Source organism: Leguminivora glycinivorella, chromosome 16, assembly GCF_023078275.1.
Source record: "Leguminivora glycinivorella isolate SPB_JAAS2020 chromosome 16, LegGlyc_1.1, whole genome shotgun sequence".
Lineage (NCBI taxonomy): Eukaryota > Metazoa > Arthropoda > Insecta > Lepidoptera > Tortricidae > Leguminivora > Leguminivora glycinivorella.
The window spans coordinates 21,809,220-21,949,049 of record NC_062986.1 but is presented as its reverse complement, the minus strand read 5'-3'; the positions used below and the strand labels follow the sequence as shown (position 1 = coordinate 21,949,049).

The window sequence follows — 139,830 nt, the reverse complement described above, 5'->3', positions numbered from 1 at the left end:
TTTTTTTTTTTTTTTACGTGGGGAATGCGTTTACGCATACCGCCGGGTCTGAGGTGGTGTGCGACCCGGTCGGTTATGTGGGGCTCGAGGCTGTAAAAGGGCCCCCTACCCACTAAACCCCACGGTGTCCTCTCACCGCTTTATGTGCGGGGTCCCGGGAAGCTGTAAAGGGCGTCCGCGACCCCGCAGCGGCCATCCTGGATCAGGATACGTCACTGGTCAGGCTATGAGCCGACCGATCCTCGCCTTGGGAGCGCTTCCCGGACACAGGGGTCGCGCTCTCCAACTCGAGAGCCAGCGTATTGGGCGAGGGCGCTCTCATGCATCGCTCGCCCGCCGGCTGTCGTTAGGGTGGCAGGTTCCGCTCGTGAGCGGCACGTCTGCGGCCTGTGCGGCGGCGGCGCATCGGGTTTGCCTCGGCCTGGGTTTCCCGTTCGCGCTCCGCCGCCTCCTTCTCTTTGAGGACGTGCTCGCTGAAAGAGAGCAGAGCCTCCACCCTTCTTCGCTAGCCACGATGGCCCGCACCACCGCCGGCAGCGACAGGTCTGGCCCCACCCGGGCCACCACCTCCCGCCGCTCCGCCCCCCATGCCGGACACTCGGCCAGCGTGTGCCAGGCCGAGTCCTCGCCAGCCCCGCACGCGTGGCACTCCGGTGTCGGCTCTCTCCGAGCGACTTTGTACAGGTACGAGCCGAAGCAGCCATGGCCCGAAAGTACCTGTACAAGCCGAAAGGTGAGCACGCCATGCTCACGGTCTAACCATTTTTGGAGCACTGGCCGTATCGCTTCGATGGTGCGGACTCCTGCGCTTGGGTGCTCAAGCCTGGCTGACCACCGCTCTACTGCTGCCTGGTGAAGTATCTCTCGCTGCGCTCTGATCTCCTGGGGCGCTGGCCAGAGATCGCGAGCCAGAGCCTCCTTACGCCATACGAATAGGGAAGCCAGGATTTGCGCCTCCAGATCCCAGGGTAGGGTTCCCGCTAGGGCGCAAGCTGCTTCAGTACCTACTGTCCTATACCCTCTTATCACTCGCTGCGCCATCACTCTCTGCGGTCGCCGTAGCTGTGATATGTTCTTATCACTGAGTGCGTCAGCCCACGCTGGGGCACCGTAGAGAGCCATTGAGCGCAGGACTCCCGTGTACAGGCGGCGGCATGATGCCTTAGGCCCACCCAGATTTGGCAGTATGCGCCCAAAGGCCGCAGCCGCTCGCACCAACCTGGGCGCCAGGCGCTCAAAGTGTGCTCTGAAGTTCCACTTGCTGTCAAGCGTGACACCGAGGTAGAGAAGTGTAGGCCTGACAGCAATAGGAACCCCCCCCCACCACTATCTCTGCGTCAGCAGGTGGCGCTCTTCGCGCACCATAGAAGCAGACAGCTTCCGACTTTGGAAGCGCTACTTCCAGGCCCAGCCGTCGAATCCTGCTCACACAGTGAGCGACAGCCGCTGTTGCCAGCACGGCCGCGTCGCGGTAACTGGGTCCCATGGCCATCACGAGCGTGTCATCTGCGTAGCAGATGACTGAGACTCCACGCAAGTTTTCCCCCTTAGGACCCAGTTATATCCTATGTTCCACAAGAGTGGTCCTAGGACCGACCCCTGTGGAACCCCACACGTCATTTCCCTTCTTCCCCACTCCTGTTGTGCAGGCCAGGTAATGCACCTCTCACTGAGGTACGCCTCTATGATTTTATACAGGTAGAGTGGGACCTGGTGGTACCGCAGTGCTTCTTTTATTGTCTCCCAGGGGAGGGTGTTGAAGGCATTGGCAATGTCTAGTGAGACTGCCAAGACCACGTCACCCTGGGACACGGCCTCCTTGGCTAACGTTTTTACCTCCAGTATCGCGTCGACGGTGGAGCGCCCCCTGCGGAATCCGAACTGTGAATCCGCCAGGTTTGGTCCTTCATTCTCCATGTGTTTGATGAGGCGGGCAGCGATCACGCGTTCGAACAGCTTGCCCACCTCATCAAGAAGGACTATGGGTCGGTAGCCGGAGGGAGAGTCAGCCGGTCGCCCCTCCTTTTAAGCAACACCAGCTTGCCGGACTTCCACTCTTTTGGGAAACAACCCTGCTCCAGGCAAGCATTTAGGACCCGCAGTACCCTCGCCTCTAGGGCGCCCAAGGCTAAAACCCATGCACGGCCCGGGATGCCGTCGGGCCCGGGGGCCGTGTTCTTCCCGCGAAGCCGGTTGACCACTGCACCTAGCTCTGGAGGGAGTATTGGCGGAGCGACTTCCTCCTCTGAGGGCCTCACCACTGGCGGCGCCATTGGAGGCGGCTGGTGAGGTCCCCTTTCAGGGAACAGCGCCGAGATTACGCGAGCAACGAGGTCCGGCTCAAGCGTCTGCGTCACCGGGGGAGCCCATGGCCGCAGTTTGCTCCTCACCAGTTTGTAGGGCCTTCCCCATGGGTCGGAATTGAGGGTCTCCAGGAATTCGGCACGACTCACCTCAATTGCCTCCCCAATGGCGACCGAAAGCCCTAGTTTAGCAGCTTTGTATCTGTCGTACTGACGCTGCTCCTCGTTCTCGTCTCTTCGCCTACGCCTCCTGAGACGCAGGTAGCGGCGCCGAGCGGCTATACAGTTTTTCGCAACTGCGCGAGCTCTTCGGTCCACCAGTAAACGCGTCTTTTTGGTGGTACGCGTTTTGCCCGGGGCATGGCCGCGTCGCAGATTTGCGTCATGGCCTCCGGAGCCAAGAGGCTTCCTCCTCCACCTCCAACGCTCCTTCCGGCGTGGGCAGCCAAGCCTGCACAATGGCCGCCTCCTTTAGCAGCTCGCGGTCGAGTTTTGTCAATGCCCATCTCGGGCCGCTCTCGGCTGGGCCAGTACGCTGTGGGTTGTTCTGGGTCTGGGAGGGTGTCACATCGAACCTGATGTACCGGTGATCCGATAGGGTTTCCACCCCCACCAAGACTTCCCACCCCTGAACACGGCGCGCCAGGGGAGCACTCGCGAAAGTTATGTCCACGATGGAGCCCCCCTGTTGTCGCACGCACGTGTTAGCCGTGCCCTGGTTAATAACTGCCAGCCCTGACGCGACCGCCCACTCCTCCAGGGTTGCGCCTCGCGCATCTGTGGCCGGAGAGCCCCAAGCCGTGGACTTGGCATTGAAGTCTCCGGCAACAATTACCGGGCGCGGGGAAAGCTGGCCGACCCGAGCCCCCACCTCGTACAGGAATTGCTCGAAGTCAGCCAAGGAGCGGTTTGGCGAAAAGTACACCGCCACGAACCAAATCCCCCCGTAGAGCGCTCCCACGTAGCCCTTTCCTTTGAAGGCACCGGAAGGCGGCGGTGGACCACCCGCCGCCGCCCGTGTCACTAGTGCCACGCTCTTGTCGTCGTCTCCCAACCAATCGTCACGGGGAGGGATCGTGTACGGCTCTGCCACTACTGCGACATTTATCATCCACTGTGCCAGGGACTGGAACAAGAGATCCTGAGCCCTAGCACAGTGGTTGAGATTCGTCTGTAGAATCCGTAGGGCCATTTCTTATTCCGTGACCATTGGATCCTGCTCCTGCACATCCGGTGTTTGTGCTGGCTGGGGCGCGGCCTGGCGGCCAGCTCCAGCTTTTCTCCGTGGTGGCTTCTGGGCTTGTGATTTGCACACTTTTGAGTCCAGAGTGTGGTCCGCTGGTTTCCCCACTTTAGAGCAAATCACACAGCTCGGAGTTGCAGAGCAGGTCCTCGCCGTGTGGCCTGGTTTCCCGCACCGGTAGCAGGTGTCGCTGCGGTCCGTTTTGCTGGTGCATTGTGCCCTGACGTGGCCCGTTTCCAGGCACTTGAAACACCGCATGGGTCTCTTCTCCAGCAGCTTTACTGCAGCTCGTACCCATCCCACCTGGAGTCTTCCCTTGTCAGCCTCCACTACTTTTTTGGCTGCCGCGATTGGGCAGCGGAGCCAGATGGATCCTAGCCCGGATGCATCCTGCCGGATTTCCCCGTTTTTATCTGGCTCACTTCACAGCCCCCAGTCTTGGCCACAGCAGCCACTACCTCGCTGCAAGAGACGGAGTCGTCGAGTTGCGTTAGGCGTAGCTCCGCGCAGATTGTGGGCCTGGATATTTTGACCAGTTCCTCCCCGAGCTTTTCGCAGAGCTCTTTTGCCAGGGAGTCGGCCTTTTCGCCACTATCGGATCCTGGGACCTCGAGGAGCCTGGCACCGGTTGCCGCCTTCTTGAACTTGATGGCGTTAATGCCCAGGCTCTTGAGGTCAATGTTCTCCTTGGCCCTGATGAGGACTTGTCCATACGTCACCCCTTTTGCTTCGGCCTCCGGCTGTAGGGTTAGGACTACAGCTGACGAACGCGGAGGTCGAAGTTTCCTACTCTTGGGCTTGTTTGGCTTCTTGGGCCGTGGCTGAGAGCCCACTTGCGTAATTGCCCCCTTACTTTTCTTCCGCGTCACCGCAGACCACTCCTCGTTTGTGTTCGCGGGAGCCGGAGGCAGTGGCCGAGGACCTGGCGTCGCGGAGGATGGAGCCGCTGCTGCTGCCGCTGCTGGCGTTTTCCCCCTTTTTTCCTCTTTTTTATTTTTCCCCTTTTGGGGCTCCTCCGTCAGGTTCGGGGGACCTCGCTTCGGAGCCGATGCGGTACCCCGCTTGGAGGCCGGTGTGGGACCGGACCTGGGGCCCGTGGGGGCTCGGGCTGTTCTTGGCGTTTCCGGTCAGCGTCCAGCGGGGGCCGCATTGGTTGAGACGGAAGTAGCCTACCTTCGCGCTCCAGGGCTCCCAACCTCTCGTCCAGCATCCGCCCCACCCTGGCCGCGACCGCACCGACCAGCTCGTCCACATCGGAACGTCCGGGGGGGGGGGCAGCGGCGGGCTGTGGTGCCTCTTTGGGTAAGGACGAGGGCGGGGCCTGCTTCTTGAAGTGGGCCCGGAGCTCCGTTTTCAGCTCCTCCACCTCAGAGCGCAGGTCTTTTACCTCCGCCCTCAAGTTGGCATTTTGCCTCTGCAGGCGTCGCGTCTCTTCGGAGGAAGTAAGCTCCTTCAGGTCTTCGACCGCTTCCCCGATTGACGCGACAGCCAGCTTGAGGGCCCGAACGAAGGTCCCCTTTAGGTTGGCGGACCCAGTGGCCACCAGCTCCACCGTCCTTAGGCTGCTTTGCACCCTTTGGTGGAGCGACGCCGCACTGTTGTCCGCTCCGTCCGTGTCTGGCGGGCCCAGAACTGCACCGCCACTCTTGGGGGCTTGCCCGGCGCCAGCGTCCGCGTGAGGCTTGCCAGCTCCTCCTCGGCCTTGCGCTGGAGCTCCTCCCGTCTGAGGCGGTTGAGCTCCCGCTTCGCCTCGGCAAGTCCCGCGTCGTGCGTCGAGCCCCCACTTCGCCCTGAGTCCGACTCGGCACCCGCATTGGGAGTGTTGGCGCTCCCAGTGCCGTCGGTCACGTCCGTCTCCTGCGTTCTGGCTGTCGGCGAGCGCGAGCTGAGCCTAATACGCTCGATCAGGACGATAGGTGTTTGGCCCAGCGTATCAGGCTTGTTTCTGGGGCCGGTGCGGCGCCCCCCTCCTTTGCCTTTCTTGCCTCTTTTGGCAGTGGCAGTGCCCAGCAAGAGTCCCGCGTCACTCTCTGAGCCGGAAGAAAGCGCGAGCTCATCCGCAAGTCGTTTCTCGGGCCTCGAGCCCCAGAACTTCGAGGGCATGTCTGAGGTCGAGGGCGCCGCGTGCGCCTTTTGGGGACCCATTTCCACCGAGCCTTCCGAGTCGCCGGTGTCGGCCGCCCCTTCGCCAAACAAGTCGCGTCTGTCAATCCTTGATGGGGAGAAGTACTCCTCTCTCTCAGGCGACATGGACGCCTCCACTCCGCGGGTGCCGTGAACCTTCCCCGTGAAGATTCGCGTTCGGTTCGGCGTGGAAGGACGCACGAACTGCCTGAACCCTGTGGGCACAGGCGCATCCTCCGCCCCTGTTAGCGTGTCGGACGCGGGCGCGGGGTAGCGAATATAACGCCCGAGCGCATCCCGCAGTGGGCGGTACCCCGTTGGGACGGGCTTAGGCGAGGGCAGGGCAAGCCCGGGTGAGGACGGGGTACCCACCGCCTCCTCGCTGTCCGCATCTCCTCCTCCGTGTGCAGGTTTCGGGAGGGCTCGATCACAGCCTCCTCCGCGTCACCTCCTCCACGTATCCTAAGCAACAAATCCGGTTCGTGAGCATCGGTATCCGTTGAACGCTTGCCAGTGTCGTTGGAGTTGATCCTAGAGTGGTGTGCCCCCCAGAATACGACGGGCGGCATGTCACCACAGTACGGGCATCTAGTACGGATGCCCGTTCTGTGGTGACACGGAGGATTGAGACCTCCTGGGGTAGTTGTACGCTAGGTTGACCACTCATCTTTTGCTATTTTTAAGGGGTATGCCCCCTTTGTGCGGCGCTTGTGACTGGGCTCCCCCAGCCACGCATCCCATCGGCACGCCGCAAACCTTGGGATTGGGGATTTTTATAGTGGTTTACTCCACTTGGCCTTCCTCTCAGTGAGGGAGGCCCCGGTCCGCTCAGTGCGGGTTGCGGGTTGCCCGACGGTGGCCGTAGCCACGACGCCGCGCCTGGCGGCCTGGGCACGCCTCCGGTGGCTCATAGAGCCCCGATTCCATCCCGGGGGGACACCTGGCAGCTCGCACTGTGCCCTCTGCTGACTTCAGAGGGACACGCGGAGCCGCCCCCCGTGTGCTGCTCTTAGTCTGGCCTCTCGCCTCAGGCCTGTCCGGTTTGGGAGGCCCTGTCCGGCATAGCCCTGAGGGTCCTGGAGGCACGCAAGCCCCTTCACCACGGCAAGGTGGCAACACGTCGAAGGGGAACCTAACCTAACCTAACCTAACCTAACCTAACCTAACCTAACCTTTTTTTTTTTTTTTTTTTTTTTTTTTTTTTTTTTTTTTTTTTTTTTTTTATCGAAGTGGAATGCATTTACGCATTCCCCCAGCCTTCAAAGGGGTCAAGGTCTTACAGGGGATATGTGGGACTCGCTCCATCAACCTGCTGCTCCTCTGAGTGAGGAGCGCGGGAGGAGAATACCCACTAAACCACTCCGGGCAGACATCTTGACTGTTGTTAGGGAAAAACACCGTGGGCCCAATTGAGGTCATTCTCCACAGTGACCCCCAGTCATCCGTTTCGGAACACACCTGGGGGAGAAGACGGGTGCCATGCCGCCTTCTCAACCTCCTAGAGCCTTTACGTAGCGGCACCCCTGCCGCCAGCTCATTTCGGGATCAGGCGTCACGCAAAAATTGTGCTCGCCTTCTCCCCCTTCTTCTTCTTCTGAGCGGGGGTGCATCAGCTGCCTCCTCTCGCTCGCGTTCCGCAGCCTCCTTCTGCAGCATTACTGTTTCGCAGAAGGAGGCTACTGCCTCCCAACTCCTCTCGCTGCGCAGCATCGACGTTATGACACTGTGCAGCGAGAGGTTATCACCTATATGCGTCTTTAGTATGCGGCGCTCGTCATCCCACCCATCACATATCTCGAGGGTGTGCTGAGCAGTGTCATCAGCAGCTCCACATTTCTGGCACTGTGGCCCCTCTTCTTTACCAATCTGACACAGGTAGTGTCCAAAACATCCATGCCCGGACAATACCTGTGTCAGTCGGTATGTGAGAGCCCCGTGTTTTCGCCTGATCCACTTTTTAAGGGACGGCAGGATTGCTCCTATGGTCCGTGTCCCATAGGGCGAGCCCTCCAATTGACTCTGCCACAGTTCACGTCTGTATTTGTCGTCTTCTCGACGAGCACGTGCCTCCTCTCCGGGGTCTGGGGGGTCATTCCTGTGTCTGTTCTCCATCTTGCGCTTATATCTCCTTGCCAGCACCAGAGCGTCCAGCTCCCACGGAGGAGTACTGGCAAGTAGACACCCTGCGGCATGCGATACCGTACGGTATGCTCGGCACGCACGCAGCGCCACAACTCGTTGTGGTCGACGGAGAAGCGCCCTTGCCTTCTCCGTGATCCTATCAGCCCATATGGGCGACCCGTATAGCGCCATTGAGCGGACCACCCCGGCATACAACTTACGAGCCGGAGCATCAGGTCCGCCCACGTTAGGCAGCAGGCCGCCCAATGCTTTTGCCGCCTTCACTATTCTAGGAGCCAGTCTGGAGAAATGCTCCTCAAATCGCCATTTTCTGTCCAGGACAAGGCCCAGATATTTGATATGGGCCTTGACCTGGACAGTACCCCCAGAAGTGCGTATCACACGCCCACTGCACTTGCCCCACCCGCGGCCTCCGAAGACTGTGGCCTCAGTCTTCGTTATCGCCACTTTTAAGCCCAGGCGTTGTATACGTCCAACCGTAAGATCGGTGGCTACTGCCGCTCTTCTCAGCGTCTCCTCCAGTTGTTTTCCACGCACAGCCACCATTGTGTCATCAGCATAACAAATGGTGACCATGCGTGGGAGCTGCACTCCGCGTATGGCCCAGTCGAACCCGATGTTCCACAAGAGTGGTCCTAAGACCGACCCCTGCGGAACACCGAGTTCCATTGTCTTCTCCTTTATTCTTCCCTGATATTCATAGAGCACTACCCGGTTTGACAGATAGTGCTCTACTATTTTTCGTAGGTAGGGAGGCACTCCATGATGTCGAAGTGCCTCAATTATCACACCATATGGGAGGGAGCCAAATGCGTTCGCAATATCTAATGAGACAGCAATTACTCCCTCCCCTTTATTTTCAGCAAGGGTCTGTATTTCCCTGAGTGCCCCTATAGCCCCAATGGTAGAACGTCCAGCCCTGAATCCGTGCTGGTTGTCACTAACATCAGGGCCCACGTCCCTCAAGTGCTTCGTTATTCGCGAGGCCAGGATCCTCTCAAAGGATTTCCCAGTCTCGTCCAGAAGCACCAGCGGACGGTATCCGGACGGGGAATCAGCCGGGCGTCCGTCCTTGCGCAATAGACATAGCCGCCCCTCCTTCCAGCATCCCGGGAATCGACCCTCCTCGAGGCAGTCCTGAAAAAGATCCCTCAGACGATTCCCGAGATGCTTGAGAGCTATGTGCAACACCTTGCCAGGGACCCCATCAGGCCCTGGTGCCTTTCGCCCCCCTCGGAGTCGCTCAGTAGCAGCATACATTTCGATGTCTGAAACTGCCGGGACATCTTCCACCTGTTCATTTCTTCTAGGAGGAGCCATGACAGGGGGGGAGTATTCATCAGCCCTGGGAAATAGTCCCGAAACTATAGACTCCAGTAGGTTGGGTTCTAGAGAGCTCATAGGAGGAGCGCTACTGAGCTTGTCCCGCACCAACTTATATGGGCGCCCCCACGGGTCCCTGTTGAGGGTATCCAGGAATTCCGCCCTAGCTTCGTCTTTACGCCGGGCGATACAGGCGACAAGGTTTCCCTTAGCGATACGATAAGCCTGATAGAGGGACGCAATCTCCTCAGGTGTGTGCCGCCGACGTCTACATCTTTGGAGTGCTCGGCGGGCCCCAAGGCACGTAGAGCGCAGGACCGCCACCTCAGCTGACCACCAATATACCTGCTTTTTGTTTGGGAGGCGGGTGGCTTTGGGCATGGCGTAATTGCAGATTCGGGCTAGTGCGTGTCGGAATTTTGCAGCCCTCTCTTCTGCATTTGCCGCCGCGGGGGGAGCACACCACACTTCCACCAGTGCCGCCTCCTCCACCATACTATAGTCTAATTTCCCCAGTGCCCATCTGGGGAAGGTTTGGCCACCTCCTCTTGCTGTTCTATCAGGGACCCCCGTTGTCGCGGAGACCTCCATCCGTATATACAGATGATCGGATAGGGTCTCCGCATCCTCAAGTACCCTCCAGTTCTTGATACGTGCAGCGACGGCAGGCATCGCGAAGGTTACATCTACTATTGATGCTCCTTGCTGCCGCACGCACGTACTCACAGTACCACGGTTTAGTACCAGGAGTCCCGTCAGCACAAGCCAGTCTGACAAAACCGCCCCTCTGGGATCGGTGGCAGGACAACCCCACTCAGTGCATTTCGCATTGCAGTCACCAAGCATTGCGACTTGCAGGGGGCTGCCCTTCTTATCACCCCACTAAGTTCGTCTAGGTATTTTTCGAACTCACGCAGCGGCTTGTTGGGGGAAAAGTAAGTGCCGACTAGTATCATGTTCCCCCACTTGGCCGCCGCGTATCCTGCACCACGTTCGAATGCGACGAGTGGGATCTCATTGGATGCCGGGACCATCACCGCCACCGATTCATCTGTGGCCGCCACCCAATTGGGGCGGTCCGGAACAGCATATGGTTCACACACAATGGCAACACTGATGTCCCACTCCGCCACATGCTGCACAAACAGGTCTTGTGCACGGGCGGAGTGATTGAGGTTGCACTGCAAGGCTTCTAATACTGGTGGTCGTATTGGCATTAGAGCTCCATGTTATTGTTGTCCTGCCCGTCCTTTTGAGGACCCCCTCCTTCTCTTGATGCCGCCGTTCTCCACGGAGCCTCTCTGCCTCTGGTGACTGGAGGGGAGCAGGACTGTCCACCCATTATGTGATCCGCCTGTAGTTTGGCACGGGCGCAGACCGCACACCAAGGCTTATCGGCCTGGCACTCCCACTGGGAATGCCCTGCCTTGCTGCATCTTCTGCAGAGATGGCCTCTTTCCACCGATGATGGGCATGAAGCGATAACATGGCCCAACTCAAGGCATCTGAAGCACCTCATCGGTAGAGGGCTCATCACTACGACTTTAGCAGCTGACCATCCAATTAGCAGACTTCCGGCAGCAGCTATAGTTTTAGCCGCCTCTGTTGGGCATCTGACAATGGTCGAGAAGACCCCCTGCCCTCGACCCTCAAACGCCCCACTGTAACGTGCTGCTCCAAACATTTACCACTTTGGATCACCGCTGCCTTTACGTCCTCCACCGTAACCGTCTCGTTAAGGCCAGCCACACGGAGGTCTGTTTTGGCCACCGGCCGGATAACTTCAGCAGATTCCCCGATTACTTCACGTATCCTATCCGCCAGTCTATCTGTGGCAGTCCCTTCCTTATCACTCGGGATCTCTAGAAGACGCGACCCCGATGCCGTGACCCGAATGTTGACACCTTCTATGCCAAATTCTGCCAAGTCCAAGGCTTTTGTGGCCTTGGAGATTACCGTCTTGTAATCTGTCTCGACATTAGGCTTCATAGTGATCATCACAGCCGATGGGAGCTTGACCAGCGGAACCTTAGTGGGGGGCTTCTTCGGGGGCTTCTGAGTCTGAGTCGTGCCCTTGGAAGCAGGTCTGTGTGCAGACGAGTGCGTAGGTTTGGGCGCAGTTTTGGGCGCCGGCGTAGTCTGTGCCTGTGCTGGGGAGGGCATCGCTTTGACCCCTTACCCTTATTCCCTTTTTCCTCACAACCTCATTCCACGGTACCTCTTCTGGCTCGCAATTATTTGCAGTAGCAGCCACAGCCTGTTCCGCAAGTGAGGCATGTGGGAGGGCGCTCTGGGGTGCGCGACGATTCTGGGCCTGTTTTGGCGACACCTTCGAGACCACTTTCTGGGTGGCGGCTGGAGCCAGCGCTTCGTCGTTTAAAGGGGCAACTTCTTTCTCACCAGCGTTGGTCGTGGCCCTTCTGTCTGCCGCCAATGGGGGACGGAGGATAGGCTCAGGAGAAAGGGGAAGCCGAGAAGCCAAATCTTCGAGGCGGGCACTTATCATTGTACCTAGGGTAACAGTAAGGTCCCGCTCCAGTTCCCCCATTTTGGCCGCGAGGGTAGCCTCGATTTGGCCCTTGATGCTCTCCTGCTGAGTCGTGTTGGAGAGGGGGACATCCACCTGAGGGGTCCGCGCCCCGCGTTCCGAAAAGGCGACCCTGAGTGCCTTGACCTCGTCTTCAGCTATTTGTAGCTGCCTGGCCATTCTTTTATTGTCCGCTGCCAGGCGGGTTACTTCCTTCTCTGGGGAGTTTTCCAACAGGGCGGCAACCTCCACTAGTTCCTTACACGCCCTGTTGATTCTCCCCAAATGTCCCCCTTTAGGTTGCCTGATTTGGCAGCATCCGCCTCGATGGCTTTAGCACAGCGCCTAACGCACTCCGATATCGTTTCTGCCATCACCTCCTCTACCGGTTTACGGGCGCCCTTACTTGACCGCTGTGGGCGGGGGCTGGGGGCTGGAGACGAGGCCAGAGATCGTTCCATTTCGACCCCCTCTACATCTGGAGTATACTCCTCGTCCTCATTCGCCAATCTGGCGCGCGCCTTGGCCATGCCATAGTATGCCCCTATCGATGTAGTCCTTCGACCTCGTCGGGCTGTGTTCAGTTTAATACGCAGCTTCCCACCGCCACGACTTTTCCCCTACTGGTTGGGGAAGAGAGGGTCCCCCTGGCAGCAGATTTGGTTTTAGGGTTGGGGGCAGTGTCATCGCCGCTTCCCCCTGCCGTCTTACCCCTTTTAGTTCCTGCGATGCCTTGGGTCCTCATATCTACATCGCACTCTCTTTTGCTCCCCTCCGCGTACGCCTCCTCCCATTCACTGTCCGAGCTTTGTGACTGGGACAGTCGTCTGTGCTTCGGAGCCTCCTTCCTCCAGAGCTTACCCTCGGGTTCCATTTTACCCGGAGTATCACTCTCACTCCCCCTGTCACCTCCCCCTATGTATCCTGGGACATTGTCCTCATCGCTAGAGCTGGTTTTCGCTCGATCCTTGGCGTTTTTAGCCCTTTTACCCTTTACCCCCCCTTTTGAACTGTCGCAATTTTTTTTGGGTTCGTCAGACATGATAATTTGCTTTTTGGTGTACCGCATAAAAGAATAAGAAGAAAAACTGGGTTCGCCTTTTCCTGCGCGGGCCCAGAACTATAGGGGACAGCAGAGACGGCGCATTCCTATGCGACTACTAGTCTTCATTCGCAGGAATATTCCCAATGTCCGTGGCTCCGTCACGCACTCGGGGATTGGCACATAGGCCAACGCCGTTTATATCCACTCAGTATTCCGTCGCTAGCGCGGAATACCAAGTGGACGTCACACTCAATGTCACCTGAGCGGTGACTTTCACCACCTACTTGGGGTTGCGGCCAGCGACGAATTACACCAAGATCCCCGAATCGACACGCGCCATACGCCAGAGGACATATGGGTGACGTTAGACGGGGCACATGGTCTTTGCTGCCGACCGCTTAGCACTTCAGTGGCTACTTGTACACATCGAGGATGCATTAGTGCCTTGCCTTAAACTAAGTAAATATTTTTATACACCGTAACACCCCACCGCACCAAAACACAGATCGTTCTTTGTTGCCATGGGGGGGTGTTTGTCCCCCATGCTGGGGTTGGTTTATGCCCACTAAAGGGACTTATAAAACCGGCCGACCCCAGAAGGAAGACCTGTGAGACGGTGCGGAGCGGTTGGTTAGTTACGGCCCCGGTCAGAACCGAGTTTTTTTTTTTTTTTTTTTTTTTTTTTTTTTTAATTTTTTTTTAGATAGAGTGAAAAGAAGGAGAAGAATAAGAGATAGATTAGTTTAGTGTCACCTGTGGTCAATGGACCACACCGAGCCGCGGGAGGGCAAATACCCCTACCCCGCATCCACAACAGCTGCCTCCCGACGCTAAGGCCTCAGGCGCAGCATAAAATACCCTCGCCGTTGCAACTCGGCTGCCACCATGCCGACGGTAATTCGCAGAGAAAGGACAGAGAACGCGCAACTGAGCGTCTATCCATTCCCTCCCAGGGTGCACCACGAGGAGGTCTACCGTCTCGCACCCCAACCTAACCTAACCTAACCTAACCTAACCTAACCTAACCTAACCTAACCTAACCTAACCTAACCTAACCTAACCTAACCTAACCTAGCTCAAAACCTAACCTAGCTCAAAACCTAACCTAACTCAAAACCTAACCTAACTCAAAACCTAACCTAACTCAAAACCTAACCTAACTCAAAACCTAACCTAACTCAAAACCTAACCTAACTCAAAACCTAACCTAACTCAAAACCTAACCTAACTCAAAACCTAACCTAACTCAAAACCTAACCTAACTCAAAACCTAACCTAACTCAAAACCTAACCTAACTCAAAACCTAACCTAACTCAAAACCTAACCTAACTCAAAACCTAACCTAACTCAAAACCTAACCTAACTCAAAACCTAACCTAACTCAAAACCTAACCTAACTCAAAACCTAACCTAACTCAAAACCTAACCTAACTCAAAACCTAACCTAACTCAAAACCTAACCTAACTCAAAACCTAACCTAACTCCGAACCTTACCTAACCACCCTATTTTACAAATGACCTCATGATTCGGAGAAAAATCTTAACAGCGTGTTTTAAGTTAGATACTTATGCCATCTACCGGGATCACTCTACAAATGTTATTTTCATTTTTTTTTCTATTACGTTTCCCCATGTTCCTCGTAATAATAATCAAGTTTGATAACTGGTTTTGTATGAGGAAAAATAATTAGAAAAAAAAAAAAAAAAATTCTTCCTAGCTAATTGGGTTATGAAAATAGTTTATTTTTTCTACATTGAAATCCACTATTTTTTACAGTTTTCTACGAAGAATTTTTATTCTACTTTGTTTACCCGGTTATGAAATGAGATTTTTTTTTCCTCGTAGATAACCATTATTTTTTGCAGGTTTCTATTTTAAGCTTAGATGAAAAAAAAAAAAAACCCATTTCAAAACCGGGTAAGCCAAGAAGGAAAAAATAAATAAATAAAAAAAATAATAATAAGATAAGAAGAAATTCGAAACGAGTGCCGATAAATTAAAATATTATTATTTAATGAAACGTTTTTAGTATATACATATTTAAAAATACAAATAACAATTATAATCAAATGACACGCGAATACATAGATAATTTTTGAAAACAAAATTGTTAAATCTGAATGGAGTTCTACACAACTCTACACATTTTTTCATCATCATCATCATATTATTTAAGAGCCAGGCTCTTGTCTGTGGAGTAATCGCCATTCCGTTCTTTTCCCTGCCGCTTTTTTGAGGTCCTGATACGTCACTACGTTGGTCTTCTCTTTAAGTTGGTCTAAAAACGCACGCCTCGGTCTTCCCCTGCCTCTTTTCTATTCGCCCTTCGATTAATGATTTTATGTAAGTATCGTGCCGTATCAGGTGCCCCAACATGTTTCCCCTTCTATTTTCAATTATCGTTAGCAGAGATCTCTTCTCTCCGACGTGCTCCAATACTTGTTCATTTGTTTTTCTCTCTTTCCAGCTTATACCTTCCATTCTTCTCCTCGTCCACATTTCAAAAGCCTTCAGTCCGTCTCTCTCGCGCTGAGTCCACGTCTCACTTCCATATAACGCTATACTCCAGACGTAGGTCTTCATAAATCTCTTTCTAATTTTTTGGATATCTTTGCTTTCAATAGGTGTTTTTTTGCGTTGAAAGGTTTTTTTGCCATAGCTATACGTGTAATGATATCCGTAGTACATCTGGAGTTACATGTTATAATGCTGCCTAAGTATTTAAAACTTTACCTTGCTCTACTACTGTGTTTCGGATTTTTATAGGTTCTAGTTTGTATTTGTGCTTGGATGTTATTAATGTTTTTGTTTTATTAATATTGATATTTAGTCCGAATTCTCTAAATATGTGGTCCATTTCCAATACTAGTTGTTCCAATTCTGTTGAATTTTCGGCTACAGCTGCTATGTCATCTGCAAACCTAACGAAATAAAACCTTTCTCCGTTAATTTTGACACCACCCTTTCCAGTATCAACAATCTTTCTGATAGCAGTCTCAATGTAAATATTAAAAATTATTGGTGACAGTGGACACCCCTGCCGTACTCTCTGTCTTACTTTGGCATTTCCTTTTTCTTGTCCTATTTGTACTATAGTTTCCTGATCCTTGTATAATGCATGTATAATTTGTCTGTCCCTATAATCTATACCTATTGTTTTCATAATGTTCATCATTTTAATCCAGTCTATCTTGTCAAAAGCTTTCTCTAAATCTATAAATGCTATGTGGGTCTTAAGTCCATCTAATCTTCTATCTATAATTAATCTAAGAGCTAGAATGGCTTCCCTTGTTCCTTTCTGTTGCCTGAAACCATATTGATCAGGTCCTAAATAGCTTTCAGCTATAGGTTTTATTCTATTTTGTATAATTTGCAAGAGAATCTTAGAAGCCTGTGATATAAGACTTAATGTTCTATGTTCTTTGCATTTAAGTGTATTTAATTTCTTGGGTAATGTGATATTTCTACTAATTTTGAAATCACTCGGGACTTCGCCTGTCTTGTACATATCCTTAATTATTAAATATTTCGTTTTTCATGGAACACATGGAACACATTTTTTATAGTTTCGTAATCGCCTTACGTAGGTCTGTCTAAAGAATTCAAAATTCGAACAATATACAAGAAAAATATTTGCTACCTACTTTACTCGACGGATACAAGAAAATTACATTTGAAAATAATTTACATAAGTGCACATATTAACATAAAAAAAAACGTAGGTGTCTTAGTAAATATTTGTCAGATGGTATTTACGTTTTTTTTTTTTAACCGACTTCAAAAAAGGAGGAGGTTCTCAATTCGACTGAATGTTTTTTTTTTTTATTTTTTTTTGTATGTATGTTACTCGATATCTCCGAGAATCGTGGACCGATTTTCAAAATTTTTTTTTTGATCGAACGGGTATAACCACGGGATGGTCCCATTGGCACCAAGTCAGGGTCTGATGATGGGATCTTGGAGAAATCGAGGGAACTCTTCAAATGTTATAGGCACATGTAATGTTTTTAGTGTATTTTTCAAAGGTACACCAGTATTTACGCCTGACGGTAGTAATTTTATGTGGCTGAGCTGATGATGGAAGGTCAACTCCTCAATGGTTAGGAGTTAAAGGATAATTCTTTCACTACTGTACATATATTCGGACTGATACATATAATATCACTAGGAACCACTAAAAATCAACAAATAAATTAACTTTTTAACAAAAAATAAAACCGCCTTCAAAAATAAGCGCGTTACAAAACACGGAGAAACTAAAAAGCAAAAAATAATAAACCTTTGAATTCAGATTTCTTATCGTATTGCAATAATCTAAACATCCAAATTATAAACAAATCAATTATTTTTGGAGTCGGTACCAGCCTGTGTATGGTTGGGTGGGGCAAACAGGCAATAGCAAGGCGACGAACAGGTCTGGTACCGACTACAAAAATAATTGATTTGTTTATAATTTGGATGTTTAGATTATTGCAATACGATAAGAAATCTGAATTCAAAGGTTTATTATTGTTTGCTTTTTAGTTTCTTCGTGTTTTGTAACGCGCTTATTTTTGAAGGCGGTTTTATTTTTTGTTATGGTAAATTAATATGTCAAAAAATAAATTAAGACTAAATACTTAAAAATATATATGTATAGATCTTACATGGAGTTGTGTCAGTGTCGCTATGCTTTGCCTGTAGGCATACAAATATTTTTGTGTCGATTGAGCACGCAGCAAATATTAAACAAATAAGACCTAAGACTAAACCTAATCTTAATGGTACATTCAGAATCGGAAAGAAATTCTTTAATAGAATAGTAGTCTTTCCTTGCCAATAATTTAAAAATAGATTTTTTTTTAAATCTACTATGTCACCTAATTTTTGTATGTTGTTTGGTAAATCTTAGGTGCCATACCGAAAATACTTTTCGCAAAAAGAGCCGTTTTTGTTGAACTTGTGTAAACTTGGTTACATCGCCGAGCACTATTGGAAACAGAGAATTGGCTAATATTATTTTTGACATAGACGGCTGATTCAAAAATATACAGACAAGGCAATGTTAGAATATAATTTTCTCAAACATGGTATGAAATATTGACAATGTTATGTGCCTTATAATTGGCAGCGAAGTATGATGTTGCAGGTGCGGCTAGGACGATTGATAGATAATGGAATTTCATACAAACCTTGCAGGCCAAGGCCGGCAAAGTCTTCTTTTTTAATTTCCAAACACAGATAATTGTGACATAACATCCAGGTATTTAGCCAATTAAAAAAAAACTATAAGGGGCTTTATAGACGTGCCGACTGCAACTGGTACGGGCCCTAGACAATATTTGATTTTGGGTGCGTTTTCATACCAAAAAATTTTTTCGTTTTTTTTTTATTTTTTTTTTAACTCTTTGTTTTTTTATAAGCGTATACGGGGCATCACAGGGGAACGAAAATTCGATTGTTTTTGCGCTACGACGCACCGTTTAGGAGATGCAGCCATCCAAAGTTACTATTTTCAGTAGACTTTATTTATTTCATACCATGTTTGAGAAAAGCACTATACATACCTCGGCGGGAAATGGGGTTGCCCGCCTCAGACCTGGATGCTGATAAGCAACAATGTGTCAACCCACACGCCAACCATTTTGAGAAAATGGCGTCTAAAGATTTTTTCTCATTTTTTTGTGTTTCTCTTTAAAAAAATTGTTTTTATATAGATTGTTGTGTTTTTCAGCTATAATACGTTCAGTAGTAGTGATTATTGTAGCTTAATTTCAAAACAAACTTCAATTTGACGAAATAATGCCCTTTTCTTTTATTGCGAATTGTTCGATGACGTCAAACTTTTTCAAGACTGTGTTATGATACTTAACCCACTTTTGCTAATTGTTTAAAAATATCTATGAGTCTTAAATAAACATGTTAAAGCACATAAATTGTTGTTGTAAAATACTCTACCTATGCATATTTTTAACTTTATAGGTGTTAAGTAACATATCAGTCATGGTCACTTATGTTATTAGGTATGTAGGAATCAATACATTATTTATTAATCAAACCTTTTAATGATTTTTCTACTCCCGAACTGTTATTCGTCATTTACAGGATTGTGCGTATCGAAAAAACTGAAAACGCACTGTTTGGTTCTGTAATCATGGCAACGCATTGCATTAACTTTGGGCAGCTGAGCTGACAGTGCAAAGCTTTGCAATACAGGAAACAGTGTGAATTTCGCGAGAATTATAAAAAAAAAACTATTAAAAACTAAGTGCATGGTCGTTGTAAAAGTATTGTATGCAATGGTGTTTAACTGACTCCAAAATACTCGTGGAAAGTACGCCACTCATATTTCTTGACCTCCTTTAAACGCCTGTTGAATAAAATACTATAAATTAACTATTAGAGTAATGATCATTTCTAGACACATATTTAAATTATCTGTGCTTTTTCAACAAAAAATCGTTACAAAAACCAAATAATCATCTTTAAAAAAAAAAAATACTTATCTAAAATATACAACAAAATATTTTTTTACGCTAAGAAATAGACTAAGTCATTAAAATTATGAATAACTCATGACTTGTACAAGAACAAAACATAAAATATCTTTAACAAAATAATAAACTACCATTCAGTAAGTATTCAAAAATCAAACAATATTTTTATGCATACATTAACACGTCTTAATGTAATTAGTAATTATAAAAAATAGTAGCTTATATTAGATTTTTATATAAACACGTACTTGTAAAAAATGTTTGCAAATTATAATAACGAATATATTCATGACTTAAAATGTTCAATTTCGTACTGAATTTACCATTCATGTGCAAAAATATACTAATGGACTAAGTCATAACTTATTCAAACATAAATTAATATGAACAGTTATATTTTACAATATAGTGTCATGGTACTTACACCAAAAACGAACAATTTATGACCCGAATATAATTTAACAATAATGACTTATGTTTTATAACACGGGTCGTAGCATAAAACAACGAATAAAATATCATTTTGCAATAATCATTCAAGTCTCATAGTGGGTAACTATGTCATTTTTTGCGTTTTGCAAGAATGAGTCAAGTGTAAAAAAATCGTTGAGTCAACCATCATAACACATTATTGTAATTTAAATATGTCTTCTGCCAATTACTATAATAAGTTAAGGTTCTTGACACATTAATGCAAAACAGGCAACACACGATAAAGGATTTGTGTTAACCTATTTTTTTACTTTTGGGATAGTAAAAATTTTCAAAATGAAAAGGTCATTTTTGCAAATAGAAGTTTAAAAATCCAGCTATAACATGGCATTAAAATCTAATTTTTTTAGTTTTTGTGGGTTGACACATTATTGCTTATCACCATCCACCTATCCGGCCTCGCTTCGCTCCGCCGTCTATATGTCTTCGACCGGCAACCCCCTTTGTCCCGGCCTCTGTAGTAATGTACTATTTTTATGAAATGTGGTTTGCATGTATCGTCTATTTGTAAATTACACATCGAACGTAAACATTTTTTTCTGGGCTTTAAAAGCTCTTAGTATATCTGAATAGTTACTCCAAAATATGACGCCATATCTCAAAGCTGAGGTAACATAAGCTTGATAAGCTGTTAATACTGCCGATTCATTTACTTTTTACTTTTTACAATCCTCATTGCCTATTGGTGGCTGATGTCTTTACTCCTCACGTGAAGACGCTAGTAGTATACAATATGTATACTTACCGTGGATTCGTTTTTGTATCGTGTTCTTCAAAGGCAAATAATAAATATTTTTTCTTGAAACGAATACATTTTTGGTAAATAGAAAACATTATAGTCATTATACAACTTTCTAACTAAAGACTGCATAAACAGTGATACCATAAGGAAAATTAAAATTAGACATAATTTCATGATTTTTGTATTTATAAGTAACTATAGAATTGAAAGTTTTTAGTTGAAATCTGTCCTTCCACTTTACATAATTATGAATCTAGTTTCCGTGTGATATTTTTCACGGCATCGTCCTGTGCCTGTACTGACTAATTCAATAATTTTTCACCACACCAACTGGTAAAGGCTTTCTTTACTATTCGCAAACAGATAGCCAAATTGCATTTTATCCACAGGGGGGCAAAGTAATTTCATACAAATTTTAACTCGATGTCTTAATCTGGCTGCTAGATTTTACCTATAAATGATGATTTTGAATCACAAATGTTGAATAAATTGATTTAGTTTCATGTTTCATAGTCAGTATTTTGTTCGTGTTGGTCTGGTGAAAAAAATTGTGTTTGTTGAAAAATAACTATTGCGTTACCTTCTTATTTGTAATGGCACTTGATTTCGTTCCTCTGCAGAGCCGCGGAATCCTAATTATAATGTCAATGACACTGCTAAGGTTATTGCTGTATTTTATTACAGTCCCTGAAATATTAACATTAATATTTTATTTGGTGGTCGACTCATGCCAGCGCAAAACGCTTGGCTTTTTGAAATTAATTTATTTTAATTAAATGAAGGCAAAATGCAGAAGCTGCTGACGTTAGTGTTTTTGGCCCATCAGGCTTCAGGTGTTATATACTCGTTAAATTGTAAGTATTTCTTTATTAAGGTCAACCTGAGTAAAAATGGTGTATTCCCAGTTGTGGCCACACCATGTGACGTTTTTAGGGTTCCGCAATCAACTAACCCTTATGGTTTCGCCATGTCTGTTCGTCCGTCCGCAGATAATCTCAGTGACCGTTAGAACTAGATAGCTGAAATTTGGTTACCAGGTTGTCTATTGTTTGCCCGACAGTTATATAACATAATATTCATATGCCCGAATCTAACTTGTCTGAATTTCATTTGCCCGAATGATTTTTTTATCATAAAAATTGTATGACATACTGGTTGTTTATCCGAACATTACCTTCCATAATCATACAGTGCCATACTATTGGTTAGCTATATTTATTAAGTGCAATAATATGGTTTAATAGAATATTCAAACGCCATAAGCAATTATTGCCATATTAATTGTTGCCCATATTATTAAGTGTAATAATAGTAGGAGGTAGGGCATAGCGAATGATATTCCGCTTTGTGTGGTAGGGCGTTTCGCTCGAACCTAGAACAGAGCCCAACTGAGGAAGTACCTCCGCCTTACAGAAGACCGCAGCCAAATAGCACTAGACCCTACTCATAGTGTTGTGTTCCTGCCGGTGAGTAAGGCTGCCAGAGCTCAACGAGGGTGCGGTGTGCTGATGACGGGAGGTCTTACAGAACGGACTTATTCCGTCTATTGTCCTTTGAGTCGTCGGCAACCCGAACCCTCCTTGGCTCCTTGGGATTGTTTCTAATGGGGTGGCAACGCGCATGTGACACTCTTTGAGTTGCAGGCGTCCATAGGTTACGGTGACCGCTTTCCATCAGGCGGGCCGTGCGCTTGTTTGCCACCGACGTAGTGTTAAAAAAAAATAGAATATTCAAACGCCATAAGAAATTATCACTTGTTTTGGTTTTAGGGGGTCACAGTTCTAACCTAACTTACTTTACAAGCAGTTTCCTCGTGTGTTGGGTCACAGTTCTAACCTAACGTACTTTCCAATAGCAGTTTCATTTTTTGGGGGGTCACAGTTCTAACTTAAGCTCACCTACTTTCTGATAACAGTTTCATTTTGTAGGGGGTCACAGTTCTAGCCTAACCTACTTTCCAAGGAGTTTCATATTGTGAGGGTCACAGTTCTAACCTAACCTAACGCACTTTCGAGTAGCAGTTTCATTTTGTGGGGATCACAGTTCAAACCTAACTTACTTTCTGATAGCAGTTTCATTTTTTGGGGGGTCACAGTTCTAACCTAACCTACTTTCTGATAGTAGTTTCATTTCCTAGAGGGCACAGTTCCAATTTAACCTAGCCTAATGTATTTTTCTGTTAGCTAATTTGGATGAAAAATGATGTTATAGCATGTGATAATTACGCATTTCGATGATTCTGACATTTCCGACAAATCACATTATGGAAATTGACTTTTCTGGTACTTAGCTAATTTTGATTTAAAAGTGAGTAGGGGTTTACTCAAATCATTTTATGATATTTTTAATATTTTCGGAAATAATCGCTGAAAAAGAAAAAAAAATGTGTACTGTCAAGTGTAAAAATATGGGTGTACACATCTTATTCAAAAATATGTCCCATAGCACCTTAGTCCGGTGTAATAAGAGCGTAGTACCATATATATTTTTGAGTCGATTTCTTCGATAAGTACTTTTTTTTGCACTTGACTGTACCATAAGTTTACGAAATATGAAAAAAATCACAAAAGTAGAACTTTATTGGTATCTTCTAGGAAAATTATTTTGAACTTGATAGGTTGAACAGATTTTGAAAAAAATTACAAAATAATTTCTGAACTTTTGCCTGTGATTACTACCATCTCACAATTAAATTACATGCTTTCAAATGAAGCTAAAGTAGGTAGTGAAAATCGGTCACGCAATAAATAATGATCCAATAAAAATCATATACTTCCTAGTTGACTACGGAACCCTAAAAAATAGTACCGTGTAAGTATTTGGAAATAAGTTAAGAGAAGGATGAAAAACTTTTATTACGGTACAAGAAATCAGGGCTCAACCAGGGTGACCGTGTGGTGACGGGTTAAGAATTTCACCACCCCCTTTCTTCCCGTGGGTGTCGTAGAAGGCGACTGTGGGATATGGGTTAAATTGTGGCGTGGGCGAGAGGCTGGCAACCTGTCACTGCAATGTCACAATTTCGTTTTCTGTCAACGCCTTATTTGCCAAGAGTGGCACTGAAACTTGAGTAGTTTCATGTGCTCTGCCTACCCCCTCATGGGATACAGGCGTGATTGTATGATTGATGATTGATTGAAATCAGGGCTATTTTCAACTCACCCATCCACATTCCACACTGGGAATTAAATTCACGCGAAGGAAGTCGTGGGCAATTAGCTAGCCTTAGCAGTCCAAAGTCGAAAAAAAAACTCGCTAACTGAAATTTTAATACCGAAAACGCTACAAAAGCCTTTTAAGCCATAACGCGAAATGTTTGTGGCATGTATACAGTTTGTAATTTTTGTAACAGACAATATTTACGGAGGTTATTATACATATAGCTGATACAGAGCCCCATTCACTAAAAAATAATGTACCTTAATTTGACCCATCAATTTCCTAAAATACCATAAATAAATTTCTACCTTGCTTCCTATACCCATTTTCTACTGTTTAAATCTAAAATGCAATTAGCTAGCTTTTATGGGTTCGATTGTCATGAGGATCGAGGCACACTCAAAGGTTATGACAGATGTCAAAAGTCTTGTTTGACCCACATTATCTTCTAATTAAAATTAAAATATTGTTTGCGATATTAAACATCCCCCTTTTTCCACAACCTATGTATGTTTGAGATTCGTACGTGGTACGGTGCCGTCTGCTGGCGGGCGGAACGACGGCGACGGACGACAAACGGTTATTTAGGTTTTAACTGTGAATAGCCTTGTAAGTAAGGTTCCGTTTGTAAACTTCACCTACTGAACCAAAATGAAGCTCTTTTTACTAATTTTCAAGTTTATTCAAGATTTTTAGCCAAAATAATCGACGATAGAAAATGAAACAATAGTTATTTGTTATACAAGGGGGCAAAGTTGTATTTTAACGCCGAGTGTGGAATTGAAAAACGAGCAAGTGAAAGGATTCTATAGTTGAACCACGAGTGAAGCGAGTGGTTCGAGAATAGAATCCTGAACTTGCGAGTTTTTTAACACACGAGAAGTAAAATACATTTGCACCCGAGTGTAACACAAAACTTTTCTCCTCACTATAGCGAGGAAACTACAACGCAAAAAATGCGTTTATCACTGCTTCCAGTAGTTCCACAGGTGGTAAATCATCTTTATTACTAGATTCACCTACTTTTATCAATTTTAAAGCAGTTAATTCGACTTTATTCAAGGTCAAATTACTTTACCCACTAGTGGATAAAATGCGTTTTTACCCGCTGGTATTAAAGGACAAAACACGTGTTTCCGAGCTAGTGAGGGGAAAAATATTTTTTATTTACATGAACTATTTACATAATCATATTAATTATATAAGAAACTATAAACTTTATTAATAATAAAATAATAACTAAAATCTAAAATCATGCCTCGAGGCATGGTACCGAGGATGCTGGTGACATTTCCTCGCTGCATCTCAATGCTGATACGCTGTGCGAGAAGTAGACTTCTAGAGCCAGTTACCTCAACCCTCCACCAGACGATTTGCGAATGGACCTAGAGTTAATGATTGATGATAGAAATAGACGCGAGGCGTTCGACGCGACTATCATGTCATTTTCTTTAATCCTAACTAAATATACATATGCATTCCAAAGTTTCCTCTTGGTTCATTTTTACAATAAATATTTAAAATAAAATATTTCTTAGTTGATGCAAGCAAAGGCCAGGATTTTGGGGTCAAATTATTATATACGTAAATTAAAAGTATATTTTTTAAACTTCTATTGTTATTTGAAATAAACAAGTATTATTTTCAGAATTACTACATTATTCATTAAACTGATTCATATTGAATTATTAAGCAAAATGATATAGCTTCGCTCCGTTTCATTGTTAAGTAAAATTATTATCATATTTAAAATCACAATAATCGTAGAGGTGAAGGACCTTCAAAACTTTCAACAAACAATAAATACTTTTTTTTTAATAAAGTAGATTGAGATTGTATGAATCTAACCAACGTGATCTGGTGATATTGACGTTTTATACCTCATAATTAGATTAGAACATTAAAGTTATTGACCGGAGCGAGAGCGTTAACTCGAATTTGCATTTTGTATGACCGGATATTTTTCAACCAATTCTCGTGAATTTCTGTTACCAGATTTTGTGATTGCATAAATTTAATTTTTTTTGTCGACCACTTTTTGGATTTTTTTTTCTTTAAGATGTCGTTGCCAGAAATGACGTAAGACCATCGTGACTCTGACTATGATATCACTTGAATAGGCAACTAAATGTTTTTCAGTTTAGCGTTTTCTAATGATATCGCGCAGGTGTAGGTAGGTACAGTAGGTACAGGGTGGCTAGCCGAATGGCACAAACGCTCACGAAACGCTCACGAAACGAAGCGCTAGTAGATATCTATCTCTATCGCGCTTGCGTATTGGCGCGACAGAGCCAGCGGCGTATCGCTTTCGTTTGGCGTCGGAGAAATGCCATTCGGCTACGGGGCCAGGTCACAGAGCCACTATAAGTAGTATGTATATGAATGAATGAGATATGTTCCAGTGACGGAGTACTACAGGATGCCGGAGCTGCACGAGATGGAGGACTACGACCGCTGCCTGGCGGCGCCGCGCGGGCTGTACTGCGTGCTGGACGCCGACCTGCTCCCCGGCGACAACCCCGAACTCATGCGGATACTGCAGGTGCTCTACTCCTACATGGCTCAGCGGCAACCCACACACAGGCGACGCACGTCCTAAGACGCGGAGCGAACGCCAGCGCCGCGCCGCCCGAATGTAATTTAAAAAACGTCTCCTAAGAGTCCTAAGTATGTACATTTTGTATAGGAAAGACGCGGCGCCACGTCGCTACCACCGCGCCACCGCACCTCTAGGCGGCGCGTCTTACGTCTTTCCTACAGAAAATGTACCTACTTGAGGAGGCGTTTTTAGGGTTCCGTAGTCAACTAGGAACCCTTATAGTTTCGCCATGTCTGTCTGTCCGTCCGTCCGTCCGTCCGTCCGTCCGTCCGTCCGTCCGTCCGTCCGTCCGTCCGTCCGTCCGTCCGTCCGTCCGTCCGTCCGTCCGTCCGTCCGTCCGTCCGTCCGTTCGTCCGTCCGTCCGTCCGTCCGTCCGCGGATAATCTCAGTAACCGTTAGCACTAGAAAGCTGAAATTTGGTACCAATATGTATATTAATCACGCCAACAAAGTGCAAAAATAAAAAATGGAAAAAAATGTTTTATTAGCGTATGTAGGGGGAGCCCTACATGTAAAGTGGGGGCTGATTTTTTTTTTTCATTCCAACCCCAACGTGTGATATATTGTTGGATAGGTATTTAAAAATGAATAAGGGTTTACTAAGATCGATTTTTGATAATATTAATATTTTCGGAAATAATCGCTCCTAAAGGAAAAAAAAGTGCGTCCCCCCCCCTCTAACTTTTGAACCATATGTTTAAAAAATATGAAAAAAATCACAAAAGTAGAACTTTATAAAGACTTTCTAGGAAAATTGTTTTGAACTTGATAGGTTCAGTAGTTTCTGAGAAAAATACGGAAAACTACGTATTTAAGCAGGTGATTATATTTAGGTATAGCTGACAGAGCCCAAATCACGAAAACAAGTGTGAACCTTAATTTTACCGAAACATTTTCTATAAACTATTGACATCAAGCGCGCGGCGCGCGGCGGTGCATTCGACTCAAAAATCACCCGAATCGGCCGACCAGCTTGCCTCGTGGGGGACGTTAGTGTTTTTGTGACAGAATGACCTTACACCCCTTGGTCTACTTATAATTTGGGTGAATCAATTTTTCTTCGCCAGCTAAATTTCGTATAATTACATTGACTAAATGTACCAAGAAAATTTTCATTTGGATTTAGTGTAATTAAATTATACTTATTTTATTAAAGACAGATATACAAGTTACTCAATATAATATGGTTTTCAGGATTTGTTACTTTATAACTTGGTTTCAAGAAGCGACCCAGTGGACATAGCTGTCCCTTACTATTGTATGAAAATAGCGTCTCTTCCACTGCCACATATTTTTTGATTAAAAATGGATTGTTTTTTCATTTCTGCCTCTTCATGATCTTTATCCGCGATGGGCAGGTTAAAAGTCTCAAAAGTAGAACTAGTAATAAATAAGGCCAATTCTTGCAAAAAGCAAGAAAAAGTTGATTCACTCATTTAACAAAATAGGTCAGGTACCTATATCATATAATTTTTTATTATTTATAACGTAGCAAGCCCGTTCATGTCCATAAATTATTGAGCGTCATAAAAATTACACCTTGTATTTCTGAACTACATTTAAATTCTACATCCATAAAATCCATACTAATTTTATAAATGGGAAAGTGTGTGTGTCTGTTTGTTTGTCCGTCTTTCACGGCAAAACGGGGCGACAAATTGACGTGATTTTTTTTGTGGAGATAGTTGAAGGGATGGAGAGTGACATAGGCTACTTTTTGTCTCTTTCTAACGCGAGCGAAGCCGCGGGCAAAAGCTAAGCTAGTGTTATATAATTCCAGGAATACTCTGCCAATACGAAGAAACACTACAACCACACACAGATACACAGAGCCGTGTGCGTCACAGAGACGTGCAAGGACTTCGCGCAGGGGAGATCCCTCGAGGACCCCACAGACCTGAGGCTGGTTCTGGAGGAGTGCGTCAACGCTTCCATTTGGAGGACACACAAATTAAACGCCAAGTAGGTTTTTAACTTTATGGACCGATATTACATAATAATATATAGATAGGTTACCTGCATTTGAATTTTATTTTCTAATACTTTGCGATTAGAATGCATTCGTCGTTCATTCTAAGGCTCAATGGGTGCAGTAACATCATTAAATCATTCAACTTTAATTTAATTACTACAGCAAAACAAATATTAAGTAAATACTTTAACAGGTTTTTACAAGGGACGGTAAACATGGAAAAGATATTGAAAGGAGAGTGAATGCTGGGAATAGAGTGAATGGAGCACTAAACGCTTTTATGAGCAGCCAGAAAGTGTCACAAAAAGCACGCCTGGCGGTGCATAGAGGAGTTTTAGTGCCTTTATGTATGGTAGTGAAAGTTGGGTGTGGGAGAAAAGACATCAAAGTCAAGTGAATGCCGTGGAAATGAGAGCGTTAAGAAGCATGGCTGGTGTGAAGTTGAGTAATAGGATCAGAAATAGTGTGATAAGAGAGAAGTGTGGAGTGGATGTAGATGTGGTGACAAAGATTGAGATGGGTATGTTAAGGTGAGATGAGAGTAACGAAGAAAGTATATGAAAAAAGAGTGGAAGGGTCGGTTGGAAGTGGAAGACCTAGGCGAACTTTTCTTGTTCAAATCGGGGAAATATTGCAAAAAGGCCAGGTCAGAAGTACTCGAAACCGACGAGCGGGTATGAGAAACGTTATGAAAGTGTGTGAAGCGAAAGTGATTTGTCAGGATCGTAGTAAATGGAAATCCGTGATCTCTGCCTACCCCTCTGGGAAACAGGCGTGACTGTATGTATGTATGTACTTTAACAGTGCCAAGTATCACACTACACAACCCGTACAAACGCGTACTACTAGCGCCCTCCAGCGACGGGTAGTAAGTTAAGGGATGGAGAGTGACATAAGCTACTTTTTGTCTCTTTCTAACGCTAGCGAAGGCGCGGGCAAAAGCTAGTAAGTACATAATCTGATCTTAGTATAGCCCACTGCTTAACTCATGGAATTATGAGCTAAAAAAGGTCTTATATAGCTTTCTCTCCATTACCTACACAAATACTTCCTAACTGGATGGGGAACTCGTCGTCTTTAGTATTCACTGTATTTCGACTGGCTCGGCACCCTCGCTAGCGGCTAGCGGCCGCTACAGTAGTAATGTTAAGTAAGTAAGTAAGTTTATTTGCGAAGAATAAGTACCTAGGTACATTAGTGTCTTAATTGGTAGGTGACATTTGGTTGCTTATTCTGCTATTTGTACTATACAGGTTGTACTAGCATGCAAAAATCTTAAATTAACTACTATTCTATCTGTATATCTTCAAAGAGGAAATCTTTTACACTGTAATAGCTCTTTTCAGTCAGCAACTGCATCAACTTATTTCTAAATCTATGTACAGGTAGGTCTCTTAAAGATTTTGGTAACTTATTAAAAACTTTCATACACATGACAAAACAGTGATTGGAATATAATGCTGTCCTGGGAACATAATTATGTACTAGTCTTCCAGGATCACCTTGGTTCCTAGGAGAGGCGCTTTCAGCTGTTGTAAATAAATACATATGCCTCTTTACAAACATGCACATTTCTAAAATATATTATATACTTGGCAGCGGTAAGAGCTTAAGTTTTTTGAAGGATGGCTTGCATGTTTTATAGGGGGTTAGATTACAAACAGCACGTATTATACATTTTTTCTGCGCTACAAATGCAGTATTAAAATTCATACAGTTTCCCCACAAAATAAGCCCATATCTCAACACAGAACTAACATACCCATGGTATGCGATTAACGCTGTATGTAAACCTGATGCTCGTCTTAACTTGCGAAGTACATAAACAAATCTGTTAAGTTTACATCGGATCTTTTCTAATTCTGCTTGCCAATCTAAATATTTATCTAAAACTATTCCTAAAAAGCTTACACTTTGCATTTCTTTAATTGTCTCATTTCTGTAGTGTACATTCATTTCAATACTATCGCTAAGTTTTGATTTGAATTGTATATAATTAGTTTTACTGATATTAATTTGCAGATTATGTACTTCTAACCATTTTATAACATTTTTTAAAGTATCATTTATTTTACATTCATGTTCTTCAATATTTTCATTCTTTTTTGTTGTAACAATAAAGGATATGTCATCAGCAAACATAACCGTTTTATAGGGAATTATATCTGGTAATTCATTTATATTCGCTATGAATAGTAAAGGCCCAAGCACACTGCCTTGCGGTACACCATAGTTGTTACATTTTAGCTCCGATCTATATCCGGTCTCTACATTAAATTCATTTAGTTTGTCAATTTCTACGCATTGTTTCCGATTCTGTAGATATGTTTTTAGCCAGTTTAGTGCATGACCTCTGATACCATAATTTTCCAGTTTATCTAATAGTAACGAATGGTCCACAAAGTCAAATGCTTTTGACATATCTAGAAAACTGTTCGCAGAGTGACCGATGTCTCGACATGCAAGAGGCACGGCGAGAGGCGGCGCTTCTCGCCCGCGGACTACGTGATGGCCGGCGTGTACCTCGCGCTCCTCATCCTCAACGTGCTGGGCACCTGGCACGACTTCATCCAGGACGACACGCCAGGTTGGTACCTACCTACACAATACACAACCAACTTCAACCTACACTTACTCTCTGTTACTCCAACTTTCACAAAACCTGTGTCATTTAGTTGTAAGAAATTGCGTACAATTTACCAAACGATGAATTTGAGGGTCAAATGATCGAATATTTTCGTTTAGAAATAATGCATGCATGATTTGAAAAAGTACTTCAATTATGTTTTCACCACACCAACTGTTAAAGGCTTATTTTGCTATTCGAAAACAGATAGCAAAATTGCATTTCATCCACAAGAGTGCAAAGCAATTTCATACAAATTTTAACTTGATGTCTTAAGCTGGCTGGTAGAATTTACCTATAAATGATGATTTTGAATCATAAATATTGAATAAATTGATGGATTTCATTTAATTTGATAATTTATAGTTAGTATTTTGTTCGTGTTGGTGTGGTGAAAAATTTTGTGTTTCACTCGGTGGCAAAGTTTGTTTAACCTTTGTGCGTTGAAACCCTCGCAACGCTCAAGATTCCACTTTTTGAACCACTCGCTACGCTCGCGGTTCAATATTGGAATCTTTCGCTTGCTCGGGTATCAATATTGGCACGTGCGGTTAAACAACTACTTTGTCCCCTTGTAAAACAATAGTTATTTGTTATACAAGGGGGCAAAGTTGTATTTTAACGCCGAGTGTGGAATTGAAAAACGAGCAAGTGAAAGGGTTCTATAGTTGAACCACGAGCGAAGCGAGTGGTTCGAGAATAGAATCCTGAACTTGCGAGTTTTTTAACACACGAGAAGTAAAATACATTTGCACCCGAGTGTAACACAAAACTTTTCCCCTCAGTATAGCGAAGAAAGTAGAAACTACAATTTTTTGATTTGTACTATGTAGTACTAAACCTGTATTTATTTTATTTTTACCATTATGACATTTTAATATTTTTTTGTTCACACTACTTTTTTCCATTTTTATTTGTAATTTTAATTTTATTATTTCTTTTGTAACGATCGTTATACGAATAGTAATATAAGCTGAAATGTAAATTTTAATTGTGTGAAATTTGTATAAACGAGATAAATAAACTAAACTAAACTAAACAACGCAAACAATGCGTTTATCACTGCTTCCAGTAGTTCCACAGGTGGTAAATCATCTTTATTACTAGATTCACCTACTTTTATCAACTTTAAAGCAGTTAATTTGACTTTATTCAAGGTCAAATTACTTGCGTTAATTAAATGCGTTTTTACCCGCTGGTATTAAAGGACAAAACACGTGTTTCCGAGCTAGTGAGGGGAAAATAACTATTTGAGTTGTTATTTGATAAATTCCAGGAAACCCTTACTTACTGGCGTTCTCGATGCGGAGGAACTGGCGCACGCTGACGGCCGCCGGGTTCGACGGGCCCGACCGCCGGCTGCGGAGGCTCCGCGTCTTCAACGGTATGCGGTACGTAACCTCACACACGATTTCCTATCAGAATAGATAGGGACTAACTATAAGCTGTAGTGAAAATGGAATTGTGCCCAAACGAGGTTTCACTTTTTATTTAATGAAACTAACTAATTATTTTGTTCGTCGTCAGAACCCTGACAATATTCGGCGTGTTCACGAGCCACACTGCGCTAGTGATGGCCTTCTCCTTCTTAAAGAACCCTCTCTACTTCGAACTGGTAAGAAAACAAACTTAACCTTCTAGGGCCGGAGCAAGCTGAAGTTAATAGTGACAGTGACACGGCCTCGCTTTATTATACACCGTGTTTCACTTAACACTAAAAACCTGAAAACCGTTTGTTCAGAATCGAGAGTAGAATCGATTGAGCTATATCTTGATGGGGGTAATATTTTTGTTTAAATTAGTATTATTAGGTATTTTTATGTGCCTATTCTATTGTATTCGTAATACAACATTGTGTTTATCGCATTGATAGAGGTTGTTTACCTTTTTCAGTATTTGGGGGTATTAATACTGGCTGGTTACTTGGACGATTATTTTTTCCGCTACGAGTTTGACGTTGTTTGTCAGTTTAATCTTAATGTTTATCATAAGTCATAACAAACTGAACTCGTGCCTAATTACAACCTTGTCATTCTGAATATTGGGTTTAAATTTGCTTTACTGTGAAAAATCTTTAAAGTGTTTTACAATGACGTCTTAGCTGCCTATTGGTAAACCTTATGTCGTTGCAGTAACGTACACAAATAAATAGTTTTATGGTTTATGATGGTAGTTAGCAACTATTTTATTGAGTGCAGAGCTAAAAGTCAAGTAGAGCTGTACAGAAATCTAAAAATTCAATTTAAAAAAAAAGTAACCATCAGATTAAAAGATAAATACTCTAGACGAGTTTAAAAAAATAAAAATCTGTTGGGGTGTCTGAGGTTTTGAGTGATACCGGAAACACGATGTATTCCAATAGATAGATGTAAGATTACTCTGGTTGGTACCGGCTCTGTGCTGCGATCACTGTAGGTAATATCCTATCCATCAAAGAACCGTTTGGTTCTCTTTAATGGATAGAATACCAGTAGCTTGATATCATGGAGGGAAGCCGTGGATGGACAGACAAAGGATATGCCGAAACAGGGTTCCTAGTGGACTAGGGAAAAACTCTAAAAATGCAGTTTCTGATGTGCCAAAGCGACCTCACATGTGTACATAACCAAAACTGTTGTTTTATATTGAGCCATGAATACTTCAGGCGTACGACGATCCGTTCAAGACGCTGCTGGTGAACGGCGACGTGGTGACGTACACGTTCTTCGTGCTGTCGGGCTTCCTGCTCGCCTTCAACCTCGAGCTGCTCGCCGAGAAGATCAAGATCACCATCTGGGAGTGGCCCAAGGGTATCCTGCTGCGTTGGCTCAGGTACAGAACACCTATGAAATTAATCCACCATCCTAATTAATACTCGTGTATCTAACTCGTGCGTTTGCACATTATACGATCCGATATCGTATGTCGGAAGGATTTCAAAGGTAAAAATCAAAGATGACATCTTAAATGTATATTATCGGTCCTATACTACATCCGATATCGGATGTGAAAACGCACTAAATACTTCTTAGTTCCACGATGCGTCAATTCAGCTGACTAGTAGGATTCGACACTTTGGCTAGCTGTATAAATGAATATTCAGATATTGATTTGTCGAGCAACATTTGTTGTTTCAGACTGACGCCGGTGATGGCGCTGGTGCTGTTCACAGTGATGACGGTGAACCGGCACCTGGCGGACGGGCCGCAGTGGGAGCTGGTGGTGACGAGCGAGGCGGACGCCTGCTGGCAGTACTGGTGGGCGCACCTGCTCTACATCAACAACTACATCTACGACAACTCCCACTGTCTCCCGCAAACTTGGTAAGAAAAACTAAACACGCTTCTGGATTCCCAAGTGGGCTATTTTATCTACAGTACGTAGATTTGTAAGTTTTTTTTACTTTGTTTCTACTCTGAATCCCAATTTTGTTGGATATGTTAGTAGTTTTGTGGTGGCACAGGTACCTGGCGGCCGACACGCAGCTGTTCGCGCTGGGGCTGCTGGTGTGCGTGGCGTGCCGGCGGCCGCGCGCGCAGGCGCTGGCGCTGGCGGCGCTGGCCGCGCTGGCGCTGCTCATGCCGGCCGCGCACACCTACTTCCAGGACCTGGACGCCGTCGTCTACCAGTCTCCAGAGTAACTTGATTATTCTCTATTATCCATAAAACGTAAATTAAATGGTGGTTCCAAGGGTCTTGAGTTCGAACTCTTGTGATGAGGTGCTTAAAAATTACCATCTAATGGTACTTAAAATAGCCACTTTGCGTCAAATAAGGCCTAGCTTCCTACGTTCCTCCCTGGGTTGGTAAATCAAGTGGAAATGTTTCGTAGAAGGCCGCGTAAAAACTGGTGGCTGAGCCAATACCAAGCAGATTTTAACGAGCCGTGGCAAACGCTGTCGTAATATTTGTGTAGCATTGACCATAACCTCCAGCCAGACCCTGTATAATACTGTATACTAAGTTGTGTCCTCTGGCCAGACTGTACCGCAGCCTGTACAAGACGTACGACACGTTCCGCATCATGTACGTGCGCGCGCACACCAACATGTTCACGCACGTGCTCGGCATGGCGTGCGGCCTGCTCGCCGTGCACTGGTTCAACAATGAGAAGGCCGTGTCCGAGAGATTCCAGGTTGGTCTTTATCTGACTATCGTTCTCAGCATGACCTGCAGCCACTTAGCTAAGATCTAGGTATTGTTCAATAAAAAGTACCTATCAGACATTCCAACGGGTGTGCTTTTAAGCTTTGATAATTATGACCAAGCAAAAAGACCTATCAGCCGATATCCTTAGTTTACCAACAATCTTAAGAGGGCTTTCGTGTTAAAAATAGTGAAATCGCAACCGAGCGCTCGATCATACCGTGTGTGGTATCAAATTAAAGGGCTTTGCGAGTAGTTTATAAATATATATCACATTATAGGACTTCTACTTGGTCTAACAAAATATGAGAAAATGTCCAAAAGTGGTAATAATTGTACCGGTGAAGGCTCGTTTTCAAAAAATTGGCAAAAATCAATAATAGCAATTTATAATCACTAAGGCATAACAGCAATTTAAGTAAACGTTGCAGATTAATTTAGTATAAAACTTACTTCGATTTGATGTAGATTTTCAAAGAAATTGTCACTTAATTTTAGGTAATTTCTGAAAAAAATTGAATTCGCCTTAGGCTAGTTTAGCTCTTTTTCAAAAACTTAAAATAAAAATCTAGTCTGAAATGATTGTGGTACAGGATATACGAATTATAAATTTACCCGTTTTAATATTCAAAATTGTCCAAATTTTACAAATAAGATCGACTGATTCAGCTCTATACGTGCGTTTTTCTAAACGTGCATTAGAGAAAAATTCATAATTAATTTAGTGAGTTAGTTTTCAAAAATCCAGTCTTATAAAAATCAAGATAATAAGATGCTCTAACTGGAACTTGAATTAAATAAATCTATTGGATAACGGAAAGTGTAGTATTTCACCGACTAAAACTATCAATTTTACATTCTTTTGACGTTTTTTTTGAAAGCAGCCTTAAAACCTCTCAAAGTCTCTATTAATTATTAGTCACCTGGTATTGACATGTGCAGAAGTACCGGTGGGTGATCTGGGCGACGCTGCCGATCGCCCTGTTCAACGTGTACTCGGGCTCGTTCTTCTACGCGGACGGGTACGAGCCGGCGCCGGCGCTGCGCGTGCTCTACGCCACGCTGCGCAAGCCGCTCTTCCAGCTCTTCACCTTCATGTTCATCATGGGCTCCATCTTCAAGGCTGAAGGTATGGTATGCACCAGCTCCCTGTTGCTTCACTTCCAAATGTTCACCTTGTAACGCGAACATTTCCCGAAATATGATAAATTTAATGTAAGCAAGTTTAATTCATCCGGGGCCTACTAGATGGCGCTAGAAGTCCTGGATTTCTAAGTAAACTTAGCGAATATTTAAGCGTTCCCGTAGCTTTAAAATTCTTAAGCTTTGTACAATATGTGTTATCAGGTGTCTAGAATTTTACTGTAATGTAGTCAATATATAACTTCTATAAAATTGGGTAGATTGTTAAGTTTGTCCACCCGTCACAGGATGGCGCTAGTGACCTCGTTTAACGCGTAAACAACAACCATCCATATTTAACTTCCCAGTAGACCTAAAATTCTAAGGCCTTGCAGAATGTGTATTACCCGCTGTCTAGGATTTTATGATAACAAAATCTAAATACAGATCCAAGTAAACATTGGTTAAACTGTAGTTCATACACACACCACAGGATGGCGTTAGTGGTCGATATCTTGATAGTTCCGTGGTGGTTCTGTGTTTGAAGCTGAAAAGCATCAAAGTTTGCCGAGGCTCTGTGAGAGGATAGATGTGGTTACAGGCGTGCTGCGCGGCATCCTGGAGTGGCGCGGGTTCACGTGGACGGCGCGCGTGTCGTACTGCGCCTTCCTGCTGCACACGCTGGTGCAGCGCGCGCTGGTCGGCGCGCAGAGGCTGCCCACCTACATGTCCGACTACTACATGGTACGTGCGCTCTACTCCTCACGCAAACACCCTGTCTTGTACGCTATGCGATATGATGGGCTATCTTTTTTACCTACCCACATCTTGTTCTGTAAAGGTAGAGACAGTGAACCGTCCGATAGTGACTGTATCTTTGTTGCGTTTTTTTTGTTGACGCAGTTGATTTGTCTTAATTCGTTTTTGCATGAGTACGACGGAAGAACTAATATTCAAATGTTCACGTGTACATGTAATAGTACCTACAAGGTACCTAATGAGAAGTTCCACATTTTGCCGGCAGCTGATGATCCTGGGCGGCACGACGTTCATCACGATGCTGCTGGCGACGCTGCTGTGGCTGTGCGTGGAGGCGCCGCTGGGCTCGCTGGTCAAGATGCTCGCGGCGCCGCCCAAGCTCGCCGCCGCCGAGCCGCCGCGGGAGGAGACCACCAAAGTCTAATCGCGCTCGAATGAGACGATATAATAAATAATAAACAAATTCGATATCACTACATACTTTATTTCTCAATATACTCAGCCACAGTGTTGGCCGAACGTCAATGCAATTAACCATTAAAAACGTTAATTGCCATTAACCATTGACAATTGACGGAAAATTAATTCTTAATTGCAATTAACACAAATTGCCATTAACGTTAATGCATTTCGAAATATTAACAATTGAAAAGGATTAATGGCTAATTGCTACACAAACCATTAAAAATTAAATTAATTGCTAATGTAAATTGAAAGTGTCATTGACAATTAACAAAAATAAATTGTGTAGGTAATTTAAAAACCGGCCAAGAGCGTGTCGGGCCACGCTCAGTGTAGGGTTCCGTAGTTTTCCGTATTTTTCTCAAAAACTACTGAACCTATCAAGTTCAAAACAATTTTCCTAGAAAGTCTTTATAAAGTTCTACTTTTGTGATTTTTTTCATATTTTTTAAACAAATGGTTTAAAAGTTAGAGGGGGGGGACGCACTTTTTTTTCCTTTAGGAGCGATTATTTCCGAAAATATAAATATTATCAAAAAACAATATTAGTAAACCCTTATTCATTTTTCAATACCTATCCAACAATATATCACATGTTGGGGTTGGAATGAAAAAAAATGTCACGCCCCACTTTACATGTAGGGGGGGGGGGGGTACCCTAATAAAACATTTTTTTCCATTTTTTATTTTTGCACTTTGTTGGCGTGATTGATATACATATTGGTACCAAATTTCAGCTTTCTAGTGTTAGCACTAGAAAGCTGAAATTTGGTACCAATACTACCGGTACCGGTACCGGTTACTGAGATTATCCGCGGACGGACGGACGGACGGACGGACGGACGGACGGACGGACGGACGGACGGACGGACGGACGGACGGACGGACGGACGGACGGACGGACGGACGGACAGACAGACATGGCGAAACTATAAGGGTTCCTAGTTGACTACGGAACCCTAAAAAGACGAAACATATAAAAGTTTAAGTAGTAGGGGTCCATCTCCTAACAAAAAAAAAATATTAGTCCCATCCGGAAGAAAGCATGAAACTTGGCATGAATGTAGCTTTCATATATGTGCTTCAATGTCGATATGGAAGCACGCTGAAGAGTCAATTTTTCCCCCCCATTTTATCTCCCTCATTCTAGTTTTCTGGATTTTATTCCAAAACGTAAAGGTAAAGTAGGTAGGTACTTATTTTGAGATTTCTATTCTGCTCTTCGTGAACCCTATAGTCGTGGTTGTACCTAGTGGAACTCGGGTTCAGTGCCACATAAAAACAAGCCGTTTTCGTCATCCAACTCGCCTTGATGAGTATTTGGGTGAGCAGTGCCCAAGATAGAGCTGATGCTGATCCCTGGCAGCACCTAAGGGAACTTCGGGTTTGATGTAACATAGGCAAACGCTGTTTTCGTCGTAGGACTTGTCTTGATGAGTACTTGGGTGAGCAGTACCCAAGGTAGAGCTGATACTGAACCCTGGCTGCACCTAGAGGAAATCGGGTTCGGTACAACACACGTGTGTCTATGTCGCACCAAACCTGAGTTCCCCTAGGCACTGCCAGGGTTTAGGCCGGGTCATTCTGCTGGGCCTTATTCACTCACTAAAGTTTGTTTTCATATGATTTATAATTTTTAAATACTTTTAATAAAATAGTAGTATCAATTATTAGTTCATAAAAAACCGGCCAAGTGCGAGTCGGGCTCGCGCACAAAGGGTTCCGTAGCAGCAAATATAATAAACTTATTATGTCAATTTATACACCTGCCAAAATTACAGTTAAATCAACCTATCTCAAAAACTATAAGAGATACTTTGATCAAACCAAAAATCGTTGAAAGAGTTAATTAGCATGCATCACCTCTATTTTTTTTAGAATTTTATACCCCGTAGTTATAAAAATAGAGGGGGGGGGGACATACTTTTTACGACTTTGAGAGCTGATATCTCAAAAACCGTTCACTTTAAGAAAAATGTTTTTTAGAAAACTTTATATCATTTTAAAAGACCTTTCCATTGATACCCCACACGGGTATGTACATCGAAAAAAAAATTTTCATCCCTCAGTTACATGTATGGGGGCCCCACCCCAATTCTTTTTTTTTACTATTTAGTGTCATAATTTTGTAGCGGTTCATACAACACATATTCCCATCAAATTTCATCACTGTAGTACTTATAGTTTCCGAGTAAATCGGCTGTGACAGACGGACAGACGGACAGACGGACAGACGGACAGACGGACATGACGAAACTATAAGGGTTCCGTTTTTGCCATTTTGGCTACGGAACCCTAAAAAATAAATTAATTGCATTAAACATAATTGCAATTGAAATCAATGATCATTAATTTTTATTAACTTTAATGGCATTAATCAGACAATTGCATTGACAATCAATGGCATTAAGCTTCGCAAAAATTCAATGGCCATTACATTTAATTGCAATTACCATTAATGCAATTGATTAATGGTTAATGGCAATTGACGATTACGGCCAACACTGCTCAGCCATTTGTGTGTCTAATACAGTACTTCCTAACCTTCCGAATAGGTGATAATGATTATGGAGGAGGGGTAAAATCACGTACCCTTTGACAAATGAATAGAACGTGATTTTACCCCTCCTCCACAATCATGAATAAATCTAAAGAGGTCAAGTGTTAAATAGCATGCAAAAAAAATGCTACAGCAAATAGAAAATAAATCATACCTAAAAAACTTAGTACCTAGTTGAAAAAAAATTACAACTACGAAATAAAAGACATAATGTAAGTAACATAATATTTTATTCAATTGTATTCATCTAAAGGTCTAATAATATTTCTCGGCAGTTACCATACATCCACAGCACTTGGTAATACCACATTAGTATTTATTTACTTAGGTCAACGAATCAAGCATCATTAAATAAGGCAACGAAAACGAACGTGACTTGAATATATTATGAACATTATTTTACAAAACCGTGCTGTCTGCCGCGCGCGACACGCGACACACCCGCGACGCGACAAGCGACACACTCGCGACACGCGACACACTCGCGACACGCGACACACTCGCGACACGCGACACACTCGCGACACTCGAGACAGACGCCGCCTCAAACGCGTGCCAAGTGACGGTTTGTTCGGAAGTGTAAGTCTAAACTACGACTTAGATTAAATTTAAGCTAAATAGTTTGTGTGCCACTGATGCTACATAAATATGTATACATTGTTGTGCACTATACTTTCGTAACAAGATACAACCGTGTATAAATATTGATGTCCGTGCGTTGCGGCGCCTGTCTCGGTCCGAGTCCGCCTTGTCTATGGAATGGCCTGTTCGACTGATCACTCACTTGCGAAGATATTTCCGATATTTCCTCAATGCGATATTTCCACGTATATTCGAGCGCCTCGCATATTTTTAATCAATAATATGTATTAAGTACATTTATTATTTAATATCATACTATTAGTACAATATTTACACGAGATTTTATAGTATTTAGACTAAAACCAGTCACGTCGAGTTAAATTAACTTTATACAATTCAGTTCACAGAACATTCCATAGACAAATTAAAAGTTTCGAATAATTCAACAACTTCTTTCGGCAGTAGTAAGGCGCCATGTTGAGATGTAATTGCACTTTATTCTAATTAAATAACAACTTTGGGTTAGATTGTGAAAATAAAAAAATCTCGTATCTCTAGCACACAACACCCCGTCCGCGTCCCCGCCGCCGCTTACGACTTCTTCCTGCAACGGGAAACGAAACATTCCTTACTAACGAACACTAAAATGCATATTAATGAACCATTGGATATTTCTAATTATGTTTACTTTGAATATAATTGAGGTCTTAGAAAAAACGTTTAACACATTCCGACAACACGGAAAAGTTCGAATGTAAAGAAAATAAAATCAAGTCTTTGCGCAAATATCCGAGGCCTACCTGGTGAGGTGATGGACATACCACTGGTGGTGGTTGTTGCTCGTTGACTCGTCCCTATAATGGAGGGGGGCAGTAATGGGCGGTACCCACTAGGTCTTGGTTGTCGGTGTATGACTCGTCCCTATAATGGACGTTGCAGTAATGGGCAGTACACACTCGTAGCCTCGTCCCTATGATGGACGGGGGCAGTGTCAGATGGTACTCACTTGTCGTGGTTGTCGGTGTCGGAGTCGTCGAGCTCGGGCTTGGTGCGGCGCTTCTCGTAGCCTCGTCCCTATAGTGGACGGGGGCAGTGATGGACGGGTAGGTACTCACTGGTCGTGGTTGTCGGTGTCGGAGTCGTCCAGCTCGGGCTTGGTGCGGCGCTCCCCGTAGCCTCGTCCCTATAGTGGACGGGGGCAGTGATGGACGGGTAGGTACTCACTGGTCGTGGTTGTCGGTGTCGGAGTCGTCCAGCTCGGGCTTGGTGCGGCGCTCCCCGTAGCCTCGTCCCTATAGTGGACGGGGGCAGTGATGGACGGGTAGGTACTCACTGGTCGTGGTTGTCGGTGTCGGAGTCGTCGAGCTCGGGCTTGGTGCGGCACTCCCCGTAGCCTCGTCCCTATAGTGGACGGGGGCAGTGATGGACGGGTAGGTACTCACTGGTCGTGGTTGTCGGTGTCGGAGTCGTCGAGCTCGGGCTTGGTGCGGCACTCCCCGTAGCCTCGTCCCTATAGTGGACGGGTAGGTACTCACTGGTCGTGGTTGTCGGTGTCGGAGTCGTCCAGCTCGGGCTTGGTGCGGCGCTTCTCGTAGACGAGGATGATGGCGCAGAGCACGAGCACCTCGGCGCAGATGCCGAGGAACGGCCACAGCGCCGCGTACATGTCCTGCAACATACGCACTATATTACAACGAGTGTACGTTTATTTGCACCAATAAAGTCTGTATATTCGTATATATAATAAAATGCAATGGCTGAAGGTTAGCTGGTAGAGAATGCCTTCTGGTATTAAGTTCGCCTCTTGTACATTTTTTTGCTGAGCAATAAAGAATAAATAAATAATGGCATGCTAATAAATCGAGTTGTTTTCACTAAAACTGCACCGACCTGTATGGACCGTGTCCATCATGAGGACGCGTGCTTTGGCTAACATTTGATAAAAATTGCAACTCATCGTGTATGGCACTATTAGAAAATTAAGTGTTAAAGGGTTTAAGTAGGATCGACTACGACCAAGATCTTAACGTAACGTAAATGGTTTAAATGCAAATGGCAGTTTAAATGGCGAGGGAAGATGAGAATCGTGTTGCATTAAATCAATATTGCCAATTGCCATGCATGACCAAGTTCTTTCCTGTCATTGAATTGTTTTCTCATTTGATTTCAAATGCAATTATTTATTATAGACGTGTAAATCCTACAATAAATACTGGCCCTCGAGTCTGATGTGATATCGCCACGCGGTAATGGTTGCCGGCGCCATGTACATTTATGTTTTTATAGATTGAAAAGACTGAAGCTCGTCGCGCATCTCTAGATAAAAGTTGGATTCGCTCGGTTGAATCTATTACGAGCTGCCTGTCGGTGAGTGCCGACTTTGACCCTCAGAAAACTACAGCAGGTACACAGATGGGATGACAGTCGATGGGTCGTGGTTGGCAGGCTCGCTAAATGAAGGTGCGCGCGCACTGACCTTGACCCGGAGCACGGTGACGGCGGGCAGGTGCGGCGACTGCGTGTGGTTGCCGGCGGCGCTGAAGTCGGGGATGCAGGCGTAGGCGCCCGCGTCGGCGCGCTCCGCCGCCTCGATCACCAGCTGCCCGTTCTCGATGCCCGCGTCGCTGTTCTCCAGCTTGATGCGCCCGCCCGTCTCCAGCTGGAAACGATAACGAGAATGTCTTCTGTCATTTTAAGTTATGTTAACAAACGCATTAAAGTGATCAATAAAAACAGACGGACAGAGCGTCGCCGTAAGGGTTCCTTTTGTAACTTTTTGGTACGGAATCCTAAAAATTTACTAACTGAAAGACATAGTAAAATTGTTGGTCACATCAACGATCGTATTGCAATTAGAGTGCGATGGTGCGCGTGGAAATGGTGGAGCTAGGTTACGTACCTCAACGCCCAACTGCAGATCCTTGACGACCTCCTCGTCGTAGGAGGTGTGGTCCTTGTTGTAGAACCACTTGACGGGCAGCGCGGGCTTGCCGATCATCTTGCAGACGAGCTTGAGCTTCTGGCCGTCGACGACGCTGGAGTCGGTGCTGGGCAGCTTGGTGTAGACGCGCGCGCGCAGCTGCCAGTGCTGCGCCTCGCCGCCCGCCTTGCACGAGTAGTTGCCGTAGTCCTCCTCGACGGAGCGCGAGATCACGAGCCGCGCGTTGTCGCTCTCCAGCTTGTAGCGGTCCTTGATCTCCTTCACGTTCGCGAGGACGGTGTTGTTCTTCTCCCTGACAAACAACAATACCGGCTTTTTGATGTCATAATGTATCAAGTATAGTCCGCAGTAACCATACAACTATTTTTAAGGTAACGCACTCGGTACTCGGATCGGCCGTAGTGCGAAACTGCCCTCAGTCATTGTACTGTATTGTATTGCTAAACAATAAAATTAACTATTGTACTTCCTAATATATAACATCATAACGATATGTTATAATTTATGACAAATTAATTAAATCAGCGATTTACTAAAAACACCTAGATACTGTTAAAGTTCCTAAATTAATCATTGATATTGACTTACGTAATGTGTTTCTTAAATTAAGTTATTTTATTAATTTATTATAAACATTAACATATTAGAACTGTAATATTGTTACCCTTACAGGGTTTCATGAACTGGAACCAAATGTAAATTAACACCTTATTATGTACATGACAATGCAATATTAAATAAATGACTAAATTATTATGAATTTAATAAGTAATAGCATTATTCGGTGACGTCAAACAATTACGTTTTTATAAATTACTTGCACAATAATTACAAATATGTAATTTTAACTCAGCTATCTGTGAAACTATACGATTATCTCCATAAATGTCCCTGACCTTACACATATATGTTCAATAGGGAATCACATTACTAAGTTAAATTATATTTGTGTAATTCAACATATCAGCCAATTCATATTTCTGTACAGGCATTGGCAAAATGCCCTAGACTAGAAAAAATTCAAAAAAAAAATTACATTTTGCTCTACTATAGGGCTGTTATTACTAAAATTATTTGAAATAGTGAAAGGAAGGATGAAAACGCGCAATTTTGTAAGCAAAATTTATTAAAAAAAAACAGTTATGTATCTTATTTATCTCCGAAAATTGTATGACCGAATATCACTTCCCAACGCACGTTTCGCGGAATTTTATTCCGCCGAATGTTCATTTCCCGGATTAACATATTGTTTTTTTTTTTAATTTGCCAACCTTGCATTTATCTACCATTTTAAAGTTTGGCCGTTTTTAGGGTTTTTAAAAAGCCTTTTTTTAAAAACCAAACTTTCATGTTATCTAATGTTTTACTTGACGTAATATACAACTAGTTGCTTATTGTATACACCAAATGTTTCATTGAACACCGACAATATCTATGGCGAATTTCGAAAAATATGCAATATTGAGTCTCCTATGAACTCCCAAATTTATTGACAGGGATGCATTACGTATTTTACTTACGTATATATTTTTTAAAATAGTTACCTGCTTACTTTTTTTACAAGAATATTATTTAATTTATTGTTATTACATTTCAAAAGTTTTTTCCGGTTTCCTCACGGTCAAACTAACACGCTCCTCCTCGTTTCGCTTGTCGTCGCCCCTAACTGGACTCTGTCATATATGATTATACTGCCAACATAGTCCGTGTACAGAAAACTGCTACTTTGCTCCCTCCTAACAGGGAAGAAAAGTTAAAATTTATATGTAAAAAGTTGGCATTACTTTTTGTAACCATTTTTAATCCTTATAGCAATCTACATGAATAAAAAATGTCATTAAAATTGTAACAGCGAAGGTACTACAATAAGTGGGTACATAAATAATGCTATCAACCATACATGGCCTGCTTTTTTGGCACAACATTTGGGCATTCACAATTTCACATTGAATATTACTAATTTACTTACTAGTGCTTAGTTTAAACATAAGTTGAAACTTAAAAGAAATTTTGCGGTAACAGTAAATAATTAAATACTATAAATACATTTTGAGATCTTCAGTAGTTATAATACAGTTTCAAACTACTTACGTTTTTGAAAAAAAACACACAATTGTGGCGAAATAGAATTATTTTGTGCTAAGCGGCCACGGGCTACGCGCGGGAACGCGAAACCGTTTTAAATATGACGTAAAATAAGTTTATTAAAGTTAATTACGCATTTTATTGCCGATTTTTTTATTTGCGGATCCGCAGCGCTGGATCCAGCGCTGGCTGCTGGATCCAGCAGACCGAAAAATGCGCTGGATCCAGCTGGATTGCTGGATGCTGGATCCAGCAATTGCAATCCCTAATTCTGATATATATTTGTACCTGCAATATTACACTACGACGGCTAAAAATATTTCTGACAGTCTTTTATTTGTAGAGCTCTATAGAGCGTCGCATTATTTGCGTCCTTCCAAGAGTAACATATTATTTCGTTCAAGTAACACGTTTCCAGAGCCTATTAGAGTTGTAAAACAAACAAAATGAATAGTAGTTTCCTATGTACGACATTTAATCGATAGGGGTCATTACCCTTGAATGATTAGTAAATTGGACACCAATCATAGAAAATGTCTCTAATTGTGTAATTACTTTCATTAGTATCAAATAGCACGATTGATAGAATACCCAAGAATATATAGAATAATGACGCAGTTTTGCCAGATTAGGAGTCCCAACCTGCAGGTTTACTTTTCAAACAAATAATCATGTCAAAGGCAAAATCGTGATATGGTAAAGCTAAAGGATTAACAGGAGCCCGCGTTTTAGATTCATATCATATTTTTATTCAATTTTTATTTTTATTTTATTTCTTAAGAAACAAACAGTCTCATATTATGACAATTATTACAGTGTAAATTACTAATATTGTAGACTTACAGTTTCCTTAATTTAACTATCTTAACCTAAACATTATCAGTTAAAAGTGTTATAACATTCAATATATTGTTTACTGGTGTTTGAGTGGTATCGGTATACATCGCTAAGTAATACAAGTGAAAATATCTATATATTACAAATAGTGTGCTTGTTGAATACATTGTAAAGATAATCTATATAATAATTTTCATCAAATTTTATCTTGCGAAGGAAAGAGGAAATATATTTATCTGATTTTATACGTTTTCGTGTTTAAACGGTAGATTACAACGCAGAGGACACGATAAGGAAATCCATTATCGTCGACATTGTCATCTGTTAGTCTTAGAACTTATTAAATGACGGAAATAAATGGAAGGAGCTATCAAACCAACTAGGTCAAGTCCCCACTGAAAACCTGCGCCACGCAGCATTACGCTAAATGTTCAGTGGATTATATTATAGCGTTCAATGCTTCTTTATGTCTGCAAGATACTTAACAATGACTAATGGCTCAACGATATCTTAAAAAATAGAATGTCAGAAACTTTTTAACATTTTTAACGCCTCTACAATAGATGTTTCAGATAAATATTTTCTAAAGCCAACTACAGTATCAAGGCACTGGGAGCAAGCGAGCTAATACAAACCTTGCTTGAGATTATAAAGGTTTTACGTTAATTATTGACGCCCTCAAAGCTAGTAAAATAAGTAGTGTCTCACCAGACGATCTGCTGGCCGCTGGCGGCGGGGATGGAGCAGGTCATGGAGGTGTTGCGGCCGACGTCGTAGTACTGGGGCGTGCCGGGCGGCGCGCCGCCGCTCTCCGCGCGCACCGGCAGCACCTCGCTCTGCCGCAGCAGCGGCGCGCCCGCCGGCGCCAGCGTCGTCGCCGGCTCCGTCGCTGCAACACACACACACACTCTTACAAACAAACTTCACTTCACTTGAGACTTGACTCTGAACCTAACCCTGTAACGGCTTTAGGCCACACTTTAGTATGTCAAAGTCAGTGCTCATTTTGACAGTATTATACTCAATTTTATTTTAAAGGTCCTAATACAAGATAGAGAGGGACATGAGCAGGTATCTAATTTTCTGTGCTAGACCCGCAGGATATAGTTAATTGTCCTTCTTAATTAGCCTGACTATTACGGCCGCTGTGGGCACACAAATCTAAACTCACACTAAACTATGTTAAACACACTGAAAGTAGAGTGCGTAGATTGAAATGAGTTAAAAATCTAAAATTATTGAAGTGCAAGTAAGATAGAAATACGACAGAATTCATTATTATTAAAAGTTCCGATCATGGACAATTTGAGAATAACTTGAAAATTTGTCCCATTATAGGTTCCATGTCCATTATTGGGGTGTGAAGCATAATTGTTTAGAAGAAAGGAAAGTTTCGAATGAAATATTATCCAACAAGGAATTAGGAAACCTTACATACGCTACAGTAAAAAATGAAGTGGTTATACCTAATACAATGTTAGACTTGGACCCTATGACAAGCAAACATAACTCAAAATTGAAAACGTATGTAGATGTACCTATAGTTTGCCGGCCGCCCTACTTATACCTGTCGGTATTGTGTTACACAGTATCTCGGATTGGGGCTACTTGTTAAGACATCAAAATATAAAATTATCGTAGATAAGTACATTCACACAGGGATCGGATACCGGTATTTTCAACCAAACCGGTTTTGGCTCTAGACGTCAAACCGAAAAAATAGTGTTCTTGTTTTCGGTTACCGGTTTTTAACCGGTTAATATGAGAGAACTGTTCTTCAGCAGATCTGTTTCTGTTGAACGAAATTAACCGGTTTCTACGTCAGAGATGTCAACGTCAGAGATACAACGACTCTTTTCTCATTTGCAGGCAGCGAAACTTTGGTGCGAATGACAATTTTATGACAATTATGACGTCAAGCTACAAACTATTATGTTAAAAGTATCTTTGAAATGGACCTTATAGTCATGTATATAAGGCGTATCTTTCGGTGTAGGTAAATGTACTCCGATACGGTTCAATAATTTGGTCCGGTCAGTAATCTCTCTCCGTAGTCTAGCGGTCTGGGACATGGACTAGGAATATGGAGGTACCGGGTTCGATCCTCGTAGTGGGCAAGCTTTTTCCATGTTTGCATTTTATAATTTAGATTTTAAAATTTAATGTTGTTACACTGTGTAATGTGATTCCTAGTAGTTTTAAGCAGATTATGTGACAAGTAAAACATTTCAAAAAAATTAACATTTACTTTTTTATGTGAAAATACATTCAAAAAGAGTAAAAAAACACAAAAAAATAAAAAAATAAAAAAGTCATAGAATATTTTTTGTTTTTACATCAAAAATGCATGTGGTTAAAATCTTTCGGGTTATTCAGGCCCACGGTGTTTATTTTCTTTTCTTGTACAATAAAATATGATTTTTTTTTTCATAATTTCGAGTTAAAATGTACATGTGTGAATATAACCTCTTTCTACCGAAGTCTCTGGCTAAAGGTATCAATTATTGCATTTAATGAGGAGGCACACTCAAAAGTTATGACAGATGGCGCCGTCCCGTCCTTCCATTGCACAGATGAAGAATTTCATACGTGAGAGAGAGAAGATGATATTTGTTTTCTCTCTCTCACATATGAATGACAGTGACATGGCTAGACACTTGCACAGGCGCCGCCTGGTGGAATAACTTTTAGTAATTATGTTAATAATTACTCAATGTGGGATAAAATGTCAGTGTGCCTCCTCATTTAAGTCGATGTCTGACATACCGATTTATAACTTCACAATAAAAAAGTGCAATATCAGTGTATTGCTGGTTGAAGAGGCTGTTATAGATTATGTAAATAAATTTATTGTCAAACTTGACACAGCATGTCATTTTATTAACCCGTTCAATAAACTTCACGGAACGATATAAATTCTGTTCATCTTGAATACAGGTAACCGAAATTGATTACGTTATTGTAGATTACCGGTTAATGACAGAACAGAAATTTGAACTGTTTACGAACAATATTAACCGATATTTTGAAACCGGTTCCGATCCCTGCATTCACATACCGAACTGAGATATTGATAGAGATATAACATTCAGGACTACGTCAACACCAAAACTGAGATACAAAAATACTTCAAAACTGAGATTCAAAAATACTAGTATTTCTTTTGATGTAAAGGCTAGATCACACCAAATGCGTATCACAGCTGTAACTCCTAGTGTAGGACATTGCATTGAAAGCAGGAGCGTGCCGATTAACGCGTATGGTGTGATACAGCCCTTAAGGCACTACGTAACACGCACACTAAACTTCACGAAGCTTAGTGTATTGTCCTGCGGACAGAACTACGCTACACTATATAAACTAGCTTTAGCTACCTTTTAAATATGTATCTACTAATGATTCTACGACAAATAGTCTAACTACCAAGAAATAAAGTAGCAATCCTAAAGTACTGCATTAAAAGAATACATCATTAACCATAATGAGGCTCGACACTCGTCAGAGTAGCACGGAAAGTCATTCGGTCCCGATTAAACAGCCGTGTTGAAAGGTTCATTACCGCTGTCAATGGAGATGCTAGCTGCCATAACGAGGTATTTGCGTGATTAAACAGGAAACAGTCATTCAGCTCAAAAGTTGGACCAGTCTTTGGTGTAAATCATTAGAACCTTATTTTTGTTTTTAACAAGACTTAACACAACTTACAGAATATAATAATTGAAAATATGCTACTATATAAAGTTATAAACAATCTAAATAGTAACAAACGTAATTTTGAATAAATAAATAAAGAATAAAAAAATTACGTAACGTAATTAACATAAATAACATTTTACTTAAAGGGACAAAAATTACGTTTAGGTAGGTACCTATATACTTGAAAATGTAGTAAAATCAATCAAAGTTACTTTTCAAAACATGCTTTTAAATTTCAGCAGAGTTAAAACATGAAGAAAAACGTCGCATTAGTTGCGGAGCGAAGCAGCTACAAGATTTCTTTAGTTTTCATAGGGTTTATACCTGTAAACTGTAAAACCTTCAGTGATACTCTCATGACATATTAAGTAGTAAAGTAAAGTAAATTTATTAATTAAATAAAAACGCAAAATTTAATTTATTAAAACTGGTCACTCATGTTTTAGTGATCCAAAATTTGGTCTCGTTTCGCTCCATATAGACGAGAGAAGCAATCATCCACTTCAAAACATGAATGACCCCAGGAAACTATCAGATCACTAGCGTGAGTGACCCACTCGAGCAACTCACTTTTAAGTGTTTTAACATAAATATCTAATATTCTCACGACGATATAAAAGTAAGACGAAAAAAAGTGCTCCGACAAAACTACTCGAACTACGACAACGAGCGAAGCGAAGCCTCATGCGGTACCGGCGGCGGCGACGGTGACGTAGGCGGCGGGGCGCGGCTTGACGACGACGCGCAGGCGCTGCGCCTGCGGGCCGCGCGCGCACGAGTACACGCCCTGCAGCTCGCGCGTGGCGGCCGCCGCTCGCAGGCGCGCCGTGAGCCCTCCGCTCCCCGCGCCGGCGCCAGCTCCCGCGCTCTCGCCCGCCACCTGCAGCGCGGCCGGCAGCGCGGCGCTGCCCTCGCGCCGCCACTCGGCGCGCTGCTCCACGCGCAGCACGCACGCCAGCTCCAGCGGCGCGCCCTCCGGCACCACCACCTCGATCACCGGGCCCTCCTCCTCCGGCCCCGGCCCCGGCGGCGTCTCTACCATCACACAACGCGTGCGCCACGCGAACTCCTTCTAATTCTATTCTTTTATCTCCAATAAACTCGGAAACATATGTTTCATTATTTATTTCAAACTTTCAATCAAAAAATCAATCAAAAATTATTTATTTGTTCAAAAAAGTACAATTAATACAGTGGCTGGTGTCTCCTTTTAAGTTATTTACAAAATAACTTGTGCTAGGAGGCACCGCTCTTCCATTTACGTAGTATTACTAAGTACATATTACTAAGTTTCTATAATATAAATCTGAGCGCATGCGTACGTGTGTGTGTGTGTGTGTGTGTGTGTGTGTGTGTGTGTGTGTGTGTGTGTGTGTGTGTGTGTGTGTGTGTGTGTGTGTGTGTGTGTGTGTGTGTGTGTGTGCGTGCGCGTGCGTACGTGTGTGTGTGTGTGTGTGTGTGTGTGTGTGTGTGTGTGTGTGTGTGTGTGTGTGTGTGTGTGTGTGTGTGTGTGTGTGTGTGTGTGTGTGTGTGTGTGTGTGTGTGTGTGTGTGTGTGCGTGTGCGTGTGCGTGTACTTTATTGTGCATAAAAGGAGTACAGCAGATAGATTTTATACCTCTAGGAATTTTTATTCTCGATCTCGATCTACTGTTTGAATTAACAACTTTCTCGTTACTGTTCGCGTCTTAATAATCTTTATTACAAGGCAGGTACAATGTACGGCCACCTTTTATATATTGAAGCGGGCAAAATGCTCACAAAGAACGGAACACGCCTCTATTACCAGTGAGTATGTGTAGGTACTGATATCTAAGAGCACTTTTCCAACTCCAAAATATTCAATGACGACTGTATCTGATGATGACCTTCTCCTTTATAAATGCAAAGACAATACTAACTTTTTTCAACATAGTCAACCTAACTGTGTTTTAGCACCAAGTGTAATAAAAACAATAAGAAATCTTTAAATTGACATGATAAAGACTCAAAGTAGCACAATAATAAATTTAGTTGGGATAGTTATCTACTGATCTGATATAAAAATCAAAATGATGATAAGATGAGTAATCTACATCTTATCAAAGCAGACAAGGTGCTTAATATCTGAGCATTCACTATAACACCTTGTCTAATATACACGTGTTGAGATATTTATAAGCATGATGGCTGCTCTAATGTATTTGTTCTATAAGAAGAGTAGTGATGTTGAGGTTAATAATCACTTCTTAGCAATATATTACCAACATTGCAATTGTTCTGTTGTTGTCCCCCTCACCTCACATCAATAGATAACAAATGAGATTATTTCCTATAGTATGTAAACATTTTTATATTATTAATGATTCTAACTCAGTTCTAACTACAATGTGACTATTAACTACAGTAATGTCATTGTATTTCCACAAGAAAATAATATTGGTACAAAATATGGCAACAAAATTTTATTTTATGTAAAATACAGAATGAAAATAATCTACTAAGATTTTAATCATGATAAAAAGTAATGTACGCTGAAATATGTTTTGATAATTCCTACTTTACAATTTGAAGGACATGAAACAAGTACTAACAAATTCTTTCCTCACTGCTTTCCTTTGCTCTTGTTCAAATTATGTTGTTTTGTGTGGAGTTGTGACATAGGGATCTTGCCTCATCTGTTTTTAACAGGTACTTACATGATAAAGAAAAACAATATTGAATGTAAACATCACTACACATTCAAATAAAAAAGGTACAATAAAAATGTAAGAGTAAGTTGAGAAACATTTGACACCTCCATTTATCTATTAACGGACCTGGCAAACATCTACAACTACTTATCTGTTACAAGACAGTATTATCTTTTGGGAAACCTCACATCACAGGAAACAAACAACTTAGAGATGTTATAAAAGTATTTAGTTATTTGCTAAGATAACAAAAGCAAGTAAGACTGAGAAAATAACAAGAAGCTAAAGATGAGACAAAACTACTTCCATCCCTTTTTAGATAATTCTTGAACATCACAAGATTGTAGTGGTGTGGGTGTGCTACCCTGACTTGCATGAGAACCAGCAATAACACTTACTCTTATAGGATTCTAATAAAACCATAAAAATGACCTATATGTATGCAAAGTAATGAATCATAAACAAAGCAATTAAACGTAAAGGAAGCAAAGTGACATCATCCCTAGGCCGCTACGGAGCTCGGAGGGCGACACCGACCTACTAACTAATATCCAGCCGTGGCGTAGTGCTCCGATAACAATTAGCACAAAAACTATCTGTCACTGTCCGATCGCAGACAGGAATACGACACGAACACCCGAGGCCAATCATTGATATAAATAAAACTAATTATATGAAATATTCACTAGATTCACTTACTGTCTGCATTTGTAGGAACTATAAATAGCAATGCCAGAGGCAGGCAGGCGAGGAGGAGACGCATGGTGGAGCCGTCTCTGTGTCCCGTGGAGTGGAGTTCAAACGACCTCGCGGCGAAGGATCTCGGTCAATCGATGATTATGTGCAGTGTTCAGGGCGGATCGGGCGCGAGCTGCTGATCACTGTATGAATGACAGACGAACAATGGACGGGAACAAGATGGCGCGCAGCGTGAAGTTTGCTGCGAGTTATCTGTCATTGGAAGTTTGACATTTATACAGGGGTACCAACAGAAGCTGTCTTTGATAAGGGTTTTACAGACTTTACTATACGCGTGCGACAACGCAAGTTGTGCTAAAGGGTCAGGAACATAAAAGTGAACCAACTTTCACCTGTCACTAAACATACCTTTATTGGATGGATTGGAGTTTGGTGTAAAGAAAAAACCTCCCTTCAACGTGATACAGAGTGGGTATATAATTTTGCTGCAGTATATTTAAGACTCTCTTTTAAACTCTGCTCATTCTATTCGAACAGCTGTCGCACAAAAATCAGTACATTTACAATCTGTGGCGCGACCTCGTTTCCGGCTTTTGACATTTGTCGAATCGAAGTTGACTGAAAATCTTTATTGATTGCGCTGAAAAGTGATTTATGATACAAAACGAGCAGAGTTCGCGCGGGAGTATGGTGATGTTCGATTAGCGCGAAGCGAAACGCCCTCGGCGGGGTGCGATCCTCGCGGGCGGGCGCCGCAGCGGAGCTCGCAACGCCCCGTCCGGGCGGGATGCGCCAGTGAGCCCTCGGGGCCTCGGGCTTGAGCGCGGGCGCGGGCAGGCTGTCGGGGATGGCGGCGGACACGGGCGGCTCGGCGCCGCAGGGGGGCGCGGGCGGCCCCGAGGAGACGCTCGAGTCGCTGCTGCGCGAGGCGGAGGCGCTCAAGCAGAAGCTGGAGGAGGAGCGGCAGAAGCTCAACGATGTGACGCGTGAGTAGCCTGCGCTCGCCGCGTTTCCGCTCTGTGTTGCCCATTATTTGTTACCTCGTCGGTTTAATACGCCTGTGTAAGGTTTCCACCAATATTTATTTATTAATACATTTTACCTTCTTTTCGACCTTAGAAATGAGTGGTTAAAATTTGTCAGGTTACTTACTTAGATTCACTGTTTATTGTATGGACAAAAAGCTCAGGCAAAAAGTTATATTTAAATTTTGTCAAGTGGACAGAATCAAATGATCCTAGTGTAGCATCTTAAATGCAGAGAATAATTATACAAGGTGCTTGCGAGGAACCTGTATAACTTTTCCAACGTTTTTGAGGCCAAAAGAAAGATAAAATGTTATATGAATTTGAAAATTTTTCCTTAAAATTTTTTTTGGGTTCTATGTTGTTGGCAATGAAAATGAGTTTCTTAATTGATTTCTCTAAAAACCAATTTTTTTGGTATTTTTTCGTGTCACTTTTTGACATCTATTAACAGAGGGCGGAATTGCTCATGGCAAAAATCAAACGTCAATCGAGTTGGAACGTTAAATTTTATCGACTATCGATTGAACTGAAATTATCAGTATATTGAGTTGTTTTCGTCGTAAGTAAGACGAGGATACTTCTTTATCCATTTGTTGACTGTTTTTCGTTTTAGATTAATATTTTTTTTTTCAAACGTTTTTGCAAGAGGACTAGTGACAAAATGGTATTCAAATGTTATACAATTTACTTTTAATCTAGTCAAAGAGGTCAAAATCAAATGGTCGAATAGCTAATCAGAGGTCAAATAAAGGCAGAAATTTAAAAGGTGACTGTTTTTATCGATAGCTGAAAATGTCGATAAAATTTAACGTTCCAACTCTATTGACGTTTGATTTTTGCCATGAGCAATTCCGCCCTCTGTCTATTAATGATGACTGTGAGACTATTGCCGCATAATTGTGCATCAGCACCGTTAATGAGGCCTTTTGTACTGAGTAACAATATGGAAATGTTTACTTTTATTTTATTTCATAAGGTACAATAACATGACATAAGCAGTATACATTTTAGTAGTATAAACCTCCTCCTTTTTGCTGTGTACTTATATTTAACATAGCAAGGGGGAGTGTACAAGTTTCTAATGGGGTGGCAACGCGCATGTGACACTCTTTGAGTTGCAGGCGTCCATAGGTTACGGCGACCGCTTTCCATCAGGCGGACCGTATGCTTGTTTGCCACCGACGTAGTAAAAAAAAATATAAAGGAATTGATAACTATTAACTAATGCCTATATCACAATAACAATTGTACACAACATTTTATTTTAAATAATTTAAATCCAAACTACCTAAGCAGGTATTTATATGATCCTGATACTAACATTCAAGTGCATAATAAATGAAAAGAAACACTTAAATGTTTTTTTTTATAATTGCCAAGAACTCTGAAACTAGACAAAATCTAGAAAAGTACAAGCACCTTTTATAGGCGAATATGCTATAGGCTTAATATTTTAATTAAAACTTATTTCTTGCTACAGTTGCATTCAATTACATCTACACAGTTATTTTAATTTTTTGAATTCTATATATTCTTCTTCTTCTTCTTGGTTAGGGGCTTTGTGAGGCTTCAGAGCGCCTTATGTATCACTGCGACCATTTGTGATCGCCACCTACTACAACTCTCGATCAAGTCCTACAAATTTGAAGATTTGTAGTATCTTTTTGAGATCGAGATACCTCACATCCTCTGGGTGTATTTCTATATATTATATAAACCTAGTTTTTATTTTTGGAAATGAGTAAAACAACATGATGAGAAAAATGAATTACAGGTTCGGCTTGTGTATCTTGTTTCTATAGAAAGTAAATTTAATATACACAAACCAGGATTCCTCCTGCAAGATGTAGGGTCAGTAAAGTATGTAAAACATCTCTCTCTCTTTAGCCTGATTCTACCCTTCGGGTGTAGGCCTCCTTCAACATGCGCCACTCGTCACGGTTTTTGTAAAACATAATTAGCAAATATATGAGTTTGTGTACAGTGGCGAGTGTGGCGGAGCGGCTGGAGGCCATCAACTTCCCGAACCTGAAGCCGCGGCGCGTGCTGAAGGGCCACCAGGCCAAGGTGCTCTGCTCTGACTGGTCGCAGGACAAACGCCACATTGTCTCCTCCTCACAGGTACTCTTCTCTTTATGCTAACTTACTGTAAGTTTGTTAAAATTAGTTTTTGCTCTTGTACAAAATCCAGTTAATTTTAATTTCAACAATATGAAAATTGAGCTTTAGTCTACATCTCAATTAATTTTCATTTTAGCCTTGTTTATCTCTATTTCTGTCACTGTGTTATTTGTAGTTTTTTATTTATTTCGATGCAGTATTTCTGTTATGTAAAGTATAAAAGATTTAAGAGTTACAGTAATGCAGCAAGAATGATATTGTTGTAGGATGGCAAGGTGATAATCTGGGACGCGTTCTCGGCCACGAAGGAGCTGACCATCGCGATGCCCAGCACGTGGGTGATGGCCTGCGCGTACGCCCCCTCGGGCAGCATGGTGGCCGCGGGGTGAGTCTGCAACACCCACATTTTGTTTCCAAACAATATCTGAGGAGTGTCTTTTCAAAAGGGCTTATTTCCACTTTGTACTTTTTTTGGGAAATCGTGAAAAACATAATTCCACGGTATTTATTTTGAAATTTATATTTAATTTGCAAAATTGTAATATTGTAAGTTGACGTTAATGCTATGATTACATCAAACGTAACATGTGTACCTAAATAAATATTTAATTACCATATGTTTTTGAGAATTAAGCACTTTTGATGCGAACTTTTGGGAATTAAGCCCTTTTGTTGTGGCCTTGTAGTGTAAATGTTATTATTTTAAAATAGTTTTTTATTTTTGGATTTTGTATTAAGTTAGTTGATATCAATGTTGTTGTACTAAGGTCAGTGTGGGGAAGACCGTCTACCCGGAAAGACCGTCTATTGACTATAACTTTTGTGTTTATATATCTACGTCTCTCACACCTCCGGAGGTATACCAGTTTTTCATCCTTAATCCATTGGTCTTCAATACCTATCTCTAGGACGAACACTAGTTAACATAAAACTTGACTCGTGTTTCGAACTCGAACATCGAGTTCAACATGGTTCCACAAAAAATTAAAATAAAATAGAAATAGTCGGAATATTTGTATATTGTGTATGTAACGTAGTCATTTAATAACCGTTCTTTCTGACTAGTACTATTAATCTACTGAAAACGCGCTCAATTTCTAGTTTTATGTTCTGAAATATGTAACTTAGAAATTGTGCCTACTCAGAAAGTCCGGCATAAAAGAGAAAGGCAAGACCGGCATATGATAAACAAGGAGTTGCCAACCTTTTATAGGCTTTATTGGAAATAAGTCGAGTGTAAACAATATCAATATATAAGTACGTTTTTGGCTTATGATAGTTGTGCCATTTTTGATTTTAACTTCGAAATACAGTTTTGATAATGATTCGTATGGTGTTACAAAAATCATTCGAAAGTATTAAGTAAAAAAAAAACCGGCCAAGAGCGTGTCGGGACACGCTCAGTGTAGGGTTCCGTAGTTTTCCGTATTTTTCTCAAAAACTACTGAACCTATCAAGTTCAAAACAATTTTCCTAGAAAGTTTTTATAAAGATCTACTATTGTGATTTTTTTCATATTTTTTGAACATAGGGTTCAAAAGTTAGAGGGGGGGGGGGGGGACGCACTTTTTTTCCTTTAGAAGCGATTATTTCCGAAAATATTAATATTATCAAAAAACGATCTTAGTAAACCCTTCTTCATTTTTAAATACCTATACAACAATATATCACACGTTGCGGTTGGAATGAAAAAAATATCCGCCCTCACTTTACATGTAGGGGGGGTACCCTAATAAAACATTTTTTTCCATTTTTTATTTTTGCACTTTGTTGGCGTGATTGATATACATATTGGTACCAAATTTCAGCTTTCTAGTGCTAACGGTTACTGAGATTATCCGCGGACGGACGGACGGACGGACGGACGGACGGACGGACGGACGGACGGACGGACGGACGGACGGACGGACGGACGGACGGACGGACGGACAGACAGACATGGCGAAACTATAAGGGTTCCTTGTTGACTACGGAACCCTAAAAATATGTGACATAGTTGTGAAGAATAATAAGAGGTGAAGAGAAGTAAGCCTACACTGCATTATTCATCATCGCATTTAAGTTGGTAGAATTATCGTAAGTTCTACCCGTTTTTTATTATTTTTGTTTAAGTATAATTATGTAGATTGTGCAACATGCGACGACAAATATTTCCAAAGAGAGCAAGGTTTCGAGTTGGTCATTATTTTTATGATCAGCATTACCCAACAGGGACCGTATGGGTACCCTTTAAAACGGTTTTGACCGAGTATTTTACGGCTACCCGACCGTTAATTGACATTGCTGACTGTCACTTTGACATAAAAGTTGTCATACGGTCAACGGGTAATGGGTCAGGGTGTCATGGGTCAATTATCGTGACTAAATTGGATTCGAAGGTGTTCGTTGGAAAAACAGTATTATACAATATCTAGACCGGAAAAGAAAAGGTTATGAACCCCATCTACGGGACATATGCCGGTCTTGCCTTATAAATAGAAAAATGCTTATATGTTCAAAATTTCAACGTTATTTTATTAATTATCTAGCACATTCTGCCCTGTTATTACGTAAAATAACAATGATCATGATTTTGGAACCTAGTCTCATATGAAATTACGCGACAACAAGCACTAGACGGTCTTTCCGAGCACATCGCGGGAGGACGGCCAACCCGCCGAGCCTTAAAAAATGTGATTTTTATCACTTAAAAGTACCTTAATTCACCAAAATGTTGTAAAAGCTTTGTAAAATATAATATTTGCTATCCCATAGGACCATGCGCATAACGCCAGACTACATTAATTATAGAGTTTTATCCACTCAAACTTTAATTCAAATAAACTATGCCGGTCTTGCCCGCACTGACCTTACATACATTGGTTTATCCACATAAATAATCATTACACATTTTTCAAAATGAGTTCTAAACTTTGATGTTACTATTTTTTTTAAAGATCAAGGCGAGACTTTTTGAGCTTTAATCTCAAAACAACACGTAATTTTCTATACTAAAAGAAACTGCATTCATAGTAAAAAAAAAGAAAGAAAGAATGGAAATAAGCCCTTTTGAAAAGACACTCCTCATCTGTAGATACTACATTTATGTGTATGTTACAATTTGGTGCCCTGACCAGGATATGTCAGGTTGTATTATGGCTTGCGGTTATGTATTGTCATAAAACTTGGTTTCTAATGGTGATGGTGCATTACTTTTGGAAACTAATTATTGTTTTGTGACTTATTTGTAACTAAGTCAATGTCATTAAATAAGTCTTTATTTAAATCATGGCAAAAGATTCTATGTAAAATAAAGTGGTGTAACTTGTATGGCATTGTACTTTTGGCGCCATTCCACAATTGTCGACTGGCCGGTTAACTTCGTTACGTTACGAGTATTTACTTTGAAGAGAGTTCCTCAAAATTCGTCGCTATCTATAATATCTATAGTATAGACTATTCAGTATTAGTAGCATTTGACAATGGATAATATTCGTGTGCAGCGGGCTGGACAACAAGGTGACGGTGTTCCCGCTGGGCGAGGAGAACAAGGAGGAGGGCGGCGCGCGCAAGCGCACGGTGGCGACGCACACGTCCTACGTGAGCTCCGTGCTGTTCCCGCGCACCGACCGCCAGCTGCTCACCGCCTCGGGCGACGGCTCGGCCGCGCTGTGGGACGTGGAGTCCGGCCAGCTGCTGCAGACCTTCCAGGTGCGTGTGTGTCGGCGCCGACTCCAGCTGCTCACCTGCCGCCGAGGGCCGTACAACGCCATACGACAAGTGTAATAACGTCTGTTTCGTGTGTCAGGGGCACGCGGCGGACGTGCTGGCGCTGGACCAGTCGCCGTCGGACACGGGCGACACGTTCGCGTCGGGCGGCGCCGACCGCGCCGTGCTCGTGTGGGACATGCGCTCCGGCGCCGCCGTGCAGGCCTTCGACACGCACCGCTCCGACGTCACCAGCGTGCGCTTCCACCCCGGCGGCGACGCGCTCGCCTCAGGTCAGTGACCCGTGCAGCCTTCGACACGCACCGCTCCGACGTCACCAGCGTGCGCTTCCACCCCGGCGGCGACGCGCTCGCCTCAGGTCAGTGACCCGTGCAGCCTTCGACACGCACCGCTCCGACGTCACCAGCGTGCGCTTCCACCCCGGCGGCGACGCGCTCGCCTCAGGTCAGTGACCCGTGCAGCCTTCGACACGCACCGCTCCGACGTCACCAGCGTGCGCTTCCACCCCGGCGGCGACGCGCTCGCCTCAGGTCAGTGACCCGTGCAGCCTTCGACACGCACCGCTCCGACGTCACCAGCGTGCGCTTCCACCCCGGCGGCGACGCGCTCGCCTCAGGTCAGTGACCCGTGCAGCCTTCGACACGCACCGCTCCGACGTCACCAGCGTGCGCTTCCACCCCGGCGGCGACGCGCTCGCCTCAGGTCAGTGACCCGTGCAGCCTTCGACACGCACCGCTCCGACGTCACCAGCGTGCGCTTCCACCCCGGCGGCGACGCGCTCGCCTCAGGTCAGTGACCCGTGCAGCCTTCGACACGCACCGCTCCGACGTCACCAGCGTGCGCTTCCACCCCGGCGGCGACGCGCTCGCCTCAGGTCAGTGACCCGTGCAGCCTTCGACACGCACCGCTCCGACGTCACCAGCGTGCGCTTCCACCCCGGCGGCGACGCGCTCGCCTCAGGTCAGTGACCCGTGCAGCCTTCGACACGCACCGCTCCGACGTCACCAGCGTGCGCTTCCACCCCTGCGTTTTTGTGTGCTCTCACGAACGGAAATGAGGTAGAAACGCCGGAGTGAGGCCTTCGAGACTCACCATTCTGATATCTTCAACCTGAAAACGCTTTAGTAAAATTTGTATCTTTACTATCTTTAACTGTGTAGTATACAATAAAAAAGGTGTCGAGTGATTGTTAGCGTGTGTGTGTGCAGGCGCGGACGACGCGGCGTGCCGGCTGTTCGACCTGCGCGCGGACCGCGAGGTGGCGCGCTACGCGAAGGACTCGATCATCTTCGGCGTGAACAGCGTGGACTGGTCGCTGTCGGGCCGCCTGCTGTTCGCCGGCTACAGCGACTACACCGCGAGCGCGTGGGACGCTCTGAGAGCGCAGCGCGTGTGCGTGCTGTGCGGCCACGAGCACAGGGTCTCGCGCGTGCAGCTCGCGCCCGACGGCGCCGCGCTAGCCACCGCCTCCTGGGACTCCACGCTGCGGGTCAGTGTCACACACACACACACACACACACACACACACAGGCTGTGCGGCCACGAGCACAGGGTCTCGCGCGTGCAGCTCGCGCCCGACGGCGCCGCGCTAGCCACCGCCTCCTGGGACTCCACGCTGCGGGTCAGTTTCCTCATTCAAGCCAATGCCACATTTTTAGATTAGTTCAAAATTTGGAACACATCAACACACTAGCAAATGTACTCAAGATTTATAATTTAAATTTTTTAAAAGTTACACAACGGACCCAATAGGGTCTGAAAGAGACATTCGTCAGCATATGACTGTGGTTAACCGATGCGTCACCTTAACCGCTTATCTTTTGTTTCAGATCTGGGCGTAAACGGCGCTCTTCTCTTCCCGGTCTTGATATTTATTCCAATACGTAGTAGAGTAAGCGGCGGCGGCGGCGGCCAGTGTGCAATGTAACATAATATACGTGTAGGACGGCCGGCGGCCGCTACCCAACACAGTCGAGTGGTGAAACCCAGATAAACCTATTCTGAAGGACTAGTCTACCTCTAGGCAGCAGGATGAATTGGAATTTTGAATACTGTTAAGGTACAAAAACTTATAAGAAAGACTTACAGTTTGTGTATGGCGGCGATAAATTGTTCCAACATATGGTTGCAGCATATCGAAAGCCACCTTGAAAAGTGTTGGTGTTAAAAATAATTTAATCAGAATGATACGTCTCTTGGCAAGTTTCGGCTTGAGTAAAAGTGCCAACTTGAAAAAAAAAACCTAAAAGTTAAGAGTATTTTCTCACTCGTCTGGTATGTTGGGTAGTATCGCCGGCCGCCACCCCTGTCGAATGTAATTTTCCTTGTGAAGAAGCGGTGTCTTGTCATGTGCGTTCAGCGACTAATATTGTACACGGACCAGGGTGTCATAGATATCTGAACAACCTGTATGTCTCATTATATAGTGTATTGATTTTGTGTCTTTCACAAATGTTTGTTGCCTTGTACATTAATTTGGTAATATTGCGAGATTTATGTCGAATTCCATAAGAAAGTGGTCAGGTTTGACTGCTGAGAGTATTAGACGAGGCACCGCTGAGCGATCTGAGATACGGATGCCGTGTGTATGTCTGTATATTAGCAATATTAGTTAGCAGTGCGACTTGAGACTGTGCGTGCGTTTTGGGGGCATATTATATTTACCTTTTCTTTAAAACGAGAACATAATAAAGACTGTATCGTTAAGTATGAGGACAACTTTGAGTAGCCGTATTTATTTGCTATTATATTTTTTTCTTAAAACAAGACATAGGCTTAATAAGGCACATAATAAGGTTCACATTTTGTCCTAGAAACTCGACGTAAAGCAAGTGGTTTAGACAGTATTGACTTAATCCTCCCGAGTAACAATTACGATTCCGGACAAATGCTACTAGAAAATTCACAAAGTGCGTAAAAAACGATACGATTGCGAAAAAAAATTGTACTGTGTGAACCTCAACGACATATGATCCACAAAGCAGAATATCTGGACATAGTCTAGCCATAGTTATTTTTAAGAAATAAAGTTCAGGATCTGTGTATGGCGGCCATTTAGAGAATGTGGCATGGTGCTTCCTCTAACTCCGACTTTGATGTCGAATTTAACTATCATACACTGTTTATATCGATTTGGTTTAGGCACTGTTCAAACACCGTGAATGTCAATTAGACTTTGGCCTATGGCTAATTTTTTTATCTGTTTCTCTCATCCTGCTTGCATCAAAAATTTACGACAATCCGGAACGTTGCTCAAAATAGCGTTTTTTTTAATTATATAAATTCACCGCATTTATTCTGCAAGTACCCAATTGAAAAACCATGAAGAGGACTCTTAAAGAATATATTTTGGCAGCATATTAACCTTTGTTTGTTGAAATCGTACAAACAGTCATTGAAATATTCTCCGAAATTTATTTGCTAGACCTTAATGAAAGTACCATAAAGTCTCTAAAATAAAATAAAAATTAGACCTTCTTATATCAAATAGTGCTTACCAATACCTTCAGATCATACTCTCGGAACATAATAATATAAAATTATGCACATGTCAACATTTAGACGAGGTTTGTTTTGTCCTTATACTTATCGATACAGTCCTTAAGCCCTTATATGGTCAGCGTCCGGTTTCCAGGCAGGATTACCTTCAAATGCTAAGATAGTCAAAACAAGGGTATTTATTTTAGACCTGAAAAAGAAAATCGTTCCTTCCATCGTTAAGCAAAGGTTTACAAAGAAGGGTTACGAAATACATATAAAGAACAATCTTGAGAGACTTGTTTCTTCTAGTAGTAATTCGAAATAACGCGATTTAAAAAAAATGCAGGTGCTTTAAATAATAATCCAGGGTAAGTGCGTTTTCACATCATACAATCCTCTGACATCCTCCCTACACCCGATATCGGATCGGATAATGTGAAAATAGTCTAAGATGACCAAATTGACGGTTTCTACAAAGTTTTTGTAGAAACCGTCAACTATAAGTATGATTCGGTGGTTTAAACAGCCGAAAGAGGTTTTGAATCAAATAAGATGCGCTCTCACTAAGGATACTACTGTAGTTCGGCAAGCAATAATGGACGGTAAAAATATTTTTCAAATTGAAAAATATTTCATATAAAAAAGATAAAAATTGAATAGCCACTAAAATATATACAAGACCTCTTGTTTTGACTCAATGGTCCTGTCAAGCAATGTTGTTTTAATGCTTATTAGTGACCAATTACTTTAAGGACTTCAGATGATATTAATACCTATTCCAAATTGTCTTCTGGACTCATTGGTAATTGTGCACAACAGAACTATTAGCCCAACCTAAGTTAGCAGCGATTATGTTAGCATGGCCAGTGCAAGTGTTATTTAAAACTTCATACTTCGATGATATTATGTTATGGCTCAGAATCGCTGCCAACTTAGCTTGGTTTACTCTAGCGTCCGTGACGTTGGTAATGTTGCTCGTAGCGCGACCCGACGCTGGCCGTAAGAAACCAAAGAGCGTTTTGTGGACGATGCCAAAGGGAGCCGTGTATGGTCATCGCTAGAGTTGTTCACTTGTAGACGAGTTGCAGATACAAAAAATTGAACTTGGCAGCGGTAGATGGCGCTGTAAGAATAGTTGTAGAAAGTGGTCATTTGACAGTACAGTTTTTATAAAACGTTGGTGGCAAACAAGCACCCTCTCTGTCTGATGGTAGTTAAGCTGTCAAGTGGTCCTGAGTCCCCTTAAAAGACAGTTCTTTGTAGTAAACTAACAAAATAAAGTACCTAACAAATTAAAAACTGCACAAATCTGGGTCCAAGGACGATATCTTTCAACTCAAATTGCATTCCTGTGTGCATAGCCGAATGCACAAACGCTCACGAAAATATCTCTTTCGTAGCTATCTGTCTCTATCGCTCTTGCGTATTGGCGCGACAGAGCTAGAGATTTCGTTTCGCGTCGCAAAAATGCCATTCGGCTACGTGGCCTGTACTGTCCATTTCGGCATCGAGCTACCACAGATAAGCATCTTACAGCGCCATCTATTGTAAAAAACTGTTAAACTAGCTTTTTAGATTTTGCAACTGTTCTACAATAAATAACTCTTAGGTTGTAGTATAAAGACGTCGTTCCCGATGCTGTTGGGAACATCTTTAGGTGTAACGAAAAAAGCGGGACAGAAATAGGAACAGTCGGATTTTGACCCTAAATACTAAACCGTAGGTCATTATAAATTATAATAATACTAAACCGTAATAAGTCATTAACAAACGAACAGCTGACTTCAATGGCCATTTTCTCAAGTTTTCGACTTGTTTATGACGTGTAAAGATCCTAAAGATGTTCCCAGCTCGGGCCACCCGCACTCCTCCGACATCCGTTACTTGTAATTGTTGAGAATGCGTCGTACGAGTAGGATCTAATCGTCTGAGGTTTACGTGTAAATATATTATAGTTAGTCTTACCTTGTTGAATGAGCAGCGCGGCGCCGGTGCCATCATAAAATATCCAATACACTAATTCAAAAGAGATCAGCGAGACAAGTTTTTGTCAATACAGCTGAAGTAGATGGCACTGTTGGCTAAACTAATAGCCAAAATGTTATGTATAAAGTTTACTGTAGTTGGCTCACTTTTCATACATTTTTTGACCTCAACTACTTATCAAATGAAGAATGTATCCGACAGGCTCGATTTTTGTGTGGTAACAACAAGCATTTCAAAATAATGTAATTTCTAATGAATAACGCTTTACAGCGCCATCTACAATCGAGTTATCGACAGAGTGTTGACGACAAGGGAACTACATATTTAGTCCCTAAATGTGATGAAAGAATTTCCGAAGACAAGCGAAATTTAGAGATTACTTATAATTAACAGATTGTACGACTGACTCGCCTGTAATTGAATTCCCATCATTACGAAGTAATATGAGGCCTTCCATACAGAAGGGTCCTAATGCCTTATACAGAATGGCATCTTCACATCAAGTGTAACAACAATAAGGTCCATGTGAAATTGCAACAGAAATTCAGAAAAAAAGACCCATGAAGCATAAGAATCCTTCAGAGATGGAAAGCCACAAAGTGGATGAAAAGGGCCCGGCGCCGCAGTGGCGGTGGCGGTAGTTATCCGCCGGCTCGGCCGGCCTCGGTGTTAGTTGCCTCGTGTCATCATAACAATCAATAAACAACTTACATGTTACACGCTTTTTACTTCACTACCCTCTCTGTAGAGCCCTGAAACGTCTAAGTGAGGTCTTGACAGCAATACTGTACATAGAAATGAGATGTAGATGCCTATATAGGTTAAAAAAAAATTTATACCACATGGTGGCAAACAAGCATTGTACTTAACACAGCAAAAGGGAGTGTACAAGTTTCTAATGGGGTGGCAACGCGCATGTGACACTGAGTTGCAGGCGTCCATAGGTTACGGTGACCGCTTTACATCAGGCGGACCGTATACTTGTTTGCCACCGACGTTGTATAAAAAAAAAAGCATACGTCAGACCAAGCGCGGATCCAGCTTCGTACCCAGGGGTGGGGTCACGTGGTAAAGGCCCGGGGCCCCAGGGGGGGGTCACGTGGTTTATTTGTATGGCCAACTCAGGTCATGACCCCCCCCCCCCTGAATCCGCGCATGCGTCAGACGCTTGCAACTCCAGAAGTGTAACGCCGTGTCTTGCGTGGGCGACATGCGCGGATCCAGGGGGGGGTCATGGGGGTCATGACCCCCCCCTGAAGCCTAGGTTGGCCATACAAATAGACCACGTGACCCTCCCTCTGGGGCTTGGGCCTTTACCACGTGACCCCCCCCCCTGGGCACGAAGCTGGATCCGCGCTTGGTGGGCGACGGTCGCGACCGTCGCCGTCGCGTCTCATACTTCCATATCGATAAGGTTTGATTTCGTATGCGTCGCATCGCCGTCGCCCACGCAAGCCACGGCGTAACTTGCACGTGAAATCTGCCTCACTCATATGTATGTCAAGTACTTTGTACAATAAGAGGAATGTCCATACAGCGCCATCTAGTGAGCGTAAACCTCGATCCAAGGATTCCAAGGTGATAACTAATAAGCAGAGCTGGGCACCGTTAATCAAATAGTTAACTTCGATAATCGCTAATCCGTTACTATAAAAGTTAACTTCGTTAATCGTTAAAGCGATACATTTCAACAAATTTAACGGAAGTTAAAGTTAATCGATAATCCGTTAATCGCTATAAAAAAACTCTACTCAACTACATATTTAGTATAAATACTATACGCAAATTTGCGTAAGTTTATATGTTACTATAAAAGCCCGAAGTTCGCCAAAATATTTTGAAACATCCCAGCTGCCAATTGGTAAAAGCAAAATGTTAATCAATATTTTTCTCTTTGGACTTATATCGACGTTGGTTCGGTAAATTCTAGGTTTTATATGTTTTATTGGGTCAATCATGCGGTCGTAGTGATGGTGCGTAGGTTCCTCGGATTGAGACACCTCTAATCGAAGTTGTGAATGTTGTGATCCACGGTAACTTGGTAGATAGCGCGGCCCGCCGAACTCTGCACTTTGGCTTGATACGTTGGTTGCGCGATTTGTGTGTCATGCCTGATGATTTACATTCTATTTCGCAGTTAGTGATGGGTGCAGTAGGACGAATAAACTTTAGCAGGTCTCGAACAAGTGATCCAAAGGCACCAATTTGTCTGTAGACTGTGAATTTACGTGAAAATCCTAGGTTTCGCCTTACTCCGGGCTTTTACAGTAGCGGTCAGAGCAAGTTTTACTCGGCGCGTGCGGAACTGGATTAACGATTAACGGACTCGAAGAAATTTAACGGAAGTTAACGAATCCGTTAACATTTTTTAAAGTTAACTTAAAAGTTAATTCGTTAACCAAAATGTTAACTTCGTTAATTAACGATTAACGGATTAACGAGTTAATGCCCAGCTATGCTAATAAGTTTATGATTCATGTAACTGTTTAACAAATAAAACAAGATTATGATTATCTTTATTTAACTTTATTCAATAACATTTTATAATGCATAAAATGCATTTATTAAAAAGCCATATGTACATATAGTGACTTAACAAATGTCTTTCTGTGTACCTACAGGTATTGATATCCTGAATATTAAGTCAAAGAATGCTAAGGCAGTATTTTGGTAATGCTATAATTATAAAGAGATTATTTGTTAAACACAAAAACTGCTTCTATCATTTATCAGTTTTATCACCACAAAGGTGGTTGATATTTTTTTCATGAGAATACATTAATTAATTGAAATAAAACACGTAAGCGAGAGTCATATCTTAGGCTATTTATTACATTCTAGTGTTCCAAAACTGGAAAAGGGAACGAACAGGCCACTTGTGTTTAAGCCAATAACTATTAGCTAGTATAAACTTGACTATGTATAGGTCTCACAAAATTATTGCTGTGTTGGTGAATTACTTATACCACAATAGGTATCTTATAGAGTACATATTTGTAATATCCTAAACCCTAATGTCATTATGAACTGATATTATTTTACCCTATCTTAACTACCTATCTACGTGTCATATTTCCCAAGTGAATTGAATGCTAAATAAAATAAAATTGTACAACAATAATTAAAGATTACTATAAAACACAAAAGTAAATAAAAATTAATAAATATAAAACAAAAATAGTCTTGTTAGACGTAAAGACACTCACTCAAAATGTAGATTAAATTTACTACCCACACTCACATTATCTCAAACTAAAGGTCAACTTATTAATCCCTTGTACGTTTGTAGTTTTAGTAATACTGTTTTTTTGCATATTGTGTAGTTTTAAGTTTATTACGAATAAATATTTTGATTGATTGATTGATTGAACAACAAAACTTTTCTTCTGGTCATGAATGTAAGCAGCAGAGCAATTATTATCTATTCCACCTACATCCTCCCTCCTATCAGAACTGGTGCCTCAGTTTCATACTAACTACAACTAAATACTGTCCTGAAGAATAATATCATAGTAAATGTTAAAGACAGTTGATTGGATGCGGAGGTCTCTGTATATTAACACATTACCACCTAATATCCAACGAGCACCCAGTTTCCTTACAAAATGAGCCACACTGACAAGTTTTGCCCTAGTCACTTAAAATCAAAATGTGATAAATTCATTGAATGAATACAGTCAGTTCAGAAATGCTAACATTCAAACTATCATAAAGCATCTCAAAAAATTGTATCTGTAATCAGGCAAATAAAGCAAAATAAAACACTGAAATAAAAACTTACAATTTATTCTAAAAAAATATTAGTTGATCAATTTTACTATATATAAAAAAATTACAATCAAAGTTCAGACTTGTCTCCTTTAGTGTTTTTCTCCATCACTTTCTCGTAGAGGCAAGAGTCATCGGTCCCTCGCAAGGCATGTTTGGTGCAGAGGTAGTGCATGAGCTGGACGGAGCCCTGGTGGTTCCAGTACCAGTCCTCCACCACGCTCTCGTTCTCCTCCAGAAGGCTCTCGCACTGGCTCTTCATGTGCGTGATCTCCGCCGACGGCTTGTCCCACAGCTCCAGGGGAATACCTAGATCCACCTTCACACCCTTGTCTACCAACCCGTGGAGAGTTTTGAACGTCTGGCTCATGCCTTTAGCGAACCGGGTGCTGTCTTCGCGCTCTTTGTGCATGTTGTACTCTAGAATCCTGTCGCAGACTCCTTCGAGGGATTCTATCAATCTCAACTCGGACTTTTCATATTTAGTTCTCTTCTTGGGCTGCACGTCGTCGAGAGAGTATCCGATCTCGATGACATCGTGCACTTTGCCGGTCTCCTCGAGCCTCGCTTGCAGCTCGGTGGTTAGAATCTTGCAAACTTCGCAACGATTTGCGTATTTTACGCCGACATCTTCTTCTGAACGGACTTCGACGTCTCTATCACAGTTTGTGGACGATATTAATACTAATAGACACAGTAACGATATTCTAACAATCATTTTAATAGTTTTATTTACACTTTATACAGTAAAGGCTGCACAAAGCACAGTAGAAGCCGCCCAACTGACAGGTGAGAAACGTCAGATGCGAACTGTCACTCGAGCTTTAGCCGCGAATGTTGCCCGCGTCAATATTTTGTTATCGTGAAGTAAACGCTGCGAGGCACGGTAGGGGCGTGGTGGGACGTGATAGGCCGATTCAATTATACTTATACAACAATTATAATTTCCGCTATTGTGATATGATAGTGCGCACCGCAACTATCAATCAGAAATGAAGATAATTACAAATGTAACGTGACAATGTCCTGTGTTCTATTACCATTTTATTTATGTGATACCAGGCAAACGAGAAAACAGGTCGCCTGTTGGTAAGCGATCACTGCTGCCCATGGATACCCGAAACACCAGATGGTTCGGAGTTGCGTTGCCGGCTTTTAAGATGGTCTACGTTGTGTTACGCTCTTTTCTTGTATGTTTGAAAGTCGTACCGGACCGAAAATACCGCAGACGACAGTTCATTTCACAGTTTAGCTGTGCGCGTTGCGGGGCAGGAAGTTTCTAGAGAAACGCACAGTTGAGGACTGCCAGCCATCTAAGTGATAGAGATGGAAATGTTGTCCGCGGGGGCAATGGCGGAAAGAAGCGACTGAGACGTCGATCTAAATGGGCAGAGATTTATCCAAAAATTCGTAAAACTAAAATTTTATTGCATCGTTACTTAGACATAGAATAAAAACGCGTGATTTTGTACATGACCAATTTTGATTTATCAATCATTATGTACGAAATAAATAAAATTTTAATACTGCCCATCTAATACTGGGTGTACCAAATAAATATTACTAATAATTTAAAATATCACCTAAACATATATACTTTTTTGTTAGAAGGAAAACATTAAGAATTTTGTAATTTAAGGCGATAAAATATGTTATATAATTCTCGTAGGTACCCTTACTGTACGTAAATATCCTGCTACCGTATTTTTATCCATCGAACTATTAACTCGGGTGAAAATGTACAAGTGTCAATATTTTCTGAATGATAGCCTACGCTGGGTCGACACTGACCGAGCAGCCTCGCGAGGCAACTGCCTTGCGCGGACACGCCTGAGCCCGTGCGCGCAAGCTTGCATCGCCCGAGCCAATTTGCTAGGAAGATGGCGATCCTTAGTTATCATCAGCCTTCTAGCGTTATCCCGCCATTTGTCACGGCTCATGGGAGCCCGGGGTCCACTTTGACAACTAATCCCATTCAAGATAAGGCGCAGGCACTAGTTTTACGAAAGCGATTGCCATCACCTTCCACTCCTTCCAGTTAGCCGGTCAAAATAGTCTCACATTGGCACAGTCAAGTCAATATCAGCGAGGAATGTTAAGGAAAATTTAGATTTGATACCACAGATATCTTAGGAAGAAAGGAAATCGGACATGCAGCACGAATATTGAATCCTGTCGCCAGTTTTTGAATCTACACACTTGTAGGTGGACGCTCCTATTGCGCAATACACGCGCATCACTTCCATGTGTGTGTACTTGCGAACGACTAGCGAGCCCGGCATCACTCACGCACGCGACAACCGCGTGCTCAATGAGATCATCTGCGACGTACCCGCCGGCGGCTCGTCCGCTCTCTAGTATTGTTATGCTTCGAGATTAATACTATCTATTCTGATATAATTATATCTGTCAGTTTGACGTGTCGTCATCGTGCCACGACAGCGGACTAGAGCGTGTAGAGGTGCAGATGCACGCCCCAGCCGGTGGCGGCGGGCGCGGCGTGCGGCGGCAGCGCGGCCAGCAGCGCGCGCAGGGCGCCCGACTCCTTGCGCGGCCCCGCCTGGCTGTGCCCCGCCGCCGACACGGCCACCCACGCGGCCGTAGGCGGCGGCGCGCCCGCTTCCAGCTGCAACAAATGTGTCACAACAGTGGGAGTAACGACATACTGTCAGTAAAATCCTTACTCAGTAGCCGGATCCACATCGCCGGTGCGGTAAACGTCCAATATATAGACATGCCTCGGTCGAGGCGAGTCGTTCGGCCGAGCAAAACGCGCGCCCTACTTACGCCGAGGCACGTGTATATAGCACGTCTGCCGCGAGGCAATCGCCTAGCTCCGTGTGGATCCGGCTACTGGCTATTTTATCGAGAGCATGTACTCACTCGCACTATTCTGTCGTACAGACGTTAGGTTGTTAGAGAAGTGTTATTAGGTTAATGGTAGGAGATGTAAGAGGTAGGTAAGGTACCTGTAAGTGGAAGGCGAGCCGCCAGGGTTGCGGCGCGCGCGCGTCGTGCAGCGCGAAGAAGTACGTCTCCCGCTCGCCCCAGCGCCGCGCCGGCCGCGGGGCGCCGCCGCCCGCGCCGCTAGCCGAGTAGCGGGACACTCGCACGCCTTCCGCGGGGGACACGATTACCACCTACAGGGGAAATACATTTTCTCAAACATGCAATGAAATATTGTCTTTACGTTCCTTAAAATGGGCTGGGAAGTATCGCTTTTTGGGCGCAACAACTCGAGAGGACTGTAAAGGGATTTCATATTATTTTTCAGGCCTAGGCCTGCAAAGTAACTTTTTTTTATAAAGTATTGTCCTTTAGAGCATTTTTTTTTATTTCATTGTATGTTTGAGAAAAGCACTATACATGCCTCGGCGTGAAAACGGATTCCCGGCCACGTATCCCTATCCGGCCTCGCTCGCACGCTCGCTCGGCCGTATATACCCACTTGGCCGGAAATCCTCATTTTCCCGGCCTCTGATGTAATATACTATTTCTGCTCATGTTGTTACAAGCGTCGAGTGCAGTTCAGGTGCAGTAAAAGAATAAAACTATCTTAAAAAGAGATGTAATTAAATTACTTTTTTGTTATACCCTTTTAAAAAGATCGTGTGGCGTTATATCGGGACCAGTTGCAATTTTCACAATCCGTCGCCGTTCTTTCCGTACTGTGGTCCATCATGTGGTTTTGGTGCGCTACGCCTATTGGTCCGTCTTAAACTCACCACGTGCGAGGGCCCGGTGAGGTTCATGGCCAGCACGGGCGGGCGCCCCTCCAGCCGCAGCTGCACATCTAGCCTCGTGCGCGGCGGCTCGGGCGCGGGCGCGCTGTGTCCGCGCGGCACCACCGACAGCGCGGGCAGGTAGAAGGGCGCGCCGCAGTACACCCAGCGCGCGCACTCCTCAGCTGACGTGGGCACGGCCGCTCTGAACGCCGACACTGCGGACATACTATAATATTATATCACCGTACTTACGCAAAAAACACATAGCTTAATTTCGATTCCCAAAATCCTGTATAAATAATATTTTTATACAAAGACCACCAAACCCTTGTCTCTAAACCCCGGCGCACACCCCGAGACAACGGGACCCGCCAAAGTCCCAATCCAGCCTGCACAAACGCCTACGGTTCAGCCCACGGGAGCGAAGGTACTCAGTCCAGGCAAACACCCCCCACCCTGCATCATGCCACTGACAGTCACGTGCACACACGTACCGTAGGGGTCGAGCGAGTGCGGCGAGTTGGCGTCGAGGTCGGGCGTCCAGTACAGGTCCTGCTGCTCGCCCGTCGCGTGGTCCATGCGCCGCGTGTGGAACACACACACACACTCACACACGTACCGTAGGGGTCGAGCGAGTGCGGCGAGTTGGCGTCGAGGTCGGGCGTCCAGTACAGGTCCTGCTGCTCGCCCGTCGCGTGGTCCATGCGCCGCGTGTGGAACACACACACACACACTCACACACGTACCGTAGGGGTCGAGCGAGTGCGGCGAGTTGGCGTCGAGGTCGGGCGTCCAGTACAGGTCCTGCTGCTCGCCCGTCGCGTGGTCCATGCGCCGCGTGTGGAACACACACACACACACACTCACACACGTACCGTAGGGGTCGAGCGAGTGCGGCGAGTTGGCGTCGAGGTCGGGCGTCCAGTACAGGTCCTGCTGCTCGCCCGTCGCGTGGTCCATGCGCCGCGTGTGGAACACACACACACACTCACACACGTACCGTAGGGGTCGAGCGAGTGCGGCGAGTTGGCGTCGAGGTCGGGCGTCCAGTACAGGTCCTGCTGCTCGCCCGTCACATGGTCCTCGCGTCGCGTGTGGAATACCATCAGCCGCTGCGGCCGCGTCGGACTATACAACACACAGTTATACAATAATTACTTATTAGACTACCAGTTTATTATCTTAGCAGTAGTAAGGACGCTTTAGGCACTGGTCCCATCGCGAGCTAGTAAGCTATGAGCTATCGGCTATAAAAACGAACAAAAGATAAGCACTCCCGTGCAAATAAAAGAGACACGGCGATTTTGATAGCTCACCGCTGGGCGAGTTTTGTTCGTTTTTATAGCCGATAGCTCATAGCTTACTAGCTCGCGGTGGGACCAGTGCCTTAGTCAAGGTTATCTTAGTAAAGAAACAAGCAAATCTCGTCCTAATGTTAAGCAACAAAGTGGGATATTTTATGAAATGACATCTGACGGATTCAAGGAGTTTTAACCGAACATTTGTACAAAGTATCGCCAGTGTACACACCTGTAGGGGTCCCCCAGCGGCGTCAGCAGCACGGCAGCCGCGGCGGCCGCCTGCAGCAGCAGCAGCGCCGCCACCACCAGCAGCGGCAGCAGCCACGAGCACGCCGCCAGCGCTAGTGCACTAGTACACACCTGTAGGGGTCCCCCAGCGGCGTCAGCAGCACGGCAGCCGCGGCGGCCGCCTGCAGCAGCAGCAGCGCCGCCACCACCAGCAGCGGCAGCAGCCACGAGCACGCCGCCAGCGCTAGTGCACTAGTACACACCTGTAGGGGTCCCCCAGCGGCGTCAGCAGCACGGCAGCCGCGGCGGCCGCCTGCAGCAGCAGCAGCGCCGCCGCCAGCCGCCGCGGGCGCCGCGCCACCACCAGCAGCGGCAGCAGCCACGAGCACGCCGCCAGCGCCAGCGCAGACGACAGCGCGCCCATCACTATCTGCGAGACCAACGCACGTCTTACGAGTCTGCAGTGCAACTGCCCTGTAGATACCACATAGTGCGGTCGAGAAAAACTTCTCAATTTACAACAACAATCTGTAAGTATAGTGAGATATAAAATTTTTGAAAATTAACGACAACGTCATTTTCTTATTTCCGGCGCATTTTCTTGATGTACAACTTGTAGCAGATTTTGTAAGCTATATTATGGGACTAGACAGATAGGTCTGAGTGAGATAGTTTCTCTATAAAGCGTGAGTGACTGACGTCGTGAGGGAGGGGCCCGGCGCGGCCCATGATGGGCACCAGCATGGCGAGCGCGTCGAGCGCCACGTAGCCGGTCTGCAGCGCCGGCAGCCACGCCCCCGCGCTGCCGCACAGCAGCGCCGCGCCGCCGCGCAGCCGCAGCAGGTACGCCACGATGCCGCTAGCCGACAGCCCGATGGTCCACAGCGCTGGTATAAATCTGAAAATGCAACGACTTTTGTAATCGCAATTTGAGTAAAGCGACTTCAAACTTAACGAAATCTCTTCTACCCTCTTCGCAAAGAGAATGAATTAAATTGTGTACACACATTAACTGCGAAACACCTCATCCTCACCCCGAGCGCAAGGCTGCCAGCGTACACAGCAGCAGAGCTAAGGCCCACCACACACTGAGCGCGTCGCCCGCGAGCCGCGCGCGCGCCCAGCCTCTCAGAGTCGGCGCTACGTTTCGAGTCAGTCTTAACGTCGCCAGCCACGACACCGCTATCGCTATAAAATAGAAGGGTAAAATAAGTTAAAAAATTTACAATTTTCTTTCACACATTCACCGAGACGACAGGGACAACGCCCCCGTTCTAAAAACGCCGAAGGTTAGTTTCAGTCTCGGATGTCGTAACATGGGTTTCCAGGATGCTGATTTTAAAATGGATAACCAATTTGGAATCCAAGATGGCGAATATTAACTTTGTCATAAAAGTCGTCATGGGTGTCGTCGTATAGGTTTTCGGGGATGGTGCAGGATGGCGGTGGGTGGGGACGGGGGCGGGCAGTATGGACAGCGTACCGGGCAGCGTGTAGAGCGGCGCGAGCAGCCAGGGCGAGCTGTAGAAGGCGAGCGGCGCCGCGACGTGCACGGCGGCGGTGGGCGGGGGGGGGGGTCAGTATGGACAGCGTACCGGGCAGCGTGTAGAGCGGCGCGAGCAGCCAGGGCGAGCTGTAGAAGGCGAGCGGCGCCGCGACGTGCACGGCGGCGGTGGGGGGGGGGTCAGTATGGACAGCGTACCGGGCAGCGTGTAGAGCGGCGCGAGCAGCCAGGGCGAGCTGTAGAAGGCGAGCGGCGCCGCGACGTGCACGGCGGCGGTGGGCGGGGGGGGGGGGGGGGTCAGTATGGACAGCGTACCGGGCAGCGTGTAGAGCGGCGCGAGCAGCCAGGGCGAGCTGTAGAAGGCGAGCGGCGCCGCGACGTGCACGGCGGCGGTGGGCGGGGGGGGGGGGGGCAGTATGGACAGCGTACCGGGCAGCGTGTAGAGCGGCGCGAGCAGCCAGGGCGAGCTGTAGAAGGCGAGCGGCGCCGCGACGTGCACGGCGGCGGTGGGCGGGGGGGGGGCAGTATGGACAGCGTACCGGGCAGCGTGTAGAGCGGCGCGAGCAGCCAGGGCGAGCTGTAGAAGGCGAGCGGCGCCGCGACGTGCACGGCGGCGCCCGACGCCGCGGCCCAGCCCGCCCCGCACAGCGCGCCCACCACGCCCAGCGCCGCGGCGGTCACCACCAGGCGGACCCACTCCCAAGGCTTCATGTATACTGGGAACAACGACAAACTTAAGGGCTTATTTAAACGGTACGAGAACTCGCGTATGCGCCACCACCTACACTCGTATGAGTTTTATTACAGTGCGGTATTTGATGGTTGTGCAAAATTGTATGTAACCTCAACAGTTCGCAATGTAACTAAAATCGCATGCGAGTTCGCACGCCGTCTAAATCAGGCCTTAAAAGGAACAAATTAATGTTCGGAAACCAGATTAGCCGGTGGACCCGACGAGCGCGCAAAACTTCCGTACTCGTTCGGGCACGTTTGCCTCGTCCGAACCAATTTGCTCTGCAAAATGACAGCCCTTGGTCAGTCCTCTTGATTTTCAACCCGGCTGGATCTTTAGTCTACACCACGTGCTACTCACGCTCGTCTCTGGCGGCGCCAGCATGGAGCTTGACCCTCAGCAAGGCAGCAGCGATGGCCGCCGCAGCCACGGCCAGTGCGGCGTGCGCGCGCAGCAGCACCAGCCCCACGCCCAGCGAGTCGAAGAACACGGGCTGCCCGCCCGCCCGCTCCACCGCGCCCGACAACCGACCGCTTTTCACTATACCTATAATACATACACTTATGTTAAGTCAAACAAAATGGAGCAGAGACACTTGTTGTCCACAACTGTCAATAGGTTATTATGTTATGATTGACGATAGGATACGCACCTGTGACCAGGGCGAGCACGTTGTCGCCGGTCCGCTGTAGCGTGGCGGGCGGCACTCGATCCGCCGTGTCGAGTCTCGTGTGGTACACGTAGCCGTTAGCACTCCAGGCCAAATCCACGCCTGTCGACAAAAAGTTTGTTTCAAACTTTCACCATTTTTACTTAATTTTCTCATAGACTTCCCTACGGTGGCAACGCAATATCCTAGAAACATCGAAATTACATTTGAAAACTTTTAACTAGATAATTTTTGGATGCTTTCAGATTTAATTGAATTAAACAGTATTTTTTGATGTTTTCAGATATAATTTAACTGAGCAGTACCTATAGTCCAAGGCTACCCGGACATGTTGCCGAAATCCCGCAACACGCGGAATTCGGTGCCGGCCGGGATGAGCACGCTCCCGAAGATATTGTGCGCCAAGAAGACACTGCACACACTCCACAGGGGGACAGGGTACAGGAGGACGCTACACACACTACACAGGGGGACAGGGTACAGTGGCTCACCGGACAAGTTGCCGAAGTCCCGGAACACGCGGAAGTCGGTGTCAGCCGGGATGAGCCCGCTCTCGAAGATCTCCTGCGCTAGAGACGACGCGAACGGGTGCGGGACGGACGACGCGTACACCTGCGGAAAAACAGAACAATTTCAAATGACAATTGGTCATGTTACAAGGGGGGTGATGGTGATGAGAGCACGCACCTCCATGATCCAGGGGTCATGCGGGCCGGCTTGGAACAGAACCTCGCGGCCGCCGGCGCCGCACGCCTCCACGTTGATGAAGGCCCGCACCGACGGCGCCCACTTGTGCGTCGTTATGAACGCGTGGGAAGCCTGCACAAATATAATAACAATATTATATCTCAGACACGAAATAGTCATTCAAAGTTTGACCGCTTGAAGGAGGCTATGAGAATACGATTGAGCACATAATAATATGTCGTTTTTGAAATAATATGTGGTATAACATTGTCAATTGTATTTTAGATTTGAAAAAAAAAACATTAGCAAAAAGTTTTAGTTTAAAATAAAAATATAGGTACATTTATAATTTAAAAATTTTGTTATTTAAATAAATTGAAGATAAGTTCCCGACACCTAGTGATTAGCAATTTTTGACGATTTATATTTTATGGAAAGATATTTGTCATTTCTTTACAAAACCTTGAACTTACAGCACCCGTGGCTGTTTTATCGTTTTGGCACTAATGCCCGTAGACTTTGTACCGCACCGAGATAAAGTTGAACTGTGTAAACTGTGTTGTTGTTACCTGTGTACTATAATGTGTCTATTGTTCGACAATGTTCTAAAGAGCCTCGTCACGCGAACTTTTCGGGCCATTCACAAATTTTCATACTGTTTTTTTCGACAAGCCGTTATATTTCCATTCGGCATTCTTTTTTTAGGTTTAAGATCATTTAATCTCATAAGAATTACATACAATTCACTTAACGAGATTAGTATACAACAATATATAAATTTAGTTTAGAGCGCACAAAGAAACTTAATGACTTAATTTAACTTAACTAAAAGAGGTAGTTATACAAAATAATGCTTATTCTAACAGGCCGCGCGCAAAGCGGGCGGCGCCGGTAATGAGTCGATAACGCGCAAGTCGCTATGCAAAACAAGTTTACAATTTGGTTCACGGAAAGGCTACTACTAGATGCGGCATGCGTACGCTGAGCGTAGTTGGATTTTATATTCATATATTAAGAACAATATTGTTTAAATCATATTTTTGAGTAGCAGTATAGGTATTTTATCGTTATTTTGTTTTATTTTAATTGTGTTAATTACGTTAAAGGCACGTATTAAATATTTTTACGTAAACGGTATTATAATTATATAAACTAACCATCTAGACATGTTTTAAAATATGAATTTTAAGTAAGGATTTGAAATGTGGCATTGATTTTGCTTCTTTAATATTTTTTGGCAGTTTATTGAATAATTGAGCACCTTCATAGAGAATACTTTTACGTCCATAGTTTGTTCGTGACGGACGTAAAATTAAGTCATTGGCATTACGTAATTTTATTTTTTGCACATGGTGTTTTCTAGTGAAATTTAATTGACTTCTTATATCATTGTTAAGTATTTTTCTTACTAATAGGCAATTATAGTATATGTAGGTTTGATTTATGTTAAACAGTTTCGTTTCACTATAAATGTTTTCTGTTCGTGTTAAATAATTATATTGAAATAGCACTTTCACAAGTTTATTTTGCGCAATTTGTAGAGTTTGGAGGTTAGTTTTCGCCGCCGTACCCCATACTTCAATTAAATAGTCTATGTGCGGTTTTATAAGTGAGTTATATATGGTGTACCTTACTTGAGTTGGAATATTTTTTGCAAAGTTCCGCAAGGCTCCGGTTAATGATGTTAGTTTAGATTTAACTTTGTCAATATGCGGCTTCCAATTTAAATTTTTGTCCAGTATTAATCCTAGATATTTCTCCTTGTCTACTTTCTGAATGACTGCGTTATTAATTTTAAGAGGTGGAAATTCCGGTATTTTTTTATTCTTTGCTGCAAATATGATAAAGTTCGTTTTTGAACTGTTGATTGTTAATAAGTTAGACTGAAACCAAACATTTAATAGGTCCAAATCATTTTGCGCATCGTTTATAACAGTACTGATTGAGTTTCCAAAATAAAAGAGGCTAGTATCGTCTGCATATAGTGTAACATCACCTTTAAGGCTAAGTTCGTTTAGGTTATTTATATAAATAAGAAAGAGTAACGGTCCTAAAATTGAGCCTTGAGGGATACCGCACGATATGGCTTTTTCTTGGCTTTGATAATTTTGTATTTTGACTATTTGGCGTCGATTTGTGAGGTAAGATTTAAGTATATCTAATGCTGTACCAGCAATACCAATTGCTCGTAGTTTTTGTACTAATAGGCTGTGACTGACGGTATCAAATGCTTTTTTTAAGTCTATAAAAACGCCCAATGCGATCTGCTTATTATCTATGTTAACTTTGAGTCTTGTTACTATATCAATTGTTGCCGAAAGGGTGTTTGATTGGGGTTGAAACCCGTATTGTTTTTCGTGAAGAAAATGTATAGTGTCCAAATATGTTTTAATACGGTTATATAAGACTTTTTCGTATACTTTTGAAATTACTGGGAGAACGGAAATCGGGCGATAGTTATTTGGGTCAGATTGGGTACCAGATTTATAGATTGGTGACACTTTGGCTAGTTTCAGGCTGTCAGGAAAAACACCTTCGTTAAGACTTTTATTTATGCAATTTGTTAGGTTTTCTTGGATTAGGTTCTTAAGATACTTTATTGTTTTTGTATTTAGGCCGTCTAGTCCTGAACTTGTGTTAGGATTGAGGTTATCAATAATTTTGGAAATTTCGTCAGTAGTAGCAGGTTCAAATTTAAACAATTTATAGGGACTTAGCTTAGAAGTACAGGTGTATGCTGTATTTTGACTGAAACTTTTAGGGATTGCATTTGCTAACGACGGGCCGATATTAGAAAAATAATTATTGAAAATTTCACATATTTCTTTTACGTCAGATGTAGTTCCTGTTCCAGAATCCAGTTTTGCTGGTGCTAAGCGATCTATCGATTTGTTTGATGCTAGACTGTTTATAAGTTTCCACATCTTCGATGAGTTATTTTTGCAGTTCTCGAAAGCTTTATGATAGTATTTTGTTTTCATGTCTTGAATAATATATGCCACTTTGTTTCTTTTCTTTTTAAAATCATGCTTCAATTCTTCGTCCTCTGGGTTTCGTTTTAATCGTTGCCATGCAATGTTTCTACAGTTAATTTCCTTTATCACCTCTTGATTAATCCAATCCTGTCTTGGTGGGTTTAATATTTTGATTTTCGTTTCTTTGTTTTTATTTATGCTTGATAGGAGTCTTTTTTCAAATAGAGTATAATCACTTTCTTCATTTTTGTTGTTACAGTTTTCCATTGTTTTCCATACATTATCGTAGTTTATTTTCTCATATTTGATTTTCTGCAGCGGCTCTGGCTGATATCTCTTGACTTCGAAGTAGATCTGCTTATGATCAGACATAGCTGATTCAATAATGGCTAGGTGAAAGTTATTGTCTTTTAAGTTTGTATAGTTGTACCTGCATGATGTTCTCTTCAGCTCCATTGAGCAGCAGGATGACGTCGTGCGGGTGCGGGGCGGGGGCGGCGGCCAGCGCCCGCAGCGTCTCGAGCCCCACCGCGCACCCCGCGCCGTCGTCGCTGGCGCCTGGGGGAAATACACCGACTTCATACATGACCATATTACCCCTTTACCACACCTCGGACACTGGCGATCAAATATATTGAAAGAGGTGCATTCCTAGCACACAGTCTTAGCTCGTGTAGGTGAACGCGTACAATGCTTGTATGAGTGAAATATGACAGGTCGACTGTTCGTGTTTTTGACAGACGGTAACTGTGAGGTAACCGAGAGGGGGTGGGCGGCACTTTCAGCGGGGAGCGGGAGTGGCCATACTGTACGATAGTACTCTTTACTATACTGTGCCTTTACACAGTGCGAGAGAACAGTATGTACCCTCAACAGCCAGCAATGTATAATACGTGGTCGAGCAAATCTCGTCACTAAAAAAAAGCGGCAACTTTGAAAAAATGTAGGGGCGAAGGAATTCTGTCCCATAGAAAATTTGAATTTCGCGCCTTATTTTGCCGTCTATAACATAATAGTCTCATAAAGGCGACAACGCTCAATGAAATGTTTATGGAGTCGTTCATAGCTCTCGAAACAATGATTGTTTATTCATCGATTGTTCTATCAAAAAAATAAGTGAAAAATAAAAGCAGGAGAGCAAGTCGCAAGGAAGATGCTGATGATAATATATTCGTTAAATGCGAGGTATTATTGGCTTTTTTTGAATTAAGAAGTACCTAAAAGAGAACCATAAGAATGACAATTAAGTTGTTCAGTATCTGACAGCACGTGTCATAACATAATAAATAATACTATTAGGAAAAGTTATAAAGGTCGTACTCTTTTTGAACCATTAAACTCGCTATAATAACTGGATAACAGAGTTGAGACCCCAGTTTCTCAGAGAAATTCATTGTAATTGACCTAAAGAACTTTCCCTTACAGTTAACAGAAATCAATGAAAACAGGTTGTACTTATATAAGACATTTTTTGGTTAGAGCACCTCCTTGATATCAGTCGGCTGAATATTTTTGGCGATACTATAATATGAAACACCCGATTATATATCCTACATTATTTTGGCATTGTCGAAGTTAGGTAACAAGTTAATACATTGATTTTCCCAACCTATCCTTCCAAAAACATTATCAAAATTTCACCGAACACTCTCGTAAAAAAAGTCAAAAGTCTTCACCTCGACATTGGCAGAATTCACCCCGCTTAAATTAGCGAGGAGTAAAAGCCATGACGGAGAAAAAAAAAAAAAGTTAATACATAGCGTCGATCTATATCTCTGAAAACATTTTTATCTATTATCAGAACTAGGTCGTAGTCCAATGTTTATTTATCTAGGTATTTGCCCGATAGGAAATTATCAATTTGTTAATTGATTTAATCCAAATCCAAAGTATATTTATTACTCTCTTTCAAAAGAGACTTGCAGTAATAATTTATCTATCTTTTATGTGTGGCGTGCGTTCAATATCGCATACAACAACGGCGCATACATCGCTCAACTGTCGCGTCGGGATGGTTATACGAGTAATAATATGACATGTACATTTAGGTATGCGTACGTAGCGTAAGTAGCACAGTCTGATATAATATGGCAGCAATACCGGTTACTGTGACATGAAGTAAATAACCTGTATTTCCTCTACCATGCAACTAAAAGGTTCCAAGTGCACATTTACGGTTACTTTTACTCACTTTCCGAATTGAAGCTAAAGCGAGAAAGCCACTATTAAAACATAAGTAAATATTATTTACTAGCTTTTGCCCGCGGCTTTACTCGCGTTAGAAAGAGATAAAAAGTAGCCTATGTCACTCTTCATCCCTTCCACTTAAAAAAATCACGTCAATTAGTCGCTCCGTTTGGCCGTGAAGGACGGACAAACAAACAGACACACACACTTTCCCATTTATAATATTAGTATGGAGTATGGATTGTACCATTTTACATGTAATAATATACAGAATGTTGAGTGAGAGTATAACTAGGTAACAACAGGCGATCTTATCGCTTTTTTTTTTTTAATGCTTTATTTGTAAAAACGTTACGCTAAAAAGCGATCTCTTCCAGACACCCTTAGGGTAGCTAACAAACATAATGTTTTCGTTAAAGATTCTATAGTTCTCAAGAAGGAAAATGAGAAGCAATTATCAACAATAGATCATTATCGGCACTCCGTCGAGACCATAGGACTATTACAGGTGTTATGGCGTAATAAACGCTCAAGGCATACTTGTTCTAATTTAGCAAATTGAGTGGTGAGCTGGTGAGGAAATCTGTGCTAACAATGGAGCGTGAGGGCCTTCTTAACGCCCAGTTGTCTATTGTGTCTGTTCAATGATTCTTAGCAAAAAAAAAAATATACCATCATTCATTTATATTCTATTCTATTCTAGAGGTAATTTTCATAATTTTCGGCAAGATCGCCTGTTGTATCAATATTATCATGATGCATGTCACTGTTTGTTTTCTTAAGAATGCAGATTCTGATGTTAATTTAAATATCCTTCAGTTATTAATGTTACTAATATCTTTATTCATGCAGGCCTAATTACAAAGCTCTTATGAATTATTATTTATTAAAAAACAACACAAATTAGATTTAATAACGAGATCACGTACAGGACAATAATAAAAGGTTATTGACTCGACCAATTTCAACATTCAATTGAAAAGATTAAAAAAACGATAGTGTTAATGAGGCAAGGCCTACACTGGCTGTCGACGCGATAATCAACGATATGCTCGTCTATTACGGCTAGTGCACGAAATGTATCGGTGCCGCCAGGGCATCGCGATACGACGGTTGCTAGGCGATGTTGTATGTGTGGTATCGTATTAGATCACTTCAGATCGTCTGCTATGAATTTTTGACGTTATAGAATACGTCACTCGATAGTGTAAACGCCATGGAAATTAAACTAGTAAGTAACAGTTTGGTTGGGGGCACTTAACTATAAATTTTCTTTATAGGTACGTTTATTTAGCGTACGTAAAGGGTTCGGACTTCGGGTAAGCTTCATTTTCTTAAGCGAAACTTAAGCTTTTGAATGAAAATTATCAACACCAGGGACTCTGATATCCGAAGGGTAATGTACCCAGTAACAGGCGCGTGGTTGTGTCACGATAAACGCGATTAAACGTTACTCGTTTTTAAGCTCATCACATAAACAACTTTAGGAGCCATGAAAAGCCTAGGAATTTCACCATCTGGCGTGACGAGCGATCGGTAAGCGACAAAGGAACGAGCAGACGAAAGAACTCTATGGCCAAGGACACTTGAAACATCAGAGGGAGTGAAAAGTGTGTTTCCGTTCTTTGAAATGGGGGATGATGACTTGGATCAATTGTCTTTCGTAAAATAAACAGTAATAATGAAAGATTCATTACAACTGCGATTCATTACATGATATCATAGCGTCGTTCCTGAGTGACCGCAAACAGAGCACCTACGTTCTCGGTTCCAAATCTGACCTCGATCCAATAGGAAGCTGTGCGGTCCCTCAAGGCTCCATAATGGGAAACAACCTTTTTCTCCTCCTGGTGAATGATATTTCAACAGCTTGTGATATCCCGGAATACGTAATCTTTGCCGACGACACTTGTCTTATAGTAAACGCAGAAGATGTAGACTCTCTAAAACTAAAGTTATGTCAAGTGATGCACCAAATGGCTTCGTGGTTCTCATCCAACGGTATGCTGCTCAACGTAAATAAAACAAATATTGTACACTTTAAGTTGCGAAAAAAATACCTACCACTTAATATAGTAGCAGATAACGTTCCTGTACCCCAAACGGACTCCTCCAAATACTTGGGATTCGTGATCGACTCCGGGCTGACGTGGACACCGCACATTGACCACGCGTGTGACAGGCTGTCATCGGCGTCCCATATAACCATAATCGGTCGCCGTTCCTACGCAAATCCTCCTATTTTGTGTACACACAGGTCTTCGGGTCTCAATGCTTAGTCGCAGTACGGTCGACGTTTAGTCGCGGCGACCCAAATGGGGACGATTGGTAACAGGCACAAATGGTCACAAAAGTGACAGAAGTGTGCACTACGCGTGCACACATTGTTACCGTTTGGCGACTACTTTCCCAAAATCATTCGTTCATTTCATTCTTTTCAAATGGCGACTGTCAGAGACGTCAAAGTAAAAAAGAAATAAAATCATTTGACATTAAAATGTAATGGCGTAAGAATTTGTTAAAGATAAATATTGTTTGCATTTGTAATATAATGTGGGCTAATTACCATGGCCAATTAAATTGCTCGAGTGATTTCATAAAATAAGTCTAAATTTATCAACGCGCCATCAATTTACCTCAGTTTAACCAGTAATAATATTATTGACTACTCGGTGTTTGCGTGTTATGTATATTGATTGGTGAAGTTTTAGTGCTATGGTGCATATACTATACTGAAATAATAAAAATAATGCCTAGAAAACCAATAAAGTTGTTAAAATATGGATTAAGATGGTAATATTCCATGTAAAAAACAGTCGCCAAACGGTCACCAAACGGTCAACAAACGGTCGCAAAATGGTCGCAGCGTACACGCGTGACCGAAAGCAGAATGGCTTCTTGTATTCATTTTTTTCAGGTATCCTCAAACTTTATAAACAATTAAATATGCCGTCGTACTCAGTTCTTCAGCCCTCACTAAAGAAGATTAAAAAAAAATTGTAACGTGCGTACCGAGCTGCTGGGTTGTAAAGGATCGGGGATCATATTATTATGGTCTTCTATAGAGCAACTAGTATTGTGCGGCATTTCACAATTGACACTTGTTGAAGTAGTCTTCATTAATATTACTATCAACATTCATTTCAGCGATCTGTACTTCTTTTGTCAAGATTTTTGTATAGATAAGTGTCTACAAATTTGTAATGTTAAAGAGACATAAATAAAACGTAGTAGAGTAAATAATGTGTTTTTTTTGTAACCCAAACAAAATACTTGTAGATACTAGTGCGGAAAAGAGGAAAATCGATACGAGTAGCAATAAATTAATACACGAACGAAGGGAGTGTTTTAAATCGACACGAGTTGTGAATGTCCTTTTCGCACGTGTATTGTACGACGATTTTCAGTACCTAAATCTAAGCTAAGAGTTTCGACCAGACAAGAAATGAATCATTGCTTGATTTGCTCGCACTACTGCGTTAAAAAAAGCAGCATCTGTACTGAAAAAAACTATCATTGCGCAACAGAAATTCTATTAATATCACAGTAAATACTCTATTTCATTTGATTCCTACTTTTATTGTGTAAAGCAACACTACACTTCATTTTTATCAATAAGAATAAAAATTATATATTTAATACATTAAGTAACTATAAAGTGCTTATCTATTTGTATTATCATTCTGCACTTTTCTTAACTTTCCCACATTTCTATAAAATGTCGAAGAGTGCTTAAATGGTCGTCGTCGTTTATTATTATTTAATTCGCTCATATTTAAATGATTCAAAGCAACCAGTCCACAACTTCACAAGACAGTTTGAGAAACCTTCGTATTTCAGATTGTCATTTGCGGATACAGTGGTTTAGGAGCAGTTCGGTAATCAGACCTACACATGTGTGTACAAATTCTGTCAATGTCACTGTCAGAAACCGTTCTGACAGTGACAATGACAGCCACAAATTCGTCCACATGTTGTTACCGTTATGTGTGCAAACGTCGACTAATAAAGTGTCGTTAAAAGTCATTCTGACAGTGACATTGACAGCCACAAATTCGTACACATTTTGTTACCGTAACGAGTGCACACGACGACTACATTTTGTTATTGTATCAATACGGTCGCATTGTTTGCACGCCGTTACCACGCGTTATGTCACATTTGACAGTTAGTTACTGATTTGAAGATTTTGCGACTGAAATGGTTGTATGGGGTGCTATGCTCTCTCAAGATTGGCACCAACCTTAACGAGTGAGAACGTCAGAAAAGCCTATTTTGGCTATTTCCACTCCATTTTAATACAAGGTGTTGATCTTTGGGCGACATCTGCTAGCCGAGACAAGATGTTCAAAATGCAAAAAAGGGCTTTACGTATTATTGACCGAAAACCAGCTGATCACCCAGCGCAGGAGTTATTTAAAAAGCACCGTATTTTGACTCTGCCCTGTGTTTACATATTAACGGCATGCAAATTCGTCCGTTCGAACCTAAAAAATTATAAAACCTACGGCGAAATAAACCATCGACCGTCGCGCAGACGTGACCTACTAGTGCCCCCTCGCCGTCGGCTAGCGAAGGCCCGTGCAATGCTGGACGTTGTCGGCCCTAATCTATACAACTGTGTACCTACTGACATAAAAGAATCACCTTCCGATGCTATATTTACAAGCAAACTCAAAAAAATGTTATTAGAGTCTGCTTATTATAACATCAACGAGTTCCTCAAAAGGAGTCGTTGTCCCGAAAATCCATAATACCTATGCTTATATATGTTATTCTGGTTGTAACACTGTAATAAAGAGTATATAAATTGTTTATGAACTGTATTACACATTGTAATGTACAAATTTTTGTTGACCTGTAAATTTGGTTATAAATTTACCAATAAAGAAATCTAAATCTAAAACTCTTGTAAAGAACCGAGTGGAACAAGACTGCATCAATCGATGGTGGTGGAAACGTGCAGGTGCATCCGCGAGGAAGTTTCTCGTGGGAACTAGGATGCCGATAAACACTCCTATTTCCGAACCGAAGGTTGAACCCGGTGCCGACGATGCTTGTGCAGGGAATGGCACTAATTATGTACCGTAAAACACCCTATTCTCGCCTATTACTGGGGACGCTATTGCACAACACCCTGCATTTTATGATTAAGCACTGAGACTTGGCACAGGTTGTTCCTTGGGTGGCCCTGAATAGATAAAGATCGGGAGGCATTGAGAGCCCCCCTTAATTTAGGAGGGAAGAGGGGGGGAAGGCTGGCGCCGCCGCGCTTCCTTTGAAACCATATTTCTCTAAAACTATACAAAATAGGGCATGCGATATATCATTTTCGGATAAATGAAGGACGAGGAATTCATTTTTGGAACAAAAAAAATGTATTTTAGAACATAAATACAAAATAAAATGGGAAAATCTGAAAACGAGATTTTTTTTTATACATATTATTGCACATTTTATGAAAACTGTAATGGTTTTTTCTAAATAAAAAATATTATTTAATAGCTACATTTATCTAGTTTTAGAAAATGTATAATTAGTTATAGAAATATATTATAGGACGAGTGATAAAAAATAATTTACATCGCCCGATAGGGTGATTTGAATGCTCATTTCAATAAGTTTTGTCAATGATTTCAGGTATAATCACTATTTTTAACACACGAAAGCCGTAATAATTGTAGTTTATGGCTATTTTAGTGATTAATGTACTTAAAATAAAAAAAATACAAAAATTTTAAAAAATATTAAAAATGTGATAATTTTTTTTTTACATTATCCTATTTTGTTCTTTCTACACAATATATATCTAAAAGCAATAAATATCAATAAAAAGCCACATTTATACAGTTTATAAAAACATATAGTTTGTTATATAAATATATTACGAAACGCGAGATAAAAAATAATGAAAATGAAAATTTTAATGTACGGGTCAGCTTGCATTATTCGATGAGGTGAGGTAAAGGTACTACCCGCTATGCAGTGGAGTTCGTCTAGTAATACAGAAATATACTTATTCTAATAACGTTTACACATGTAGGTATATCACCCAGTACAGAAAATTGTAAAAGTCCTATAATATAGTTTATTTTGATTGTAAAATAAAATTGCATGTGACTTATATTGCAAAAAAAATGTCTTAATCACGTTCTCCTCTCCTAAAGCAGTTCTGCATGCATAGGCTTGAATTTTTTTAGTTTACTAGCAGAATTTAGTTACTTCCTTCGGCCCCCTTAAATCGGTTTTACCCATCCATAAAAGATAAAATAAAAATCGTCATATTCTTCCTTTCAGTATCAATGATAGTTAGTTATTGCGCAATAGTGCCAGTGCCATAAAAAATAAACTAGATTCGTATTAGCATTAAACATTAATGATTTTTGAACTAAGACATTGCTTTTGTACAAAGGAGAACCTCAAAAAATGGTCTGACTAGACGAAAACATATGTATCGGGGCTAGTACTCAAGGCTCTCAAAAAGTGTAGCTATTTTGAGTTATTCAAATAAAACAACATGAATAGCACAGATGTCATATATACCATAGATCAAGCAAACGTATCTACTTAGCGTGTCAAATGAACTCAGTGAAATCCACTGAGTTGTCCGTCTTTACTCGCAGCTTTCAGCTTTCGGGTGTCAATTTTTGTAAGTTGAAGTCAACCAAAACATAAAAAATGCCTCGTTACGTGATATTCAATTGCAACAACACAAAAATTATGAACAATCAAGAGCCTGAGACATATTTAAAATTACAGGCAAGAATCAACTTCAGTACAAAATTTGACACGCTCGGCCCCTATACAAATATATGAATTTGTTTCTTCTATCTAAATTAAGTTCTGTGATGAATAGTCTGAATTTAATTATGTATATATCACAACATCCACTGCATAAGCACATCAGCTCCGAACATTTAATTTAAAAAGTCTTTTTTTACGGTTGCACCTTACGCGGCACTGTTTTTTATTACACCTGCATCCGACAATTTCGAGGCATGTTTCTGCAGCAACAGGCAACGTTGTGGGCAAGTAGGCTCCCAAATCCCAATTGTTACAGACTTTCGTCCAGCCACAAGTAGCAAATAATGGCAAATTTTGAATTGGGTTTAGTTGACCCCATAAATGGACACCTTGATATACCTATAACCCTTACAAAAATGGTGCAAGGCAGCTTTTGTCGGTGAAATGCTGTTAATTTGGCGGTCTTTTTTGGTTAATAACTATTTTCGGCACTCGTTAACCAAAGTACAGGACGCAGATCTGGAATAATAAATATGTCAAGTAAGAATTATCCATAAATTATGCAAATCATATAGATAACTACTATTTCACAAGATGTATTAGGATCAGATGTATATATCTGACCTATCATATCAATCGATCATTTCATGTAATATAAATAGTTAAATTCAGACTATATAGGAGTACTTGTGTTGTTTAATTTGAATTACTCTAAATAACTACACTTTTTGAGAGCTTTGAGTACCTTTACCTCACCTCATCGAATCATACAAGCTGACCCGTACCGTACATCAAGATCGCCCTGCCACGTCACTTTCATTATTTTTTATCTCGCGTTTCGTAATATATTTATATAACAAACTATATATTTTTATTATAAATGCGGCTTTTTATTCATATTTATTGCTTTTAGATATATATTGTATAGAAAGAACAAAATAGGATAATGTTATAAAAAAGTTATCACATTTTTTTTTTAATTTTTGTATTTTTTTATTTTAAGTACATTAATCACTAAAATAGCCATAAAATACAATGAGTACGGCTTTCGTGTGTTAAAAATAGTGATTATACCTGAAATCATTGACAAAATATTGAAATGAGCATTCAAATCACCCTATCGGGCGATGTAAATTATTTTTTATCACTCGTCGTATAATATATTTCTATAACAAATTATACATTTTCTAAAACTAGATAAATGTAGCTATTAAATAATTTTTTTTATTTAGAAAAAACCATTACAGTTTTCATAAAATGTGCAATAATATGTATAAAAAAAAATCTCGTTTTCAGATTTTCCCATTTTATTTTGTATTTTTGTTCTAAAATACATTTTTTTGTTCCAAAAATGAATTCCTCGTCCTTCATTTATCCGAAAATGATATATCGCATGCCCTATTTTGTATAGTTTTAGAGAAATATGGTTTCAAAGAAAGCGCGGAGGCGCCAGTCTTCCCCCCCTCCTCCCTCCTAAATTAAGGGGGGCTCTCGATGCCTCCCGATTTTTATCTACTCAGGGCCACCCAATGAACAACTGTGCCAAGTCTCAGTGCTTAATCATAAAATGCAGGGTTCCCATACAAGACATAGCAATAGCGTCCCCAGTATATCAAGCATAACTTCGCCTAAATTTAAAAAATGTAATTATCTAGTATACTTGGTATCAAATGTGACATATTAAACTACCATATCTATTCCAAAATTTATTTGTGGCAATATTCCTGCAACAAACTTTTGTCTACCTATCGCCTATTCACCTTTATAGTGCCTTAAAGAGTGGTGGGTGTGATAGATATTTTCATTCTCTCGAATACTTTTGTGCCCAGCGCCACATGGTAAAAAGGTGAGTCCACAAAATTAATCAGTCTGTAATCGAAATTTAATGGTCTTTCACGTGAAAACATTAGTTTTCACATTTCACTGTTAGTTAAAGAGATATCTTATAAAATATCGCTAGCGAGGTCAAAATGACATCGTCCTTCCAAACTTCACCTACCCCTAGGGCTGTCACTTAGATGAATAGAAAAATTTGACTGTGTTTTTTACTAGTTAATATTTCAATATTGTTAGTAATCTACAAGGTGCACCAAGGAACCCGCATAACTTTAACTACGCGTTTCTGAAGCCAAAAGAAAGAAAAAATTATGAATTTAAAAATATTTTACTAAATTTTTTTTTTTTACTTTTTTGGACGTATTTCTACATAAAAAGTAAATTTTATTCATAAAGCTGTCTATTAAAATGAGTTTCTTATTTTTTTTTAAACCAATTTTTTTAAAGTTTTTCTTGTCACCTTGCACTCAATGCAACAAATGCAGTAGAAATCGGAAGTTATGTTCTAGTCAACTTTTCCAGTAAAAAAAACTTGCAAATATTATATTGGATTAACTTTATTTTATTCAAATGTAAGATTACAAAACGTATGACACACGTAACGATTAATTATAGATAGACGTCGTCTACCGGTCGTAATTCATTTGTTTCATACATAAAATACCTACCAGTAATAGTAATATACCTACTCCAGGCAGCGTAACAAGCGACCCAATCGTTAAACGCCCGAAACGCGACTGTTGCACTAATGTGTTAGAGAGGTACAAAGTGTTTCATGGCAAACCTTAGCCGAGGCAACAAAATCATTTCCCTCAGTCGACTCGGAGCTCCAATTTCTGGAACCTATCATATCCATCTAATGGTTAATTATATAGAACTACCGTTTAAACATTACGGAGGAACTTTATAAACATCAAATAAGTGTCACAGAGGCCTCTTTTGCTTGAGCTTGCGCTTGCGTGGACCCCGATTTTCAAACTGTAGTAACCTAATAAATAAGGCAGTCATGCATAAGAGAACATAAATCTCCTGAAATTGTTGAAGTCTCAAGGCCGCGGGCTCGATCCGAGCCGAGTGCCGGTTGTCACGACTGACTCCACCTATTACCCGCCCTAAAATACCCAACAACTATCAATATTGAACGGTTCCATGCAGTAGCAGTAGGTTAAAGTTAGAATATCAATGTTAAATAGGAACACGCTCAGAAATATATCTGACGAGAAGATTTATTTTGTGGTGATTTTAGATCTTCAATAATTTCATAGATGGAATTGGTTTATTTTTTTCGGGCATTTCTACAAATGTTTTGTATGTCCTTGAACAAAAAATGATGATCCATTTGACCTCCAAAGACCTCAACTGACGCGCTCCTTTCCTTATCATAACTTTTTTTAAACTACAGGTCGACTCAAAAGACTTGACACGAATTGAACGAATGTGTAAACGAAAATATCAAGGGTGTATCATTAACCAATAAAATGGTAGCTCGGGTTTTATACCGATACAATTCATACAAGTGTTTCTCATATTTACAAAGGATGTTTCGCGCTTGGATAGGTACCGGCCACACCAGTCCGTCGCGTGTCTCGGGGCGCGCAAGTGACGTCTCCGCCACGCCGCCTCAGTGTAATTTAACGAGGTGGCGGCGGCGCGGTGGCGGCGACGGGGCGCGGCGTCGCTTGAGGCGCGTCTTACGTCTTTCCTATACAAAATGTACTGAGGAGACGTTTTTTAAATTACACTGAAGCGGCGCGGCGCAGGCGGCGCAGGCAACTCAAGCGACGCGCCGCTAGCAGACACAACTCGAGCGTCGCCCAGGTGGCGTGCCGCTTGATATATAGGATGTATTATTTTATCAGCAACAAAAATATGTGATGATATTGAATTAAGGCAAAACAGGACATATAAACGCTCTCCATTATTTCCTCCCTGGTTTATACCTATTTACTTATTATTATTATCAATATCTGTGTCGCACGTCGCACCGTTTTGCTTTTTTGGCATGTTTGTTTTTACCAACGCAAAATCGACGGAGTGGTATAAGTTTGACGTGTCTGTCTGTGTGTGTGTGTATGTCTGTGGCATCGTAGCTACCAAACGGATGAACCGATTTAGATTTAGTTTTTTTTTGTTTGATAGCTGAATTAGTCGGGAGTGTGCTTAGCCATGTTTCGTGATAATCGGTCCACTGTGTCGGGGTTTTTTTTCTATTTTTTTATGTTGTGGTTAGGTTATTAAAGAAACAAGTTGAGCCTTTCAGTTGGTCAAAACGGCTAAATTTAATTTGCCACAAAGAAAGACGTGGTATTCAAAACTGAGATCAATTATTAGCCAAAATATCGAAACGGTCCGACACAGATTATTTCATCATTATCCTGATTGAGAGGAAGTTTTTGAGAAGGAAACAATCGGGAGCGAAATCTCGATTTTTGTATTTTTCATTAAGTACGCAGGATTTCTCGCCTGAGCAGCAATTGTCCTTATCGCATCAAATTTAGGGGCGGGGTTTTAGTGTCTAAATTCGTACACTGAAATAAAGTGATGATACTATATAATTTGATAAGAATTTATTTTTAAAACATTAAATAATAATTTGATACTATATATACTCGACATTCAATGTCGATAATCTAGTGAAGTGAGAAGTTATTGATATAACAGAATTTTGCACAAAATAGGCTCACCCCTTTGATGTTAAAAACGCCGCCACTCCAAAGCAAACGAACCGCACACGAGCAGACGACATTGAATTCTATTGCGCGGCGCGAAGGTCGAAAGCCGCACCCGCACCTGGCCGTGTAGGTAGCCAAGAGGCTGCACGTGCTTTTTCCTTTGAAATCGCCGACGACGCAGCTGTGAACGCAGGTGCCGCCTTCCGCTATCTCTTTCATTTATATTTCTGTTTCAACGGTTAGCCGTTTGCCAGCCGGCAATGAAGGTTGTTTTTTATAACCGAGTTCAAAAAAAGGAGGAGGTTCTCAATTCGACTGAATGTTTTTTTAGGGTTCCGTAGTCAACTAGGAACCCTTATAGTTTCGCCATGTCTGTCTGTCCGTCCGTCCGTCCGCGGATAATCTCAGTAACCGTAAGCACTAGAAAGCTGAAATTTGGTAACAATATGTATATCAATCACGCCAACAAAGGGCCAACATTAGGGTACCCCCCCTACATGTAAAGTGGGGGCTGATTTTTTTTTTCATTCCAACCCCAACGTGTGATACATTGTTGGATAGGTATTAAAAAATGAGTAAGGGTTTACTAAGATTGTTTTTTTGATAATATTAATATGTTTCCGCAACAAAATCAGCCTGTATAATGACGCATCGCGCCGTGTTTTCGCCTCTTATGTGTAATTTAGATTGCGTCCGCGCCCCGTCCGCGCCTCGTCCTCGCCACGCCCGCGCCCCGCCACGTCCGTTGTGTTTATTTTAGACGTAAGACGCGCCCCAGGCGGCGCGGCGCGCGCCACGCCGCCGCCACGCCGCCTGGGGCGCGCCTTACGTCCTTCCTATACAAAATGTACTGAGGAGACGCTTTTTGAATTACACTCACGGCCCAGCCACGACATTGGTCTAAGCGCGACAGCGGTGAGCGGCAGCCATACGTGCGAATGAAAAGTCCCATTGCTGTGTCTCGCTCTAATGTATGGCCGCCGCTCACCGCTGTCGCGCTTAGACCAATGTCGTGGCTGAGCCGTCAGGTGGCGTGGCGCCGACGTCCGTTGCGCGCCCCGAGACACGCAACGGTCTGATGTGGCCGGTCCCTCACTGCTCACGAAGGCTGCCCCCGCAGTGAAGTGGCGGCGCGGTCCTGCGGCTGGCGGGCCGCGGGCAGATGTGTCTCCATACGGTGTAGCGTAACCTACAACTACCCTGTCTCACTGCTCACCAGGGCTGTCCGGCACGGTGTCGAAGTGGCAGTTGATGAGCAGAGCGTTCCTCCGGCTGGCGGGCGGGGGGCGTCCCCCGCGCGCCGACAGACGCGCCACTACGCTTTGCACGTCCCGGTACACGTTGTTCATGCCTGCGTAACCACGAGTTCTATAATTATTGGCCGATATAAATGTGATAGTCTAATTTAGTGAAAAGAAGTTCAAAATGCTGGAAGGAACTCGAGATCGGAGTGGGCAACACAACACTATCTCGAGTGGATTCGCGACTACATGCACTGCCAGTGCATAAATATTACGTCAACGAATTAAATATTTTACATGAAAAAAAAATGAAGGCAACTTATATGGCGCAGTCGGTAGGATCTGATAAGAATATTTCCATGTATCACCACATACGTTATATATAACCTTACAACTGGATTATTACTAACCATTAGGGTGGAGCGAAAAAACACTTTTCTGGAATTAGCAAACCTAATAGTTATCAATCAATGCCCCTTAGTCTATGAAGCCTTTGTGCAAATTTTCAGCTTTTTAAATCAACATCTTCTGCCTCCGCATTAGGTTTGAAATTTTGAAAATCTCATACAAACCTGAAAATTCAACTTTTAGATAAAAAATGTTTTTAGGCAGTATTATGTTCAGTATACATTATTGATACATATTATTACAAGAAACTACCAAAAATTGCGAAAATAGCGTTAAAAATCGCCAATTTTCAGTATTTTAGCGGCTATTTTGGCGAATGTACTGAAACTAGACAAACTTTGGCGATTCTTGACGCTATTTTCGCAACTTTTTGTAGTTTCTCATAATGATATGTATCAATAACATATACTAAACATAATACTGTCGAAATTTTTTTTTATCTGAAAGTTGAATTTTTAGGTTTGTATGAGATTTTCAAAATTTCAACCCTGATGCGGAGGCAGAAGATGTTGATTTAAAAAACTGAAAATCTGCACAAAGGCTTCATAGACTAAGGGGCATTGATTGATAACTATTAGGTTTGCTAATTCCAGAAAAGTGTTTTTTCGCTCCACCCTACTAACCATCCAGGAAGGACAGCGAAAAAGCCCCGCTGGCGGTGTGCACGTCAATCTCGAGGATGTGGTGCGGCGCCGCGCCGGCGGCTATTTCCCGCAGAGCGCCCACCAGCACGCCCACGGCCAGCACCTCGTTCTCGTAGCTGCCCGCCACCTGCGCGAGGGCACGTTTCAAACCAAATACTTGCCGTCGCACATTCACGGCAAAAATAGGCAACGTCAGTCACCTGAGAGCTCACGCCCGTTGCTCTCACTAGGTAACCGGTACCAAACCAAGTCGCCGAGGCCGAAACCGGCCGGGACAGGATGACTAGGAATACGACTCGTACAAGTCGAACAAGTTGAACAGCATTGTAATTGTACCTACTTTCGGTTTTCAGCATTTACTTTGTATAAACAAATAAAAATATTAATGGCAACACGTAACACGCATTTTAATTACCTACGATGAATGGCAAAATCTCAGGACTGAGTAATTAAAATCTTTGGTCATGGAAGCTGTTCCATGCAAGTTCAAGAAAATCACACCCCATCATAATATTATGCTATTTACCAGTGGCGGCTGGTGAAAATTTTTGCTAGGCAACACTGAGCAAAAAGAAACCTACCTTTACATTAGGCTAGCTTAACCTACTTTACTAGTAATCAATTTTAGGCAAGCCTGTGGGAATCGGCTTGAATGGATCAGCCGCTGCTGCTATTTACTCACCCTAGGGCCAATAGAAGTCAGATTAACGAGGTGTTTATGTGCATTTTCCGCGATGAATCTGGTGGGATCCGCGGCCTGCGTGAGAGGCTCGGGCAGGATGTCCCCCGCCGCCAGCAGCGCTAGCGCCGCCAGCGCGCAGCTGAGCGCGCCCAGCACCAGCCAGCGCAGCGCCAGCGGCGAGCGGACCAGGGTGTTCTCCTTCACCTTCTCCATCTGTTCACGATACACACTTAGATAAAATGTGGCATTTATCATTAGTTTCATTTCAGACAATTGCACCTAACCTACCAAATACAAATTTGGCAAGAGAGTTCAAGGACATCCATGACCTAAGTGATTTCAGCTATAGGCTCACATTTTGCGTTTTTGCTAAAACACACCTACCTCGTACGGCTTTCGTAGCTTCCGCAAAACTATTAATCATAAAATAACTAGTGAGATCGCCGAAGGATTTTATTTAGGGAGCGTTATTTTAATCAGATGTTAATGAGATGAAACGAAAAACCCGTGAGCTCGTCAAATTATTCGTTGCAAGCTTACAGCATTGATCCCACGAAATGCGAGTGAGCTATCCGCGAAAGAAGCGAACAAAAATAGTCGCTCCCGTGAAAATAAGAGACGCGACGACAGCGCGAGCGAGTTATAGTTCGTCGCCGAGCGATGACCGATAACTCGCTCGCTCTCTCTTTTACCGGGAGCGACTACCTTTAGGTCGTTTCTATCGCCGACGTTATCGCTTACTCGCCTTTGGCGGGAGCAGTGCCTACATTACATCTTGTTCCTTTCTAATTTCCTGGCCGTACGCGCCCTCTGACCAGGGTAGGTGTGGTACCCACCGGGAATACCCGCAGTACTGCGCCTACGTAACGTATCGATTCACAAACCACCGTGAATGAAACGTTTCACAAGCATTGCGTGAGTGACGTCCTCACTTATATGATCGGAGCGGCAGATTGCTCGTTCTAATCATAATGTTATTTATGTAGCGTGTCAATTAAATAGCTTTTTAAGCCGTAGAAAAAACTGCACTTTGTTCAAGACTTTTTTGCGCAGCGATATTCTGCGATTTGAATTTCTAGTATGTATTGCAAAACGAGAGTAGGAATATAAATAATGCTTTGTTTCGGTTCAAAATTCGGATCGTATCGAACAAGTTATCTATCTACGAAAAAACATTTTTCTATCGGCTTTTGCCGATTTGGCGGCGTTTTTTGAGAAATAAAATGCAGAATGATCATTAGGATGATACATTTTTCCTAAATCCTTATATCATATGATATGTTGCCCCAAGTGTTGAGAGCTTGTAGCTAGAGTTGCAGGAGAAGTAATCTATAATCAACAACGCGGAATCGCAGTAACGGGTTACATTTGCGACATCCCGTGATTACAGGAAGCTCACACATTGAGATGAGAGATTGCACGCGGCTACAAGATTGGCGGTAAACGGCAGAACCACAGTATAAGGATAAATCAGTAGTTAATCTCCGGCAGCGGCGACGCGGTCGTTACTACTGCGCAAGGTCACGCAGGGTTGTACCTGTGCTACTGTCCTACTCGTAGTAACTGTGTAAGTGTGTATGGCGCTATGCTAGTACCAACGCTCTTTCTACCTTTTTATCTAATAAAGATTCAAGTACGTGTTTGTTTCTTAAATACTGACGAAATCGTATTTACATAAAATGTTTGAATAGATGTTTGCACAATATTTAAGTAGGTACCAAACTTTCGAGCTAGATAGATCGCAGCATCTACCTAAATGTCGTTACATATAAATCCTTATTGATTTTAATGTGTCATTCTAGCTTTAAATCTCACTTTTACGCCATTTACGTATATAAGCAATAATGCCAATAATGTACCTAACACTGCAAAAATATAACAACCACTTACTTTTCTGGGTGTCTAGGAATTCTAAAGAACATTCTGACATTTCCGCATTTTGAGAACTGTTCGTGTGCTACTCTGCGGCGGCGCCACCATAATGAAATTCAACTAATTATATATTAAAATGATGTTCGTAAGACGTACAGTATCTTATACTTTTAAACGAGCAATTCTTGTATATTTATTTATTTATTTATTTATTTATTTATTTCTATATACCGACGATCTCGGAAACCGCTCTAACGATTTCGCTGAAATTTGTTATGTGGGGGTTTTCGGGGGTGAAAAATCGATCTAACTTATCCTTAGGTCCCGGAAAACGCGAATTTTCGAGTTTTCATGCGTTTTTCTTCGCGCGCCATCTCGTGTGCAGTAGTTGTACTGTTAAGACAGAATTCTTTCGGTCGATGTAAGTACTATTTATTGCAAAGACTAGATGGCGACACAGGTCAAGGCTAACACGAATAGAAAAATAAACTATTTGAGCTTTTGTGGCGAAACGCGCGCCATCTCGTGTAGAGTAGTTGTGTTGTTAAGACTGAGAATTCTTTCGCTCGATGTAGGTACTATTTATTTTTGAACTAGATGGCGACACAGGTCAAGGATACGAAACAGTACCGAGCGAAGCTCGGTCGCCCAGATATTGTACGTATAATGTTATAACTGTACCTATAGCGGGAAACGAAATAATGGGCTTTTATTGTGGCGCCGCCAGGGAGCATACTCTGCAGCGGCGCCACTCAGTTCTCATAGATAGAAATGACATCAGCTACTTTTTTCTCATGGGAATTGATGTACCAATGCTGTTTATTATGTACGTATTGAAAAAATCACTATAACTTAGTAAATGTATGTACTTTCAGTAATTCCGCATTCCGCCTGGACGGTATGAGCTAGTATGTAAGGAGGTGTACCTACGGGTAAGCGAGAGGGAGATATGTTCCTTCCCGCTCGCTCCCGCGCTCGGCGCGTTTCGTTCTAGGTTTTAATAATTATTATTAAATTTATGCCCCTGTTGTACACTTTGCTTTTCACTTCGATTGCGAGGAATTAATTATATTTTTCTCGGCAATTTACACCACGAAATTGTCGTGAAGCGAAAGAGCATAATAGGTACATAAGATAACCCATTCCCGCCAACTTTTTTTTCAACATGTGATCAGAGTTTCAGACGCTTGGTTTTTTGCCAAGTCAAACATTTTTTAAACGGGAAGTAATCGAATCCTATTTTATTTTATTTACTTAATTTAATGACAGAAAATACGGAATTCTAATAAGTTATAGCAAAACTAAAATAACCTATCAAAGTTTTGTCACCTACACAATTTTATTGCTCAATAAAATTGTGCATCCTTTTCTATTGCTATAGAAAAGGATGCAAATAGTTTTCTTTGTTCTTATTTACTGACAGATTTAAATTGTTTGACAGTGTTTACATAATGTAATTTTTTTAAAGAGAGTATTATTTTAGGAATCATAGTATATAAATATAGTATCGTTGGCAGGCATTTCTGTATAAGTATAACAAAAAAAATTCGTTTTCACTTCTCATGCTCGAAAAGTGCACCTTTATGTAGTGCGAAGACGACATAAAATCGCATTTTACATTCTAGAGCATAAAGTAGGTACAATTTTCTTCTAAGGCCGGCAACAGACAGTCTTAAAATTCATAATCTTAAAAAACAAGAGTGTGTGTGGACAGTCGCGAAATTATATGTAACTCCGTGCACTCGATCTGATTTTTGTACTGATTATGACTTTATCGAATTATGAATTTTAAGACTGTCTGTTGCCGTGCCGGCCTAAGACTAAGGTAATCGGTCTCAAGAGACAAACAGTTAAAACATATTGCAAAATTTTATTGAGCAATAAAATTGTGTAGGTGACAAAACTTTGATAGGTTATTTTAGTTTTGCTATAATTTATTAGAATTCCGTATTTTTTGTCATTAAATTAAGTAAATAAAATAAAATAGGATTCGATTACTTATCGTTTAAAAAATGTTTGACTTGGCAAAAACCAAGCGTCTGAAACTCTGATCACATGTTGAAAAAAAGTTGGCGGGAATTGATTATCTTATGTACCTATTATGTTCTTTCGCTTTACGACAATTTCGTGGTGTAAATTGCCGAGAAAAATATATAATAATAATTCCCCGCAATCGAAGTGAAAAGCAGTGTACAACAGGGGCATAAATTTAATAATTATTATTGAAACCTAGAACGAAACGCGCAAAGCGCGGGAGCGAGCGGGAAGGAACATATCTCCCTCTCGCTTACCCGTAGGTACACCTCCTTACATACTAGCTCATACCGTTCAGGCGGAATGCGGAATTACTGAAAGTACATACATTTACTAAGTTATAGTGATTTTTTCAATACGTACATAATAAACAGCATTGGTACATCAATTCCCATGAGAAAAAAGTAGATGATGTCATTTCTATCTATGAGAACTGAGTGGCGCCGCTGCAGAGTATGCTCCCTGGCGGCGCCACAATAAAAGCCCAATATTTCGTTTCCCGCTATAGGTACAGTCATAACATTATACGTACATACTGTACGTCTTACGAACATCATTTTAACATATAATTAGTTGAATTTCATTATGGTGGCGCCGCCGCAGAGTAGCACACAAGCGGAGTGAAGTTTGTTAGAAGAGTTATTACTGCTTTATACTGTGGCAGAACCGTTAACTTTTTTATATTACTGCATATCAGGGATGTAACGGATGTGTTTTTAACGGAACCGAAAGCGGAAGCAGAAGTTTTGAATTTAGTTTAACGGAAGCAGAAGCGGAGCCGGAACCAGAAGCGGAACTTATAGATGTTAAAAACGAAAAGAAAAAATACCACATAGGTATAACATAAACCAAAACTAATTAAATTACCTAGAACTTGCGAGCCCGAGTTAGCGCAATGCAGGTTAGGGACTTCACATACCATACACACATCTTTCTCTTTGAATTTCTTCACTGAAGCTAGTAACAAATATTAAAATTATATTTCATACATGTGCCAATAAACAAATGGGATAAGCTATGATTTGAACCCACAGTATGACTGTAAGCAAAATATTTTATAAAATATATTGCAGTTTTGTTAGGTACCTATAGAATTACATAATCATCAGTGCTGTGTAATACATAATAAAATATATTTAAAAATAAATAAAACTAACTGTTACTCATTTCAATTATTTAATAAAATTGCAATAGAACTATTAATTAGATAATATATTGTATAAGTCATAAGTTAAGTATAGCTTTAAGAATATTGTGTGTCCTTACAGGGCGTCATGTACCTACCTATATATACTTGTAACACCTACTGTATCATGCACATGACTACAATGAAATAAAGAATAAAGAATATTTTAAGCGGGTTACTCACGTATTAAGTCAATATAGCAACACCGCTCTCGACATGTACAAAGTCTTTAGTTACTAGATGTTTCTCCAATTAGGTATTTCTTTAATTAAATAACTAACCCGTTGAAAAAGTAGGTATTTTTGCACCTTACCTACTGAACAGCTGAGCAAATACGAGAATAAATAAATGCATATGCATTGCACATGATTACTAGTTCGTATCAGTATTACTATTATTTCAGAGATATTATGTACCTATCCTATGTAAGTGATAAAAAATCGTTTTAAGAACGAGCAAAATCGACATCAAATTATTACCTTAACGGTATTACGGTGCCTGCTGTTCTCAAGCGTCTGGCAATTGCAAATTAACTAATGTTAACTGGTTGCTTACGATATGTTAGCATTTAACGGAGCTTTTTCTCACATTATTTTTTTGCCGCATAAATCACAAAACTTCACAGTCCAATAGGATCGCACGGCAACCACAGACTGGTCTGAACAAATGAAATGAGCAAAATCAAATCAAAATAAAAGAAGTTTGACAGCATGTTGACAGCTGTCACTTCTTACGTAATGCAAAGCTGTTTCAGCTACACAAGCGATAAAGTTTGGTAGAATTTTTATACCCTGCTTGATCGCGGCACTAAATTGGACGAGTGTTCCAAAACATATAAATTCCAAATAAAATAATTTCATCACATAAGTCCATACTGCCATTGATAAATTGCATTCAGGAAATACTGTTGATATATTTACACTAGTCATTTTTTTAGTTTTTGCTGACTGCCGTTTTCATCTTTAGGAGTTACTAGAATGCAACTAGAATGTTGAAGTACCAAAAAACAATCATTTTGTAATGTACCGACTGACGCACTGTTGTCACTTGTCAATCTTGTCATGGAACTTGCCTGCATGTCATGCGATGTGCAGCGTTGCCATATGGGTACGCATCGGTACGCACGGCGTACTATTTTATCGTCGTGTGTACCCGCGTACTCACCAGCCGTTTTGCGTACTATTTTATAATTTATCAACTGTTACCTACTACTCCTCTTGAAAAGAACAAATCATTTTAACTTTTCCGATTAATAGCAGCGTTTTACCTTACAATAAAACGCATATTAAGCGAAATACCTTATTTGAAGCCTATTTAATATATTGAGACAGCGATACTGCTTGTAGATGCGTAGCGGTTCACAGCAGGTACCTACAGCTGAACACCTGTAAACAACTTGCAACTCCAGTTTTACGATTCAGGTTTCCCCTTCCACCAGGCGACCCGTGCCGTAGGGACGGCAACGATGTTTCATCATTGGTTCTCAAAATATTAATTTAACCGAAGTTGCAATATACCACTTACCAAACAGTTGCATCATTTATGAATTCAAATGTGAAATGAAATAAAGACGTATCTTCGAAACTGAATAGTCTAAAAATGTTGTTTACTAGCAGCGAACAACAAATACCCTCAAATGGAAAAATAAATGTGCCTTGGTTTATTGCAACTGAGTGTTGTAGCCACAGGCGTAGTTAAAAATATAGGCTTCAAATAAGGTATTTCGCTTAATATGCGTTTTATTGTAAGGTAAAACGCTGCTATTAAGCTTCTGTACCGTTATTTGAAGCCTATTTAATATATTGAGACGTGTCTGTATTCGCCTGGTGGTCAAGAAACGCCAATGTGATTAATTGAATCGCCAATGGAAATAACAACTTCAAGTGCACTTCACACATCAGATAGGTACCTTGTGTACCTATATGGAGGAATGTGAATTGCAGCTGACAGCAGCTGCAGTGACTGAATTGATAAGTGCACAGTGACCTATTTTTCTATTGTAACTTATTATTCGTCGGTAAGGAAAGTTTGAAACATTTTTAAATTTTATGTATATACCTATTATGTATATACCCATAATGATATTAAAATAAATTATGAAAAACCTGTTACTTTTTTATTTCATCCCCCTAACAAGGTCAGGTCATGACTTATGTTTACGTTTATTTCATTATAATATTCAATTTAATACACTTAGTATGTTTTTAATGTTTTGACCCCGACTCTGCAATTGCCAGTAAGTAGGGTTATTGCAGTATCATTACTTTAAGGGTATAAGCGAAAAAAAGTTTTGGATTGTGTGTCAAATTCCTCGCAACTCGTTTATCTCTTTTCAGTATCATAGAATAATAGACATGACATAGGTACATTATATTGATATATTGATTTGCATGACATGATATTATTACATATGATATTATAGAAAACAGTTAAGGAACTGATCCATTCATTAATGCCTTATCCAAATAGTCACTATTTATTTCCGGCAATTACAGCATTACATAATAGACAGTGAATATTATAATTACTGCCTTATGGCTATGACATGGCAAAATTTGGTAGCGAAGAAAAATTTCGCTCAATCGGCTACAACTTTAAAAGTGTATAACACTAATGTGCGCAGCTATTGAAAACCTTAATACCCATGGTATGACTAATGTTCCGACAATCATGGTTCTTTCGTGATGTACTTAATTCGTTTTATGAAATCTAATTTTAGTAATTTTCCCGAGCATTCTAGTATGCCGGAAATATTCTTGGCCTCTTGGGTATAACCCATACTGAACCCATGTGTAACGTGGTTCCAATTTTATTAACGGAAATAATAATCTGGGCACGTTTGGTAAGTGCTAAAAAAAAAAAAAAATCTAATCATTCTAAAAAGTCTTATTATCATATATTGAGGATAAGCACACTTGTGAATTTTTCATCATTGAAAACTCCTAAGCATAAGATACTCTTTTGGTAAACGAATCTATCATCCAGGAAGGAAGTGTAAGTATATCAAGTAACAAGACTATTGAGGCTTTGTATAAGTATAACTTAGTCATTCGTTATACATTATGAGTATACGTATTAAGGTCATTGAATCCATGTATGAATACAGTCCTAAACAAAGTACCTCCTGTGCAATTGGTAGTAGTGGTACTACAACAGTTCAACTTTTAATTGCCTTGGTTAACAGGCTACAACTTAACCTTAGACTTTTTGTCTGGAGAGTTCTCTCCCAGTTCCCTAATATTTTTTGTTAGTTATTTACCCAATATGTATGTACTTTCTGTTAAGCCAAGGATTGGCATAGGCTAACAACGCCTAGGCGGCTAGACGCACATGTGCGAAGCGTTTTATTTGTAATTTGTACACATGTTAAGCCAATGCTGATGATAGAATTTTCTTCGTATATAAATGCCTTTTTGTTTTGGGTAACCAGCTTATGAAAGCGCAAGATGTTACAATCAAATATTTTTCTCCTTAAGGATACGTATGTATGCGGGTAAGACCCGTGATTTTCGTTGGAAGCATAAAGATATATAATCATTCCATTATATGGCATGACGTAGCCTTCTGGTTTTGTAATGAAGAATATGATATTGAGGTTAAGGTACCTAGATCTGTAGTTCCGAGATCTGAGGTCCAAACAAAATTTTGAGACACTCATCAAACCCCATGGGTCATGGGCTTATTCGGCATAGCTTTAAAATTGTTTTGACGGTCCATCTTTATATGAGTATTAAAATCATTTTGAAACCACATCAAGTACTTATCTTGCAAAATATTGTTACCAAAAACAATGATTAGGTATGAGAAATAGTTTTCCGAATACCCCATGAATGTGATATATTTATTAACCATAGAGGTTACTTTATTTAAAAAACAGATTAAAAACTGTAATATGACAGCGTTTTAAGTTTGTAGTTGGGTTTATTAACCCGTACATTTCATCACTTCTTACGTAGGTGTCCTTTTCCCCCCTTTTATTTTTAAAAACGTGTTATGGCGGTAATCTTAACCTAAAACTCATAATTTAAATACGTATTGTTTCATTCGGACTAAATAATGAGTAGACGAGTCACCCCGTGCTACTTTATGAGGATGTGAACACATTTTAATGTAATGGTTCTTTGTAACATTGGTTCAGGTCGTTCCTGGAGCCTCAAAATATGTAATAACATATCACAACTGCATTCTTACATAGCGAAAAACTATGCAAAAATGTTTGCTATTTCATCCACATAGCCAATTCCTTAAAATGTGTTCAGCCCACGTGGGCTTAACTAAACAAATTAATGACCTAAAACAGTCCAAAGCAATCTGATCTTTAGATTATTGGCCTCATGTGGCGCCGGAGCGGCCAGCGGGCTAAATAACTATTTGATTAAAATAATAGAATAAATAACCCATTTAAGATGTTTGGGAAACGGTTAATATCCTGAACCAAAGAATACTGCGGCCTTGATATGCATCAACACTATCAAAAGGTTTACTTAAATGATTAAATGACCACAAATCCCACTTTAAAACCTAAATAAGTAGGCTGATAAAACCGTGGTTAATTTTGAATATTATCGTGTCAACTCACTCCGCGTCAGCGTGAGCTAGGTGTTTCAAACGTCGTTAACGACAAAGATAACATATGTAGTAGATAACTATATAGTGGAAAAAGTTTCCACAAAAAAAGAAACCACGTTTATCAAGTCGCCAGCAATAACTGTGATAATCTTTTTAGTCTTCACCAGACTCATCATCATCCTCCTTGCGTTATCCCGGCATTGGCCCCGGCCCCGGCCTGTGAAGGCCTGGGGTCCGCTTTGACAAGTCTTCTCGAGACTATTTAATGATTACTGGGAAGTGATTCCGCAGTAGAAATATATAACCCCTGTCAAAATGACTTTGTAATTAACAAAGTAAGCACTTGGTACTAAGCTTAGGAGGCGTTATCATATTGTGTTGTTTCCTCCATCACACGTAAGTTTCAAAACGCCTTGCGTAGGCCGACAAAAACCGCTTTAGAACCATGCTAATTGTATTATACCTATTATACCACATCTGCTTGATCTGCTTGTGACGCAGGATATGTAAACACGCGCCTTGCGAAGGCGGCAGGTTTTCAGCAGGCTAAATAAAATATTTAATCGCCTTGCGCAGGCAGAAAATTGAGTCACGAAAATTGCAAGCCTTGTGCAGACTGCAAAATTTTCAGCTGTCTTAACAATCATATTATTCACACACCTTGCGCAGGCGGGAATTATGAAAATGGGAAGATGCACGTCTTGCGCAGACGGCTGGTTTTTATCTAGATAAATAGTAATACTCATAAGCCTTAATAAGCGGGAAATTTATTATCGGTACCAAAATAAATAGACATTGGGGAATCTATTTTGCCAAAAACTGAGGAAGGCTTGTACTATGGTGGCAAGGCGACATATTACTCTTATTATAGACATATGTATACTTAAATACATAATAACACAACCGTAACTCGGGAAAAAATGGACGTAGTAAAAGGAAAAAGATCCAATTCATATAAACATAATTATTTGAATATAATCTCAACGTAAAAAGGGAAAAGCCATTCAAATAAAAGGCTATTTTCAGAGGATGGCTCTCTTTCGTTCAACTACGTCCCGCTATTTGTGTTTGTGTGCATCACACAAACATATTCCCATACTGGGATTCGAACCCAGAACCATAGGCTCTGCAGACAGGGTCACTGCCTACTGTGTTAGACTAGTGCTTTTACACCGTCTTAACACTTGATATTTTTTCCACTAATGCCTGCTTCCACAGAATAATAATTATTATACTAGCCTTTAATATCCTTAAGCGGACTATACACAAAATAAAAACATACTGGTTGTAAATTTCTTCACACCTTGCGCAGGTAAGAAGTTTTTAGTAAGCTAGTGCAATGATGCATCCTTTTACTCTGCTTACGCAGCAGCCAAGTAATCAAATTAATCAAATACGCTCGCCTTGCGTTATTAAACGCTATTATTATAGTTAAGGATTAAAGAGTGACTCTCTCGTATGCGGATTTTCTCAATTATCTTTAACCGGAACTTATATTTGGTAATTAATACAACTCTCTACATACCTGAGTTTCACTTTGTAATCCTTTACTTCCACTGGCAAGCGGCTTAGATTTGATTAAGGCATAAGAACATTACCAAACTACATTTTTCAGAGGTATCCCTGACGATGCCGTACTGTGCATTTAAAATTGCCCATATTTATTTACGGAACATTTTTCGGATTACACAAACATGTTCCCCAAAGACGCTAATAATATAGGTTTGTTAGTTACCTTTCTTTAGAGCGGAAAGTCGATTTTAAGGCGCACAGGGATCGGATATAAAAGCCAACATGATACTTAGAATCAATAAATATTTATTGACGCCCCGGTCAATGCCAAGTCCGGCGGCTATAGGCTTTAACTTTCGACTTTTGATCTATTTCTGAATTCCGTTACAGAATATCGATCTATTTAAAGAGATTGTAAAGGAATTTTATCCCGCAGCACAGTACCTACCACAATGGGCACGCACGGAAATTATCAGGTCACAGCACAGGCTCATCTTCGGTCGCAAGGCAAAACAAACACTAATCGCGTCAATTACGACTTTAATTAGGACTGTTTTAGTCTCAAAGAGGACAGGGAGATCATTTTTAAATTTTTACTTTTTTGACCTGTTCCGTGCTTAAGACGAATCGATTCACTGAAAAAAATAACTGAAAAAGAAATAAAAAATCGCTTACTTACGCGACACGCTGCGCTCAAAGTGAATCGATCAGGTGCTCAGCTTCTAAAACATTTAATTTATAATAGTAAACGAACGGTAAAACCGTTTTCTAAAACGATATTTTTGATTAAACTTACAAAAAATTCCAAGAATTAAGGAATTCTAAGAATTTTTTGTAGTGAACCGAACGTTCCGACAAACAGAACGCCAATGATGAAACATCGTTGCCGTCCCTACGGCACGGGTCGCCTGGTGGAAGGGGAAACCTGAATCGTAAAACTGGAGTTGCAAGTTGTTTACAGGTGTTCAGCTGTAGGTACCTGCTGTGAACCGCTACGCATCTACAAGCAGTATCGCTGTCTCAATATATTAAATAGGCTTCAAATAACGGTACAGAAGCTTAATATTATTTAGGAACGCACCCATACTTCTATAGATTATCTGTACTGTGCATCCAAGTGCGGCAATACACAAATATGACACAAATCAAGATGAAATCAAGAGAAGTTGACGTTAATGACGTTAAAGTATCATCAAATCTAATCGATTAGTCAATGCAATATCGAACATGTTCGTTACACCTTACGGTTTGATTTAGTTTGTCTATACGGTGATTATATTATGATTGTATGTGCCATAGGCGGCATAAAGTCGTTTTCTTTTCTTTGGCGGCTTACCGGGCTTACGGCTTGTTTTCTTGAATAATTTGAAAGTGAGTTTTAGTTTCATCGATCAAGAAAGGATCAATTGTAAGTATTAATATAGGTAATTAGGTCGATGTTATCTGCGGAGAAACAAAGAAAATTTTCACCGCGTAATACATGTACTATGGATATGGAGGTAATATGGATTCATGTAGTTTTCACCCCAAGGAAAAGTGGTTTTATTGCTTAAAAGCTATCTACATAGAAATATATGAACTAATAAAGCCGAACAAAAGTCGATCATAAATGTGTTTTATAAGTATTATCTAATAAATTACTGACCCGTCTCTAATATAATATGTGTTTGTTCTAGTAAAACGTACGTGCCCCTCTTCATATTAGCCCAGCACAGGCCAACATACGGGACGCAGCTATACAACAGAGCGAGATATCAGTATTGCGAACTCCCTCTAACTGCTGCGTCCTCCTCTAAAAAAGCTGCGTCCCGTTTGTTGGCCCATTTTGCGCGAATATGTAGAGGATTACCGTTTTTCCGGTTGCCAACAAGGCGCTAATGCCATAAAGATTCGTCTATAAACTAACCTTATCGATAAAGTGGTACCTTTTACTAAAAACAAACGCAAATGGCTGTATTACTTTCTTTGCAATCTCTTTATGAAAAGATATTATTTTGACGTGATAACGTCTAATAACCGTTACTACGGGCTGCATGCACGAAAAAGATGACGTCATTGTCCCGTTCCTCAAGTCCACCAAGCAAGAGCAAGTGGTTTGTGTATGGACGGTTGGGGTATAAGCAAAAGGGGCCCGATTTTAGAACTTAAAAAATGTTTGTTAAAAATTTTCATTTATTATTTTTGAGTGTTTGTAATTTAAAAACATGAAAGATTGCATTAAAATAAGCAACTTTTATAGAATGAAGTTGCTTGAAAAACCTACTTATTTAGGAGTTAGAGCAGTAGGTACGAAGTTGCGAATGTTCCCATAGTAGTTACTAAGGCGCCAGAGACTTAGAAAATTTTCGATGATTTTTTTTACCAATATAATCTATGTTAATAGTGATAAATCATAATATATAGAACACGTTTAAATAAGGATGTTTTGTTATATAAACTTTTTCTTTTCCTTTAATATTTACTGAGATATTAGGGTTCTAAGATTAGTAAATGGCACTAGCACTTTAAAAAAATTAACGCGTGTCTCGCAAACGGTCTAGGATACAAAATGACGACTTTTATATAGGTATAGGTTAGGTTCGTTAGGTATCTTCAAACGGCCGAAGGCCAAACTGCACAGAATAGGAGCCCCGCGTAAGCGGGGCTCCGTCGATATCGCTTTCTGTCTCTGGCGCCTTAGTAATGCTACGGGAAAATTTTGCAACTTTGCACCACTCTAACTCCTAAAATACCTACTATTTTAAAAAACTTTAATTTATAAAAGATGCTTATTTTAATGCATTCTTTCAAATAAGAACAAAAAAACGTGAAAAAAGTCCCAGAATCGGGCCCCTTTTGCTATACTCTGACCGCCCCTGTCTATACTACTGTAATGTTTGACGTTATCACGTTAAACTACCGTCCGTAAACCGACTCTACAGACAACCAATTTTTATCATGAGTTATATATGTATGTATTTCTTGGTAGACTATACATTTTGATTTTTGTCATTTTCGTGTAGGTACCCAAACTTGAACTGGCGTACTATTTTTAAGAAGTGTGCGTAACGGAACGTCAAACCCATCTGGCAACACTGGCGATGTGTGTCATTATTCCTTTCACACTGTGATCCACAATATTGTTTGTTACTAACGGTTTGTTTGTTGGTGCGTTGCATGGTTTAGTGGATTGTGCAGAGCATGGCGCAGTGGGTAGGTTTCGGCGTGTCGGTGCGCTGCGGGTCCCCGCTGGGCTGCTACCAGGGCACCATCCTGGCGGCGGACGGCGCCTCCATCACGCTCACCAAACCGTTCCGGAATGGATTCCCTTATCCCAAAGCTCAGGTTACGCTGAAGTAAGTCCTTTTAGCAGTTTTAACTAGTCTACATCTCAAGTATGATAGTTACAACTTAATACCAGCAGCTAGAGATATTTCAGGTTACTTGAGTTGAATTTTTAGGTTTCCGTAGTCAACTAGGAACCCTTATAGTTTCGCCATGTCTGTCTGTCCGTCCGTCCGTCCGTCTGTCCGCTAATCTCAGTAACCGTTAGCACTAGAAAGCTGAAATTTGGGACCAATATGTATATCAATCACGCTGACAAAGTGCAAAAATAAAAAGTGTAAAAAAATGTTTTATTAGGGTACCCCCCCCCCCTCCCCCTACACTACACGTAAAGCGGGGAGTGATTTTTTTTCATTTCAACCCTAATGTGATATACTGTTAGATAGGTATTTAAAAATGAATAGGGGTTTAGTAAAACCATTTTTTTATAATGCTCATATTTTCGGAAATAATCGCTCCTAAAGTAAAAAAAATGTGTCCCCCCCCTTACTTTTGAACCATAAGTTTAAAAAATATGAAAAAAAAATCACAAAAGTAGATCTTTATAAAAACTTTCTAGGAAAATTATTTTGAACTTGATAGATTGAACAAGTTTGAAAAAAATACGGAAAACTACGGAACTACACTGAGCATGGCCCGACACGCTCTTGGCCGGTTTTTTACATCCTGGATCCTCATGCTGTTTCTATACACATTCTTTACTAAAATGACATTGGTTTTACAAGTGAGGAAACAAAAACAGACAAAAGGATCTAGGGAAGCGGGTAAATAAACATGAGGCTGAATAGTAATGATGTTGAAATTCACATCCAACATTGCTACTTAAGTTGGTCTGACTATTTTTAATTAATGGAAATTGAGGAAATCTTAGCTATGTACTGGTCTTGATATTTGTGCATAACTAACTGTGTTATTCCTTAATAAAATAAATAAATAAATAAAATAGCCTTTATTTCAGATGTTTTGTTACATTTCATTTTGTTGTTGACACTCATAATATATTATATTTCCTAGTTTTTGTCTGTATGCCTTTTGTAGGCAAAGGCCTCCCCTAACTCCTTCCATTTGTCTCTGTCTTTTGTTATTGTAGTCCAGGAACTTCCTGCTGCACGCTTTATCTCATCTTCCCATCTTCTTCTTGGCCTGCCACGTTTCCTCTTTTTGTATTTAGTGAACCAGTACATTATCGTTTTAGACCACTTTTCTTTCCCTCTTATTGTGTGACCTGCCCATTGCCATTTTAACTTTTTAATTGTTGTAGTAATGTCTTTTGTTTTAGTACATTTCTTTATATCTATGTTTCTAACTTTATCGGCTAACCGCTTTCCCATCTTCTCTCCCTAGCGTTTTGACATATCTCTAGCTTTTTGTAGTGGGATTTGTTTAGTGCCCATGTTTGGCAACCATAAGTTAGGACAGGAAGTATACAGGTATCAAACAGTTTCCTTTTTATGGTCATACTCATTTCTTTATTTTTCATAACTTCTTTTAAGTTCCAATATTGCTTCCACCCGTTTCCAATACGCCTGTCTAGTTCTTTCGTAGTCAAGTCGTGTGGGGATATAATTTGGCCTAGATATAACTATTCATTTACATACTCGATCATGTTGTTGTTGACGTAAATGGGTTCTTTGTCTTTTCCATTGGTCATGGCTTTGGTCTTCAGGGTGTTCATACTACCCCTACTTTCTGGCTTTCTGTATCTAGGTCACATATCATTTCGTTTAGTCTGGTTTTAGATGGTAAGATTAATATGAGATCGTCTGCAAATCTTAAATGCGAGAGGTTTTCGCCATTGATTGATAATCCGCATTCCTCCCAATTTAATTTACAGAATACCTCTTCTAAGACAGCCGTAAAGAGTTTTGGTGACACTGGATCGCCTTGACGGACTCCTCTTCCTATTTTAATTTCTTCACCTTCTCTGTCCAACTTAATTTTGGCCTTGCTATTTTCATAGATGTTTTTAGGATTCTGATGTACTTGATTTCAACTCCTTGATTTATTAGGGCTTGCCAGATTTTGTCGTGTTCAAGAGAGTCGAAGGCTTTGCTATAATCCACAAAACAGCAGTGTAGCGTGATATTGAATTCCTTCGCTTTTTCAAAGAGTTGTTTAACTACATGTATATGGTCCAGGGTTGAATATCCGCTCCTAAATCCTGCTTGTTCCCTCGGTTGGCTTTCATCTAGGATCTTGGTCATTCTATTAAGGATAATTTTAGCGAAGATTTTGTATATATTTGACATCAAGCTAATAGGGCGGTAGTTGTTAATGTTGTTTTGGTCGCCTATTTTGGGCAATAGTATGATTGTCGAAGTAGTCCATTGATTAGGGATTATCTCTCTTTGTAGCACATCATTGAATATGGTGGTGAGAGGTGGTACAAGGATTTCTATGTTAGCAGTCAGAAATTCGTTGCTAATACCATCCGCTCCGGGGGCCTTATCTCTTTTTTGTGTTTTTATTGCTTTTTCCACTTCTGCAGGTAATATGTTTGGAACCACGCTTTCACCTGTTGTGTTTGTCGGGTGATTGTTATCCTGGTATACATTTCATCAATGTACAACTACTTAAAATAAACTTCTTTGTATTGACAACATAACAAAACAGTAACAGAAATAAAATTTTATCTTTAAATTGTAATTATTTATTATTGTCATTGTTCTCTTTAAAAATGTAATCTTTACAGAGCATCAGATATAAAATCCCTGGAGATTATCTCCGGCAAGACGTCAGGTGGCACGGCCCACAGCACAGTGCCAGTCGCGGGCAAGAAGCGAGTGCCCCGGGCAACGGTCGGAGAGAGCCTGCAGGAGCAGGCGCCGGCGCCTCCGCCTCCGCCGCCCGTGGCCAACAAGGGCAAGCCGGCGAGGAGCAAGCCTATTGACATTCAGGCTAAGAACAGGAGCAACACTCACGCTGGTGTGTATGCACTTCCTTTCACCAATTACTTTTCTTTTAAAGGTACTGGCTAAGGTGGCAGAAACTTTTAGCCTTTTAGGGTCCAGTCCGGTAAGTGAGTAGTCAAGAGGTTATCATAAGAGGATATTATAAGAGGACAAGGTGTTGTTTTCTATGTCAACTACACACATTACTGTCTTACATTATGTAATTTCCTTAACACCTGCACTGTCCATGCTATGACAAACAGTGTGCATGGTGTGAAACTAGAGTGGGTGCCAAGACAGATTTTTTTTCCACTTTTTGTTCAAATATTTGTAAATTTGATAAAGTAGTGATTGACCTGCAGGAAGCTACGGCGCCGGCGCCTCCGGGTCGACGCCCAAGGCCGGCGGGCGCGCGGCGGGCGGCGACAAGGCGCGCCGCCGCAACGAGGCCTGCTTCGGCTCGGCCGCGCTCGAAGCCGTCGACGATGACTTCGACTTCGAGGGCAACTTGGCACTTTTTGATAAAGAGGTATCGTCATGAGAATTCGGGTTTTTAAATACTTTGATTTTTTTACAACATGAACCAAAGGATTATTTTAATGTTCCCGTTTTTCGTGAGGACGGCCCGTGCGGCTACGCAATTACCATACTGCGAGACCTTCCCGCGATTTCAAATTAACGCAGATCAGTGACGCCGCCCTCGCAGATTTAAAGATAAAATACACCTCGTAGTGTACGATTAAGCTCCCCATAGTCTATTCGCAAGCGAGCGGAGCGTGCCTCATGTTCAGGTGTTCGTTTGTTATGTAGGCGCTGTGGCAACAGATGCGTCCCGACGTGGTGCGCGTGGCGGCGGCGCGCGAGGAGCTGGCGGCGGCGGCGGGCGCGGGCGCGGGGGAGGGCGGAGGCAAGCTGCGCCACGACCAGAACGTGCTGCGCGGCGCCCCGCCCGACACCGCGCCCGTCGCCGTGCCGCCCGCGCTGCGGGGCGTCCGCGACTACGTCACCGACTCCGGCACCCGCCTGCCCAGCGTGTGCGCCGCGCTGCGCGCCCGCCTGTGGGCCGCGCTGCGCCGCACGGACGACGAGACGCAGCACGCGGCGCGGGCGCTGTACGCGCGCGCCGCCGCCGACGTGGCCTTGAAACTCGTCGGCGGGACGCGCAGGTGAGACCTGTGACGTGCGCTGACGCAGAATAGCCGAGTTTGTATCGATTCGGTCATCCCGACTCGGAACATGTCTCTTCGCTTTGGAATACGTGGGTGACGCTATGAGATTGAAACTCGTTTTGCTGGAGCTGGCTCATAGTAGAATGTTTATTATTGAATCCTTATTAATGAAAGCGGTGGAGTAATATCGACATAATTGAGCCGGTTTTAATAAATCGATCAGATAACGTTGATTCTTTTTATCGCTCGTCTAATGATTAGATCGAGGTTGTTAATCTTCAGCTTCACTTGAATATTTTCTTTTTTGAACCGGTTTCTTCGACATCTTTCGTTTCTTTACTTTTCGCTTTTTTGTTTTTCCATATTTCTAAAACTTCTTTCGTGACTCCAAGCTGAAATATGAATAAAAAAAATGATGATATTACTTTTTTACATAAGTTTATGTGTTGTGTAGACTGGACCCGCGCAACGCGCACCAGCGGCCTTGCGCGGGCGTGGCGGCGGGCAGCGGGCCGGCCGCCGCCGCCGCCGTGGCCGCGGCGCGCGTGCTGCGCGCGCACGGCGTCGACACCTACGTCGTGCCGCTCGACGGTAACCACCACTTCACTCCAACTTACGCCACCTCACGGGGCGACCCTCACAGAACATTTACATTTCATTCAGCAGTGGACAATGGATAAAATCATCAACATTACCGTTTCACTCACACTAGTTATTAATTATGAACCCTAACTGCAGTACTTTTATTGACAGACACGTGTCCGCTAGTGACGAGCGCGCTGACCGCGTACCGCCTGAGCGGGGGCCGCGTGCTCGCGGCCACGGAGCCTCGCCCCGCGGCGGACCTGCTGCTGCTCGCGCTGCACGACCCGGAGACCTCGACGCAGCACCCGAGGTGTGTACCATGTACTCTCACCACAGTGTACCGCCTGTACAGTGTCTATGAAGTCTTTATAAATTGTACCACTGACTTGCTTTTGTAGTAGCTTAATATTAACGGGCACAGGGCCCGCATTGCGGGGGTCCTTCTATTACTCGAAAAAAAAAAGTATTTTACACTTTAACATATATACTCACAGCAAGATCTCGCGTAGATTCTTTATTGGTGTGAAGTTCGCTAGCGAGCTGCGGCCGTACGTGGGTAAGGTCGGAGGAGCCGCAGCCCCGCGCGGCGGGCGCGGCGGGCCCGCACAGCGCGGCGCAACACCAGCGGTACGTGCACACACACACGCACAGACACATTCTAAACATAGTGAAAATGTTGTTAGAAATTGTCTCAACATTCATAGAGTTTAGATACATTGGATACACTGAAAGTTGACCTCAAACTCACGACATTGATTCCTGTAATATTGTAAATAAGAGTTGTGATGGAGAATTGATGTATGGGATTTTTTCACAGGACATGATTGCCTAGGTTTCGGTATTTATTAATCTAACGTCGATGTTTTCAATTTATTTCTGACAATGAGATCCAGGTTGGTGTAAAGTTGGCTGTGATTTGTTTTTAATCATTTTTGAAAGGTTTTTTTTATGATTTTAAGGATTTTTATCGAACTACATTTTCTACTAGTGTTTAATTGTAAGACGGATATTATTGTCAAACTATTTGGCAGCTTTATATAATTCTAGTTGGCTATTTTTGTCGGTCCAAATCCAAAGTGAATCAAATCGATATTTTGTAAAACTCGTTTGAAACTAAATTCCCAACGTTTTATTTTAATAACGTATTTTTCAGTACAGATGTTGTTTTTTTTACGCACTAGTGCGAGAAGTGGTTCATTATATGCCAGGTCGAAACTTCGGAGGCACATCTGTACTGAAAAACGTCGTACGATACACGTGCGAAAAGGAAATTCGTAACTCGTGTCGATTTAAAACACCCCCTTCGGTCGTGTTTTAATTTATGCCACTCGTTTCGAACTTCATTTTTTACGCACTTGTATCGTAATGTACTATTGCAGTACATATGGCGCTATATTATCGCACTAGTTAAATAATGTGAGCTCATTATGGAAATATGACGAAAATTGAAATGGCCATATTATGTTTTGTAAATACAACGCGAAGAGGGAACTTCGGTCGCGCATTAATTTGTTGCCACTCGTTTTTAATTATCTTTGTTGTACTATTACCCACCCCTTAAATTACTAAGAGCGTCTCAAACTCGAGTGGGAGGCATCGCGTGCTTCGCCCGCCCCTTTATCATACAGTCCGTATCGTACAGTCGACTACAAAGAGACGTATTCAGTTTTTCGCCTTATCGCATCGTAATAAGGTGGAAAAATGGATAATCTCTTCGCAGGCGACCGTAGAGATGTGAGTCGACATAATAGTCATACTTGTTATGGAGAATTTTTGGCCAAAAGCTGCACTTTTAGATGGAAGCAAGCCGCTTTGCATGGTGATAGTAGACATCAAAGTAAACGATTTTTTCCGAGGATATCGAAATTTCATCCCTTAGGAAGCCGAGCGTAGCGAGGTGTTTTATGAAAATGAAAAAAAAAATCTATCTTTTTATTGTATCGTCCGATTTTGACAAAACGTATCTCAAATGACAGGTATTGCTTTATGTAATTTAAAAAAAAATTGGAAAAAAAATATTATGAAAAAAAGTAAGAAAAAAATAAAAAAAAGTAAATTTACGTCTCACACTGAATAATTTCAAAGAATGACAGGCAAAATGTACAATTTCGATATATGCGTTCTTTTTAAATTAAAGACAGATAAATTCATAGTTGAAAACTAAAGATCGCATCGAAATCGGATTAGCATTTTTTAAGATACAAGTTGCCAAAGTTGGGAAAATTTGCTTTATATGGCCACTTCGAAATTCCTTTGCCAGAAAGTCAGAAATAATATATTTTTCTTTCACAGAAAAGTACATAGTGATAGTACACATCAAAATAAAATAAAAAATTCCGAGGATATCATAATTTAATCACTTAGGACGACGAGCGAAGCGAGGTCTGTTACGAAAACCGAAAAAAAAAATCTAATTTTTTTGTACGTCGTCCGATTTTGACAAAACATGTTTCAATTGAAAGGTATTGCTTTATGTAACTTAAAAAAAAATATTAGAAAAAAACCTAAGATTTAAAAAAAAAAAACTTATATTTTCGTATCACACTGAATAACTGCAAAAAACGGTAGAAATAATGTACAATTTCGAGATGTAAGTTTTTAAAATTAAAGACAAATAAATTCATGATTATAAACTAAAAACCGAATCGAAATCGGATCAGTAGTTTTTAAGATACAAGTTGCCAAAGTTGGCTTAGTTTGTTTAAATAGGTATATTTTTTAATTTTTTTCTTTATTTTTTTTGTGGCCTAGGCCTAAAAAATAATATGAAATCCCTTTACAGTCCTCTCGAGTTGTTGCGCCCAAAAAGCGATACTTCCCAGCCCATTTTAAGGAACGTAAAGACAATATTTCATTGCATGTTTGAGAAAAATATATTATTTCTGACTTTCTGGCAAAGGAATTTCGAAGTGGCCTAAAGCAAATTTTCCCAACTTTGGCAACTTGTATCTTAAAAAAATGCTAATCCGATTTCGATGCGATCTTTAGTTTTCAACTATGAATTTATCTGTCTTTGATTTAAAACACTCATATATCGAAATTGTACATTTTGCCTGTCATTCTTTGAAATTATTCAGTGCGAGACGTAAATTTACTTTTTTTTATTTTTTCTTACTTTTTTTCATAATATATTTTTTCCTTTTTTTTTTAATTACATAAAGCAATATGTAACTAGTATGACTATAAGTATGTACCGTAATCGTGTTTCCCCGTCTCCAGCACTCCCCTCGTGCTGGCGTGGGCGTGCTCGTCGCGCGGCGCGCTGGTGGTGGTGGAGCCGGGCGGCGGGGAGAGCGAGGAGAGCGGGCAGTGGGAGGGCGTGCTGGTGGCGGCGCGCGCCGCGCTGGCCGCGCTGCTGCCCCCCGCACTCCCGGCCCCCGCGCCGCGCCTGCTGCTGGCCAACGTGGCGCCGCCCGCGCAGCTGTTCGCGGCGGCCGGCGTCGCCTACAGGTCGCCCTTCGGCGCCGCCTCCGTGCTGCCGCTGCATCTCGCCGACGACGACGACTGAGCCGCTCCACGGGACGCTTCGTCGTGCGGGTCGGAGGAAGCTCATCTTGTGTGCGTCTCGCTTACGAAATAAAATGTTTATCCGTTTAGACTTCGATGAGAGACCAAATATTGAGATGACAAATATTAAAACAAAAAAATGTGGCGCTCCATCTAAAAACTGCGATATGAACAAATTTATATTTATTATTTTAAACGAAAACGTGCACTTTCAAACGTGCGGACGACTTGTATGATGGAACGTCGCTAATTATTTCTATGAAAAGAGACCCGGTTTCGTCGATCGTAAATGTGACCGACCCGGGTGCGTAGCCGCATGGCACAAACGCTCACGAAACGAAACGCTCGTAAATATCCATCGCTATCGCTCTTGCGTATTGGCGCGACAGAATCAAACTATACCTTTCGCGGCGTTTCGCGTCGCAGAAATGCCATTCGGCTACGGCACCTGTCATTTATTTTAAACATATTTTTTTATCAAAAAGGATGTAGTCGCTGACTGCAGTGGTCCTATTTTATTATATGGACAGGAGTTCTTGTATTCCCCGAAGTAGGCGAACTGACACCTTCTTTTGTTAATTTAAAGATGTAATTTTGAGTCTTTATAACTAAATAACATCCTCTAAGGTAGCTTTCTTAAACCCACTGTACAAAAATACGCATTTCTAATAAAAAATACAAGTTCTGTGATGCCAAATGTTATGAACTTAAACTAAAAAAAAAACTGATATTGTGATATTTATAATAAACCCGAGGTATTTTCATATAGAGGTATATTTTCTCAGACAGCAAAAGGTTCTCAAAAAAGTTAAATTTTAAGATAAGGACACCAAATAAGGATTGTTGCTATTTATTCTTTCTATGTTTAATGAACTATCAATGTTGTATACGGAAGTAATAAATCTAGAAGCACGCAAAATTGCTGTAGACTTATTTCGGTCTAACTGTAGTGTAATAGATGTATTATAGTATAGTTGTATTATAGATCCCACACTGGCTGCTCTAGGTAAATGTTGTGTAATATGTATAGCAGCCCAGTGTGGGAGCAGCATTAGATCGCCGTGCACAGCTCTCTTGAGGCCCGCCGTGCAATACAAAGTACGATGACGATAAGAATGAACTTTACTTTTAATTTCTATACCTTTTTGTTTTCCACAAACTTTTTCGAACTAAACTTGTCTATTTGTGACTGCATTTATTTTGCATAATATGAATATGACTGATAATGTTTTGTTAAAACTACTATTATTTGTATAATTCACATCCATATTGTTTTTTTAATACATTTTGACTCTGCTATCTTGTTTTAATTATACTCTATTTTTAGTACCTAAACAAGAAGCAACAAAAAACCTGTAAATAAAGTCTGTATATAAATGAAATGAAAAATATTTGTGTAGTTATGGTTGAGATATGATGAAGTTGGAGGGTTGAATGGAGGTTAAGTAAAACTGGTCATTGTGGATGATGTGTGTTGTATTGTCAACTATCAATACAGAAGAGGGACAAGTAAAACTAAACATACTTTATATAGTAAATTATTGCTTACATGCTATTTTATTCACATACGTGCGTCACATGTATGTTGCAGACAGTAACGTTAAGTTACTGTTAAAGTGTTAATTAGGGATATACTACATCTCCCCGTAAAGTTACTCTTCACCCCCACAAAGGAAGAAAAAAAAAGTGACATACGTGTATGAATTTACATTTTTTTTTAACTTATTTATTTTAAAATAACATTAACTTGTTTTTATTTCAAATACATCTTAGTGTTATTCTTATGAGTTATATATATCTGATCATTTTTTGAAATCTTAACATTAGGTGACATATCTTCTATAACCTCATAAGGTCCATTATAAATAGAATCTAATTTATTGCCTACTTGATTTTTCAAAAGTACTAAGTCTCCTGGTTTATATTGAACAGAATTTATTTTCTTATCGTACATTATTTTTCTACTAAATTTACTAGACATTAAATTATTTCTAGCTTCTGATTGAGCTCTTTGTAACCTATACTTAAATTCTTTAGGATAACTATCATAATTATAGAGAGGGTCGACAGAAGAAATTAAATTATTGGGCAAACGGCAGTGTTTGCCGAAAACTAATTCGAATGGCGTATATTGTGTCTCGGTATGCACGGTGGTGTTATATGAGAAACACCAATAACTTAACCAAGTGCTCCAATCGGTGCGGTTGTTACTACATTGAATCCTAAGATACGCACCTAGATTTTTGTGTGTGTTTTCAAGCGCTCCTATGGTTTCGTGGTGATAAGCAGTAGAGTGTAGCTTATTAACACCTAATAATTTACAAATATCGCTAAATACACTAGACATAAATTCGGTACCTTGATCCGTTATAATGTCGCTTGGAATGCCATATCTTAAAACGAAATTATTTACAAAAGCTTTACTTACAGATTCAGTGTCTTTTCTTTCTAACGGGTATGCTTCTACGAACTTAGTCAGTTCACACTGAATTGTTAATACGTACTTATAGTTATAATTACCTATTTCTAAAGGTCCAAGTATATCTAAAGAAATTCTTTCAAAAGATGAGCTTGGTGTCGAAGTGATCACCATTGGTTCCTTAATGTACTTATTAGTGTGCTTGTTGTATTGACAATGTGCACATTTCTTAACGTACTCCTATACATCGTGGCTCATTCTAGGCCAGAAGTAGTGTTGCTTTATATTATTAAGCATTCTATTAACCCCCGCGTGTCCACTGGTGGGTAATAGATGGAAATCGTTTAAAATAACTCGTATTTCGTCTTTATCGTATACTTTTGTAACACCTCTTGTTACTAAGATCCTAGGAATATCACATTTATAGCTAGCTAAAAATTCATTTACTTTATGTGCATTTCGATAATTCTTTATAATTATAACTTCACTTATGTTTTGCTCCTTGCAAAATTGTTCTAATTCCCTCGCTAACACGCCTACGGTAGATAACGATCGGGATGTTAGATACATGCACGATTTGCTTGGTACGTACCAAAAATTTCCTTTACTACTCATTATTCCATTTCGACATGTCTTATAGTTAGAGTTTAGTATTAATTCAATATAATTTTTTGGTGCTTTGATGATTTCCACCACTCTAGGTTGATCAAGCCTATCGTGTGCGGGATCATCTGTCACTAAGCTACCTTGATCACACGTTTGTTGTTGTTCTTGCTGCGCGCGTAACTTCCGTGATTGAGCTCTCGTTATGACTGATACAACGTTTGTCCTAATATTTTTTAAATCATCACTATTCATCGGTAAACGACTCAATGCGTCTGCAGCTGCATTGTTTCGTCCCGGAATGTATTCAATGTCAAAATTAAATTCCTCTAAATATAACCTATATTTGGTTAATCTACTCGAAGGATCAGTCATTCCGAAAAGATAAATTAAAGGTTTATGGTCTGTGACAATTTTAAACTTTTTCCCATAGAGATATGGTCTAAAATGTCTTGTCGCCCAAACTATAGCTAGCAATTCCAAATCTATTATTGGGTATCGAGTTTCAGCTGGCTTAAGGTTTCGACTTGCATACGCGACTACTTTGCCATTGGAATTAGACAAAACTGCTCCTAAGCCTATCTTTGAAGCATCTGTATGTAAGGTAAACACATTCTTTTCAGAAAAATCAGGGTAATCTAGAACTTGTGGACCTGTAAGTATTTCTTTCAATTTTATAAAGGCTGTTTCACACTCTGGGGTCCAGTTGAAAACTGCATTTTTCTTAGAAAGTTGATTTAATGGATAAGCGATGTTCGCGAAATTTTGAATAAACCGTCTGTAATAATTGGCAAATGCTACGAATCTTTTTACCTCATCTGTATTCGTTGGTCTTGGATATTTATTTAATGCTTCTACTTTTGCTGGATCGGGTTCTACTCCATTTGAAGTAATTTTATGGCCTAAATTCATTATGTCTTTTCGCAAAAATTCACACTTTAATGGATTTAGCTTAAGATTTGTACTTCTCAATCGTTCTAACACTCGAATAAGATTATGGTTGTGTGACATCATGGAGTTTCCTATGACAATGCAATCGTCTAAATATATGAAACATTGTTTGTAATTTAATCCGGACATGGCTATAGTCATAAGTCTAGAGAAAACACTAGGGCTTGTTCGCAGTCCCATGGGACATCGCTTCATTTGATACATCTTATCGGTCGTAAACGCTGTATACTTTCTGGATTCTTTGTCTAAAGCTAGTTGGTAATAACCTTGTGAAAGATCAAGTTTTGAAAAATATATACTACCTGCAAGGGAATCTAAAATTTCTGTTATATTGGGTAGTGGGAACTTATCATCCTGTATCTTATTGTTAAGCTGCCTATAATCAACAACTAACCTCCACTTCTTTTCTCCTAACTTATCACATTTTTTTGGAACTAGCAAAACTGGGCTGGACCACTCAGAGGTGGTCTCCTCTATTATATCGTTATCTAGCATATTTTTAATCTGAGTTTGAAGTTCATTACGTAAAGCATGTGGTATTCTGTATGACTTTACGTATACTGGACTTGCATTATCTTTTAACTTAATTTTGTGTTGTAGCAAGTTAGTTGTAGTTAGCTTGTCGCCGGGCAGGTGAAAAACATCTGCGTATTTTGCGCAAATTTGTTCTATGCTTAATTGTTCCTCTTTATTTAAATAAGTTTCTAAATTTAAAAGATCTAATAATGTTTTTACTCTGTCAACACTAATTTTCCTTGAATCAAAATTGCAAATATCAAAATGGCATAATCTGTGTACATTCAAACTTGATAAATCTAAACTGACTGGCTTGTCTGTCGTATTTAATATTCGTACTGGTATTTTACCTTTCTCTGGTCTTGAAATGACACCTGCTACAAAAACGCCTTCTTGCATTCCTTCCGATAGTACTACACAATCATCGGTCAGCTGTGACGCGATGTGAGTCATAATTTCGCAGCGAGGTGGTATGTTTTGAATAAAACTACTTTTAGAATACACGTTCATAGGTATTGAGACAGTTTGACCTTTGTCCTCTAAAAATAATGCATTATGTTTATAACTTATGTCTGCATTGTAACGTAAGAAAAATTTTTCACCTAAAATAGCTTCAGCTGAGCATTGCAAATTCTTAAAAACATGAAACTTTCCTTTGCAAACGAAACCGTTAAAGTCTAAATCTAAATAAATGTATCCATCTGAAATTAAATCTCCACAAACTCCAGTAATAGTAATGCTATCTCCTTGTAATCGTTTAAGGAGATCGGGTTTGTCTTGCAAATATTCATACCTAATAGCACATAGGCCTGCTCCACTGTCGGCCAAAAGTTTTAATTTATGTCCTTTACCTACAATACAATTTACCGTACTATAATTATTTTTGTTATAGTTAAATATCGCACTATTCATGTTAATCACGAAAAAACTGCTTATTTGGCTTTACGTTTTCATTTGCCGATCGTATGTGTTGTGCACGTGAATGCGCGGGCGCGGGCCGCGGCGGGGTCGCGCGCGCAGGTCGGCGAACGCTGGATGCGCGTTCAGCAAAAGGCTGTGGCCGCGTAGCTCTATTTGCCGGGAAGTGTTGTGAAATACTTGCATTATGGCTATTATTAGAATAATACCGTGTTCTAAATGTATTTCTGTCTGAATTATAACTTTTACTCTTATCGTAACGATTAGAATAATTATTCCGGTTCCCGTTGTTATGATAATTATTACGAGAACGTCCGCGTCCGTAATGTAGGATCTGATCGTCGCGTGGTGACGAGCTATACTCATCAATGGCTGTCCTAATAGCTTCAGGCAAAGATGTAAATTGCCTAGAGGATATTATTGTGCTTAATTTCGGGTCTGAAAGACCATCTGCAAAACGCTTGATAGCTGACTTTTCGTTCAGTGGCCGCAGTACGTCGTACCTACTGTCGTTACCGTCGGCCTGAGAAATAGTCAAATTGACAAAAAGATCCTCAATTTCAGCTCCGAAAGCTTCTATTGTTCTCCTACCTTGTCTAGCTCTGTACAGCTGAGCCTGAATCGATTCGGATGATTTTTTAGGAAGCAAAAATGTACGCATATCAGAAACGAGTGATTCTACACTATTGTATGACGTCTTTAACCTGAGCTTAGCGCTAGACGAAAGTCTTGTTTTTAAAACGAATTCTATCAATGTCTGCTGAGATTCGGTATTAATAATCGTACTGTACATAAGAATACCATCTATTAACTGTTTAGTTGTATCCTCTTGCCCTGTCATGACGGGCAACAAGGCGATGGCCGTTTTAACATCAAAACTAGGTTTAGCCATTTTTCCGTCTGTTTGGGAATCCGTATCAAAGAATTGTAACGATAACTTAATCCTCTCGTAAGTGTCTTTGACTTCGCCTATAAGTCTATTACCTAATTCTATTTCTGAAGAACTAAATTCATCCTGCTTTTTCTTTAACTGAGACACAATATCCGCAAAATGGTTATATAATTCATTTGATTCCTCTAATTTCCTTCTACCTATTTCTTTCCGTCGCCTCTCTGGACCTAACTTAGAAATATCCTCTTTCAACTTATTTAGTTTATCGCGTAAAGACTGTAATTCTAATAACATAATAAATTTGTCACCTCAATTAATTAATAAAAAAATTACTACAAAAAGGATCCCTATAAATTGCTAAATAACATGACAAAATAATATAACTAACTTACATAGATAGCGGGAACGTACTTCGCTTAGTAGGTCATGTTGAATTGTTGACGCTGCATTCCGCGCTGGCACGGGCGGGCGGTCGGGCTGTCGCGTGACGCTGGCTGGCAACGTGAGTCTTCCATGTGCACGTGACCGATGCTCTGCTACAGAAGATGACGCGGGCCGGGCTAACCCTGGACTCCCTCGAGCTGGGCCGGGATAACCCTGGACACCTCCTGATGATGGGCCGGGATAACCCTGGACACCTCTTGATTCGCGAGCCGGGAAACCCTGGACAACGCTCTTCTTTCTTCGTAGGCTTATTTATATACAGTACATATTTTCTTTTTTCTTTTCTTCTTTAGTTTGCTGAGAGGCTTCTTTCTTCTTAAAAATGATTTCTTCAATGCTGATCTTCATAAAAGTAATCTTGTATCTTCAGTGCCGATCTTCATAATGGTGATATCTTCGTTAGGGTAATCTTGAATCTTCAAGCTTGAATTGGTTTTCTGTCTTCATTATTGCGCTCCGTGGTGAAATCCGTTTCCTTGGTTCTACTGGTATGGGTCGCCATGAGATATGATGAAGTTGGAGGGTTGAATGGAGGTTAAGTAAAACTGGTCATTGTGGATGATGTGTGTTGTATTGTCAACTATCAATACAGAAGAGGGACAAGTAAAACTAAACATACTTTATATAGTAAATTATTGCTTACATGCTATTTTATTCACATACGTGCGTCACATGTATGTTGCAGACAGTAACGTTAAGTTACTGTTAAAGTGTTAATTAGGGATATACTACAATGGTAAAAGGGTTTATGTAGAAAAGAAACATCACACACCGTCCAGTCCATCAATTTTATTTTGGAAATAAAATACACAACGAGTAAAAAGCGTAATAATAGCGACGCCAGCGCCTGACTGAGCGACACATTTTTGAATTCATGCCATCAGTGCCAATAACTGAACTAAATTCATTAGATTTATATTAACAGGGATATAGACCGTACGTAAAGTAACGGACACTGAGTGTAGTGTGTTTGGACAGACCATCGAGTATGAATGCGACCAGTGGTAACGCTGAAAGTGAACGCAGCCGACGCGCGCGAAGGAGGGTAGATCGCGCGCTGTCTATGCAACTTTAACACCCACCCGCCTTTTCAGTTTTCCGTGATCATGATGCATGCAACTGCGTCGAAATATCGCGAGTTCGACAAAAATCAAAAAGGTAATCACGGTCTATATCCCGGTCAATATAAGTCTAATGAAAATAACCGTATCATTCAAAACTCTCAAACTAAATTCATTATTAATATTCATAGATCCGTTCCGTCCGTAAGGTCTAAGAATATGAAATTTATGTTTTTGATAGCACAGATTGCGGCACGGGTTATTGGAAGTTTGAGCTCATTTCATCATTATCTTTTAACATTGAACCTTACTATGTTCTATAACGTTAGCTTTTTGTATATATTATGTATGACATGCATTACGTTCTTTTCAAAATAGATAAGCAATCAGGATTATCTTAACACTTTCGCCACCCGTCCCATAGCCCGCCGGGTAGGCACTCGTCAACTTTGCTCAGAGAACCCGCCCAGTGGGTTATCGCCATACAAGTCGACGGTTACAGATAATGTTCGGATTGTGAAATAGTTTGCTCTTTAGTGTTAAACTATACTTAATGGCAGTATTAATAATTACACAGCCTCAAGGTCTGATTAAAGCGTCTGCTGTAGGCAGTTGTTAGTTATCAACACTTGGCATTTGTCATTTGAAGTGTCGCTTCAGCCGCGTGGCGCCGCGCGCTAACATGATTCATTCGCACAAATACACAGTTCAGCGATATCGGGCATAACAGCGGATATCGAAACAAGCAGATGTATTGGAATAACATTATACATAATATCATCTTGTTTATATAATTATTATTCAAATAATTGAATATGTATGTATTGAGTATGTATGTATTGTATGTACATAGTACCGACAAAATAAGTTTCGTTTAACTTTGCTCGTGAAGGCAACTTTGCCCACTCACAAAAATTGGTCTGTAATTATACAATTTTATATTGTTTTATTAATCCATATGAATGGTGGTCTAGTTTATGTAATGTAAAGTATTTCCATTACATCTGCTTATAGCGCCATGAGTGGGCGCTGTGGACCTGAACATACTGCCACTTACACTTAACAACCTAAACTTGTGCGGTCGGAAGACTGGGCGCGGAGGAAGCGTGGCGCGGCGATCGCTCATCATACTGGCAACATTGGTTATTGTTAGCCCCTTTTACATGCATTTATACTTTTGCAACAAGAACCCGCCTGGTGGGCACTCGTGAACTTTGCTCAGATGCCGGAGAACCCGCTGGGCGGGTTCTCGCCATACAAGCGGGCGATTGTAAACTACGACCGGTTTCTGACGTAGTGCGCTATTTTTTGTCTGGCAGTAAATGAGTTAAATATAGTCAAACAGTTTCGGTCATGTAACTTTTTAGCCAAATAACTATCAAGTAATATGTCTAGTGATCCTGAATGAGGCCAACTTTGCCCAGTATTTAAGTAGACAAATTTACTTTTAACAACATTAATAAAACAGTATTGTCTTTATTACTGACCCCATTCGGACCGTGTATAGGATCAATAAATAAATATAATACTTGTGATTACTACAACACCTGCATGCACATTATCACTTACAACTTTTAAAGTTGTAATAATGAAGTGAGTATCGCACCAACGTTGCCAGTATATAAAGTAAGCTTGTAGCTCACCGCCGCACCGCAAACTAACCTAACTGACGTAATATGTACTTAAAATACAACAACAACCAATAGCGCTAGTAAAACATACAATCTTAAATTAGTGCTAACACATAGGGACTTCGCCTTCCCGCAGGCGGTCTAAACATACATACCCATTTTTGAACTCGCATGCTGAGGATGCCTCGCGAAGTTTGCATCACGAGGCATACAAATGCCCAGCTGACTTTAGCCTCGCGAGGCACATTAATCTCGACTTAACAAATGCCTCGCGAGGCATAAAAATACTCTCAAATAGGAATGCCGTTCGACTGTCAAGCCCTACGTCTAAAATTTAAATAAGATTCAAACATTATCAATCATTATTTACATGATTTTTAATAATTTGAAAAAACGTCGTAGAATACATTTTAAAACGGTTCGATATAATTGGCTATAAAAGGTCTTTGGTGCAGACATTCAATATGGCGGCCGATGGTACAGTCGCGAGCGAAAACGTTGACAAACCTCATTCATCGCCTGAAATCAGCTGCCGAGTATCAAATATCATGAACATTTGTATAAATATTGTGTCAATTTACGATCAAGTCAGGTATTATTCAAAGTTTTCGCGGTAACTGCACATGATATAAGTGTACGTACACTATGTGGGTAAACTTTTGTAGAAAATAGTTTAAAAACGTTTTACAAAATATGTTGCGCTTGCAATGGGCCGCCGCTGTACGAAGAGTATTTTCATAAAGACTGCAGTACGTCTCTGTCGATGTTTGTATTCTATTTTAAATCCGACTGCAATAGAAGATGGCAAAAAGTAATAATATAACATTTTATGAGAAAATTGGGAAATGTAGAAAAAAGTAAGTTGATAAAACAATAATTTAATTTAAATGTCTCAGTTAAAGGTAAATAAGATAATTCCTGATTTCATATGAAAATCAATAGCAAAGTACGAAACAAGATAATATGAAGAGAAAACATAGGCAATGATGATACAATGCATATCATACAGCTTTGCCCTTTCCTATTGCGACAGAATCATTATTATTACTTAGCTAACTCTGCACTTATTTTTACATACGTGTGAAAACGCCATTATAAAAATGGAGAGTCGGCTCAGTCGGACTAATCAAATCGTATCATAAGATACAAAACAGCAGAGATGACTGCAGCCAGTGGCTTCGTTGGTGCGGACTAGAGCACGGCAGCCGTCGGCTCTAGCACACGGACTCACGACACACACACACACACACACGACACGACACTCACACAGCGGCGTCGGCGCCGGCGCCCCGGAGACTGTGACTCTGCCCACATCACTCAGTGAACAATTAAAGAGTGAGGCTCCGTATATTCAATAATATTATAATTGCTTAGGAAACATGTGATAATAATCATGATATGAAAAATCTTGAGTTAAATGATCTAGTATGTAAAAGTATATGGGACAAAACGTCTAAGAATATCTAATATAAACTCTGTCAAACTATATCCGTATCTTCTGACAAACTTGTTTAACCAGTTGCAATAATTATTAGTCAATATTGTTTTATCTAGCAGGGCCTCGGAGGAAATATAGACTGGAGTAGCCTTTCAGTTACTTACCCCTCTGCCAAAAAACTTGAACAAATGTTCATAAAGTCACGTAAATACAATTTCACAATCGATTCATGCTCATTCACAGAATCGCCACGACACATATCACTGGTAATTAAAAATGCCCGCGTGTGCTGTGAACACTTGTAATAAGCGCTCAAATACCTCAAGTTTGCAAAAAGATGGCATAATATTCCATTTGTAAGTAATTTTAATATTGTTATATTACTGTTTTTATTATCTAAATGATAATATTTTTGTCATACGTCATTGAATATCGATTTATGTGATCGAATGCAATCGATTTGAAATTTGTTGGTGGGTAGAAATTACGTCACGAACACTCCCCACGAGACTTCGATTTTTTGCTGTTTAAGAAGTTACCTAATGTGGTTTACAATAGGGTCGATATTTATATATCAATTTATTCATAAATAGACGCACTCCCCACGAGACTTCATTTATATATTTTGTAAGAATTAACCTAATTTCAATTATCATCACTTGACCGAGACTTCGTCGGTAGAGATGTGGGCATGGTCGATGAAATACCAACTATCGATAAAAAAGTATGATTTGCAAACCTTGATCGATTGAAATATATTTGCAATTTTCCGAAAGAGAATGATTTGAGTTTTATTACATGTACTTAATAAACTTTTCACTTTGAACCAGTATTGATAACAGTTAATGAAGACTAAACCATTTCTAGTTTATTTATTTAACCAAGTTTGTCTATAATGATTTAGTACCACCAACCGCAGTAAACGTTGTTGATTAGTTAGTCTGGAAAAATAAATTAATGTTTTGTCAAAATGTCAAATATTTCTTTACCTACTAATCCTATTATCCATCGCTAGTCCACCCGCGTTATCACGCGTTATACCTACTACCCAGGATTGTCATTAGTGAATCTTAATATGATTATAATAATGCCAAACATTAAACAGATCTAGAAAAAACAACATCATTAAAATTATAATTTGCTTCATTAATTATTATCGACTTCAGTTATCGATGCCTGCCTCATCCCTATAGTTTGAGACACACACGTGCGCATTTAGTGTCCGTACACACTGTGTTTCTACGAAGTATTTCCATGTGTGATATGTCTGTGTGCATCATAATGAGCATGTGTTATTTTTTTATCATAATGTGCGTGTGTATTGACAATAATATTTTTTTCATTTGTGAGTACTCCTTTACATGTGTTATTTCCTCACCTCCCGCGAATCTAGGCAGAATTATTTGTACGTAGACGCAACATGAAGGCTACTCCAGTCTATATTTCCTCCGAGAGCAGGGCAGTATTGGCATTTGAAAAAGATATCTTCTATCAAACTTTCTTCACTTCACTAGATTTAAGTAGGTATGTAAGTAAAAAAATATTTTCTTCGCAACTTTCAGCATTGTACCTGCGATATTATGTACTTATGAATTTAATAAAAGTCATGTGCTCTTGACGTTTTCCTAATTGTTTATAAAGAATTGGGGCAAAGTTACAAGATCCCGCGGCGCGAGTACACATCACGGATAAGCAAAACAAGTACAAATAACAAAATAAATAGCCATAAATCGCACAACGGTCGTACAGTCAGCAACAAAAGTTATTTGCCTAAAATGATCTGCACACTACTATACTGTCGGTAGAACAAGTTAATGCCCATTTTGAATTTCTTGGTAAAGGCATCAAGTGCCAAAAGTGGGCAAATTAGCAGCACATTTATATTTTGTGCTTGACTGTACTTTTGCTGCTGACTGTGCCTTTATTAGCACGAAAACAGCGCCGACGCCTTCGCACGGCCCGCGCCAAGCGGTTTCCTACCTAATAATACTTAACATAACGTCTACTATTGCATCGTTTCCGGTCGCACGGCCGTTTAATGATATGTACACAGTCATGGCGTTATAAATAAGTCACGATTGGCTTCATGTCACTTCAATATCTATCTAAACTATTAAGCTGCAGCTGAGATAACTGACCATCTTGAAAACAAGTTAACACTTTCGCAACCATGAACCCGCCTGGTGGGCACTCGTCAACTTTGCTCAGATGCCGGTTCTCCAAACACAAACGGGCGGTTGTGAATTACGACCAATTTCAGACGTACACCGCCATTATTTGTCTGGTAGTGAATGTGTCAATGTCGGTTACATCTTAAGGCTACAACTTTGCTCATCCTAGTCTAAATTTGCCTACTTATTGCAAAATAAATTTTCCATTAGACTATTACGGTTCAGTAGGTAATATATTAACCAAAACCTGAGCAATACATATCATTAGACGCCGCCCAGTAATAAGTTAACATTGTAAAGTTTCGTACAAAATTCTCCTGAGCGCGCGATGCCGTACAAAATTGATATGGTTCAATATTACTACTGCTACTGTTATAGAGGATTCTTTACAGTACTTTGACAGTATATCAACAGTGAGATAGCTTATGATATTCTCAAGTCTTTGAGACATTAATTCATTTTTGATAGGTACTATTGTCATGAACATTTTTCTTAGATATTGTCTTCGGTTACCGCGATAGTTACTCATGAAATAAAACTATGGAAACGGATTAAATCGCGTATAATGAATTTAAAATACATCCCGACGTTTCGAACTCTTTACAGCGTTCGTGGTCAACGGGTGACTGAGGAAAAATTAAAATGTGCAAAAGCTACCCACTTACAAGAAATATTAACGAACCATGACCACAAATAATATAGATTTCTAAGGCAGGTTCACACACTATTAATAAAGCCACACACACTATTAAGAAACGTCGGGATGTATTTTAAACTCATTATACGCGATTTAATCCGTTTCCATAGTTTTATTTCATTTTTCTTATACTTTACAGTTTCGCGAAAAAATAGAAAAATTTAAAAGTTGCATTTTTTTTGCCAAAACATAGTCTTCATTTTCCTTTCTTTTATGCGATAGGAGGCAAACGAGCACACAGGTCGCCTGATAGTAAGCGATTACTGCGCCTATGGATACCCGAAACACTTTGGTGTTAAAAACAAGTTACTATACTGTCAAAGCCCGTTTCGGTATCAAAGGCATCGCGCAATGGTCGGTCGTCGCTCCAGTTGTTAAATCATAATAATCTATTGTCATAGTTAACTGAATAGTCAAGGGTTGCGTTATCGACACAGCCACACTTACATTTAGCTGTATATCCAGTTCTTCGAGCGACAAGCGACCACAGGCATTTTCGAGTCCTTCGAGATTTCTCCGAGAATCTTATAAAGGCATTATTTGAGGTATGTTTCTCGTTATGGAGGCATTGCGGCGAGAAATCGCGTCATAAATCATAACGTACAGCCCTCTCAATCTATTTACTTTCATGGTCACATAAGAATCTTACACCGATTCTCGTCATCCTGATTCCTTAACCCAATCTCTGTCAAGTCAAGGTCATGCATTTAAGGGTTACAATCGATTTTTCTCCCTTCGGAAATTCTGATTTAGGTAGTTGTTCATCACCTGTCAAAAATTTAACTGTAAGACTTTACAGATCTTAACTAAGACAAAAAGGGGACGGAAGTTAAATATTGCAAACGAGACTAAGTTAAACCGCGACGGATTGCCGAAGCGATTTAGACTCGGTTTGTAATATTCTTACGCCCCGCTTAGAAATTTCACAACTCCCTAGGGAGATAGATTTTTCTATAATTCCCGCTCCGCTTGCAATTGCACATTTACTGTGAAAAAAACTCTTGGAATGACCTTTTCTCGCTGGAAGTGGCGTCTCGGGCGACTCTCGCAGGACCCGCTAGCCGGGACCCGCAGTGCACTTGTGGCGGGGGAATTAGACGTCCTTGTCTTTCTCTCTGTCCGTCTCCTTCTCGCGGCCGTTGGTGTGGCTGTGCGTGTGTGCGTGCTCGCTGTCGCCGTGCGTGTCTGTGGGCTGCGTCAGGATGTCCGTCCTGCGAATACAAAATATATTTTCCCCTCACTAGCTCGGAAACACGTGTTTTATCCTTTAATACCAGTGGGTAAAAACGCAATTTATCCACCAGTGGATAAAGTAATTTTGACCTTGATTATAGTAAAATTTTCTGCTTTAAATTGATAAAAGTGGGTGAATCTAGTGATGAAGATGATTTACTACCTATGGAACTACTGGAAGCAGCGATAAACGCGTTTTTTGTGTTGTACTTTCTCGCTACAGTGAGGGGAAAAGTTTTGTGTTACACACGGGTGCAAATGTATTTTAATTCTCGTGTGTTGAAAAACTCGCCAAGTTCAGGATTCTATTCTCGAACCACTCGCTTCGCTCGTGGTTCAACTATAATAGAATTCTTTCACTTACTCGTTTTTCAATTCCACACTCGGCGTTAAAATACAACTTTGCCGCCTTGTATAACAAATAACTATTATACTACTGTACTTTTGATACAGTGTATCTTTGCGTGTCTACGAAAAATTTTGTCGAGTTAATATTTACAATTTTTAAGAAGAGAGAAGAGTTCGAAAATATGGAAGTAAGCATCGATTGCTGACGTTTCTGCATGTCAAACAGTTATAGAAGTAAATCTGTTCGTTTTGAACGCGCTCCTCACCGCTCGCGTCTGCTGTAGCGTAAACAGACCTGTCAGCGAACAAGGCGTGCGACGCGCCGAGCGCGTGTTTGAGTGCTTCGTGCGTCTTCATCCGCAACCGGATCAGCTCGTTCTGGACGCGTTCTGTGATCGCCCGCCGCGTCTCTTCTTCGCTCGCGTTTGATTCTTTTAACCTGGAACACACACATTTTGATTATTCAAAAATGATAAACATCTCAGTAAAAAACTACATGAAAAAATCGTACTAAAGATTGTATTTTTGCTGTAGGTTCAGAAAGTGCTTTATTATTGGGCGTTATTATTAGTTTTCGAATCAGGTGGCAGACACTTCAACTCACCCAGCCAGTAAGTAAGCCAGCTAGCGTCACAGGCTGCCACACTCCGTTGCCAGCTCGCAGCCGGTCGATCTCACGCCGTCATACCTACATACCTGGCTAGCAGTAGTAGGCCGGCGGCCTGCGGTTGCCAGCTCGCAGCCGGCAGGGCTCGTGCAGCAGTACACACCTCGCTAGCAGGCCGGCGAGCGGCACGGGCTGGCCGACGGCGAGCCACACGCGGTTGCCAGCTCGCAGCCTGTACGGCTCGGTGTTCGGCAGCACGGCGTCGACGCCCTCGTGCCACACGGGCAGCACGAGCGGCGCGCGCCCCGCCGCCGCGCACTCCGCGACCATGCGCCCCACGCCCCACTTGAACCGGATGTGCTCCTGGAACCGATACACCATCACACTTACAGACTACCGCCCACCAAAAGCGAGTAAGCTATGAGCTATCGGCGATAACAACGAACAAAAGACAGTCGCTCCTGCGGAAATAAAAGAGACGCGATGATAGCACTTTCATTCTTTTGTTTAGTTTTTCTTCATCGTCATTCTTCATTCTTCAACTTTTGTTCGGTTCTATAGCTCATAGAATACTCACTTTTGGTGGGACCAGTGCCTAAGAGAGAGAACACTTCGAAATATACAATGCATGGTGCATGGCTAAATCGAGGGTAAACAATAGGGTGGAGCGAAAAAACACTTTTCTGGAATTAGCAAACCTAATAGTTATCAATCAATGCCCCTTAGTCTATGAAGCCTTTGTGCAGATTTTCAGTTTTTTAAATCAACATCTTCTGCCTCCGCATCAGGGTTGAAATTTTGAAAATCTCATACAAACCTAAAAATTCAACTTTCAGATAAAAAAAAAATTTCGACAGTATTATGTTTAGTATATGTTATTGATACATATCATTATGAGAAACTACAAAAAGTTGCGAAAATAGCGTCAAGAATCGCCAAAGTTTGTCTAGTTTCAGTACATTCGCCAAAATAGCCGCTAAAATACTGAAAATTGGCGATTTTTAACGCTATTTTCGCAATTTTTGGTAGTTTCTTGTAATAATATGTATCAATAATGTATACTGAACATAATACTGCCTAAAAACATTTTTTATCTAAAAGTTGAATTTTCAGGTTTGTATGAGATTTTCAAAATTTCAAACCTAATGCGGAGGCAGAAGATGTTGATTTAAAAAGCTGAAAATTTGCACAAAGGCTTCATAGACTAAGGGGCATTGATTGATAACTATTAGGTTTGCTAATTCCAGAAAAGTGTTTTTTCGCTCCACCCTAGTAAACAAGCACCTTCGGGCTCCATAGTAGGCCACTTCTTCGCCTCAGCTAGTCTGTGGCCATGAGTAAGCCCATTTATAGTACAAAAAAAGTCACGCACGCCGGTATTCGAGCCTAAAAATAAAATATTTGCTTCAAAATAAGAGCAGGCAAATTCGTAAATAGCGTTAAGATGTCGGTTCCGGTCGAGTCCTCGGACAATCCCACGACTATTGTTGCTTCCGTCATTCAACTCGATTGTACTGGATTATATGGCGACTTCATTCGTCGCAAAACTTTGTAACTACTCTTGGATTAAATATGTAAAAAGTAGTATAATAATAAGATTAATTTTACTTTTATAATCATATTATAACAAACCTAGCCTAAGAATTAAAATAAATAAAGAGAAGATTAATAAGAGTTTTAAAACCATTTTGGGCATAATGTACGAAAGTCTAAAAACATAATTACTTTATACCGTAAATTTATCGACGACCGGTCTGGCGCAGTCGGTAGAGACCCTGCCTGCTGCGCCGCGGTCCCGGGTTCGAATCCCGGTAAGGGCATTTATTTGTGTGATGAGCACAGATGTTTGTTCCTGAGTCATGGATGTTTTCTATGTATATAAGTATTTACATATTATTTGACGACCGGTCAGGCTCAGTCGGTAGTGCTAGTGACCCTGCCTGCTACTCCGCGGTCCCGGGTTCGAATCCCGGTAAGGGCATTTATTTGTGTGATGAGCACAGATATTTGTTCCTGAGTCATGGATGTTTTCTATGTATATAAGTATACGTATTTATGTATTATATGTATCGTTGTCTGAGTACCCACAACACAAGCCTTCTTGAGCTTACCGTGGGCCTCAGTCAATCTGTGTAAGAAAGAATGTCCTATAATATTTATTATTTATTTATTTATTATTATTTATATATATCGTTGTCTGAGTACCCACAACACAAGCCTTCTTGAACTTACCGTGGGCCTCAGTCAATCTGTGTAAGAATATCCTATAATATTTATTTATATGTATATTAAAACTCTAAGCTATTCGGCTACATGGATCATGGTGACTTAGGGTCGAAAAGCGTTGAAAAGTTGTTATCATCGTTCATCCATACTTCCATACTTTCCATACTTCCATACTTTATATTATAAATGCGAAAGTAACTCTGTCTGTCTGTCTGTTACGCTTTCCCGCTTAAACCACGCAACCGATTTTGATGAAATTTGGAACAGACAATCTTTAGACCCTGAGACAGAACATAGGCTACTTTTTATTTCGAAAAAAGGGATGAAGGGGTTGAAAAAGAGGTTGAAAGTTTGTATGGGATTTCTTAATTTTAAATGATAAAACCATGAAACTTTATATTTTAGCACTTGATAAGAAATCATTAAACATATATTCCATACTTTATATACTTTATATTATAAATGCGAAAGTAACTCTGTCTGTCTGTCTGTTACGCTTTCCCGCTTAAACCACGCAACCGATTTTGATGAAATTTGGAACAGACAATCTTTAGACCCTGAGACAGAACATAGGCTACTTTTTATTTCGAAAAAAAGGGATGAAGGGGTTGAAAAAGAGGTTGAAAGTTTGTATGGGATTTCTTAATTTTAAATGATAAAACCATGAAACTTTATATTTTAGCACTTGATAAGAAATCATTAAACATATATTCCATACTTTATATTATAAATGCGAAAGTAACTCTGTCTGTCTGTCTGTTACGCTTTCCCGCTTAAACCACGCAACCGATTTTGATGAAATTTGGAACAGACAATCTTTAGACCCTGAGACAGAACATAGGCTACTTTTTATTTCGAAAAAAAGGGATGAAGGGGTTGAAAAAGAGGTTGAAAGTTTGTATGGGATTTCTTAATTTTAAATGATAAAACCATGAAACTTTATATTTTAGCACTTGATAAGAAATCATTAAACATATATTTAAAGTCACATACAGGTCGAACGCGATTAATAAACATTATTTTTACCTTTAAAATAAACATGGTGGGAAATAAACATTAACTAAAAGCGGGTAGATAATATTTATTTGTCTACCCCGAACATTTATATAAATTAATATCGGGTAGTTTTGTGTTGTTTACATCTCCGGTGACATTTTGCTGGGACGTCAGTCTTCCGCGACCACGGCCAGTGCAACCTGGCCGAAACGTTGGGAAAAAAGGTAAAAATAATGTTAATTAATCGCGTTCGACCTGTATGTGACTTTAAATATGTGTACAAAGCGCGAGAACTTAAAGTGTTATATCATTAAACATCTTGATAAGGGATAGGGATAGGGATAGCGATAGGGATAGCGATAGGGAAAGCGATAGGGATAGCGATAG

The 139,830-nt window shown here is 41.6% G+C and overlaps 9 protein-coding genes across 17 annotated transcripts in view; 3 read left to right on the top strand and 6 right to left on the bottom strand.

Moving 5' to 3' along the window:
- Window positions 1–2,685: 2,685 nt before the first annotated feature.
- On the bottom strand, window positions 2,686–3,495 carry LOC125234422. Its single transcript, XM_048140652.1, has one exon. It carries the CDS (start codon window positions 3,493–3,495, stop codon window positions 2,686–2,688), a length of 810 nt encoding a protein of 269 aa, XP_047996609.1.
- A 17,621-nt stretch (window positions 3,496–21,116) lies between these two features.
- LOC125234973 (nose resistant to fluoxetine protein 6-like) lies at window positions 21,117–37,527 on the top strand. 2 transcript variants are annotated; one of them, XM_048141400.1, is made up of 14 exons: window positions 21,117–21,274; window positions 25,982–26,121; window positions 27,959–28,140; window positions 30,592–30,737; window positions 32,053–32,167; window positions 32,304–32,391; window positions 33,421–33,587; window positions 33,893–34,078; window positions 34,219–34,392; window positions 34,737–34,890; window positions 35,844–36,030; window positions 36,625–36,767; window positions 37,048–37,247; window positions 37,295–37,527. In XM_048141400.1, the coding sequence occupies exons 1-13, from the start codon at window positions 21,208–21,210 to the stop codon at window positions 37,204–37,206; spliced, it is 1,908 nt and encodes a 635-aa protein (XP_047997357.1). In that variant the 5' UTR covers window positions 21,117–21,207; the 3' UTR covers window positions 37,207–37,247; window positions 37,295–37,527. The 2 variants fall into 2 exon arrangements, with proteins under 2 accessions (XP_047997357.1, XP_047997356.1); XM_048141399.1 differs by lacking the exon at window positions 37,295–37,527 and having other exon boundaries at window positions 37,048–37,262.
- A 2,490-nt stretch (window positions 37,528–40,017) lies between these two features.
- Window positions 40,018–51,002, bottom strand: LOC125234421 (basigin). The gene is made up of 6 exons (XM_048140651.1): window positions 50,639–51,002; window positions 46,958–47,138; window positions 43,286–43,619; window positions 42,863–43,045; window positions 41,922–42,055; window positions 40,018–40,990 (listed from the first exon to the last, which is right to left on the bottom strand). The coding sequence occupies exons 1-6, from the start codon at window positions 50,985–50,987 to the stop codon at window positions 40,978–40,980; spliced, it is 1,194 nt and encodes a 397-aa protein (XP_047996608.1). The 5' UTR covers window positions 50,988–51,002; the 3' UTR covers window positions 40,018–40,977.
- A 2,607-nt stretch (window positions 51,003–53,609) lies between these two features.
- LOC125234551 (guanine nucleotide-binding protein subunit beta-5) lies at window positions 53,610–62,413 on the top strand. 2 transcript variants are annotated; one of them, XM_048140832.1, is made up of 8 exons: window positions 53,610–54,301; window positions 56,328–56,464; window positions 56,731–56,849; window positions 59,947–60,154; window positions 60,252–60,444; window positions 61,381–61,570; window positions 61,703–61,793; window positions 62,002–62,413. In XM_048140832.1, the coding sequence occupies exons 1-8, from the start codon at window positions 54,163–54,165 to the stop codon at window positions 62,011–62,013; spliced, it is 1,089 nt and encodes a 362-aa protein (XP_047996789.1). In that variant the 5' UTR covers window positions 53,610–54,162; the 3' UTR covers window positions 62,014–62,413. The 2 variants fall into 2 exon arrangements, with proteins under 2 accessions (XP_047996789.1, XP_047996788.1); XM_048140831.1 differs by lacking the exon at window positions 61,703–61,793 and having other exon boundaries at window positions 53,611–54,301; window positions 61,381–61,661.
- A 6,030-nt stretch (window positions 62,414–68,443) lies between these two features.
- Window positions 68,444–70,848, bottom strand: LOC125234460 (protein canopy homolog 4). Its single transcript, XM_048140713.1, has one exon. It carries the CDS (start codon window positions 70,122–70,124, stop codon window positions 69,477–69,479), a length of 648 nt encoding a protein of 215 aa, XP_047996670.1. The 5' UTR covers window positions 70,125–70,848; the 3' UTR covers window positions 68,444–69,476.
- Window positions 70,849–71,044: 196 nt separating this feature from the next.
- Window positions 71,045–103,382, bottom strand: LOC125234459 (endoplasmic reticulum metallopeptidase 1-like). 3 transcript variants are annotated; one of them, XM_048140710.1, is made up of 17 exons: window positions 103,324–103,382; window positions 97,644–97,856; window positions 96,941–97,088; window positions 95,885–96,019; window positions 81,660–81,787; window positions 78,255–78,386; window positions 78,059–78,179; window positions 77,550–77,669; window positions 77,258–77,443; window positions 76,704–76,880; window positions 75,695–75,848; window positions 75,360–75,558; window positions 74,924–75,090; window positions 74,132–74,259; window positions 73,132–73,346; window positions 72,376–72,546; window positions 71,045–72,032 (listed from the first exon to the last, which is right to left on the bottom strand). In XM_048140710.1, the coding sequence occupies exons 1-17, from the start codon at window positions 103,339–103,341 to the stop codon at window positions 71,853–71,855; spliced, it is 2,592 nt and encodes an 863-aa protein (XP_047996667.1). In that variant the 5' UTR covers window positions 103,342–103,382; the 3' UTR covers window positions 71,045–71,852. The 3 variants fall into 3 exon arrangements, with proteins under 3 accessions (XP_047996667.1, XP_047996668.1, XP_047996669.1); XM_048140711.1 differs by having other exon boundaries at window positions 103,215–103,377; XM_048140712.1 differs by having other exon boundaries at window positions 103,291–103,377.
- Window positions 103,383–111,899: 8,517 nt separating this feature from the next.
- On the top strand, window positions 111,900–121,589 carry LOC125234671 (enhancer of mRNA-decapping protein 3). Of its 3 annotated transcripts, none has more exons than XM_048141011.1 (7): window positions 111,900–112,151; window positions 114,833–115,065; window positions 115,394–115,560; window positions 115,842–116,197; window positions 116,655–116,791; window positions 116,954–117,095; window positions 120,005–121,589. In XM_048141011.1, exons 1-7 carry the CDS (start codon window positions 111,997–111,999, stop codon window positions 120,291–120,293), a joined length of 1,479 nt encoding a protein of 492 aa, XP_047996968.1. In that variant the 5' UTR covers window positions 111,900–111,996; the 3' UTR covers window positions 120,294–121,589. The 3 variants fall into 3 exon arrangements, with proteins under 3 accessions (XP_047996968.1, XP_047996967.1, XP_047996969.1); XM_048141010.1 differs by having other exon boundaries at window positions 115,823–116,197; XM_048141012.1 differs by lacking the exon at window positions 115,842–116,197.
- Window positions 116,324–118,023, bottom strand: LOC125234673. Of its 2 annotated transcripts, none has more exons than XM_048141014.1 (3): window positions 117,523–118,023; window positions 117,278–117,443; window positions 116,324–116,592 (listed from the first exon to the last, which is right to left on the bottom strand). In XM_048141014.1, exons 2-3 carry the CDS (start codon window positions 117,440–117,442, stop codon window positions 116,485–116,487), a joined length of 273 nt encoding a protein of 90 aa, XP_047996971.1. In that variant the 5' UTR covers window position 117,443; window positions 117,523–118,023; the 3' UTR covers window positions 116,324–116,484. The 2 variants fall into 2 exon arrangements, with proteins under 2 accessions (XP_047996971.1, XP_047996970.1); XM_048141013.1 differs by having other exon boundaries at window positions 117,534–118,023.
- Window positions 121,590–134,111: 12,522 nt separating the features above from the next.
- LOC125234542 (tafazzin) overlaps window positions 134,112–139,830 on the bottom strand; it is a 19,281-nt gene continuing 13,562 nt past the window's right edge. The window contains exons 5-7 of one of the 2 annotated variants that reach the window (XM_048140821.1): window positions 136,385–136,584; window positions 135,881–136,053; window positions 134,112–135,244 (exon numbers count right to left, since the gene is read on the bottom strand). In XM_048140821.1, the coding sequence (XP_047996778.1) occupies window positions 135,231–135,244; window positions 135,881–136,053; window positions 136,385–136,584 (387 nt within the window). In that variant the 3' untranslated portion in view covers window positions 134,112–135,230. The remainder of the gene's footprint in view (window positions 135,245–135,880; window positions 136,054–136,384; window positions 136,585–139,830) is intronic. The other variant, XM_048140820.1, reaches the window with a different exon arrangement.

What these genes read in the sequence shown, in the direction of transcription:
- LOC125234459 (XM_048140710.1), bottom strand. An exon ending in CTGAAGAGAACATCATGCAG is followed by an intron (nt 78,387 to 81,659) that starts GTACAACTATAC and finishes ATATTTGTGCAG; the next exon opens with GCTTCCCACGCGTTCATAAC. An exon ending in GCCGCTCTACACGCTGCCCG is followed by an intron (nt 75,849 to 76,703) that starts GTACGCTGTCCA and finishes TCTATTTTATAG; the next exon opens with CGATAGCGGTGTCGTGGCTG.
- LOC125234673 (XM_048141013.1), bottom strand. Translation starts at nt 117,607, where the DNA reads ATGTCCTGTGAAAAAATCCCATACATCAATTCTCCATCACAACTCTTA. An exon ending in ATATTACAGGAATCAATGTC is followed by an intron (nt 117,444 to 117,533) that starts GTGAGTTTGAGG and finishes CACTATGTTTAG; the next exon opens with AATGTGTCTGTGCGTGTGTG. An exon ending in AATCTACGCGAGATCTTGCT is followed by an intron (nt 116,593 to 117,277) that starts GTGAGTATATAT and finishes TTCATATTTCAG; the next exon opens with CTTGGAGTCACGAAAGAAGT.
- LOC125234551 (XM_048140832.1), top strand. Translation starts at nt 54,163, where the DNA reads ATGGCGGCGGACACGGGCGGCTCGGCGCCGCAGGGGGGCGCGGGCGGC. An exon ending in GAAGCTCAACGATGTGACGC is followed by an intron (nt 54,302 to 56,327) that starts GTGAGTAGCCTG and finishes GTTTGTGTACAG; the next exon opens with TGGCGAGTGTGGCGGAGCGG. An exon ending in CGGCGACGCGCTCGCCTCAG is followed by an intron (nt 60,445 to 61,380) that starts GTCAGTGACCCG and finishes GTGTGTGTGCAG; the next exon opens with GCGCGGACGACGCGGCGTGC.
- LOC125234671 (XM_048141010.1), top strand. Translation starts at nt 111,997, where the DNA reads ATGGCGCAGTGGGTAGGTTTCGGCGTGTCGGTGCGCTGCGGGTCCCCG. An exon ending in AAAGCTCAGGTTACGCTGAA is followed by an intron (nt 112,152 to 114,832) that starts GTAAGTCCTTTT and finishes TAATCTTTACAG; the next exon opens with AGCATCAGATATAAAATCCC. An exon ending in CAGGAGCAACACTCACGCTG is followed by an intron (nt 115,066 to 115,393) that starts GTGTGTATGCAC and finishes ATTGACCTGCAG; the next exon opens with GAAGCTACGGCGCCGGCGCC.
- LOC125234422 (XM_048140652.1), bottom strand. Translation starts at nt 3,495, where the DNA reads ATGGCCCTACGGATTCTACAGACGAATCTCAACCACTGTGCTAGGGCT.
- LOC125234421 (XM_048140651.1), bottom strand. Translation starts at nt 50,987, where the DNA reads ATGGTAGAGACGCCGCCGGGGCCGGGGCCGGAGGAGGAGGGCCCGGTG. An exon ending in AGCGGCCAGCAGATCGTCTG is followed by an intron (nt 43,620 to 46,957) that starts GTGAGACACTAC and finishes GTTGTTTGTCAG; the next exon opens with GGAGAAGAACAACACCGTCC. An exon ending in ATCTGCAGTTGGGCGTTGAG is followed by an intron (nt 43,046 to 43,285) that starts GTACGTAACCTA and finishes TATCGTTTCCAG; the next exon opens with CTGGAGACGGGCGGGCGCAT.
- LOC125234460 (XM_048140713.1), bottom strand. Translation starts at nt 70,124, where the DNA reads ATGATTGTTAGAATATCGTTACTGTGTCTATTAGTATTAATATCGTCC.
- LOC125234973 (XM_048141400.1), top strand. Translation starts at nt 21,208, where the DNA reads ATGCAGAAGCTGCTGACGTTAGTGTTTTTGGCCCATCAGGCTTCAGGT. An exon ending in CACTGTCTCCCGCAAACTTG is followed by an intron (nt 34,079 to 34,218) that starts GTAAGAAAAACT and finishes GTGGTGGCACAG; the next exon opens with GTACCTGGCGGCCGACACGC. An exon ending in GTCGTCTACCAGTCTCCAGA is followed by an intron (nt 34,393 to 34,736) that starts GTAACTTGATTA and finishes TCCTCTGGCCAG; the next exon opens with ACTGTACCGCAGCCTGTACA.